General features: G+C 40.4%; 1 protein-coding gene and 1 long non-coding RNA gene across 7 annotated transcripts; one reads left to right on the forward strand and one right to left on the reverse strand.

Annotated features, from left to right (window-relative positions):
• Positions 1-16544: 16544 nt before the first annotated feature.
• On the reverse strand, positions 16545-115562 carry ZNF516 (zinc finger protein 516). 5 transcript variants are annotated; one of them, XM_075585497.1, is made up of 8 exons: positions 115447-115562; positions 82328-82442; positions 73728-73833; positions 57899-59835; positions 27020-28456; positions 21841-21945; positions 20754-20821; positions 16545-16743 (listed from the first exon to the last, which is right to left on the reverse strand). In XM_075585497.1, exons 4-8 carry the CDS (start codon positions 59673-59675, stop codon positions 16684-16686), a joined length of 3447 nt encoding a protein of 1148 aa, XP_075441612.1. In that variant the 5' UTR covers positions 59676-59835; positions 73728-73833; positions 82328-82442; positions 115447-115562; the 3' UTR covers positions 16545-16683. The 5 variants fall into 5 exon arrangements, with proteins under 5 accessions (XP_075441612.1, XP_075441611.1, XP_075441610.1 ...); XM_075585496.1 differs by lacking the exon at positions 115447-115562 and adding an exon at positions 110950-111330; XM_075585495.1 differs by lacking the exon at positions 73728-73833.
• Positions 41774-98440, forward strand: LOC142486952 (uncharacterized). Of its 2 annotated transcripts, none has more exons than XR_012799093.1 (3): positions 41774-42084; positions 42636-42830; positions 97037-98440. It is a non-coding gene; the product is annotated as an uncharacterized LOC142486952 (long non-coding RNA). The 2 variants fall into 2 exon arrangements; XR_012799092.1 differs by lacking the exon at positions 97037-98440 and adding an exon at positions 50765-51273.
• Positions 115563-144179: the final 28617 nt, after the last annotated feature.

Raw genomic sequence — 144179 nt, forward strand, 5'->3', positions numbered from 1 at the left:
AGGTGAAAGCAGTCTGCATGTAATTATCCAGGGGCGCTGAGAGGATTAGGACTGCTGGAATCATCTGAATACAAGTCTCGGGTTCATGACCCTTGGGCTCATTCTGACACACTATCACTCTCCAGCAAGGCTTGTATCAGCTCCTTTTTAGTTCTCAGTGTAGGGATACTCATCTCCTCACACAGACAGAGTTTCTTTCATCTGGCATGTGTATACAATAGCCATGTTCACTAAATTTACGCCAAATAAAAGATAGAGAACGAAAGAGAGAAGGCGGAAAAAATGGTCTGATTTGTGTGTGTTAATATTAACAAAATTAAAAAGTTATCCCAACGCTTTGCCACCAATTTGTCATGAACACCACACCTATGTGCATGTGGCTTAAGTATGTGAAAAGGGTTAAAACATCCAACTGACTCGCTTACCTCCCTACATGGGGACTAAAAATTAGTAATAACTGCCCACAAACAGTCACACTACACCTCAATTACACTGCAAACACCAACAATAATTTAAAGTCTTACCCATAGCTGTCCTTGGTCTCCCGTTTACTGGAAAAATGTGTAATTAACACAAAACATTAACAAGACATTTATGGATGGGAGAGAATGATTTTAAACTCAAATTAATCATAATTTAATATACACTCTCCCTGTAATCCCCCCCCCCAAAATTGCTACTCTTACCGTTGCATTTGTATGATTCTACTGCATGCGAGGACATGGTCTTGACAGGGATAATGCTAATCTTTGAGGAGAGTCACGCATTGGGGTGTCATGAACAGAGGTCCCCGATCAGTGCCCAGAACTTTGGTATCTGTTGCCACCAGAGTCCTTGAGACTCAGCCCTATACAAGCCCCTTGGGGCCTCCTAGAGATGCAGGTTACACTAGCCAGACAAAGGGAGTATAACAAGCTTAGGTTTATTATATGGGGACATAACAGGAATTCCAACACCCAGGACAGATATCAATCCAGGGGAATGTCATGGGGGAAAATACACAGAAAGTGTGCTATTACAGTCCTTGTGATGGGCCAGATTAGCCTGAAAAGTCCACTGAACACATGCCCAGACCTTGAATAACCTTTCACAGAACAAAGTACTGGGCAGCAGCTAATAGCCTCAGGGCTACTTGCTCAGGGTATGGTGGGGATTATCCTCCACAGTAGCTGATGCCAAAAAAGTACTTCTGGAGGGCGCTGCAGCTTGATTCTCCAATCAGCGTTCCTTCAAATGATATGGAGGTGCTGGTCTCCTCTGCAACGTTGCCAAGATCTTTCCCTGCAGGTCTAATGCCGGTACGGCTCACTGATCTAGCACTCCAAACCCTCTGGCAGACAGTGCACACACAAACTTCAGCTCTAGACCCCTGCACTGGGTCTCCTCAGTTCCCTTCCGCTGACTCAGTCATCGCTTTCTTTACATGGTCTCTGCTAGTCACGTCAGCACACTGAGCTCTCTCAGGATAACCAACTTGAGGCTGGGGAGTAGGAGTAATCAGAGCCAGTCTGGGTAAGAACAATAGTCCTGGTCTCTACACACTGCCCCAGACATGGTTGATGAGTTGACCAGGAAGGCCAAAATGGCATGCCCAAATATAGTCATCCCTATCCTAGTCCATAGATGTAGGTAGGTACATAATGCCCATACATGGACTTCCCCTCCACAGGAATGCAATACAGATACAGTCCCAGGGCTTCCAGGTTTCTTGCAGAGCAGGTGGATGACCTCTCCCTGGTTCCACAACAATGGGCCTATTCCCATCACAGTGTCCAGGTGTACAATGCCAAACTCTGAATCAGAGGTTACAGCTCCTTTTGAAAGAGTGCAGGTCCATATTGAATAGAGCTGTACATCACTGTTATACATAGTTTAAGCATAACAGATATCCATGTACATAGAATTACATTAGGATAAAGCGTTACTACTGCTTTCACACTGTAAAAATACCATATACATTACAGTACAGACACTATACAGTACATTGAAATCACGCAGGATCACTGCTATCATATATTACATAACAGAAGGTACATTGAAATACAAGGACAAACCCCAGATGCCCAAATGTAATCCTAGAGTTACCTACAGTAACCCTGACGAGAATAGGTAACTGGGCAGAGCTTCCAGGTACTTTTTAGGAAGCCTGGATGTCCATTTCGTCACATGGAGGAAACAAATATCTGACCTATGCAACACAACCAAATCATATTCAATATTGCTGCATCCACCTAATTTTTGCCCACCACAAATCTATATTTGTTTTATATTTGTGAATTACGTCAGATTTTAATTATAAGAAATCGGAGGAGAGGCAAGGTAGCCCTAAAACACTAGTGCTGCTTTGGAGATCGTGTAGTGACTATGTACCTCTTATTTATATACTTGCAATTAAGGCCCCATTCACACAGCGCACTTCGCGACTCTGCTTCCGCCTGCTGGGTGATGTGTGATCATCCCCAACAGACGGAATGATCCGCGGCGGGGGGGGGGAGCGGGCAAGCGGGGGGGGAAGAAAGATCCAGCGGTTCTTATAAAGTTGAAAAACACCAGATCGTAATTATATGGGTTTGCCAATTACTCAGAACAGTCTATTTTTCACTTGCAGATGCCTCACCCGGTCCCCCGTCTCCACAGAAGGGCCGAGTCTCAATTCCAGCAGCTAATCAATGTAAATGTCTGGACATTGATTGGCTGCTGAAATTGACTTCACGCTGCTGCAGCCAGGAATCACAGTTTAAAAAGACTCCCGCAACTGCATCGGCGTTGACGCCGCACTTTGCAGCCAATGGTAGTTTCAATACTGAACACTACCATTGGCCGCCAGGAATCAGTGACAAGTGCGCACGTCTTGTAGTGCGCTGTGTGAGCAGGGCCTAAGAGTTTTTGTGAAGTTATTTGCTTTGATTATATTGATTTTTGTACATGTACTTTTTTGTAATAAATACATTTTTTAAACTAATGAGGTAGCAAGTTTTGATGTATATTTTTAGGAGTGCTGGTCTGATATAAGTTAGGTCCAGAAATAATTGGACACTGACACAATTTTCATAATTTTGGCTCTGTACGTCACCACAATGGATTTGAAATGAAACAACTGAGATGCAATAGACGTGCAGACTTTCAGCTTTAATTCAAGGGGTTGAACAAAAATATCGTATGAAACGTTTAGGAATTGCAACCATTTTTATATACAGTCCCCCCTTATTTCAGGGGCTCAAATGTAATTGGACAAATTAACACAATCATAAATAAAATGTTAATTTTTAATACTTTGTCGAGAATCCTTTGCAGGCAATAACTGTTTGAAGTCTGGAACGCATGGACATCACCAAACGCTGGGTTTCCTCCTTTGTGATGCTTTGCCAGGCCTTTACTGCAGCTGTCATCAGTTGTTGTTTGTTTATGGGTCTTTCTGCCTTAAGTTTTGTCTTCAGCAAGTGAAATGCATGCTCGATCGATTTGAGATCAGGTGATTGACTTGGCCATTGCAGAATATTCCACTTCTTTGCCTTAAAAAAACTCCTGGGTTGCTTTCTCAGTATGTTTTGGGTCATTGTCCATCTGTAAAGTGAAGCGCCGTCCAATCAACTTCGCTGAATTTGGCTGAATCTGAGCAGACAATATATCCCTATTCACTTCAGAATTCATCCGGCTGCTTCTGTCTTCTGTCACATCATTAATAAACACTAGTGACCCAGTGCCATTGTAAGCCATGCATGCCCAAGCCATCACACTGCCTCCACCGTGTTTTACAGATGATGTGGTATGCTTCGGATCATGAGCCGTTCCAAACTTTCTCCATACTTTTTTCTTCCCATCCCTCTGGTACAGGTTGATCTTAGTTTATTCTGTCCAAAGAATGCTGTTCCAGAACTGGGCTGGCTTTTTTTTAAGATATTGTTTGGCAAAGTCTAATCTGGCCTTTCTATTCTTGAGGCTTATAAATAGTTTGCACCTTGTGGTGAACCCTCTGTATTTGCTCTCGTGAAGTCTTCTCTTTATGGTAGACTTGAATAATTATATGCCTACCTCCTGGAGAGTGTTCTTCACTTGGCTGGATGTTGTGAAGGGGTTTTTCCATGGAAAGGATCCTACAATCATCCACCATTGTTGTCTTCCATGGACGTCCAGGTCTTTTTGTGTTGCAGAGCTCACAAGTGCGTTCTTTTTTTTCTCAGAATGTACCCAACTGTTGATTTGGCCACTCCTAATGTTCCTGCTATCTCTCTGATGGATTTTCTTTTTTTTTGCAGCCTAAGGATGACCTGTTTCACTTGCATGGAGAGCTCCTTTGACCGCATGTTGTGGGTTCACAGCAACAGCTTCCAAATGCAAATGCCACACCTGGAATCAACTCCAGACATTTTACCTGCTTAATTGATGATGAAATAACGAAGGAATAGCCCACACCTATCCATGAAACAGCTTTTGAATCAATTGTCCAATTACTTTTGGTCCCTTGAAAAAGAGGGGGCTACATATTAAAGCGATTGTACTGTAATTCCTAAACCCTTCCTCCAATTTGGATGTGAATACCCCCAAATTAAAGCCGATAGACTGCACTTTAAGCCCATATTAATTAACTGTAACTTGAATTTATTTTGGTACACAGCCGAAATAACAAAACTTGTATCGGTGTCCAATTATTTCCGGACCTAACTGTAAATGTTTCTATGTACAGTATGTGTATTGTACCTGATGGTGAAGGTACTGACCTTAGCACAAGTTACAATTATTAACACAGGGTCAGTGCAAGTTCTGTGTTTAGTATTTTATAATTATTATGCATATTGTAACATCTTAAGGAAATGGAGTGTGCTCTGTCACCCAGTTTGTCACTACACAGTCTCAGGAATTTACATGATGCCCTTGTAGATAACCTTGCGATCCTGTCAAATCTCTGGTACATCCGTACAATTTCCCCAGTTAATACGATTATAAATAGGTATGTATTTATTGAATGAAAGTTAACTCCTTGGTTGCTGTATTGTTACCACAACTGAATAGGTGAAGAGTCATTAACGTGACAAAGACCATCCTCCAAAGTCAATGCACAATTCAGCATAATTGAACACACTTTGCATTTTAATACACCAATTACTGCATCTGGTCTACTTGTCTGGTTCAGTTTCTTCGTTTCCTGGTCCTTTTTATATCAAACTTAACAAATTGTAGTTAACAATTTGATCACACCTATACTGCCAAAAAGTTGACACGGCCGATTTATTAAGTTGGTAAATGTTGTTTACTGTATGTGTGTTACTTCTGTAATTGTAAACAATGTAAACTAAACTACATCTATTACCAGATAGCTGTTTGGCACAGTCAAGAATAAAGCACAATCTTTTTACTCCAATAAATATAATATAAATGTATTAGCTTAAGCAAGGATTTCCAGTGTCTATACTTTTTTAGCAACACATTTTACAATTCTGGCAAGCACTTCCTCCCTGTTATTTGCAGGTGGATGGAATGCATCACTTACAACTCAAATAGGTTGGCATGGAGTTTATTTAGCAATTTGGGAGGACAATGTTTGAGGTTCAGACCTCCCTACCTGATATAGTGTGACGGTTCAGGGGATTCCTTCCCCTCCATGTGTCCCTGGTGCTGCGCTTCCTCCTGCCTCTCATGTCCCTTCCTTGCCTCCCCTGTTCTGTTCTCCCTTCCTCCTCCCGCATCCGTCCCTCTGCGGCAGTCCCTGACACTCTCCCAGCGTCTGCGCGCGTTCCCCAAAGGGCACGCGCGTCTTCTCAGTCTCCCATTTCCCTTTACAATACTCCCCGCTCACGGTCTCCCTCTGCTCCCGCTCCGGTCCCCTTACCTCTTGCATGCTCCCCTCCGGTTCTCCCCCCGCCCTCGGCGGGTGCCCGTGCGACGTGGCGCTCCGCGCGCCTCGACACAGCCTGTGCGCGTGCACTCTAACCTTACAGAGGGAGCGCGCACACGCTCCTCTTGTAGGCCTTCCCACACCTCTGGCCCCTCCTCTCAGGCTCTTCAAGCTATCTCCCTCTCTGGCTCACCTGTCTCCTCCTCCTCTCCTTCTCACCTATCCCTGCTGCCTCTCACTTCACCCTCTCCTCCTCCTCCTCCTCTCTCTCCCATTGGTGTTCCCTCCTTTATAACCCGTCTGTCCTCTAACTCATTGCTCTGCATAGATCTTTGGAACCTCTGTGTGTGCAGTCCTATGCATGGCTCTCCTGTGTTTTCCAGCTTCTGTTCGTGCTCCTGCTTACCCCTGTATTTCCCTGGCTTGACCACTGCTTGTACTGGATTACCCTGCTCTCTACTGCCCTTGAACCCTGCTTACGGACACGACTTTGCTTACTTCTGTTAACCCTGGACTCTGGCACACGGACATCACTATCCTTACTCTGAATCTCAAGCCGTTGCAAGTATAACTAACCATCTTTCTACAGGCCCGGCAACGCCATACCACACTCCGGGCACGCCCTCACTGCTGTAGGTGCATGTTAAAACCCTTCCCACCTCAGTACTGGGGACTGGCCAGGTCTGCGGGCATACAGGCGTTACATATAGATATATACACATACATACAAAAATGGTTGCACTTGCTTAATCATTGGTGCCTTTTAGGCTAGACTGTGCTTGATAGAAAAATAAATCCATAAAGTTTGACATCTCAAATAATAAAATGCACCAGAAAAGACAAATAGAAATTTGAATAAATATATTACTTTATTGGACTATGCTTCACACGCAGACCCATCTAGAGATGGATGATTTTTTTTTTAACGGATTTGGATCCACATGTTCCTTTGGGCCGCGGTTCAATCTGAAAAAAGGCCAATCCGCCATTTCAGATTTTTTTTTCAAAGACAGAGAGCAATCAGAAATCCAAGAGAAACTTTCGATTTAGTAGTGCCTCCAGTTTTTAATATATATCCTTAAACGATCCACCAAATAAATTAGTGACATGCCTGTGCTGAAAAAGCTGGGAGATATGTTAATGGATATGCAAAGTATAAAAGGAGTCCATCTCACACTTCCTAAAAGTAATTCCATATTAACTATATGGAGTTGATAAGCCTAAGGCACCCAATAGGACTAGAACACACAACCACTGCTTTCCTAGCCCGCAGCTCTAGCAGTGTGAGCTAAACCAGCTGATTGGTTGCAGTGGACCATGTCTACTACTAGCATACCTACAAGGGATATCAATTTTGTTGATGGTAAGCTTGACAGGATTTAAAGCTGTATAATCCGGGATGTTAAATTCTTTCATATGCCATATATACACTCACAAGACATTGGGTATAGATTAAAATGACGGTGGAATAGGTAGGGATAGCTACAAACTGTATCCATTGATTGCAACAAGTGTGGGACAGTCAAATATGTATGTCTTTATTTATATAGCGCCATTAATGTACATAGCGCTTTACAGTAGTAAATCATATAACAAATTATATAAATAACAGGTCATGGGAATAAGTGCTTCAGGCATAAAGTAACATTAATTAAGAGGTGTCCCTGCTCCGAGGAGCTTACAATCTAATTTGTAGGTAGAATGTACAGAGACAGTAGGAGGGAATTTTGGTAAGTGTGTCTGCAGGGGGCCAAGCTTTATGTATCATGTGTCCAGTATTATCCACAGTGCTATTCATATGCTTCTTTAAGCAAGTGTGTCTTAAGGTGGGTCTTAAAAGGTGGATAGAGATGGTGCTAGTTGGGTATTGAGGGGAAAGGCATTCCAGAGGTGCGGGGTAGTCAGTGAGAAAGGTTTAAGTTGGGAGAGGGCTTTAGATACAAAGGGGGTAGAAAGAAGACATCCTTGAGAAGGACGCAAGAGTCGGGATGGTGCATAGCGAGAATTTAGGGCTGAGACATAAGGAGAGCAGAAGAGTGTAAAGCTTTAAAAGTGAGGAGAATTGAGTGTGACATGCGGGATTTGATCAGAAGCCAGGAGAGGGATTTCAGGAGGGGAAATGCGGAGACAGATTTAGGAAAGAGTAGAGCGATTCTGGCAGCAGCGTTTAGGATAGATTGTAGGGGAGACAGGTGAGAGGCAGGAATGCCGGACAGCAAGAAGTTACAGTAATCAAGACAGGAGAGAATGAGGGCCTGGGTGAGAGTTTTAGCAGTCGAGCAACAGAGGAAAGGGCGTATCTTTGTTATATTGCGGAGGAAAATGCAAAAGGTTTTAGAAACGTTTTGAATGTGAGGAGTCGAATGTGACCCCTAAGCAGCGTGCTTGGGCTATTGGGTGAATGATCGTACTTCCAACAGTAATGTGGAAGGAGGAAGTAGGGCCAGGTTTGGGAGGAAGTATGAGGAGCTCTGTTTTTGCCATGTTGAGTTTAAGGCGGCGGAGGGCCATCCAGGATGATATCGCAGAGAGACATTCAGAAACTTTGGTGTAAGGTCGGGAGTTGAAAAGTAAATTTGTGTGTTGTCAGCATAGAGGCGATATTTAAACCCAAGAGACGTTATTAGGTCACCTAGAGAAAGTGTGAAAAGAGAAGGGGTCCCAGGATAGAGCCCTGGGGTACCCCCACAGAGAGATCAATAGAGGAGGAGGAGGTGTTAGCAGAAGAGACACTGAAAGTACGATGGGAGATGTAAGAGAACATATGCAAATATGCATTTACATATGTCTGTTTGACTGTGTGAGAATTCATTACTACCATGCGTGTTATATATCTAATATGATCTTTGGAGATATTTATTGAGAGGCTACACCTCTAATAACTGTTTTTGCTAACAAGTGGGCTATTAACCCCTTAGGAGTTAGCTGCTTTTTACTTTGTTTATTTAAAACCAATACTGAGCTCGTGGCTAACATCCCTTACCATCGTAATTTTAATCTATATCCTATGTCTTGCGAGTGTATATATGATATGTTAATAAAGTATTTTAGTATTCGTCTCTTGGCATATGTAGGGAATTTAACATCCTGGATTAAACATTTTCCTACCTACCTACCTGGTGAGGTCAGGTGAAATTAAATAAAACACAGGTTTTATAACACACAAGTAAAAACAAGATGAAGCACAGCCAATAAAGCAGATGCACAGAAAAAGTTATATAACAAAGGGAGCTGGTGACTTGAGTTAGTAGTACTTCAAATCATAACACACAGTCTGTGCTGGAGCACATAACAGCCTATTCAAATAAATGGACTCCAGGGTGTCTTCCTGCACCAGAAGGTGTCTCATGGCAGAATACTGCTTATTAGATATGCATCTCTATCCCAAGAGAGGGAAAAGTGCTTTGTACGTGATTGAGCACTCAATGAGAAGTGTACTATGTAGGTGGTGTTAGGACATGCATATTGGTCATGCCGTGACATGGCTGCAGGCTTATAATGCTTTGGCTTAAGGGTTGAACTAAATGACACTTGCTCATGAGAATATAAACATTGACGTTTTTAACAGTGGTTTTTTTTTTTGGATGTAGCATTCTGTATTTTTGTCTATTGTTATATTCCCTCAGGAGGGGCTTGAAATATATGTAATTTGTACATGAACTTTCTACAGATGCACTATTCTTCTATGTAATTGTAATGAAGGACATGGCATAAAAAAAAATTGAGTAAAATTGGAGGACAAGATGCAGCGTTCCTGTAATGAACCCTACCCCACGGAAGAGTGGCCCTTCCAGTCCAATAAGGAGGAAGACATCTCTTACGGGGAACCCGAACCGAGTCACACCCACAAAACACCCCAAGAATGGTGGGGGTGCCTGAACTCGGCACGAACAGAAAAGACCGCTCTCTATGATGACGAATATGGTCGACAAGAGAAAGAGCGGGAGCAGCAGATCACCCAAGGCGTGACTGTGATATACTCCATGAACAATTGAAACAAAAGAAAGATGATTACGCGGAGCTACTGAAAGAAAATGCTGAGTTACAGAAGACGGTGCTCTCAATGTACTCTGCAGCCAGGACAGAATTGGACGATCTCAAGACTGAGCTAGATACTGCAAATGCTACTATTTCCGCCATGGATGAAAAGCAGAGCCAATCTGATAAAATGATGGATAAGCTAAAGCGGAAGTATGAGGAGGCACTGAAGCAGATGAGTCTTCCAGCAAGAGGTTCACACTCTTCGCATAGAGCTGGATGCCTCACAACAGGAGGTCAACAGTGTCCAGACAGAGGTGGACGTATCTCAGAAAGAGGTTCAGACACTCCGTAGAGCACTGGATGCCTCACATCATGAGACCAACAGCTGCCGCACAGACCTGGAAGTTTCCAGAAAGGAACTACACAGTCTCACTGAGGAGCTGGACATTTCTAAAGAAACGATTGTCAATCTTAATACAGATCTCCAAGTCTCCCAGAAGGAGCTTCAGACCCTCAACCTAGAGAAGGAAGTCTCACGCCAGGAGACTGTAATTCTCAAAGCAGATGTGCGTAAATGGAAGGAGGACTGCAAGGAGGCCCTGAATAGTACAGAGACTGAAAAAGGAGAAAATTTAAGATTACAAAGAAAAAACTTAAAACTGGAAGAAGAAAATTTTAATTTCACAAACGACGTCAAGGAAAAAAATGAAAAGCTGCACGAGTTTAAAGAAATAAATAGACTTTTGGAAGGTGAGAAGTTTGAACCAGAGCACCGACTGCAGAACCAACTGCAAGGTCTGCGTACGCACCTCGAGAAGGCCGAGAAGCAGCGAACTCTGCAGGAAGACAATCTGCAGGCTGTTAAAGAAATTCAAGTGCTGCAGGAACGACTGATTACCCAGTATGTCCCTGCAAAGCAGCATGAGAAACTGAAGGCTACCCTGAGCGTCACCAAAGCAACGCTAAAGGCCAAGCTTAGAACCCAGGTGACGCGGCACAAAAGGGAGCACAAGAAGGTCCAGAAACTGAAACAAGTAACTGTGGCCAAAGCAAAGAAGTTCATAGTGCTTCACAATGCAATAAAAATGTGGAAGCAAGCTCAGAGAAAGCAAAGCATGCAGATAAATTCCCTGAGAAGAGACTTGCAAGACGCTCTCAAAAAACAGGGATCTCTCGCGGATGAGATTACAGTCCTACAAGGACAAGTATTGACCCTGACTAAGCGTCAGTATCCCACAGCCACAAAAACCCATGAAGACAAGGGTACAGTGAGTGCTTGGAATACCGCTCGTCTGAAAGACAAGGTTGCAAAATGTGAACCACCTAAACAAGCACTAGCAAAACCTTCAGCCACCCAACAGGCAATAAAAGAAGGTACACGTGCTGAATCAAAACCAGAGGAATCCTTAGCTGATGAAGCTGAAAAGATGGGACATTCTCTGGAAGTGGGGGTGGAAATACAACTTAATCCCAAAGAGGCTGAACTAGCAACCCCATTGAGTGGAAAAGGGCAGAGAGACAGCTTCAAGAGCAGAAAACTCAAAGGGCTGTTTTTAAACGCTCTGCAAATACTGCCATACAGACTGCCTACAATAAGACGACCACCCGACGCGAGGGAAATCTCATGACCTCGCATGTAGCAAAAAGACTATACTTAGAAAAAGTCCTCCTCGAGCGACTGAGGAGTGCTGATCTCAAGCACCTTCGGGAGGAGACGCGAATAAACTGGAGAAAGGGCTCCAATCCCAGCGGGACTGAGGGTTCTCTTCCTCCATCCACTCTCATTCAAGTCACAGAGATATCTAGAATGAGAGTGGAAGGATGGGCTTCGGCCATGGCAAGCCCGAGCTTCCCACAAACAGGGGAGGTATGTAACAGGGGAGTTATCCCTGTTCAGGTAATGTGCCTCTAATCCAGCAGTGTGGTGGTTAACTGCTGGTAGTCAATTAACAAACACCACCTGCCTGATTAGATTGCTTAGAAAAGCCTGTCTTTTGAGACAGGAAGAGAAACTCCTTAGCTCACACCTGAGCTGAACTTGGAGACAGAGCAGGGATTGTCCTTGACTCTCACAATTTGTCTTGAGCCCTGCCAGAAGAAACAGCAGAGCTGCTTTCAAGACACAGGGGAAACTTCTAAACCTGAATGCTGACAAAACCTGAGGAAAGGTAGCAACGCAGGAATAGAGAAGATTTTCCCTCCAAACCACAAGGAACAGATAAGACTTTCATTTATGAGACTTTATATATCTGCTTATTTCATGCTATGTTTGGGGCTGGGAGACATGCTTATCTAAAGGGAGTGTGGGCTGCATACAGTAGTATTTCACTAGAAATACTCCCAAGTGAATAGAAGCTTTGTTTACCCCTTGTTTGGATGGTTTCCTGATGCTAAGGAAACAGGCGCAATAAAAGCCTTATTTAATTTCACTAATAACCAGACTCCCTTGCATACCTCTGTGAGCATCCGCCTACACCTCCCTGCTCAGAATGCATTCCTATGGTGAAGGATTACATCTACAGCACAGCACACGTGAGTACTGCACAAGTAGAGATCTGCCCCCCTCTCCAACTCCACCCCCACCCCTGACGTGACTGCGGAGCGTCGCGCTGACGTCACCATAGGGGCGTCATCAACCTGGTGTGTGGTGTGGCAGTGTTCCCCCTAGGCAGCTCATTGCTGTGCTACCAGGGACATACACCATGACGTCTGACGTCACAACGGAGCACCACGCAGGCACGCTGACATCACGTGGGCGTCGACGTCGTGGAGCTGAGAAGGGAGGGGTGAGTACCAGAGGGGGCATGTATATGTGTATATATATCTGCTGTTCACTTGTATTTGGTAGCCTACACCTTGAGAAAGGCAGTATTACTGTCGAAACGTTGGATTTCTTGGCACAATAAACCCCTTTCACTGATGATTAAGACCGTGTGCCTGATTCTTCTTCTTCACTGGATCACATTGGGACTTCAGGAGCTCCCCAGGACAGCGCACCGGCGGTTAAGTACCCCACTATCACCTATGTATTAGAGTGCGTGCACTGGCATTATTTCTTTTGACGGTCCTCTCACAAATTTCCCAAACATACATTTACAAAAATAAATTCACACTGCTGTAAAGTTTTCCAAAAAATCTACAATTTTCCAGGATAAATATGGGTACTAGTACTATACTATATATAGAATCATATACTTTTTTCCCTGAAGAGGAAACCCCATCAACACACTATTTTAGTTTTTATATTGCGCTGGCAATGTACGACAAGCTATATATAGAATGTTCCAACCATAATGAGATGCTCCTGGTAGAACTTGCATTCTACTTTTGGCAGAGGCGGAGTCCAGATCCGTCGCTCCATGGCACTTACCTGGTGTCGCTTCTTCCGTGCAGCCGCCCTCCGCCTCCAGCGTCAAATGCCGTCGCGACATCACATGGCATCTCGTTGCCATGGCAACATGACATCGTTTGACGTCACGTTACCATGGTAATGAGGTGCCATGTTATGTCGCAGCGTCATTTGACGCTGCAGAAAGAAGGAGGAAGCAGCAGGAAGGCGGAGGCGGCAGCAGGTGAGGAATTTCCCATCAGGTCCAAGAGCGCAGCCTCTGTGTATCAGGGAGGAAATTTTGGCTGCCCAAGGCCTTATGGGAAATCCGCCACTTACTTTTGGTAGATAAAGTGATGCCTATTTCGAATCGGCAATGACATCATCACAGCAAGTCCTTCATTCCAGTACTAATGTTCTACCATGCACTGTACTCTGTCTGAAGTGCCTTCACATGAATATGAATGTCTTGCATTTAGGGTTAAGCTCAATCCTCAGGACTGCTTGCATTTCAGAATGCAATTATGTACATTCATACACACGGTAAAAATTAGTTATCTTGAAGCAGCAATTACATATTTTTTTTAAAACAGCTGCAAGTATAAAAATACAGAAACACTAATTTAGTTGCTGTCACAGCACAGTCAGGACTTTGTATCTCCCTAATATTGATAGGTCAACAAAAGCAGATTTGCTTGGACTTTTGTCCTTCCTCAGCTGCGGCTGTGATAAAGAAAAAACAGTTGAAACAGAGATGGTACAGCAAAAACGAGACTGCACCTCCAGTGTAAACAATCAAACCCTTTATTGTGTAAATTACATTAGAGCGCTGTAAAAATTAACCTGTTAAAGAGTGAGAAACAGTAGATTGGTAGAGGTAGTAGGAAAATTTATGTAACAGTCCACAGATGGTTAACAGGAGTGTGTCAGGCTAAAAGTAATTTATTTTAAAAGCTGATCAAAACAGGTTGACTAAATAAATAACGAACAAAAATCATTTTAAATACTATAGCCTAGCTGATTTCTACATTAACAAATCAACACAATACTGATGATAAAAAAAAAAAAAAAAAAAGGAGAGCACAAGCTACACCACTAAAAAGGGTGGTATTGAAAGACTGTTAGGATCCACGGAGATTGTTTTTAATGCCTGTTCAATTAAGTGAATATCTTATTTCTGCACTGTACACAGCATGTAATTATCTGCAATGATTTTCCCCTACTGTTCTTCATAAAGAAACATCCACATTATAAACTTTGTTGATTAATACCCACGTAACATCAGTGACAGCCTTGCTTCCTGTCATTTGTCAGATGTTCTTGAAGACCGTGCCAACGGAAAAATGTCTTCCAATTAATTCTCATGTCAAATCATTGCATTTTATGCTGCTTAATACAACAGGATGATGTAATGTTTTCAAAGCATTGATACCCATATGCAGTAGAAGAGATAAGAAGGTAGTTGTTGTGCCCCTCTGGACTGTTACCATTTGTTTAGAATTAGGAAAAAGTGGCTTGTATCAATATATTAACTGGCGATATTTGATAGTGTAATGTTTTGTTTATTTTTTGGAAGAATACAATGGAATGTATGCATACCATGTTCCTTGAAAACACTCCCATATATCAGTGTCAACCCGATTTCACTGCCAAGATATTTTGCTCAGACAGTTGTTGGGAACACCAGCACGAAGGGGCATTATACTTTATATGCATCTTTCTATCCAGAGATGCCTCAGAGAAGGGCTAAAGCATTACCATGGCAAAAGACCTATATTTTGCCACTGGTATCAATGTACAAGAACTGATCGAAAGTTTAAAAAGATAGGATCCAGAATCAAAAAATAACTACATAAAAATTTTGTTAAAAACCAACAACAAAAAAAGACAACATACTTTCTTGCTTATTTTTTTTTTCTCTTTTAAACAAATCTGTATCAGAAGCCCACATACTACAAAAACCAAGCTATTCTTTATAGTACAAAGTAAACTGTTGCTCTTACCAGTATTAAAGGTTAGGTTCATATCTGTACATGTAAAATTATTGCTTTTTTTGAAAAATATATTTAGCATGCTAGGATTTTATTTAAACCCATTTCCTGCCTTTACAAAAGGTTACAATTAAAAAAAAAAACACACTAGTAAAGCTTTTGCGAAAACATTTTCACAGAACTTTTTCTTTCAAGGCAGCAGTAACTTTGTTGACAATGCATAAAATCATATGTGCAAAATGTGAGACTCAGAGGCATTGCTATTACACACAGTGTCACAGCAATATGGAAAGAAATATTTATATCTGTGGAATACATGTTTAGTCCCATCTGCAATGCAATGCAGCTCCCTGCTGCACTGAATGGGGTCAATTGAGTACACTGCTTGATTTCTCATCCATTTCTATGCACCACCACCACACCATAAAAAAAAAGTTGCAGCAGAAGAGGTATATAAAGCTTTTCGTCTTATTTTCCCCCACAACCTGAATGCCACCAAATATCACCAGGACACAGTAATGAGAAAAATTTAACATGCCATATTAAAAAAAAATAAAAAAATTATTAAGACCTCTCTCAAGGTGCTGACTTGAAGGTGGTTTTGCAGTGGGGAAAGGAGAATACAGCTAATCCATGCAGAGCAACTATTTTTGTTTGTAGTACAGTACTAAATTCTGCAGCTGATGTTTGGCTATTATAAAAGGAAAAATGACTTGCATAATTTCTGTCTGAGCAGGTTTAAGAAAGTAGCCCTATTATAAAAAGGTCCTGAGAGTAAAATGGAGAAGCTTTTTTTTTTTTTTTTTTCCAGATTTTTGTTTTAGTGTTCATTGAGCATAATGTAAGTGTTTCCTTGTTCTGTCCCAGAAATGATACGGCACCTTGGGAGGCATTGCCTTCACTATCAAGAGCACTGAAAACGTGATGTGGCCTCATGATTTCGACCAATGCATAATATTATATAACATTCCATTTATTGTCCCTGCGTTCACCGACATTGACCCAGTAGCAAAGACAAGTGTGGCTTTTAGCAATCAGTGGCAGATTAATCCAGAGTTTTACTTCCTACTCCTCAATTCAATCTCTGCTACTCCCTTTGCAGTCCTTTGGAGCAGATACAGTATCAGTGCTTACATTTTAACGCTGTCCACATCTCATGAAGCTGGGCCCTTTCTTCCAGTGTGTCTGAATCTCTGCTTTATTAATAGTTCTTATGCCATCACAGTATTTGCCACTTTTTAATATACAGCAAATAAGGAACCATGGGACTGACTAGCATTTCAGTTGATACAGATGTATCTTCTCTCACATCTTAATTTATTATAAAATGTTAAGAAGTGCAGATGCATCCCTTGTATGAGGGAAAGTGGAGTTTTATTATTGTCTTCACTTTAGCAAAATTGCTCCAGGGACTTGATGATTTGAAGGCAAATTTTCCAGCTGATCCTCCATGTAATTGTTGGGGTCATCACTTTGAGGTTGAAGGAGCTGCTTGTCAGGGTACTCACTGTTGTCAAAAGGTACCCGGTGTACACACTGGACATGTGTTTTTAGGTTCCCTTTCTGAGAGGCACTGTATGGACAATATCTGCATTGGAATGGTCTCTCCCCTACAAAAAGACAAGAAACAGTACTTTTATTTTCCATTGATGTAGAAGCTATTTGAGCTTACCAAAAATTCCTATCCAACCATCTTAAGATACCTTTAGTTATACAAACAGAGACCAAATACATTATAGCGGTATAAATTTCAACTCTTCCTTTTGGAAGCAAAGCATGTCAAGGTCTTTTTAATAACATTTACGATTCTGATTGTTAATAGAAAAACAACAAGATCTGAGGCCACAGTGAAGAAAAGATAAAGTAGATAGTGGAAAAAGTGATGAAATAACACTATAGCAGCACAGTGAAAACATAAAAGAAATTATAGTAAAAGAAAAGGTTGAATATGTGTCCACACAAAGAAAGACGAGAACTAAAGTACTGCTCTCACACAGATCTGTCAAAACCTTAGAGGGCTTTGTACCAATTTCCATAAATAATTACAATGTTGAAAAGAGAGTAGAGATATTTTAAAGTCAAGGAAACTGCGAGTTGAAATGTGAATAAATGTGAGCCTGAAGCTTTCGGAGATTGGTCTACAATGACATTTTGAACGTCACTGAACAATGCCATGTTCCTAAAACAACATTGCAAGATTAATGTTTAATTAATATATTAACCTTAAGCCGAGATAATCGCGAACTAAAAAAAATCATTTTGAAGACCTAAACCAAGCAGGCCAATTCTGTCTATGGCTGCATAAACAAAATAGCTCAAAGCACAGAATACATCATACATGATCTTTTTTAGCAGATTAAAAACTGACTCGTTCAGAACACCAATTCCAGGACAAATCGTGAATACATTAAAAGAAAATGACATAAAAACTGGACTTACCATCTTCAACTAGTGGTATATTAACAGCTAAGGGCATATTCAATAAGATCTGAAGTGGCCGATCGCAGTACTCCCATTCAAGTCAATTGGAGTTTTCAGCCGATCATAGCTTTGGACTTTATTGAATAAGCCCCTTAGTGTTCCTTAAAAGTATGGTGGAATGTTTGTGCAACTATAAGACTAGAAAGGATACACACAACTAGACCAGTAATTACTTCTGCAATGCACGTACAGTAAAATATACATGAACGCAAAACACTAGCGTTCTACTAGGGTGACCTACAAGATTTTTGATTGCTTATATTCTCATTTCCATATCTATGAATGAGATAAATTAGGTTGCCATTTATTTGTTCGTTGTCTCTTATTTTGATTAATGAAACACTAGTTCCAGCAAAACTATTTAAAAATAACATTTGCAATTATGAGAAATGTACTATTAATCATTGAATTAGAATAAGAAGTGAGACCACTGTGTTTCATATGCCAGTAAAATACAATCATTATAATATTAATAGCAAGCATATCCAATGAATTAAACCAGAAAGAGGGACGTGGGTAAAATATTTGTAATTCTCGAACTAGTTTTATAGTACATCGGGATACTTCTAAAATAGCCCTATATGAGTGATGTTATCTCATATCACTGGCATACAGTAATGTTGTTTTAAACGTATGTGATATGAAAAGATGTACACGACCACCAATCACCTCGGTTACTAGTAAACTGGCTTAGTTTTCAAAACTAAAAGTTAACTTTTAACATCCGTACAGGCATACCCCGTTTTACGTACACCCGCTTTACGTACACTCGCAAGTATGTACATTTATTTTTAGTTGCACCATACCCCTGTGTACGTACGCGTGCTTCGCGAGTACGGACACCAGGGGGCGGCGTGCGTGCGCACCTCTCATCAATACTGCAACCACCTTCATTGTGGTCCCTGAGTGGGAGTGCAGGTAAGCGGGAAGGGGGAACGGGGACAGATGGCAGGGGGAACGGGGAGGTCGGGAGCGTCATCAATCAGCAGCTATAGCAGTGATTCCGCCCGCCCGCACTGCAGCTCCTGGCTCTTCTCCCCTCTCCCCCTCCCCCCTGCTGCTGCTGCTGCAGACCGGAACTTTACATGTGAGCTATGGGCTACAGGGGAGGAGGAAGTGCTCTTCTACTGCATTGTGTGTGTGTGTGTGTGTGTGAGACTGAGTGTGTGTGTGTGACGGAGTGTGTGTGTGTGACTGTGTGTGTGACTGTGTGTGTGACTGACTGTGTCTCTATGGGTATGTGACTGAGTGTGGGTGGGTGACTGAGTGTGCGTGACTGAGTGAGAGAGTGCGTGACTGATTGAGAGTGCGCGAGTGTGCACGCGAGTGAGAGAGTGAGAGTGTGCGTGAGAAGGCGAGAGAGTGTGCGTGAAAAGGAGAGAGTGTGAGAAGGGGGTGAGAGAGCTGCTATACAGTACTGTCCGTCATACGCGCCTCACCTCCTTGCTTGCTCCCATTCATTGCGCTGTGGCTGCCCCTACAGGCCGCCGTAGTTGTGACTCACCAATTGACGATGATTCACCTCAGCCAATAGGGAAACAGCAGTTCGCGCATGTGCCATTCAGCACCAGCTAAACCGACTCCCTACCTGTACTAGAGCTCTGATCAAGCGGGGAAACTACATGTACAGCACATAGAGGCTGTGAATTTCATCACTGTAAGCAAAGCTGATCAAGGACCTGAGTAAGGTCGTGCGTATAGTGCCGGCGACACCGCCCAAAAACAAACACATTGCCGCCGCCGCGTGCGCTTATAGTAAGCGCGACGGCGGCAATGCGACGGAGCAGACTTTGGAGACCGGGAATATTTGATTTTTAAGGGCTGTCGCCTCATGTGACAGCCACGTTCATCCATGTTGTATCTGTCAGCACTAATAAGAAAAATCAGCTGACATTAAAGATTTTATTTCAATAAAGCCTACTGTATTTATTTTGGTTACAAATGCATTATTTACATCAGTTATGCACATATATGATGTTTGCAGTACAGTACATGCATTGTAAAGTGGTAAAAAGGTAATGCTTCACTTTAAGTACATTTTCACTTTACATACATGCGTGTTGTGCAGGCCTGATTTATAGTACTGTATTTGGTACTGGAAAAACTATAGCACACAATGCAATGTAAATAGGGGTAGTTCACCTTCTCAACATATCTTAAAACGGACAATAAAATTGCAAGGATTATGGCTGATGTATTAAGTAGGCTTTAGAAAATCACAATGGCAGCTATCTTTACTGGGCCCTGGATAAGATATTTTTAGGTCAACAACTTGAATTAAATGATTTCACAGTGAGGTTTGTGACCAGGATGAGAAAAAGCAAGAAAAAGCAATTTGTGCGAATACTAAAAAAAAAAAATTAAAAAAAATAACTTCCATAGAAACTTCGATCCAAAATCACTATAAACCTGCTATGCTTAACCTGGATCTGATCTTTTCCCCGAAATGACAAAACTGCGTGTTCTGTTAAACCGGAACGTTTCTAACACTATTGTTTAGCTACAATGCTCTTCTACGACGACAACCACAGTGAATTCAACATAGATGTGTGTTATGCTTATACTAAGACTTTTTAGATTAGTAGTAAATAGAGAAATTGAAAAAGGCATTTGTTCGGATAGGAAACACTGGACATTAGTAACAGGAAAGCACACCACCACACAGAGTCCACAGAAGCTGTGAGATCAGGAAAAGGAGTTGCTCTAAGATTTCAGCTGTAAGCAATACGTAATATACTCATCAGAAAAACACTGACTGCTTTCTCTACTGCTATATAATAATTATTCAGAAGTAAACATAAAAGTAAATGTTTTGTACACTTCTAAGTTAAGAAAAGGTTTTCAATATATGCTTAGTTTCTACAGTACGTGTGTGTGTGTGTGTGTGTGTGTGTGTGTGTGTGTGTGTGTGTGTGTGTGTGTGTGTATATACATACAGTATATATACACACAAATCTAATCGGAGGGTTTCTAGAACACATAATTCATAAAAAAGTGTAGGGTGGAGTTCAATTGAAATGCAAATATGTAAAATCCCCATAATATGAAAGGTCAGTGCTTTACCGAGGAGTATCGCTGTGCAACTTTTCTCCTCAGCAACCATAAGAAAAACCAAACACTCAATTAATTGATAACATACTTGTTTTGGGGCATCTGCGGAGGTGGTGTGAACTTCAGTACCTCGGAGTCCATTAGACTCAAATACCACTGTGGGAACAAGGGGTCTTGTTAACAGAGGAGCATTCAAGCTTTCGTTTTTTGCGTGTACATTATTGAGACTATTACAGTTTAACCACATTATAAAAAATAAAAAAAAGACACCAGCTCCTAGCCTGTGGCCAGAACATACCAATTTACTGTAACACTTACAGTGAGAGAGTGTGCTAATGGCAGCCTAAGGCCACTGCCCTTTTTAATTCTGATTTCTGTGCTGAAGAAAGCAATCACTGACAACATTAATTATCAGTGTGTGTGTAAAGGGACCCTCTTCTTGCATTACTTACCATTTGGCCTCTGTCATTTTACATTAGACTAGCTTATGTATGCATCATTCACACTTCTGAAGAGCAACCCACCAGTAAGTCTCACACTGTCATATATAACGCTTGCATGACATCTCGACACTAGCTAGTTCAAACTGTAATACGCACAAGAGGAAATTAGTTAATTTAATGTTAGAAAGTCTGTAAAGGATTTTAATCATGTTTCATTAACAACTGACCAGCCTAAAGAAAATACTTTCTTGTATTTAAAAAAAAAAAAAAAAATTATATATATATATATATATATATATAAATGACAGAGTTGATGATGTAAAACAATGGTTAATGGTATGCAGAAATGAACAGGTTTATTTCAGTGTGCTTGTGGCAAAGGAAATCACTTGCGTTTTCTTTTTTTTATAGTTACTATAATTTCTAGTTAACCTGTTCATCCTTTTGAGACATTTATTTTGTAGATTGCTCCAGATGCCAGGGGCCAACGTCTGCTATAGCTCTGTGGACATTAACTCACTGCTAGCCGGAACAAACTAACTCAGCATTCCAACATTAAATAGTAAATCCAATCTGACAAGTAGGAGCACAAAAATGTAAATACTGAGATCAGGCCAAGGAGAGAGAGAAAACAAACATTTGTTATCAAACAGCTTATATTTACAAAATCAGATTGGAAATGATCGATTGCTCTTAGAACTTAAAATATTACAGAATGGGAGGGAAATGTACCTGTATGGGACCTCATATGGGTTCTTAAGTGGCTCGGCTGGCTAAAAGATTTTCCACACTCAATGCAAACATAATCTCCTTGGCGTGCCTGTGTCCTAAGCATTCCTGTGGTTGGCAAAGAGTAAGGGAAAGGAGAAGGAAAAAAAAAAAGAAGAAGTTGAGAAGAAAACATTATGCTAGAAGAAAACATCATTAGTATGTCTAATGTGTCATTATGTGAGGCTACCTTCAGGCCCTAGATGACAACTGTCAGCCTTCATCTATGCTGGGGATGACAGGCCAGGCACACACAGGACTGTGAGAATGCATAAATTACATTGAATTAAAAAACGCTCCCCGTGATGTGCCCGCACCAGGACTGGCATGTCAGGTGTGCGCTTTTCAGAGCAGCTGGATCCACTTTTCAGCCATCATCCAGCTTTGTCAAGCAGTGTATCAAGCAAATCAAAGTGACTCCAGCGTGCCAGAGACAAGTCACATGGATAATAGGAAATGAGTAGAACCAGAGACTGCCTGTCCCCCCTGGGCTGATGTACCTTGGAGACAAATGCAGAGTGAGTGGAGCCATCACAGACTGATCAAACCTTTAGCCCATACCTACCTGCCTGCTGGTGCTGCTTTGACCCGAGACCTCGAAGGCACAGACTAAAGACATCTGAGAATGAGAGTGTCATTCTGGACATTTTGAGACAGTAGGAGCAAAACAGCCGTCTCCCTGCCTTTGGTAAACATGTTTTCTGGGCCATTAGCATTTGCGGAAACCGACTCAAACCTCTCTTTTAAAAGGTCAGTATACAACATCTGACTTAAAGGGCTAGCTGCTGTCTTTGCTGCTGATCAAGAAAGACATGCCTGACTTTTAGTTTTTGAACATCATTTGCTTTCTTTTCACCAGAATCTTTCCTGAACAAAATATGTGATGCTTCGTCTGGTTCTAACAGGTTTAAAAAGAGTTTGTATCATTTTTCAACAAAAATAAAAAAAAATGTGTAACACTTCTTAACATGTTTTACAAAGAGAAAAAAACCCCACCAAAAACAGCAGGGGGGAGTACACTCGCAGAAAAATGCAAAAGTCGGTAGAATTTCTAAAACACAAATACAGTACACACATAGGTCTATATGGCAGGAAACCTTTGGAGTGCGGAGTACTGCTTTATCGATAAGAAAACCCCCACAAACATTTATATCATAGAAAAACAATATGCCTCACAATAGTAAGTACCAACATGTGTATGCTAAGAGAACAAAATCACATGGGGGAACCAAAAGGACCCACATACGAGCAAAGAGAGTACCCGAGAGAGAATATATGAATAATCCTAGTCCGCAAGCATATCATCATTCAAAATACACCAGAAAATGTTACACAGATATCGCATATAATAAAGCATAACATTGTTGGTATCCTAAAAATATTCCTCCTGCGCATGTTATAGTTACTCATACCACGGCCTGTGACCTGAAAATATGGTGTCTGTGGACATAGAGGGGGAGCAGAGCTGTTGCAGAGAGCCGACTCCCCCTCTATGACTGCGTGCAAGTGACTCACCAACACCATATTGTCAGGTCACAGGCCTTTTAAGGATACCAGCAACCTTATGCTTGATTATATGCCATATTTTTGTTACATTTTTTCTTTTTTTCATTTTTCTTTTGCTTGTTGTCTAGGATTATTCATATATACTCTCTCCCCGTGTGTACGCAGGTACTCTTTTGGCTCATATGTGGGTCCTTCTGGTTCCCCCATGGGATTTTGTTCTCTCCAGCATAAACACGTTGGTACTTACTATTGTGATGCATATTGTTTTTTTGGGACCTAGCCATGAGTCTAGGCTATTGAAACATTTGATTTGAAATTAGTTTTAAGGTTCATCTTAAAGGTGGGGGAAGAAGGTGCTTGGTGTATATCGAGTGTGAGGGAGTTCCACAGGTAAGGGTCAGTGAGGAAAAAAGGTTTAAGGCAAGAGAGACCAGTACAGGTGAAAGGAGTGGAAAGGAGACAATTATGGGAAGAGAGCAGGAGATGAGCAGGGGCGTAACTAGAGATCAAAGCCGATATGTTGGGGAGGGGCAGATCAGTGGAGAGCCTTGAAGACAAGGAGAACTTTGCAGCTTATGTGAAACTTGATGGGAAGCCAGAAGAGGGATTTAAGGAGGAGATGAGCAGACACTGTTTTGGGAGAAAGTGAAATTCTTCTAGCAGCAGAATTTTGGATAGTTTGCAAAGGAGAAAGTTGTGAGGCAAAGAGGCCTGTTAGCAGCAGGTTACAATAATCCAGAGAGGAAAGGATAAGAGCATGCATTAGAGTTTTATTTAGAAGTAGCTTGACATGGAAAGGGTGGATCTTGGCAATATTACGAAGGAAGAAGCGACAAAATGTAGCCATGCAGTGAATTTGAATGGAGAATGAAAGGAAGGAGTCAAATGTTACACGTAGGCAATGTGCTTTGGCAACAGGATGGATGACAGTGCCATTTACTGTGATTGAGAAGAGGAATATTAGGCCACACTTTGGGGGAAATATGAAGAGTTCAGTTTTAGACATATAACGTTTAAGGCTGCAGAGAGCAATTCATGAGACAGACTTGAGGACTGGATTCAAGTGTGAGGGTAGGGGGGTGAATAGATATATCTGCAGAGAGATATACCAAAGGCCAAAGCAGTTGATGAGGTCACCAAGTGATAGTGTGTGGAGAGAAAAAGAGAGGTCCTAGAGCAGAACCCTGAGGTACACCAAAAGACAAATAAACATGAGATGTTAGCAACAGAGACTAAAAACGTGTGATGGGGGAGGTAAGATGAGAACCAGAATAGAGCTTTGTTGCGGATACCATGGGAGTTTAGAATATGAAGGAGAAGAGGTGACAGACAGTATCAAAGGCAGCAGAGAGATCGAGCAGGATTAGTAGGGAAAAATGACCATGTCATTTTGCTTTATGTAGATCATTGGCTACTTTAGTGAGTCAGTCTCTACTGAGTGAGCTGTACGAAAGTCAGATTGTGAAGAATCCATGAGTGCATAGGAATTAAGAAAGTTGATCATACGGGAGAACACGAGATGTTCTAGCAGTTTTGAAAGGAAAAGGCAGGAGGGATACAGGGCTGTAGTTAGTAAGGCATGTAGGGTCTTTGGTGTTTTTCAGAATAGGTGTGACCACCGCATGCTTAAAGGAGAAGAATGTGCTAGAAGATAGGAAGGAATTGAAGATATTGGTGAGAGTGGGGACTAAGACAGGAGTAAGGGTTCTGATAAGGTGTGAAGGGATAGCATTCAGAGTATGAATGTGGTAGTGGGAGAAGAGCGAAGCATCTTAGAAACTTCCAACTCTGTAACAAGGAAAAATGAGTCAAGAGTGGAAGCAAGGTAGGTAGAAGCAAAGAGAAGAGTGAAGGGACAGAAGGAATCTCATTATGGATAGCATCCACGTTAGAAATCGGTTTATTATATTAAAATGTATGAATGAGAATGCATATCAAGACAAATGAATGAAAATATGTTTTAAGGTTTAGAATTCAAATTAAGCCAAAATAGATAAATAGCGGTTAAGATTAAATACATAACAGATGTTAGAGGTTGTTTTAGGGATAGAATTTCATGCCTAGTCTGAAGTGCGTAAAGTTCTTTGTTAAAGAAAGACCACAAGGAGAATGGGGGCGGAGTAAGTGATCAATAAATACAGTTGTATCTTGATTCAGCTCTCTCTCTCTGCAAGAAACATCTAAGTAACATGTGAGGGACAAAAGGTGTCTCTCCCTCTCTTTGTTCTTATCATTACCATCAGGGAGAAAGAGCACGTTATCATCATTGATTGAACTTCCATCTGTAAATAATACTATAAGAATAAATTATAACTTTGTCTGCTGAACAACGGTTGTGTAAAGTATTAGAATCTTTATGAACAAAGAATAAAGTAGAATTATTCTAACAATCCACCTTGCCTTTAACGTGGTCAGCAAAGGCATGAGAAGTGAAGGAGGGATGGGAAGTGGGAGGAGGAGGTTGGGGGTGGAAGTCAAATACAGAGACAAGACGGCATGGATTTGTGAGTGTTGATCAGTGAAGAAAAGTACTGTTGTTTGGCCTTAGGCTAAGGCCCCGCTCCCTCAGGCAGCACGCTGAGAGGCACAGACCGCTATCTGCGGTCTGTAGGGAGCGGGGGCTGGAGCGGGGGGGCGTGGTTTGAGCGGGGGGGTCCGTCCGTTCGTACCCCCCTCCGGTGTGCAGGAGCCCGGAGGCCAGACTCTCTCCTCCTGAATGAAACTTGAGCCGGCAAAAAAAAAAAAAAAAACCGTGACACACAGCTCAACAGGCCGCCTCCCTACGAGCTCCTTCCCTGCTCCCCTGCTTACCTCCTCATTGGCTCACACGCGCACCACGTGACGCGTCAACGCTCCAGAACACCTTCTTCTGGTAGCGCTGGCCGGCTGACGCGTCACAGCACGTAGTGAGCCACGGAGGGAGGAGGCAGCGGGGACCAACAGAGTGCAGGTAAGGGGCTGGTGGCGCACGCGCCCCCGGACGCAGCGGGACCAAGGCCTTAGAGAGAGGAGAGTTAAAACAGGAGAGGAGAAATGTATAGTTCAGAAAATAATCTATTTTCTTTTAGTCAGGATGGGAACCCCAGTGGTCCCCAGAACTCAACTTCGTTAATTTTAGCTCAAGGGACCCCTTGGCTCCTGAGATACATACTGGTAAAAGGTTGTATGTTCCTATCTCTTTCAGGGGAAACAAAATGGTAGCTTAAACATCCTGCATCACGCAGGCATATAGGAAGCCAGTCATCCATTACAGCTTCCTATTGGTCCATGGCACCAACATACTAGTACATATCTGGGGGATCAGGGGGCCCCAAAACTGTAATGAACACAGTTCAAATGATACACAACTTTGGCCTCAAGTATCACATAAAAGTAAAGCATAGAAAATATGACAATTATGTTGTATACAAGTCTCCTCACTGTACAGCGACATCGTACACAAGCACAATAAAAGAATCATAGAGGCGCACCAAGTGCACACAAGAACACTGACATTATTAGCAGAACACCTAAATTGCATCTCAGACAAAGCTAAATACAAACTAAGAAGTTATATGCATAAAAGTACAAAGAACTTATGTTAAAAAAAAAAAAAGTTGGTTTAATTAAGCACATATTTAATGGAAAAAATAACTACCTGCATTATCCAGGTTATTGCTATTGGCGCCCCAACTTTGGTACAGTGTAGCAAGGTCCTTTGGAATGTAGGTCTTAAAGATATTTAAAATGTCCATTCGTTTTTCATGGCTCTCGGATGCTGCCTCTTGTTTGACTGATTGGAAAGGTGGTGGAGCACCTGCTGAACTGGGTGGCGTATGCAATATAGGGCTTGTCTTGGCTCCTGCACCACAGTTAGACAATGTCCCTAGTTCATTAATAATGCCCTTGCCCTGAGATTCCCGCTGAGGCACAGAAGAAGTCTCCTGTTTAGTATGTGGTTCTACTTTGTGAAATGAAAATTGTGGCTGTTGTAAAGAGAATTTGGTTTTAATGGTGTCAGTCGGAGACAGTTTACTTGGAGATGCAAAACTAGGTCCTCCTTGGGGCAGCATATATTTCTCCACTTGCTTACTACTAGAGGGTTGCAAAGTTTGTCTTGATACTGATGTCTGAGCAGGCGTATTGTTTCTGGTGAAGCTTCCGGCTTGAACCAGTTTTGGGCTCACTTCAAATTTAGATTTTAAAGGCGGCTGCTGAACTGCTAAACTGTATTGCTCCTGTGTAGGTGGCAACTTGGGCTGCCTCTGCATGTCAATGTTTGTTGTTCTAGGCCCACCTCGTGAGTTGTCACGCACCTGAGATCCACTTGTTGCCTTAGAGACATTTCCTAAAGTTGATGAATTGCCTTTGGATGCATGAGACCCACCTGGCATCTGAGTACGTGTGAACCTGGCAATGGGTAAAGGTTGACATTCTTTACCTGCAAGTGCTGGAGGTGGACCCGTACGCCCATTTCGTGCTAAGAAAAGCAGGTTATTTTTTAAGTTTTTGAACCCATTTTGTTGGATCCATTGAGGAGCCATAGAGTTACAGCTAACTTTGTGCCAAATTCTTTTGTGCATCCACAGAACTTCTGGATAGTAAGTCTTGTGACTACAGTAGGGACACTGGTGAACAATCAAGGCTGCCTGCAGTGCAGAGATCGAACTTTTACTGCATGAGTCATCCCGGCTCGATTTTTCACTTAGATCTAGTGGAGCCATCTCTTGTTTTCCAATACCACTGTTTCTTTCTAATCCCGAATGTTCCTTGAGCAACTCATGTGCCATTCCATTTGAATTATGTTGCGTCATAGAAAATGCACTGCTATTTTGGGTATGTTTGCCAGAACTATGAGGGTCTTTGCTGTAATTGAATGCTGGTATTTTTATATCAGAAGAAAATTCAGATTTCACAAAAGAAAATTCAGCATGTTTATCAGAGACTAAGGCAGGGGAAGTCTGCAGTTCTACTTTACATTTACTAGCTTCACAATTGCTGGTGTCATCAGAGCTGAAGTTACGGTGATGGTTTACAGTAGATATCTGCATGGGCACATCTTCTCCAGAAAAGTTGCGTTGGTATTGTTTCATTCCTGAAAATATAAAAAGGTAAACTATTACCGAAAGTCAGAACCAAGAAAGTTTTAATATGCAAAAAAGGTCAAGCAAGTAAAAGGCCTTAATAGCCACACACTTCCACCAAGGTGTTAGCAAAATACATGTTGTGGCATCTTCTGAGGATGGAATATGGGAGTGTAATGGGATCTAGTCAATATTGCTGCTATGTTGTGTCACATCTGAATAACTCATGACATACTATTCCTGGCACCTTTTCTTCCCTCTCCTTTTTACCACCATGTCAGAAGGTGAAATGCATCGGTTTAATAATCTGCAGCTACCATCGCAAACACAAAAACGTATTCGAAAAATAAAACCGAGTTGGCAAACCAACAATACTGCAGATTGCTTCCCTGCCAAATACTCCTGGAAATAAATGAAACACTTCCATTTCTACCTTTGTTACTACCACAAGTCACATTGAGTAGTAATCCTGATATTTGTACCTGTGTTTTTGCCATAAAATGAAGTTGTCAGCATACCATGTGTATGGACCACACGGATTTCGGATAGAAAATGTGTATTCTGTCTATTTTGTCTTTCTACATCTCACCTTGTGGTGACAGAAAACATAAGGAATTACAGCAAAGGTGCAAGATATAATAATTAATAACTTGTTGAAAAGTACCCGATACCAAGGAATTCCTTCCTGTACATGTCATGTGTAAGTGATATCTATGCAGTGATCAAAATATTACATACCAAGATGGATGCTGTCACAGCAACTTATACATTTCAACACTTTGCACACACAAAGAAAGCTATTAACCACAGATTAAGAATAATCATGTCCCAAAATGTATTTTGTGTATGTGGTAGAAGAAAATGGCTTATGTGAAGGTTGATAACGTTAAGCATAACAAAATCGTTGCACTAAGACATTTCCGTATTTTTTTTTTTAACATCACATTTCCTTTTTCAGACTTAATGAGGAAAAGATTGAAACATCATCGATATAGCTTGCATTCAGCTTGTATATCTGTCTTCTTTCTTCCTATATTGAAGCCATAATAAAAAATTAAAAAACGTTTACAGTATGTATTACTAAGCTTTTCAGACAGACACAGAAGGGGCAGAACCAGAAGATACAGAAGGGGAATTTCACAAAATCACTAAAGCAGTCATTCAAGTCAGTGCCAGTTACTGGGTGAGTGAGTGATGCTCCCTCCCAGAGTCCGATATCTCTGCACTAATTACACACAAAACACCTTTCTGATGCAACCCTTAACCTGAACGCACACCTTTCTCCACAGCAATACACAGAGGACACAATATACAACATCTAGAATCTGAAGAGCAGAACATCTAGTTCTAGTAGAATCCCATGCAGCACTTCATGGGGATCAGTGGAGAGATTCTTCCAGGATCGGTATAGAATAGTCTGTATGTGCTGATCCACAAACCAGTGGTTGAGAGAGCCACTGATATACAATACACATTATATGGCACAAGCTTCGGTGTCTGTAGAATGGTAACCACAAAAGTGAAGCCAACAACTCCAAACTACAAGCATTAATCACTCTGAAGTGATGACTAGATGAACAGTCGTTGTTTGGGGCACAAAAGCATAATGGTCTAAACTGATTAATGACCTGTCTCATCTTTTAATTAACATTCAAAGATTGAAAATGGATAGAATTCAGAAAAAATCCTGCATTCTACAGATCACATCTTTAGCTGCAAGTGCTATTCATTTATGAGCAACAGCTTGCACTGACTGATCAACTACTTAACTAACAAACATCCTCAAGTACATACATTGTGTTAGAATATATATTTAGAACTACAGATCTTAATTTAAAATCTTCAAACAGGTTCCAAAATGTCCCATACAAATATATGTCTAAGCTGCCTCCTAGGGCTGAGCTAATTGCAGATACACTGCTTTGTGTGAAAGATTAAATAAGGGAAAAAATGGTATTGTAAATCAAAGGGATATAGGAATTGAACCCAAAACTGTCTATTGAAGATAACTGCTCTTTTCGCCACGCGACGCCTCAATTTCTCAATGTTTGTATCCAATAGTCTGATTTTGGCCTCATGCTAAAGTGGCGTACAAATATAAAGCAGTGTGGTATAATTAGGGATTCCGGTTTTAGGTTTTAACCTAAAAACAGCTGGAAAACACCAATTCATAATGTTACACTTCCGTTTTTATTGGTTTTTACAGGGAAATTAAGAATCAAGTCCTATGAATAATAACTATTTCATATAGCACTTTTCTCCCTATGGGACTTAAAGCGTTTCACAATTCCTGTATAGTGCACAGTATTTAACACATAGGGTTACTTACAGACACAGTCCCTGAAAAGATGAGCTTACAATCTAAGATTTTGATTTTTGAGGCACAGGGAGAGAAGTTAAACCAAGTTCCCCTGCTTCAAACTCTGTGTCATTGTTTGCAGTCTGTGTTTTACTCACTGAGCCCCTCCTACTCAACCTCTTTTTGCAGCCCAGCCAAAGAGGACGCGCTAGCTACCGCGCTCCTCCTCCTCCCCGTGTCACGCTTGCGAAACAAACTTGTTTGTATTGCGAAGCGCCGCTCTCCCTGTAGTGCATGTGCTAGCACGCGCACACTACTACATTGCTGTCCTAGTGTTTGTTTTGGAACCTGCACTATGGACGAAGCCTCAAGAGACAAAGGCAACACATGGGTAGTATGAAAACAATAAAAAAAAAAAAAGTTGCACTTATTTTTTTAGCACAAATACAGATTTCTTTTCTTTCCAATAAAATAAAAACATGGGTTAAAAAAAATAAAAAATAAAGATGGAAAACTGGAATCCCTAGGTATAATGCAGCAGTTTAAAAATAAAACAATGAAACCCTTACTGAATTTTAAGAAGCAGTAATTCAAAGATGGTGAAAACATATCTTGCCAATACTATTGGCTTTCCTGAATAAATAGTCAAAATTGAAAGGTGTATTTCTTTAAAAATATGTTTTACATTTCAAGACCCCTCACTCAATCTGTTGCTGCCTGTCTATGTTCCCCCACCCTTTGCAATCTGACCTCATCCTCCATAATTAAATGATGCATATCATACACATGCCTGACTCTCCCAGAACAACACGAGGGAACTGTGGTGGTGGAAGGTAAGAGCATGTCTTATTTTACACAGAGACAGCCCACTAATCTGAATAGTTACAGGAACAAAACATCTGGCTAGTATAAACATGCTTAAATATTGTAAAATGCTTCTAATGGTCTGATTTTAAAAACTAATCCATCACTGTGGAGTAATTTTTTCCCCCATGATATACATTTCACCGGCGCTGGATTATGTTGGTACTAAAATAGCCTGCCCCAAGAATATATATTTACATAAAAATGCATGCAAAAAGTACAGATTTTACAAATAAACTCTCATTGTGAACCAAAAAAAAAAAAAAAAACAACACTGGCAAACCACACAGGTGTGCTTTAAATATTTCAATTACTTACAGAGAATATTTTTAGCTAGCTTTGTCTTGGGTGGTACAAGCACTGGGAATTGAAAAGAAGTTCACACAAGGAGTATAGCCAGTGATACAGTTCAAGGCTTCCAAGTAGTTGAGGCTGGATTATTTGTGGGAGGTATGGCCTTTTTACAAGATCAGCTTTATCTGCAAAAGACAGCTATATGGAATGACTCTGCACAAGACCTGCACCACACCGTGATGTCAAGCTTCTCTATATCAATTTTATAGCCAGAATTGCTTTTTCCTCAGGCACAGTGCCTGAAATGTGCTAGATGCCATCAATATAGCAGGAACAGAGATGACCCCATAAGCCGTGTGAAAGTAGAGACTATGGATCAAGCCTACTTACCTCAGTCATTTATATTTTATTTATACACACAGAGTATATATATATCCATATTGACCCAGGGTCTGAAAACCGGCCTTCTAAAAAAGACTTCGCTTTTTGTACTGTACTGTTCCACACAGTAAAACAACTAACTAACTCGTGAGCATTGTGTCTTTTCTGATGATATGATATAAGCAGAGCCAAAATTATTAACTCTGTTAATGAGTGGAAAAGCAAACACCAAATGGGTTTCAAAAAAAAAATCTTCCAGCTATCATTGATGCTAGTAATATATAATGCTTTTATCATGTAATAGACACATTGGTTTAATGCTGCATATGGTATTGGACCACACAAATGGTCTAGGAGAGTCAAAAGCATAATGACTTCTAAAGAATGAATAGCATCTCACTCCCCGTGTGTTCCAGAGGAAAGAATGACAAATTAAAACTGGAAGAAAAAAAAAAAAACACACAGTGCACCATTTGCAAGCAGATTATTTCAGTAATGTCTGGAAAGTATGGGATAGCATAGCCTACCCAAGTTCTTTGACCCGTAAGAACCCTTGTAAGTGAAATCAATAAAAGTGGTACGGTATGTAACATTACAACGCCTCATTTCACCAACATAGTTTGGGCAATACAGTTTGTGACAGGAAGCTTTCTCATTCAACATCTACATTTTCATTAGAATGAAGTGGAAGGCCTCAAAAGTTGGATTTTTGGAGCCGGCCTCTTTCAGTTTCTGATGAAACAAAAATGAAGCAACACTGTGTAACAAAAAAGTGATGTAGTAAAAGCTATTCTGAATAACAATTTCAGAGATGTCGAGTATTGTAAAGTCCACTCTAACAAGATGCAGCAGCTAACTCTAAATACATACATCAGTGCGTAAGAACAAAGGGTTTCTGGGTAAGGCTCTTGGATTGATGTGCACTAAAACACATATTCCTGAAATTGCCATGCTGCTTAGTTCCAGTAAATACTACATGTTAAGGAATGACTCTCCAAGCAGCTTCGGCAATGGCTGAAAAAAAGAAGAGGGTAACCTGCACCTCTAACAGAACCACCTTCTTTCTCACATGGACACATGCTAAAATAAATTACCTGTAAAAGAAATTCAATTTTCTAAAGATTGGAATAGTAATTGCACTTACTGCATAACAATAAAAGGAGAAAACAATGTAAACTAGCTTTGCAACACATTTTATTGCAGGTGGTCATGTGGAAAGATACCAGGTCCATCAAGCTAAATCACTAGCGTATCTCCAATCAAAGTAAACGGCCATTAATTAAAAAATAAATATGTATATAAAAAGACAACCTATCTTGGCAGAAGAAAGTATACCAGGAAAAGTTAAAGAGGGGACGGAGATTCCCAGTCATAAAGGTGTGTTTTTCCCCTCAAATGTAAATGTGTTTCATGCAGTACATTTTGTAGAAATACTCCTGTCTTTGTGTGGCAGAGAAGCAGAATTCAGGTGTGAAATTGTCTCCTTTCATCATTAGTTCAATTACTGAAACAGATTTAAGCACTGAACTATGCCATATACTGTATGAAGCAAAAATAAAGATCAGTGGAAAAATACTGCCACTAGCTGGCTACTTCTGGAAATGCGGTCTTTCCCACCAAAAATATAAAAGTGCACTTTCTTTCAGATAAGCGAAAAAAAGCATAATTTAGCTTGTGTCTACATTAGTGTTGAAAGAAACAGTGTTGCTGAAAATGGCAATTTTTTTTGACGCCTGTGACATCACATGACCGCGCGGCATCATTTGACGCCGCGTTGCCATGGAGACGCGTCACCGCGTCTGAATCCAGTAAAGGTTTTTTTGTTGCAGGGGCCTCACTCGATCCCCCAGCATTTAATTTAAATGCCTGGGAAAGAGCGCGGGACCTCTGCAACTGCCCGCGCCCAACCCCCCCCCCCCACCCCAGTTTGCGCACCGCTGAGTTACTGCACACACTGGCACATTATGGTAGGTTATTCTTTTGCTAAATATGGTGCTTTTTTTGCTCCAGTTTTACAGCTGAGGAACTGATGCACAAGTCTCGTAATCTTAACCAATTATAAAGCCAGCATACGTCTTGCAAACATTCTGATATTAGGTCAGGTAACGAAGAGAGATTAAGAACAAAACTATAAACTTGATATAACAGCACATTCCTAACACAATACAGTGCATAATGATGTTGTACTTTAAACACAAAATAATTCCACTCACTTAATATTTACTCATTGTATTAAAGTATTTGCGAAGGGCTTGCACGAGTTGCTGCACTGCAGAAACACGTGGCAAAAGTACACAGGTTATCACCATAAAAAACAATGTATATATATTTATTGATTCAGTGGAGGTCATTCTGCATAAGTTGTACAAGCAATAGCGTTATAGAATTGCATTGCCACATACTGAAACTGATGCTGCTAAACTTAAACAATCTAACTAAAAAGGATCCTATAACTAAGATCACTCATTCAAAACCTCTGTGAATATGGCAGTAATACTGAACATGTTTCCATTCCATTGTACTACAGCATCCAACGTCTTTAACTCCTTGACATAATATCATCGTACAGTACTTTTACAGGCTCCCAGATGATTGAACAGGGGGGGGGGGGGGGGGAAGGGATTAGCGACGACGACGACGACACACACTCATAAGCATAAGCAGGTCCCTCCTGAAAACATATTTTGACCAATGAAGACTATTCTGTGGGTATCAAACCTTTCATGGTTGGTGACAATTCTTATCCAAACAGTCTAGCAGTCTACAATATCTGTTCAATCATCTGGGAGCCTGTAAAAGTACTGTACGATGATATTATGTCAAGGAGTTAAAGACGTTGGATGCTGTAGTACAATGGAATGGAAACATGTTCAGTATTACTGCCATATTCACAGAGGTTTTGAATGAGTGATCTTAGTTATAGGATCCTATTTAGTTAGGTTGTTTAAGTTTAGCAGCATCAGTATATATATATATATATATATATATATATATATATATATATATATACACACACACAGTGGTCGACAAATCACCAAAAAATCACATTTAACCTTAATAAATGTGGTGATTACCTACTCTTTAATCTCATATGAGCAAATGTCAACAGCCAACCTCACACTGATGATACCCATCAAGGTTGAAACATGTCTGTGAGTGGGTTTACTGACTTTGCATCTCCCAAGCCCTTGCGTAAAAGCTGTGTTTAAAGCAGCATGCATTGGCTACGGGTTGCTCATGTAATGTGAGCATGAGATAAAAGGTGGCACTGTGTGCTCATTTGCATGTCATTTCCCAGAATCCCTTGCTGCAGTGGAAGTACTGTGTGCTGGGTGATAATGGTGAAAGACAGGGTTGCAGATTTGTCTAAGACATGCAAATGAAAACACAGGAATATTTACAGTTGCTCTATATATATATATATATATATATATATATATATATATATATATACACATACATACATACACACACACATATACATATATATATATATATATATATATATATATATATATATATTGTGATGCCGTCACTGCCCTCTAAGGGCTAGAATGGGGCAGTTCTGGGACTTTACAGCTCTCATAGAGTTAATCATTCTGGAAAGGTCTGTTCAGCTGTGAGTTAATGAGCCTAGCCTGTATAGTCAGTAAGTGATACAGAGATTCCCCCGCCCCCCCCATGCTACCAGACACACACACTGTTGAGAGTTATACAGAGAGTGTGAGAGAAGCTGCTGCTAGACTGATCTGGGAAGGCACACACAGACAGCCCTGTGAGAGACTGAAAGGGGACCTGCTGCAGGTACACTGGGTAAAAGTGGGGAAAGAGTTTAGTTCTCCCACGATTAGTTAGGGACTAAGCAGTGTTAGTCAGTACTCCTGGAAGGAATTAGGTCTTTTGTTTCTGTTTTGTGTTATGAGTTAACCCTGTACCTGCTTTGTACCCTGTAAATAAACACCTGCTTAGAAAGTACAGTGTTTCCTGCCTTTGATCTGGACAAAAGATCCGACGCTGGGACTGAGACGTCACAATATATACATACACGCACACGCACACGCACACACACGCACACGCACACACAGTGTTCGACAATCCTATACATCTGCACGCCCGGGGCGAGTGGATTTAACATCTGGGCGAGCTCCTTTTGGCTCAAGCAGCACACGTGTTTATGTTTTTTTCAATTTTCCCTGCTTGCACTGAAAAAAAAAAAAAAAAAACCCAGTCAGTCACCCCTGCCCCCCCAGTCAGTCACGCCGTCTCCTCTCTCTCTGGTCTTCCCACTCTTCCCCCTCTCTGTATCTGGATATCTTATTTACCCTATATATCTTAACTGTCCTATACTACACCAAAATAACCTATACTGCTTTTTTCCAGATTTGACTCTCAAGTTTCAGACGGGAGACATCGGAACCGTGTGTTGATGTGACTTATGGCTAGAAGCGTTAAATGGTTCCTGAATGTTAGTGATGTAAGAGTGTGTGTGTGTGTGTGTATCTATGTAAATATAAATGAATGAAGAGCCCACAGTGTATACAGTGCTTTACAAAAGGTGTGTGTGGAGTGGCGTGTATATTAATGGTGTGGGTAGGTGTGGAAATGTGAGAGATTGCTGCATTGCTAAAAGTGTGTGTAGATACGATGTGGTCCATATTGGTGTATAGGGATGGAATAACATGGAGAATTTGTATGTGTAAGAGACAGCTGTGTGTGCATACATATAGCACAGTATGTATAGACATGGCATTTAGCACTCATGGGAAGAGAGTTCACTTGTGTCAGTAATGACTCATACAATTTCGGTCTCTGTTTAGGCCACCGCTAAGTGTCCCGAACAGTTGCATACATTTGTATTCATGCAACTGTCTCTCTTTCGGTGATTACCTTTGAGTATGGCCACCGTCAGATATAGATATAGATATATATATATATATACATACATACATACATACATACAAACACACACACACACACACACACACACACACACACACACACACACACAGTCATGTGAAAAAGAAAGTACACCCTCTTTGATTTCCATGGTTTTACATATCACGGCATAATAACAATCATCTGTTCCTTAGCAGGTCTAAAAATTAGGTAAATACAATCTCAGATGAACAACAACACGACATATTACACTGTCATGATAAATTTAACAAAAAAAAAGCCAAAATGGAGAAGCCATGTGTGAAAAACTAAGTATACCTTATGATTCAATAGCATGTAGAACCACCGTTAGCAGCAATAACTTGAAGTAATCGTTTTCTGTATGACTTTATCAGTCTCTCACATCGTTGTGGAGGAATTTTGGCCCACTCTTCTTTACAACGTTGCTTCAGTTCATTGAAGTTTGTGGGCATTTGTTTATGCACAGCTCTCTTAAGGTCCAGCCACAGCATTTCAAATCGGGTTGAGGTCTGGACTTTATAAGATAGATAGATAGGATAGATAGAAAGAAACAGAGATGGAGATAGAGGAGAGAGAGAAGATAGAGGAGATCGAGATAGAGATGATAGAGATAGAGGAGATAGTTAGGAGACAGAGATGATAGAGGAGATGAGAGAGGAGATAGAGATGATAGAGGAGATAGAGGAGATAGAGATGATAGAGAAGATAGAGATAGAAACAGAGGAGATCGCGATAGAGAAAGTGGAGATAGAGATGATAAGAGATAGATGAGATAGAGAAGATAGAGGAGATTGAGATGATAGAGATAGAGATGATAGAGATGATGGAGATAGAGAAAGAAGTCTATAGCTGGCACTCAGAATAGTGATGTATAGTAAAGTTGCCAGTCCCATATAAATATAGTGTAAACGATATTACCATTCTTGCATCCGGTAAGTAAAGACCACACCCAAGTCCAGTAGTCCAAAATCACTGTATTAGGCATATAGAAAAAAGAGACGCCCAATTCGACATTTCGGTCCCAAAGCGGGACCTTTCTCAAGGGGGGACCAAAACGTCAAATTGGGCGTCTCTTTTTTTCAATATGCCCAATACAGTGATTTTGGACTACTGGACTCGAGTGTGGTCTTTACTTACCAGACGCAAGAATGCCAATATCGTTTATAATATATAAAGGAAAAAAGGGACAGGTACTCCTATATGCAAAAAAGTGAAATTTATTGACGTTTCGGTTGCCATTGGGACCTTTCTCAAGGAAGTGGGTCCCAGTGGGGACCAAAACATTGAGTCAATAATTTTCACTTTTTTTGCATATAGGAGTGCAAGTGTATACAGTGCTTCAACTGCAGCCAGGGTTTCTGGGAAATGACGTGCAAATGAGTACACATCTTTTGCTTCAAAACCATATGACATGGTCCCCTATAAACTTATGCCTTCTGCATTGCACAGCTTTAAATCACAGCCTGGGTTAAGATGCATTATATATATATATTGCATTTGACAGCTTTTAATTGCACTGAAACACAGATAGCATTATGCGTTATTCATTTAACCCTTTAGGCACTTTAACATATTTCACCACGTTTAGGCCACAGGACAATAAGAACTATGCATTTAGTGTAGGTACCTGCTGAAATGGCATTTATCTTGATAGGGTTAATAAGGTTAATAATTTTATGATCAAAAGATGGAACTAAATGACTCCTCTGTTATTAGACTTAGGATCCAAAATGTAGAATTTCCCTAATAAAATTGCAGGTCAATTTGTGAGGAACATGCACGCACACTCGCACACTCGCACACACACACATGCACACACATGCACACACATGCACGCACGCTCTTAACTGCTGCATTAGGCAGAGCCCATGCCGCCGTAGACCGCACGGACGCGGCATGATCACATTGCCTTAAGGCATTGATCGCGCCCATAGACCGCACACGCGACAGCAGAGGGGGCGCACGTTGCGCGACGAATCAGATTAAATTTATTACTCGGCGCAACTGGCAGGTCACGTGAGCGGTTTGCCCGATGAGGGCAAACCAGCTCCGTGACGTCACTGAAATGCCCCCCCGACGGTACGTCTAGCATATCTGAAAAACACACCCACTTCACGCGGTGACATCAGATGCGCATGCCTCCGCGCGGGTGAAGGCTGTATGGACTCAGCCTAATAAAGCAAGAGGAGAGACAGCAGCCTTCTTTTTTCTTGAAGAAAATAAAATCATTCTGTTTCGCAACATGAGAAATGGGGCATACATCTCTGTAGAAGTGTATATATATATATATATATATATATATATATATATATATATATATATATATATATATATATATATATATATATATATATATATATATATATATATAGCACTTCCACCAGCTGGGTATGTATGCTGGGTGATAATGGGGAAAGGCGGGGTTGCAGACCTGCCTAAGACATGCAGATGAGCATACAGCTATATTTGCATAATTGCATATTTGCTTTCCTGTGGAGGGTTTTTGTCACTTTTTTTACTCACCATAACTTAACTCAGTATTATGGTTTTTTATATCTGCTAAAGTACATGTCTAAATATAGACACATACAAATTGCCAAATATGTGTCATATCACAGCCTGCTTGGAAATGACCTTTCACATTACACGATCTATATTAGATTCTACTTACAACAGGAAAATCAGTTTTTACCAATTGTATACCCAAACCGTTTAAAGTATTTCATAAAGTATGCTTCAGTTACAATTTTTTTATAGAAATGCACTAACAAATTGTTACTAAAACAGAATATTAAATACCATCTTACTGTCCATACAAATATTTTTTTTTTACATTGTCCTCTAGTGCAGAATATTGTTTTTCAACATTCAGTACTACAGAATATATTGTTCAATGTTGTTGTATTTTCTCCATTTCACCACTAGATGGCACCTGCCTACATTTTATTAACAAAGATGTTTTTTACAGTAGCATAGCATGTGGTCTGCTCAGTGCAATCACCAGACTATAACAGAGCTATGCAAAAGGTGTATTGCAAAATGATATCAGGCCTACTGATACACACCAACATGTTTTTCTTTAGTTCTCTCCTTCTTGGGATTTTGTTACATGGTTAATTTAGTTTGTCTCACTATATTTACAGTAAATCTGTATCCCTATGCTCAAATAATTTTGTGTTGCAAGTTTTCATTTTATTTTTTGACAAGATGTACATTAGTTTACTATTCAGCATACTTTAGTAAAACAAAGTTAATTTGAAACCTGTGCCCATGTGAAAGAATAACTCTAGGAGGCATTTTGTGATCAAACATGATACAGAACCTGAATTACATTATCATAATTTCCACATTGTGCCTTGTGCTTTTTTATGATAATAAATGGTCGTTGGTAACCCAGCCTCTTGGGACTAATCCGATGCCCATAGTCTGTCAGTCTGGTTACAAGACCATGAGTCAACTATATAAATCTTTTGCATGATTCTAATGTATTGTTTGATAGCTTAATCTTAATTGCGGTCTGTGAATAGATTTTCTGACCATGGCTCAAGACCCAGGCTGTGCTGTATAAACTGTGTAATGTGGCAGCCATAAGCTTATAGGGATCCCTGTTAAAATGGATAAGAAGCAAAAATGACACACTGACTGCTCATTTCTACGTCATTACCCAGAATCCCTGCGGCAGTATGGCGAATGATTATGTGGACCCGTCGGAGACATTTGAATGTGCTCACAAATGGTATTTTTTTAAATTTATTTTTCCAAGAATGTTCATGTTCCCATTTGCTCTGGTGAAACACATTCTTCATTTTGTATCAATGAAAAGCAACTATAAAAATCTTTGGGCCATGTTTAGAAGTCCATGTTCTCATCAGAAGATCCACTACATTTTGGATACATGTAACAAGGTTATCCTCCCCCCCCCCCCCTAATCTAACTGAGGTGGTGGAATGCCCCGACTACAGGTGCTGCCTCTACCTGCTGGCTTCCAGGAGGCCTGCGCCTCCGCCTTTGGGAGCCTGGGGTGAAAAATAACACAACTCTAACAGCGCCTCCACCCAGATGAGGTCCACACTATATAGTGGGCTAGCCCCAACCGGGAACACCTTAATAGTAAAATACACACAGAGTGTCTGTATATAAATAGCTTTACTGAAAAAAGTAACTTACTCTCTAAACTTAACTTGCGACATAACAACAACATAACACATTCATATAACCCACAACCACACTAAGTAGAAGTAACTCACACCAGTGTCCCGGTCTACTCCCAGCCCAGGTGTATGGCAGCGCTGCCCCGTGAAGCGTGGTGCACTTGTGGGTACCTGCCGGTACGCGTCCTGTACCGGGTGATGGATCTTCGCAAAGGATCTCGTCGAGCTCCGGATCCTCTTTCCGACACAAATATCTCGCCGGCACGAGTCTTCGGCCTAATGCTGCGTTTGATCCCAAACGCAGGCGTCGGTGACTTTCACACACAACTCTATTTCTAAACTGTAATAACACTAAAGGGAAAATGCCCTCAGCACTATAGGTATTCCCTGGCCACAAACTAAGGGAAGGGAAACTAATTGGGGCCTGCAAGGGTAGTCTTGCCTAGCCCCCAGAGCACAGCTCTGTGGGCACAACCTGCTCTTTCCCTGTCTTGGCTAGAACTCTCTCTCAACTGCCTCCTGCTTAACTGCCTAACTGTCAGCATGAGTTCCCCTTACACAAATGTAGCAGCCTGATTGGCTGCTTGTGTTCCATCTCCTTGCAGCCCCCCCCTCTCTCCTCACTTTATATACTGCCATGCGCAAACTCCCTGCTCTGACATCTGCAAGATGGCCGCTGCTACCCAGCCACCGAGACTTCCCGCTCCTGCGCGCCTCTGCACCGGCTCAAGGGGTAAGGGGGGTCGCGGGGAAACAGGGAAGCCTGCGAGGGGGGGGGGGGTTCACGGGAGAGATCCCCTAGCCCTGGCTACATAAAGTCAGTTAAATGTAAATTCTTTTAAAGCCCACCAGGACCATGGTTTGTTTTATATTAATTCATTAAACGACTTTGTTTTGCAACTTCTAGTTTAGGAAGGGAAGCATGCCAACTTATCAATTCCCATTGTGCAGAATCTCTGATATTAAATGTCCATTCATAGACATGCTATTGTGAGAAATCGGACGCAGGCTCCGGTCCAGAGTTTGATTGACTTGCTGCAATCTTCCCTCATCAACTCCTGCTGTGTGCACTCTGCATAGCAACGTATCAGCACTTTGGTTTCACTTTCAGCCTCTGCTGACCAGCAGTTCAGGGATTGGCTGATTCACACTTTATATGCTCAGTCTTTGCAACTGCAATTTGGCTGAGCATAACAGTTTGTACCGTGTGACGTTGTGCTGGTCGCAAGTACTCTGTTATCCCTAGTCCTGCCTTGCCTTGCTGTGATTTGCCTTTCCTTGCAGTTCACCTGGACCCTTGCTACGGATTTACCTACTACCCTCCTATCTCCTACCCACGATGTTGGCTTGGATACCTACTATGCCAACTTCTACTATCCTCGACCTTGGCTATGTGACCCCTACTACTCACCTCTCCAATCCTGACCCAGCTAACCACGACTACGCATCTGTATTCCGGACACAACTTCGCGGCTCCAGGTCAGTGTTTCTATATCCCCACCTCGGCGTCGTGGTTCAGTCCAGTTTCTGGTGAGCACCAGTTACAGTTTGCTCAGACCCGCAAAGGGTAATATATATATATATATATTAGTGTTCTGGCATATATCAATCATTCATAAGTGTACCTTCACTGAGGTGTAAATCACACCAGTAGAAGTCCTATAATTATGTACACATAGGCATAACATGATGTACACAGCTTTTCTCAGGACAGACTGGGACCCACCCAGTAGCCCAAACATGTATCCAGATACAACTGAATTTCAGATGAACATCCACAGTGGAGCCGTCTCACTCGTGAGCGTCACTGGCGTCACACCACTACACCCGACGCACGGTTCACGTGACGAGGCACACTTCAGGGGGGAGGAGTCATGTATGACTGATCGAGTAGCCAGATATACCCTCAATTCTTTCCCATACTTACCATGCTTTATGTGCTTGTTAACTATAGCACCTAATTGCAATGCAGCCACGGGTGGTTTCTATCCTGCTAGGCTTCTTGCTTTGGATTTGCCGAGATGTGTATCCTGGCACTCACATGATTGTGCATGTATTACTCTCTATAAGTCTGTACCATTCTATGTGCCTCCTATACAGGTAGATATATCACCTGCACATCTATACTTTATAGAACTACTTGTTGAATGCATCTGGCGTTATCCCAGATTAATGGTATTCTATCCAACTAGGCAGAGAGAACTATCTGTACACTAGCTACGGGTTGACCCTGAAGTAGCCCATACTGGTGTCTATGTATTTCATTTCTATATATCCACACATATGGCTATCGGCCAATAGGTTTACATAACTGTGCCTTTAAGCATACCTACCTAGGAACTATTTTGCCGTCTCTACTCTGGGGATTTTATGATTACCTCACTGGTTAACACCTTCACCGTTCTTGTCTATTAATAACATTTTATTATTTTGTTTTAACTGCGACATGGAGCATGTTTATTTGCTCACCTCAGTGATACTTTGTGGGCCACCTATCACATTCAGTCATCCACAGGGATATTTGTATCTCGTCACATGTATTATCCCTCTATTTGACAAGGAATGCATTTATATAGGGACCTTTGTGACCCTTTGGTCACGTTCAGTGTGTTATACATACATCATAAAAGACAAGTCGAGATGTTGAAATATGCCCCATTCCAACTACATTTCCTGTACGGTGGAATTATAGTACATTGTGTATGTTATTGTTAGATTTTAATGGTGCTTGTATACATGGTTATAGGACTCTGCCAGATGCCCGTCCACCAGGGAATTATCTTATTATTACGTCAAGGACCATATCAGTCTATTAATATTGAGAAAGTATACCCATGTAAGGGATGTGATTGTTTAAGAGCTACAGTACTTGCATCAGTGGCTTGTTCAGCATGAATGTTGTGTAAGCAGTGACGATCATGTGCTTTGCCGGTGCTGCATTCAATGTGGTTTCAAATCTTGATCCAACCTTTTGGCTGTTCTAGCACATTTCCAGTTGCTTATTAAAATACAATTTTCAGTGAGAACGATTGAGTTCAAAGCAGAATATCAATTTGTACACTAAACATATTTCTGAACAGAAGCCCCCCTCACTGGCGTGCTGTATTTCTAAGGTCTATGGGGTTAGTCACAAGTGTAGTGCGGTAGCGGGAACTTCAGAAGCCTCTGCTGCAACTTTGTAAATAAACAACGTTTATTATTTCTTAAAATAAGACCCCAACAGAATCATTCAGATAATTCAATATCCATTTCCCATCATCTGACAGTGCTAGCAAATATAGGCATGTATCATTTGCTTCTCTGGCTTATACTTTTGGCCTAAAAGCACTAAGGAAACTATCTAAAATGTATTTAACTCCAAACAAAAATACAGAACACTATTTCCAGTGTTTTTGGCTCACGTAATCTTATTGACTGTTAATTTAGCTATTGTGCAGGAGAACTTGTCTATTCAATTCTTCATCAATTATTCATTTCTTACTGAAACTGCTGCATAGTAGAAGATTTGCCCGTCCTCATACAGTTACAGAAGCATATCAGTAGCACCGTGACTAATACTATACACACGATACATAAAGCTTGGCTCCCGGCAGACGCACTTACCAGGATACCCTCCTACTGTCTCTGTATGTTCTTCCTACCACTTAGATTGTAAGCTCTTTGGAGCAGGAACTCCACTACCGAAATTTAAATTTCTATGTCTGAAGCACATATTCCCATGATCTGTTATTTATACGATTGTCACGTGTATTACTGCTGTGAAGCGCTAGGTCAATTAATGGCGCTATATAAATAAAGATATACATACATCAACCCACATCTCTTACGACAGAGCACCCAAACTTGTATATCTGGAATGTTTATAACAGATTGGTAAATACCGGGGTTTGCAGCTCAATCCTGATTATAGGGTTTATAGCAAACAGGACACAACGAAAGCATTTCAGCATCTTGGTTTCATTACCAAAGTGCTCCCTTGGTTATACAGGATTCCTTTCTACATTACACTTGAGGACACCTGAGGGTTTTCAAACGTTCTACATGATAATTGTATCTACAAGAAAAATCACATAATGATAAAGTAAAAGGTATCACGATACACAACAATGTAACAAAGCTCCAACAATGCCAACAATCCCTGCTCCTATTGCATCTCATTTGGTCTCTTATGTTTAATGTTTTGATAGCAAATCACATTTCATTTGTTTTCATTGCTGTGGCCAGCCCTGCATATAAAAGCTATACTGATCCCACAGGACACAGTTTCTTCATATCTCCGAATTATGAATAAAGCACCTAAATGTTCAAAATAAGATGGAAAAACAGCTCAGACAAAATAAAATAAGTTGGCCTACGGTATCATGGCTCAATCATAATACATTTCCCAGGATTCTTTATTTCTTCGCATTTATCATCAAGCAAAGAAATTAAAAGAACGCTGTATGTTACAGTGTGCAAAATAGCAGCCTGCCACCTGCCCATGGAAGGTCAATTATAATGACTTGCTAAGCGGACTTGCTTATCCACAATAATGTAAAGGTAAATTAATCAATCATCAACCCCGTGGCTGCATTTGAAACACAAGAAGTTTAAAGAACCCCTGGCAGCAAAGTGGTTAATATGTGCCGCAGTTCATTTCTCTTAGAGTATAAGAATTATCTCAACGCGGGCGGCAGAAAGAACTGCTACGATGTATGCTTCTAAGCCGTCTTACCAACAGAGGGGGAAATCTCTCTTAGAAAAACAGAGATTGATCTAGCACACAAAATTTAAGAGGAAAAAATAGAAAAAAAATACTCAAAATCCAGTGCATCCAACCGAATGGTGAATGCCCCAAAACACGAGACATAGATTGTTCTTGCACAATGAAGAAAAAAGGCTGGGCACAGAATAAAACAATGTATTTCAATACAAAAAAGTAGCAGGCTGACATTTCAGGCCTACATGGGCCTTCAGCTGAGCTCTTTGTGCTGTGTTGTAATATATTGATTTTTCATGTTGGCATTCACCAGTTTTCACATAGTAAGCTTAGAGAGCAGTGGCACTGCACTCTATTTGTTCATTTATTTCTACTTTATTGACTTAGCGCATTGAGAATTACCATATCACTTTATTCTTTGACCAGCCTTTATCGTTGTTCTTGCACATACGCCAACATGAAAAAGAAAGGCATGAGAAACATCCGATTGAATATGACAATCTCTTGGCACATGGGTTTTTCCTGCGGGGGAGGGGGGGAGGGGGAAAGTGGGGGAGAGGTTGCCTGGACGTGTCTTATACAGTATTACTAGAAATCATGCATGTTTCCCAACGCTGTCTATTAAATGGAGAAATTAATAACTTTTGTTTCTGGAAAGAATTGGGTGTTAAAAGTGTTCCTATTCAGCTCGCCCAAGACATAGAATAAATAAAGTTATATAAAAACAGTTGTTACACCGTGACTCTCTTCCAAGGGCGCCCCAGCCCCCCGGGGAAACACTGCTGGCTGCTCAGCTGACGCATTGTGTGCGGTTTGCAGATTGCGAGGCTATGATGCAGCTCTACTCACTCTGCTTTCCACCGTGAATGAGTGTGTGATAGAGAAAGGTGATAAGTGTGCTAAATAAGAAGTGTGATTTGCGACAAGGGGAGTGGGGAGGGAGGGAAGAGTGAGGAAAGTGCGTTGGGTATGAAGTGTGTGTAAGAAGGGGGTAAGCGTGCTGTGAAATAGGAGGGCGAGTGTTGTGCGTGTAAGTGTGAAGGGTTGGCACGTAAACTTAAGGAGAAAAAAATAATCAGCAAGGGGTGCAAGAGTTGGGGGAGAAAAAAAAGAAAGTAGAGAGGTACCACCTTAAAACACACAGGAGAGATTCACTATGGTGTGCCGCAAGTCAACACATCTGATACAGCTCCATTTGCTATTGGCTTGAATAGTAGATAACGCGGGATTGGGTGACTTAGCCCGGATTGGATATTAGTGAATCTCCCCATAGGGTTGGGCAATATACCGGTAGCATAGTAATACTGCGGAAATAAAATATGGATGATAATTCGACACTTACCATTATTTAGTATTATCCACTGGCTGTTGGTGTCGTAGAGGTGCTGGTGTGAAGCTACAGAATGTGACAGTCACGGAGCTTCCAGCCACACTCCCCCCTCACCCCTTATGGCCACATTTCTGCTGCTGTGTGGAAGTCAGGAGAGAGAGGAGTGGGGGCAGGTCTGTAAGCTCCTGGACTTTCACATGCTGCAGCTTCAAGGAACCCTGCTCCTCCCATGCCTCTTCACAGCAGTAATATACGTGACCATTATATAAATAACAAATAATATAAATAACACATGGAGGGGAGAAGTGCTTCAGACATAAAAGTAACATCTATCAAAAGGAGTCCCTGCTCTGAAGAGCTTACAATCTAATTTGTTGGCAGGAAGAACGTACAGAGACAGGAGGGCGTTCTGGTAAGTGCATCTGCAAGGGGCCATGGTTAATGTATGAGGTGTTAATTAGCAGCCATGGAGCTACTCATATGCTTCCTTAATCGGGTGTGTTTTAAGGTGGGTCTTAAAGGTGGATAGAGTGGGTGCTAGTTTGGTATTGAGGGGAAAGGGCATTCCAGAGGTGTGGGGCAGTCACTGAGAAAGGTTTAAGGCGGGAGAGGGCTTTAGATACAAAGGGGGTAGAGAGAAGACATCCTTGAGCAGAACGCAAGAGTCGGGATGGTGCAATGGGAGAAATTAGGGCTGAAATGTAAGGAGGAGCAGAAGAGTGTAAAGTTTTATAAGTGAGAATTGAGTGGGTGGTACAGGATTTGATAGGAAGCCAGGAGAGGGATTTCAGCAGGGGAGACGCAGAGACATACATTGTGCCAAAATGTGAATTTTACAATGAAATTGTGCGCTTGGGACAATAAAGGAAAAGTAAATCTGAAAACAAAAGAGAATAAGCTGTACGTCACCTTCAACTATAAAAGCAGACAACTCCATACCGCTTCTCATAAAACAGTACATCAAATGCCTCTTCCATCTACTGTTACGCCATCTAATTATCAGGATTAATTTAAACTAAATACACCACTTCCATCCCTGCTTTTAAAAACATACAGCAAATCTGTATGAAAAAGAGGTGAATTTTCATGCTGTAAATAGAAGACAAAAGGAGCCCACGAGACACTGTTCTCTTATCTTTCAATGTAATCTGCTTCATTGTGCTCTTACCTTAAAGGGGCAATCCCTCCTAGCACCAAAGTGAACCAATTCCATTGTCATATTTAAAGCATTTCACCTGGGTAACAGATGCCTTTTTATCCAAATCTGACATCTATCAGTACTTGTAATGTATTATTTCATGTTAGATTTGGGAAGGCTTTGATTTCCATTTTGGAAAGGGTGCTCCATTTTGTCCCTCACCCACAGCTTCCATTAACTTTATTGGGTCTCTGATAAGGACCGACTGGGATAAGGGTAAAGAATACACATCACCATTCAGAGGCCCTCCTAAGAAAGTCACCTTGGTGCACATTTAATTATTTTATGAGCCTGTTGAAGCAAGAACAGGATTTAAAAAAAAAAAAAAAAAATGAAATTTGATTCCTGTTCACATTTGTCTGAATACAGACTAGGAAAAAAATATATATCAAAAGCTGTTCTTGACTCAGCCACTTCCTCTCCATATTATAAAACTCGGCTTTGATTTTAGCAACATTAAAAAGGGCGACTAGGTGAAAAGAATTACAGAGCCACTGCAGCATTAAAGAGCAATTAAATAATATCTCTATATCTATCCATCCCTATATCTATATATCATACGTTACCAACAGTAAAGGTGGCAAAGAGGCGACAGCACTCAGCAGGTATTCAAAAACAATCATAATCATCAATTAATTATATTAAGATATTAGCACATAGAACCAACGTTTCGATCCACACAGGGCATCTTCCTCAGGGGGGGGGGGGGTGCAGCAAACAAGTGACAGCAAGTGACTAAAGTACCCACCACCCTAGGGCCTCAAAACACACCCACCAATTAAAATCAGACAAAACGCATGAAAATACAGGTAATTAGCTCAAAATAGCATCAGCCGTGCCAAAGTCCTGCTATTGGCCCTTATCCGCTCACGTGACAATGCCGGTACAGCAAAGCGTCCTGCGTCACCATAAACTCCACAGCGCATGCGCACGGAGCTCATGTTCACCGCGCCTGAAATTTGATTCCTGTTCTCATTTCTCTGAATACAGACTTGAAAAAAGCTTTTCTTGACTCAGCCACTTCCTCTCCATATTATAAAACTCTGTTTTCATTTTAGCAACGTCAGTTTCAAAAAGAGCGACTAGGTGAAAACAATTACAGAGCCACTGCGGCATTAAAGAGCAATTAAATTATATATCAATGCAACTTAAATGGTCTTTCTTTTTTGCACTCGTGCCACAGGTTGTCACCACAAACGCATTGCAACATGAAGATGAACTATAAAGTAATCCCAACTGCTAACTCCCAATAGTGCAATGCTGTACAGTACATAGTGGGTATCGACATACATGTGCTGGGAAGCTCAAATTAAATAGATTCCGGGTCAGCTGCAACAGGAAGTTTCCACATTGCTACTTTTCCTGTTGGTGTACTGGAAGCAAAACCTCTTATCCATTCAATGCAAATGCATCATAACCACATTAACATTTGCTGTGCGAGAAGAATGCTGTAATATTCAGTCGTTGTGTTTTAATAGTATGTTTGAAATGAAAATCCCATATAAAAAGATATAGAGCATGTACATTGGGTGGGTGGTGGGTGATTTGGGGGTGGAAACAAACAAATAAACAAAAAACCCCGGGCGCCTAAACTTTTCCTGCTGGTGCCTGTGTTTTGTGGCACAGACCACCCGATTCTGCTTCACCAACGCAACATGAAAGCCTAATCAGGCGCGCGGTGACCGGTCATGGTGGTGACTGACAGGTTAAATCACCGCTCAATGTGGAGTGCAGAGGAATTGGAGAGCAGCAGGCAGGGCCGCGCTAGGACTAGGGGTGAAAGCGAGACGCTGCACACAAGGCCCGCCCCTGCTCTCAATATACACTGTGGCAGGGGGAGATGTGTCTGTCAGAGAGTCTCCCCCTAAATTGTTTAAAGTAATCTTGAAATCTAAAGCACATTGCATATTACACATATAAAGTAGGTGTACATATTAAGTGGGCACGAACACTAGAGAAGTTTAGCGAAGCACCGATCTTCTTTTAATGCATTAAATAAAAATATCACTTGCGAGTACATTCACGTCTCAGATATAACTCTGATTATTTTTTTTTTATAATATATAATATTATATAATATAATCTTTAATGAAACTGACTGAGGCAAGCTGGCAGAATCTGCACACGGTCACATAGAAAGCTCCCAAGACACAATGACCTTCCTCTCTGTATTTGTGTCTTTATAGATCCATTTAGGAATCCATCTTGAGAAATCCTGGCTTAATGAAGAGTTTCCAGCTGTGCTTTGATATGTGACTGTTCCTAATGTCATTCAACTTTAACGCACTTATTACAAACATACTACAATATGTTTATACAATACACATTTTCATTCCTCCCCTCCCCCAGAAATATACCCTGGGCATCTGTAATTGTACTGATCCTTTAGTCACATATATACATAAAGCACAAGATGAGGTCACGTGGTCTAGGTGTTATAGCCTAGCCTAGGTGTAGGGGCACATGACTGGGCTAGTAGTGAAGTGTCAGTGAAGATGTCACATGTTGGTGTGTCTTGGGAATTGTACAGGGATCTATGCGATTGGTGGGATTTTGACCGTTTCTTGTTATATAAAACATTGTCCCAGCTAATGTCAGTTAATTTTACGATACTGTTAACAAATGTTCAATAAATTCTGTGTATTTTTTGCCCAAATTATGGTTGTGTGTTAATTATAAGTAAGTGGAATCAACACTGATGAAACCATGCCAGCCTGTAAACTGCAGGAGACAAGACTAGTGCACTGTTCAAGTTGCAATTAGCTTTGAATAGAGGTTACACATTGTACTGCTTTGTGTTACATTTCTCTATAGTCTATGAAAGCGATCAAATAATGGTTATGGAATCATAGAATAAGGAAAACCCTTTTACGATCTAGATCCCATTATTACCACTTGTTCATTAGTTTAGTATCCATGCCACACTGTTGCATTCAGGATATCATTAGACAATCACTAATCAAACAGGTCAGGCTGCTGCACTAGGGAGGCAGTGAATATGAGGAGATAAAACAAACTCCTGCAGTTCTAGGAAACTGGAAATAGGATTTTTGGGGACATTTAAAAAAAAAACAAAATAATACCTAGCCTGTGAATATGATACATGTTGGCCTATAAGGACTCCATAAAAAGCATGCTACATACTGTATATGCAGGCTTATATGACTATTGCAAATAAGCATCAGAAAATGCACTAAAAGCAGCATTCAGTGCAAAAATGTATAGATTTTTTTCAATAGATATGGAACTGAGGGTTCCCCAGGAACTGAATCACATTTTCAGCTTTGGGGACCCCCTGGACAGCTTCAACATCATACTTTGCGACTTCCTACTGGTCGATGGCTTCACAGCCATTTTGTTTCTCACAATGATAAGACCAGAACCAAAAGCTGTAATTAGATTGGGAACCAAAGCCTGAAGATAGATCGATATAAACATTTTTTTTTAGTGCTTCAACTCTGTTGAACCGCTCTGGATCCGATCCCGTTAACAAAAAACTATTTTAAAAAAAACAACACGCAGCCAGGATTGTGGCTTTAAATAGCGGAGTTGCGTTAGCATATATGTAAAGCTACCTCTCAAATGCCTTTTTTCTGAACTGGTACAGCTTCTGATAAAAGGGCTCCATTAACGTATACACAGTATCCTGCAGTAACTATCACGGTCCTAACATGCTTCAGACCAAGTATCAACAGGATGCATTCCGAGTGACTTGTAGGTCAAGATGAGCAGACATGCAAGAGTCTTCCTCATTTCCAGGATCGTGGAGTTTCAAATGTCTCTAGGCAGTACAACACATATGGCAATTATCTCCTTCACTTACAGAATTAGCAGCCACTTCTGAATCCTCACTCTTTCTGGACTTCCTACCACACTCCCAATAATATTTTGAACACTATAGCTCCATACAGCCTCTTTCTTTTAAATACCGATTATTGTAATGGGTTAATATCAATATCAAGGTTAAAACTAGATTAGGAAACTTTCTGTCCTGCTTAAGATTCATATCCATTGGTCTCAATTGCACTCGATATGAGAGAGGCCAAGATAAATGTGCCTATCCAGCTGATAGATTTTGTGTCAGGGCTACTACAATTTTATTGCTAGCTGTCTTCCAGAGGTTTCCACATCTCATGTTTATCAGCCCATGGGGCACTTTAGGACACACTGTGTGAGGTAAGCACCAAAAGGGAACAAAGTCCACGCAGTCTTTGCTTTCAGCAAATAAACAATGCTTTTAAAGGTGCAATGCCACTTAACCGACCAGAAAACTGCATTTTATAAAGAATCTAACAGGATTACTTAAACAAATCTTACCATGCTAATCGCAAATATTTGGCCAGTTTCATGTTTCTTTTCACTATTTCGAAAGGGGCCTCTGAATTGGGAAGAGTTTGTAAATAGTTTATATACCCTTTCCCCTCCTGTCCATATCAGGAAGTCGATAAAGATAAGGGGATGGGTAACAAAGGGAACTATGGCACTTGCTAAACAGAAATTAGCATTAGACTATGGAATATACGGATCATGACAAAAGTTGTACAATTCTGGGGCAAAAACATTGCCAAGAAAACAAAATGGACATTTGTTGTAGTGCTCCACCATTCTCCTGTTTTCTCAAGAAAACAAAACATGGTTTTCAGTGGGATTTTTCTCTCGGATACATATGGTATATTTTTTGTGCCCATAATTACACCACTTTTGCCTTATGTAAATATAGAGTATTCTTTTACTCAGAGGTGTAGTAAGACTTATTGCTCTGTCTATTCTTCAATCACTAATTTTCTCAAACTGTGACAGTAAAGATATGCCAGAGGTAGCTTTGCAGTAATAGTTACAGGACTCTCAAGCACTCAGAATATTAATAGGTGTGTGCAAAACATTCACACACGTTTGCGTAGAAATGTGGACATTTACACCTGCCTAAAAAAATTGCAGATAACCGTCGCAAAAAACACGAACACCACATATCTTCCCCATCAAACAATTAAACGGGAAAATTTGTACAAATCCAAATTACTTTTTCCAAAAATTATTTGCGCATTTTGCTCATAATTTGCTAAAAGAAAAAAATTATGCATTTTAACCTTGAAAATCACACATCTGTAAGTATTAATAAGTATAGTTATGCACCAAATTAAGCCTCGGTAAACATCTTTACCAAAACTTTATTTTGCTCTGAACTGTCCTCTCAAAAGTCAAAAAATACATTACTTTAAATAAACTCTTCTTTGCAACACAGCTACTGCCTACAGGAACATTTATAATCCTATTGTTGAAAATTCATTGTGTACATTTAGGGGTGTTTTGGTTCAGCCTTATTACATTACAGATAATAAGGTGCAAACCAATTTTTGCTATCAATCAATTCCCACAGTATGAGATCGTCTTTTCCACATTAAATCTCCTGTCTAAAAATAGCAGCTTATAAGTTTTTTTCTTATAATTCGTTAACTAAATTGTTTACAAAGAAACCACTAAAATCTACCTCTGTCGGGAGACAAGAGACGGTAGCAAAGTCTTCCTCTGGTGGTCATTCTGCCCAAAATTAAACCTGCCAATATTGAGTTTGGCATTTGGGATGATTATCTGTCCATTTGTTTATAACAACTTTCTTTGATAAAAGTTTTGAATAACCACACACATTAGATACAGTTAAATTGAGGGTTTCATGGGAATTTGTGTGGCCAATACTATACCATTATATAGGTTTTCACAGAAATGTGCATGAACCGTTCAAGCAGCATTTTCAGTTGTCACCTCTATTTAAAAAGCTTAACTCTTAATACTACAAAAAGATCATTTCTTGTTCCATACTTTTAAACTATGCAAAATGAAAGGTTCAATCCTGACACTTTATTTATTTAGACACACACACAAAGGTGTCGTTTTTAAATGCTATATTTGATATTTAAAATGCTACATCCACCTTACATTCATTTTCATAGAACAGATCCTTAGAATACATCTGTGTATCACTCTGGAACAGGTTTTTAAAATTGCTTTCGTTCCATTACATGAATTGCCACAAAAGTAGTTAATCTGAATGCAAGAGGGTAAAATGGTTGTATGACCTTTCTATGACCAACGCTGCGCACCCAGTCAGCGCTACTCAAGATCATTATTATCTGTCCCATTTTATTACGATTATTGTCTTTATATCTCAAATTAGCTCTGAACACAAGCAAGCGTTAGCCAATTCCGTTCACTACAAATTGGCAGATTGGAGATGGTCATCTTTCCAAAAGTATATAACATTCAGAAAGTCAAAACAAGTCTTCCCAGTCTGACAGCAAAACAAACACGTCTGATCTGAGACACTTACTATGTTCTAAAGAAAACATACAGATGCAGTCCCTGCAGATCAGTGCTCCATGGAATCAGGTCTTCATAACAATAGAATACATGTAATATTCCTGCTAAGGCAGCCAACAGTTGCAATGCCCTTTATACTACGTTTAGATGCACGATACGGTGTAGCTGCTTTTTTCCATGCATCTTTACTACTGTTCGTGTTGAAATGGTTAAGTACGCTATGCAGTTGTGTAATGTAAAATGCATTATGTACGCGGTTATTGCACAGCATACGATTTCTCAAGTTCTGTCTTAATATAGACTAATGGGGTTGCTACCTACTGACTAATGCCTCAGGGGAATCAAGACTAAATTTGGCACCTCATAGACAAGAGATTCCTGATCTGATTAATCCACAGGTGGATTAAGAATCACTCTGAAAAGTGTTTTTATATTAATCATGCAGGGAAGCACTGCAGTTGTGTTTTGCTTCAAACACAACTAAACACAAATGGGTTAAAAGCACTTATGTGGAAGTTATTTTTAACACAAGACATTGCCTTTTTCAACACCGGTTTTATTTTTAAAATCTCATGCTTTGTTCAGGAGATGAGCATTTGAAACATTAAGTGCCCGGGAGGTAAAAATGGAGCTCTCCCCAGAGCCCAGTGCAGTTTAATGCTTACCGTGGTAACTTCAGTTGCTAGAAATTAAGAAAATCACAATTTTTTAACACTTTGTTGTTAAAAAGCAGGACATGCCAACATTAGATCAGTTAAACGCAAAGGCTTCTAAGGGGTCGCTGCTTTAAATAAAAGTAGGTGTCCAAAAACGTTTGATTTATACTAATCTTCACATGACCTGCTCTCTAGAATAAAAATAAAGCAATAATTTATAGCGTGTGGCAATTATTCTGCGTTTCTAAAATAAAACCTGAAATGTGGCTAGAACTTCAGGTTTATTACATTGCATCATGAAATCACTGACTTTGGACAATATTGAATTACCCCTCAAATGTGAAGTGAAGAGATTCTTGCAAGCTCTGCATCACGATAAGCATTAGCTAGACTTTCACAATCGGAAATCATCATTTTGTATAAAGTACCACCCTTTGATGAACACGGCTTATATTTAGTTTGTACAACAACTTTCAGGACTTTACAGTTGTCCATTTGCAGTCCTGAAATCTCTTGCCCAAACTGCAGAGGCGCAAAAGGCGTGTGTGGACCCTTCGAAAGTCTTTCTACTTAAAAATAATCCAGTTATCACCCACATTTACACGGCTACTAAAGCTGTTCACTGCACGTATGATGTGGCTTCAGTGCATAATGTAAACTTTGGATCCAATATTTTATTTGCCTTATCCACTTATATCTTGATTTGGACCACAGTCTAAAATTCAAGATTCTTGCCACCAGGCATAAAAATATTAGGTCAAGGGGACCTTTAATCCTCAACTAAGGTGTACTTTTTAATGAAGATTACATGTTAACTCATCTAGCAGGTACATTCTATTCTTAAATAACCTATATCGCTAAGTTTATAAAGAGGTCATTTTTAACCTTGAAGTCTCTAATTGCATTTGACATATTCTCAATCTTCTGCTTACAACTGAATTGTTATTTTCTTTTTGTTTACACATTAAAGTCCACAGACAAAAAAATGCATTGAATGGGAAGAAAACAGATGTGTTCGTTTTCCGTCTCGAGATATCTTGTTTTTGTAGGCATAACATTTACATTTATTTGGAGAACATCTGGCACCGTTCAACATTTGTAAGACGAGCTAGATTACGTGTATCCTGAGACCTTGACCCTTTTTATTTTAAAACATTCAGTACTGTAGAAGAATATAAAGAGGTTTATTTTGCTACACATAGAAAATTAATGAAGGTTCGCAATTAGGACTATAAAGTTATGCCCCCCTTTGGGGGGGGGGGGCAGGGGGATGAGGGAAGATTGAAGTAGACATGCTCCAGAGCTAAAGACAAAAAAAACTGTGCGTTTCTTACTTTAAATTAATTGTTTTAGGATTTTATGTGAAAAAAATAACAGCCTATTTTGGCTGCACACGGTGTTCTTTCTCAACACAGTGAAACATGTGCATTTTGACAATACATAGGAAATAGCGTCACACTGACACAAATGCTACCAAGATGACAAAATACTGTATAAGGGACTGTAACAGAACCAGAATACTGGGTAGTATATTTCTTCTTTTATGCCGAGGCTGTCTGGGCTGTATATGACCTCCCCTCAGTAGTGTAACAGAAGGAGAGACAAAGTCCTAGATTCACTCAAATGTATTAAAATAAGGACCAAAAAATACCGTCTTTAACTGATCTCATTAGCATAGAGTTGGCACGTTAATTCAGGAAAGCGCTACGTTAACTTCACATAACGTGAGAGATTTGTAGATCTCCAAATAGATTACATATACTCCACATAAAGAGACCTGCAAAATATGCAAATTTAAATAGTTTTGCATATATTTGGCATCTCTCTCTTCCCCCTCCCTCTCTCCAGCAAAAGCCCTATTTCAGTGTCTGGATGGGAGAAATGCCGTAGTTAGGTATGACTAAAATAACGATACGTTTCTTCCTGTCGTTAACCTTATAAGAGCTTAGTAAATATGGGATGAATATCTTATATAATAATATAATAATTCCACTTGCATAACATAACATTAACAATAACAATAACAGCCATTATAAAGAATGTAATGCTTTATACAGGAATCCTCGTTAATGTCACGTTATTTGCTTTAGTATATACTGCGTTATTATTCACAGGTGTTAACTTGGGTAACATCATGAAATAGGCTAATGGAGCTTAGTGAAAATCAGGGTCAAAGTGTCTAGGCCCTGAAATGTTAAACTAATATGTATTTAATTTTATAGCAGTGTTTTTTAAGCAGCCACACGTGAAAGTCCAAATTATTTTTCTGCTCATAAAATATTACACAAATGGCTTTATTTTAAACTCTGCTGAACAGAAGTGTTTAATAAAATGTGCTTAAATCCTTACCTGGAGATGGGGGAGGGGCTTCTTCAAAACTGTCATCAGCACCATCATCTCCCATACCGGAGGCCACAGAATATTCAGGGGCTGAGGCAGAGTCTGGAGTACTAGGCCTGCTAGCAGAGTCCCCCTCACTAGTGGACCCATATCTGTCATGGTGAGAAACTGACCCACTCTCACTCAGGCTCCGGCGTTCCTTTCTATGCACCCTGGAATGAAGCACCATCTGATGGTATGTACGGAAAATCTTTCCACACTCAAAGCACTCTGTGGATTTGTTCTGAGATGACCTTCTGCTCTGGCGTGAAGGTGGTCTGAATTCCAAGTCATTTGGTCCATCTACGTAGATTTCTCCAAGCTGCGTGCTACTGCTTTTCTCTGTGCGGCTAACACTTGTACTGTTGCGTTTCTTTGTGTTACTGGTACTGTGACTGTCGGGCTCCCGTTTTCGCTTCTCCTGACTGACAAGGATGTATTCCCCTTTATCCTTGTCATATGTTACATCTGCATCCGCCAAGGTTTCATCCCAGCCTACATATTTAGTGTACTCTGTTGGCTCTACAACTTTTCCTTTGGTAGCCAGCTGCCAAGCTTGATAGCTATTGACTGGATCAAGCTCGCGTACTCTTTTTCCTTGTTGTGCATTTGATGTTTCATTTGCATCCACTAAAGGCCCTAATTTTAAGTAATCGAGGAAAAACTGCTTGGTCACAGGAGAATCCAAGCTTCCATTGAGAATATCTTCACTTGTTTGTGCTGCCTTCTCTTCAGAAGTGTCTTCTTCCATTTTGCAGTGCACTAGGTTGTGTGCATTTAGGCTTTCCATGTTTGTAAACAGATTACCGCATTTCGTGCAAACTTCATAGAGGCATAAACCAGTCATTATGGTCTCTTCCTGAACAACATCATTGATAGTGGCTACTGGCTCCAAATCAGATTTCGGCTTGTTTTTGCTCCCAGTTTTTGGGCCATGAGATTTCATGTGGTTCTTTAGAAACCAGGGCTCTTTAAATCTTCTGCCACAAATGTGGCAGCCATGATCAAATGATCCCCGATGCTTTTTCATGTGGGCTTTGAGAAACCATGCTTGACTAAAGGCTTGACCACAGACTTCACAAGGGTACTCCCCTGCGCTAAGTTCATTCTTGCCATTCTCGGTGTAAGCTTCTCTATTCAATGGAATTGCTGTTGTGATATGGTCTTTTTCAATGTGGTTCAGCAGTGTCTCCTCTCTTAAAGTCATGTAGCTGCAAAACCTGCATTTGTATGGCTTGTGCACTTGTTGAAGGTGTTGGTCGAGATCTTTCTTTTTGTCATACTTGTTTTTGCAGAATGGGCACTGGTAGCTGCCAGGCTGGTCATCTTCCACTTCTGCCACTTCCGAATCTTCAATTTGTATGGTGCCATTGAGTATCTTGTTGCAAGCAGATGTGCTTTTAGTAGGACTTGCGCACCCACCCATACCTTCAGAAGCACCTATTTCTCCAACATGTGAATCTCCCATCTCCACGTCATGTACCTGACTAATTGTGCCAGTTCTGTGGGTTCGCAAGTGTATCTTCAAGTTGCCTTTCTGGGCAGCCCTGTGGTCACAGTAAGGACATTTGTATGGCTTTTCACCAGTGTGCTTTCGCATGTGCTGTGAAAGGGAGCTCTGGAAAGGGAAGCTTTTACCACAGATGATGCAACTGAAGCACAATGCTTTTTCTTCTTCTGGATCATTTTTACTAGGCTTCGCAGAGGATTCACGTAACTCCATATCAAATTGTTTCCTGCGTTCCATCACCAGCGTGACATCAGGTGGGTACAGTGGGAAATGACTATACTCAATCCAGCAGTGGTTGGTGAGAGAGTTGTGCTTTCAGTGATATGTTATTATTCAGCATAACTCCTAAAGTGACCTTCTTCACAAATCTACACCACACGGCACTAGCAATGGGTACCTTAAAAAAAACAAAATAAAAACACAAACGTTAATATGTTTTGTACATATACTGCAGCAGAAAAACTCAGTTGCTATTCATTTTGCAGTTGACCCAAGAAACAAAAGCTTCAAACATTGTAATGATCTTCAAATCCCATTTGTAATCAAGTAAAACCGACCACAACATATTTCCCGGCAGTACATTTCTCTTAGTTGTATAATTTGACTCCCAAGTAAAAGTTTGCTTGCACACCGATATCTTATTTTAATTTTCCCATTTTCAAAATAATTGGCACTATATAGAAGCTTTGAAAATCTTCAGCCAGCCTACGTACTATATTTGAAAACTACTGTCGTTTTTTAAAATTTGAAAAACAGAAAAATATGTACATTGTTCTCATGTCAATAAAACTGCAAGGAAAAAAATAAATAAAAAAGATTGCGGTTTTCCAAAACTCTCAATTGTCCAGACAAATTTTATTTAACAATATACCTAATAACAGCGGCCCAATTACAAATTAATGCTACTTGTGTCATAATTACATAAGAGACCATTATGGTTAAGGTATTGTCAACTATTGGATGTTAAAATATGATGCCCTCACAAATCCCTAAAAAAAAAACAATTAACGTTGTGTAAAATGGATGCAACATTAACCTTACAATTTGAAATAATTATGAAATATGTTTAAAAGCAGCTTGTTTTTTGTTCACCCATTTCCTCTCTAAAAAGTAAGGAAGAAAGAAAAAGACAAAGAAAGAAAGGAAGGAAGAAAGAGAAGAAAAATAGCTGTGCCAGGGAGCTGACATGTAAAGGTCAGTCAGTAGCCTTTCTTTTTAAATAAATTGGCAGAGCACTTCCTACTTGGAATCAGTTTTCTATTTCAAACAATGTGAACTCAACAGTTCACTCATACACTAATTTTAAGTTACCAAAATTATTTGATCCATATGAAAGGAGACCAACACAAAGGAATGCTGCCGGCTTTGTTCTAATTAAATACCAGTGATTTAAAAAAAATAAAAAACACCCACTATAGTCCCATACATCTTTAGCTATATACAAGCATGTTCACACACACACACACACACACACACACACACACACACACACACACACACACACACACACACACACACACACACACACACACACACACACACACACACACACACAATTAGGCTGGAGATATTTTAAAAACTGGGGAACATGTCGTTTTTGTTATAAAAAGAACTTATTTTATTATCTTGTGCAAGGATCCTTCCCTTTCCTCTTTCCTGTGACTGCAACTTTGAGCACTATTCAAAAAAGTGTTTGGGACAATCGGAAAAAATTGGAGTGGCTACAGTATATTTTTTTCCAAGCGGAATACATTAGGAATTATATCACATTAAAGCGAGCTAAATTGTTTTGGAACATTTTTTTTTTTGTAACTGTCAAATACTTTCTCCAGCTGCTCCAACTGCACAGAGAACCAGGCAACTATACACATCCTGGTAATTATTTGCAAATCCTTTCATGGAAGTTTAGTAGGAAACGCAGAAGATCTCACCATCTTTCATAAACCTGTACTATGGTGTGACAATTATTTTCAGGGCTCAAGAAAAGAGAAAAAAAAAAAAAATGATTTTTGGGTAATTTATGAGGCCGTTCCTTTGAAACTTCTCGCTTTCCTTTGTGGTTCTTCCTGTCAGGTATTGTTTTCTGCAGTATTACATCTAGAGACTGAAACTCAAAACTACAGTGTTGGTGAAAAACATTTATGCACAGCATGTCCAAATCTGCCATAATTCTCAAATAATAATATTACATTTTTCACTTCTTTAAAAAAAAACAAAAAAAAAAACAGGTCATTTTTATAAATGGTGTCCAGCAAAATCAGACACCACAGGGAATGGCATCATTCAGCAAAACGCACATGATAAGAATGCAAGTAAAAAAGGACTTTGTAAGTAATACAGTGAAATACCTGTAGCCGTTTCACACTCTTAGGATGGGACTTGGGAGAATTAGGACAAAGAATAGATAGAGTATCCCAACTGCCAAGGCATGAGTATGTATTAGCCAGGCTAAATGAGGTGAACACGGTACAAACTCATACCATCTCTCCATTCGACCTTGGACAAGGTCACTCAATCTCCCAGTGCCTCAGGCACCAAAATTAGATTGTAAACTCTATCGGGCAGGATTACTTGTACCTGCATAATTATATGTACAATGCTGCATAAACTGTCAGCGCTATATAAGAACACTATTTACAGGAAAGCGGATCAAACATGGCAAACAGAATGTGAACTGAAGCAACAGGACACTAGAGTAGCTAAACAGAAATGCACTGTATTACATTAGCAACCTATAAAGCAGAGTTGGGTGCGGCTAACTACAGATAATTAGAGACAGGTGATGAAATGCAGTCAACATGTCAATGACACTGAACAGCAGACAGCCGTGGAGCTAACCAGCAGCTCAAATATCTCACTAGCTAATCCACTGCCTATATAGACCAAGAGCAGAGGTTACAAACCTGGGTGCCTAACCCACAGAGCTGAAACGTTCTCTCTTGCTCAAAGCTTCGTTTGTTGTCAAAGATATTTTAAAAAGTAGCTGCACTTACTGTAGTACTTCATTGTGATATACTTTCAACAAGATAAACTCCCTAAAAGAGAAAAGAGCAAATACAAAGACCGCTTATGAGCACATTGTCTCAGCCAAGTCTATAAACCTGTCTTTCCCCATAACGACTCAGCATGCAATGCTTCCACTGCAGCCAGGGATTCTGGGTAATAACATGCAAATGAGAACTCCTAGTGGATAGGAAAGGCAGCCGTTTTTAATAAATAAAAAAAAATTAAAAAGGGGATCAAGTGATCACTGTGTGAGGGACAAGCAAGAAGGTAAGCACAAATTTCCCCTTAGAAGCCTATATGAGTTTAACTCATACAATAATACTAGTATCTTGCCCCCTGAACAGCCTGTTCTGTTTATTTGTAGTATTAAAAATCATAGCTTCAGAGGTTACCATGGTAACATTGAAAATGCACTGGGCTCTGGGGGAAGACGTTAATTTTAACTTCGTTGGACACTTAATATTTCAAATGTATATCTCCTGAACAGAGCTTCATATTTGAAAATGTATAAACAGTGTTGGAAAAGGTAGAAAAATAAAAATAAATCAGTGTGGACTGCTGCTCTAACAGTGGATACAACAGCAGCAGCATACATCTCAAAATAAATATGACCAACAAAACAACAACAATCTAATTGCAGGAGACATAATTGCTAAATGGAAAAATCCTGGACGACCCGTCTAAAAACTCACCCCCCCCCCCCCCCAAACAGCACAGTGATGACAGACTTGTCAATCACCACTACAACCGGCACCAGCGCCCCTCCTTTGCTCCCTGGGACCAGCAGTGATTGACATGTCAAGCCACCACTGTGCAGCTCCGTGAGGAGAGTGGGGCGAGGGGGTGGAGTTCTTGGAAAACAGGAGGCAGAGGCTGCGCGAGGCCTGGGAGGGGAGAGGAGGGGCAGTTTGGAGCCCTCCTGTTCTCTGCCCGCCCCTGCTTTCAATGCACAGTGGGAGAGAGAGAGGGGGAGAAAGAGAGGGGGGGAAAGAGAGGGGGGGAAAGAGGGGGGGGGGAAAGAGGGGGGGGGGAAAGAGGGGGGGGGAAAGAGGGGGGGGAAGAGGGGGGGGGGAAAGGGGGGAAAGAGGGGGGGGAAGGGGGGGGAAAGGGGAGGGAAAGGGGGGGGGAAAGGGGGGGGGATGAGGAGTGGGGGGGGGAAGAGGAGGGGGGGAGGGAAGAGAGGGGGGGGAAGAGAGGAGGGGGGAGGGGGGGGAAGAGAGGAGGGGGGAGGGGGGGGAAGAGAGGAGGGGGGGAGGGGGGGGGAAGAGAGGAGGGGGGGGGGGGGGGGAAGAGAGGAGGGGGGGAGGGGGGGGGAAGAGAGGAGGGGGGGAGGGGGGGGGGATAGAGGGGGGGAGATAGAGGGGGGGAAAGAGGAGGGGGGAAGAGGGGGGGGGAAGAGGGGGGGGGGAAGAGAAAGAGGGGGGAGGGGGAGAAAGAGAGACTTGTCAGTGTGTCACAGATACACAATAACACACAGTGACCGAGTTGCCAACAGGAATAGCCAGAAGTCCCTCTCCCCAACCAAAATCTAACGCCTAAAAGTTCTGCCTGGCTCCTATTTTATATTTTTGTCCACACCTGCGTATAGGCATTGTAGCCATCAACTCCAACATAATGAAGCTGAACAAAATGCCCACACATAAGTCATATCATTGCCTAAAAAGGATCATTTACTCTGCGCCTTTCAGCAAGTAATTTGTACAATTAGAGGTCATCACTTGTTTTATTGGATAACATGTATAACAATCTAAAACCTGAAGAAAAAACAATGGTTATCTACTGTACTTGACAGTGGATATATATTCTAATGCTTGATCAAAGCAGGTACAGTATTATTATTATTGATAAAGTGGTAACCCACAACAAAGCAGAGTTCATCGCTTTAAAACTGCCCAACACAAGACAAACAATTAAAGGCTTATATTCTGCAAGCTGGGGTCCCAAATGGCTGTATGAAGCGATGCATTCACTATTGGGAGAGTAAGTACCATTGATGACAAGGCCTGAGGGCTTCTGCTGTTCTCGGGCCAATCAATAATCCATTATGAGCAAAATACATTTCTACTATAATTTGAAGAAATGGATAAAGAGAACCACTATGTGAACTACTTTAGAAAAGAAAAAGAAAAAACACACATACAGCCATTGCTGTAATTATCAAGTATTTAGCACTGTTACACAAAACAGAATTCAAAATATGTTTAATAATCATTGGCTCTGCAGAATTTTACAGCAGTTCATCATCTTCATGTATTCCATACTATGATCAACAGCTTCATGCACAATAGTTATCAATAAACATTACATGATCAGTATACTGAAGTCAAAGGTAACAAGACGTGGGCACTGCTGGTACAGAAAGGGGACTTTTCAGAATCGGTAAAGAGAGACATCCCATTCTAACAGATATCACGAGGGCTGAGTTTATTGTGGCCTCATCCAAAGAGACTCCCTAAAGCAAATTAGAAACACTTACACCACTTTAGTACACGCGTGTCACTGTTTAACATATTTTATATAAAATAGGTGTGAAAACGAAAAAAAAAAAGTCAGCAGCACTAAAATCTGAAAATGTCAGACTGAAAATGTAATTTGTGCAAAATGCCACAAGTTTTTCATTGTTGATAATGTTCTCCTTGATAGATCATATATATATATATATATATATATATATATATATATATATATATATGAAAAAGAATAAAGCGCAATCATGTGTAGCTGTTAAAAATAAGGGGAAAATGTAATAAAGGTTGGTTACTGGATGTACAAATGACACAAATACAGAAAAAGCATAACAATGAAACAATATATATGGATAAAAAAATAGAGGAAAAAATAATTGTCCAAACTGTGTCCAAAAAATGTCAAGCAGATCTAATGTGAGGAAGTAGCACTTTAAATGAATGAAGCACTTATTTGCCCGATACAGATGTGGCTGAAGCAACAAGTGGGGAGTGGAGTGACTGATATATATTAAATGTGAAGGTAGAAATAGCCGTGGTAGGCTGTTGGATGTTATCTGTAAATAGGATCCAAGGGGAAGGCAGAGGGGGGTAAGGGAACGGTCTCACCAGATGAGTGTAAACGCGATGAACCCCGAGGGGTATCTGCATCCCTCCGTCAGCTGCGCCTGCAAATCCGCAACGCAAGTATCACGTGATACTTCAGCCACATCTGTATCGGGCAAATAAGTGCTTCATTCATTTAAAAGTGCTATTTCATCACATTAGATCTGCTGGACAACTATTGTTTCCTCTATTATTTTATCCATATATATTGTTTTATTATTATGCTTTTTCTGTATTTGTGTCATTTGTACATCCAGTAACCAACCTTTATTGCCTTTATTAAAATTTTCCTTTATTTGTAACAGCTACACAGGATTGCACTTTATTCTTTTTCTCAAATCTTTAGGATTGTCATATCTTTTTAGAGCTGCATCCTATGGCATATTTTCTCCTGACCAGTGCCCGAAATTCTTTACACTATATTATTATCACTTATTAATTCACCTAAGTGCCATTTCTAGCACTGATTTGTGTTTACTTTATTTATATATATATATATATATATATATATATATATATATATATATATATATAATGTAAATACAACTGTATGCTCATCTGCATGTCTTAGGCAGGTCTGCAACCCCGCCTTTCACCATTATTACCCAGCACACAGCACTTCCACTGCAGCAAGGGATTCTGGGAAATGACATGCAAATGAGCACACAGTGCCACTTTTTGCTTCAAAAACCATTTTTAACATGGTTCCCTATAGGCTTAAGCTTGCTGCATGGTCACAGCTTTGAGCACAGCCAGTGTTAAGGTGCATACCCAGAAAACCACCCACAGACAGCTGTTTCGACCTTAATGGGTCTCATCAGTGTGGGGTTGATTAACTGGCTAAGCAAAGAAGCTAAAGGATGGGGTTTACCATACTGAGTTAAGTTATGGTGAGTAAAAAAAGTGACAAAAACCCTCCACAGCAAAGCAAATATGCAAATGTAAATACAACTGTATGCTCATCTGCATGTCTTAGGTAGGTCTGCAACCCCGCCTTTCACCATTATCACCCAGTACACAGCACTTCCACTGCAGCAAGGGATCATTTCCCAGAATCCCTTGCTGCAGTGGAAGTGCTGTGTGATAATGGTGAAAGGCGGGGTTGGCGACCTGCCTAAGACATGCAGATGAGCATACAGTTGTATTTACATTTGCTTTGGAGGGTTTTTGTCACTTTTTTTACTCACCATAACTTAACTCAGTGTGTGTGTACACACACACACACACACACACACACACACACACACACACACACACACACACACACACACACACACACACACACACACACACACACACACACACACACACACACACACACACACACACACACACACACCTTGCTAGAGTAACTAATAAAAATTGTCTCAATACTCAAAAATACATGCACACACAAACTATATCCCCCAACAGAACTAAAATGCTTCCCTGCAGTCTAATTGTAATAGCAATCCAATGGAGATAAAAGGAACCTATATGTGAGGAACAGGACTGGAAAATATGGTAAATGTATAGTAGGAATGGGATGCATCATACACTAAGTACAGAAATATGTCAAACATTATATATAGCACAGGGATGGGGACCTTAAATGATGGAAAGAAAATGATTAAAACCAATGTTATTACTGCCTAAGGAAGATGACCAAACTGTACTAAAAGCATTAGTTGCAATGATCATTTTTAAATTTTTTGATCCAGAATATAAATGACTGATCTTACTTTTTTTCCCTTTCTTTTTTTTCCCATAGATGCATCCATACAGGTTCAGATTGTAATTGTCAATTATTTAAGTGCATATCAAAAAATATGGTTAGATTTTTGGGATTTGTAAATATTAAAATATATGTAGCAGGTGACAATACTTCCCCACAAAATATCCCATTACAACACACAAGTTTCCATAATGTTGGTGCAGAATAGCACAACATACCCCACCGAAAGGGAACAAGGAAGCCTGCTACATCTATATTTATCAAGATAATCTCGGTGTTAACCGTTTGAATTTCAAATTGAAAGCCATGGGCTTAGCAACGTCATAAACCTCCACTGACTTGCAATGTTCAGTTACCCCAAATGTAAAAAAAATGCTACATTGTTTGTGTTTGAAAAATTAAACATTGGTCTTAAAGTGAATTCTGCTAAATAAACACCACCCATTATCACATCAGAGATACATTATTATGAAAGAGGTGTAGGAGACGCATGGTAAACCTTGGTACGGTATTATTAACTGCTGTGAACATAATATGGCTAGAGGTAATGATCTCATTTTGTACCGTTGCTATCCATTTTGTATACAATGACATACACAGCTTGATCATCTTTCACTTTCATACAATAAATTAATCAATAATTAAATTGTAATAGGTATGCTTTCATGTGTATTTTTTTCTAAAACCGAGTCTCCAGGAGTTCCCTATTGGATGTACAGTTATAACACTTCACATAAACCAACCTATCTGCTCCTTATTATAGAAATGTGCCTTTTCCTGCATATTGTCATGTGCGTGACAAAGTGCACACTGAACCCACAGCAGGTTTCCCAAGCATTTCCATTTTAAGTGAATAGGTATTCCAATAATAAGTGTTACCTTAACTCTGGGGTGCGCAATTCCAGTCCTCAAGATCTCCCAATAGGTCAGGTCTTCAGGATATCCCTGCTTCAGCACAGGTGGCTCAATCAGTCCCGGTTTCAGCCTCTGATTGAGCCACCTGTGCTGAAGCTGGGATATCCTTAAAACCTGACCTGTTCGAGGCGGATGGGGGGGGGGGGGGTGGAAACCGAGGACTGGAGCCGAGCACCCTGCCTTAACGGATAGCTACTAAATACTATTTTAAAAGGTGGGCAGTATGCTTTACACTGGAAGCAAAATATATATATATATATATATATATATATATATATAAAAAAAAAAGCACATATCAACATCTTCTATTATTAATACCAGACTGTGTACTGCCACATTTGGAAGCACAATCCAACGCAACGAGCCATAAACACAGTTAAACATTACCAAACAAAAAAGGTCTCTGGATAGAAGCACTACAGTATTAGCTTTTTGTACCCGCAAATATTACTCATGCTGCAACTAGCAATTAACTTTCACAGTAAAAAAAACGCTTTTGTGGATCAAAACAGTAGGGACATCACACAAGAAAAGAATGGGAATGGTGCACATTCAGTGTTGTTCTAATCATTTCCCTTTAACCTCCTTTCGTGCTATAGATGCATACAACATACCCAGTTTGTGTCAGTCATTCCAAGTACCGCCAATATTAAAGGAGTTAATGTGACCTAGATATCACAAATGTGTCTACCTCTACGGACTGCACGGTGTATCAGCAGCTTACCGAAGGAGATCTAAATCACTGTAGTTTTACACAGAACAATTCTTGACAAGCACATTATGTAACTTCATTTTAAGCCTACCTTGCCTTTGTTTCCCAACATACCTGTGATTATGATACAGCCTGGATGAGCTTGCAGTAATGGCTAAGCGTCGGCAAATGTACTGCAACATTTTTCAAAACCTAGACACCACTTCCTGGTGCTTCAGGGCTGTATATTATCAGAGACATGAGACAACAGCACTGATCCGTACTGAAGCACAATGTCACATGTACAGGCAAAGATCAGCTCAAAATCAGTCCTTGGACAAAACAAACAGGTGTAGAAAGAAATAATTGTTTCACACAATGAATTTATTTTGTGTTGTAAATAGCCCCAGATATAGATAGATCTTTCCACAATACAGATATATCTTTCTAGGATATAGAGATATAAATATAACACACACAAATACAAAAATGTCCACGGCACTCAAATACATTTCTCTGTATATTTTTTTCTAATTTAACTCATCATAAGATACAAACAAGAAAGGGTGAGCAACGTTTAGTAAAAAAAAAAAAAAAAAGACTGTTTTTGGCTCGAAACATTGATTTACTTTTCTTGTTTGTATCTCATGATGTGTTAAATACATTTTTCTAATTTGAGTGCTGTGGACATTTAATATGTTGGTATTGTTTTGATCCGGAGAGGTGAACACGGATCGCCCAGCGAGCACCTATTCTACAGCTACGTTCTTTATTGTTTTACTCTATCTCCAGGAGTGCTTTCACCAAATGTAGTAAGTGTGAATGCACATATGTAGCACACACACAAAATCTAGCATAGGGGTGGCCAGCGTCGGCATTTAGAATGCCCAGCCCAATGAAGGAGTAAAAAAAAAAAAAGGAATGAACATACATTTTGAAAATGAACACAAATCAATTTAAATAATTAAAAATTACAAGTTGTTCCACATATTTGTTTTGTGATCAGATGTTTTTAACAAAGTTCATTGCTGAAAACAAGGACAGATCTGTTTTGACAGACTTATGTGAGCGATGTCTGCTTCTGTTAACCTCGAAAATCAATCCCAATATTTAGAAACTGGAAACTATAATACAAGTTGAGAAATCACAGAGACATTTTAAATTCAGATTTGTCTCTTTTTTCCATACGAGGATTTCAAGTTTTTTTTCTTTTCTTCTCAATAAAAAAAAAAATGTTTGTAACATTTGTATATTTTTGTTATTTGTTTCAACCGGATGTAGGGGGGCAGTAGGACGGTGGCCCGCCCAAACATTTGTGCCCATTTATTGGCACGCCTGGAAAAAAAAAGAAGGCTGGCCACCCCTGGTCTAGCATCTTTTAATTTAATTAATGGTATCTTTGGAACTACTTTACGCCCTGACCCCTGGGTGGCGCTCCTCAACAGACCCATTCAGGACTTCTCATATGCCACTCGCAACCTGGTAAAACACATTGCCACAGGCAAACACTGATGCATGCGTAGCCGCTCAGTGGAAAGCCCGTTTAACCTCCGAGTATCATTCAGATTAAATGTAGCAGATAATATTCATGGAGAGACTGACTGAAGTTTCTTGTCGGACAGGTGTCCTAGCTTCCCAAAGTTTGAGACCAGTGGTTAGGATTTTTCAATGACCCCTCCCTGATGCTCAGAGTAAGCAGAGTCCATACGTAATTTGGGGAGTTTGAGAGATAGATACAAGTACTGAAGGAGAAGAAATCCCCTCCCACTTTTTTGAAGATCCTATTTACAATTTGTATGTACTCCCTGAAGTTAACTTCCCTGGTCTTTATGCTGTACCCCAACCTAAAACAGCACTATAAATACTACATACACACACACGGTAAAAGTATTTAACTACATTCTTTGAGTACTGAGGAAAAGGCGATTGAATATTCTTTTTGACATTATTTGAAATTCATACTTAATGAGTTTTATATTTTAGCAACTCAGAACTTGACTAAAGAAGCATTGATTTGTTTTCAATAAAAATGTCAAGAAATTCCAAGTTCCATTCTAAGGGCCCGCCGTATAGTGAAAATCGCTGGAAAGCGGAACAGGCGATTTTCAGCTACGCTCATGCGCAATCCTGAATTTTCCCTCTTGCGCAACCCGGCATTTTCCCTCTTGCACAACCCGGCATTTTCCCTCTTGTACGCATGCACAACCCGGCATTTTCCCTCTTGCACGCATGCACAACCCGGCATTTTCCCTCTTGCACAACCCGGCATTTCCCCCCTTGTGCGTGCGGGACCTATGTTCTGCGCACGCAAGCTACGTTCTGCGCATGCGTGCCGTCGGCAAAGCCTCGGAGGATACATGGCGACCCCCTTCTCGGTGCCGCCGTATCAGCGGATCGCCGAGAAGTGGGGCCCTGGTGTGTGTGTGTATATATATGTATATGTATATGTATATACATATACAGTGGTCAACAAATAACCAAAAAATCTACTCGCCGAACAAAAAAAAATCTACTCGCCACCTAGTACCACACGTGTGCTGCTTGGGCCAATAGGAGCTCGCCACGATGTTAAATCCACTCGCAAATGTATAGGTTTGTCGAACAATAAATATATATATATATATATATATATATTGTTCGACAAACCTATACATACATATATACACATTATATATATATATATATATATATATATATATATATATATATATATATATATATATATACATATACACACACACACACACAGTAGATAGAGCGCAAGAGACTTTTTTTTTTATTAAATATATATATATGTTTGCATTGACTTCAGTTTTTATTCTTAAATATCACATTTGTGCCACCTTAATTATAACGGTTTCAATTGCAGTATACACAATTTTTTGTCAACATTATATATCACTAAAAATATTAACATTCAATCAGTTATATACACTTCACATATGAGCAATGTATCGCTGAGATAGATAGATAGATAGATAGATAGATAGATAGATAGATAGATAGATAGATAGATAGATAGATAGATAGGATATATATATATATATATATATATATATATATATATACACACACACACACATACACATACATACATACACACACACACAGTAAAAATCCTATGTACAATGCTGCGTCCCGCGTGCCAAACTGTAATTGTGAAGCGCTTTGAGTCCCATGGGAGAAAAGTGCTATATGAAATAAAGTTATTATTTTAGTACTTATTCAAAATGAGAAAAATGTGAAAAAATGGAAGAGAAATATAAAGAAATCACTTTAATTCACGGAGAACAAAGTTGCCTACATTTTAGGAAGCAGAATAGCAAACAGTCTGAAACGCCGTTTGCTGCTCAAGCCCTTGCTCCCCAACACAAACAGAATCCCTGGTCTCCTGGTAAATTTGCTCAGTCTGAATGTTGTGAATAGACCTGCAGTACATTGCTAGGAGACCGATAAGGATTCTGGAAGACTGTGCACAGCCTCACTGCTATACCAGTAAATTGTAAACAAGGCAAATGAGATGAACCCTTTCCCACTACAGTGACAATTTAGTGGTTTAGCGTTAAAAACTACCTGTGTTTCCAAACGTAGGCGTTTGTCTGCTAGCAAGAGTAACATCTGGCTACTTTCTCAATAAGCCACTGGGCGCATAATGTAGTGGTTTGTCTTGAACTTAAATATACAAAGTTCTTAGTTCAATTCTTACCAGTTCTGTAGAACCCACACAAGCAAAACAATACAGGCTTAGTATTTCAGCGATATGTACAGTAATATAATGTGTGGATTTCTGTGTATCTTGGTACGTGTCCATCAGTATATATCACTGTATTTATTAGTGTTTGTGTTTAGAATAAGCATATCTGTACGTGTGTTTGCGTGTGCGTGCATTTGTGGACCAGTGTGTGTTAATGAATTGGTGTAGTGGGGTTAAAGAGAATCAGATTCTGGCAGCAGCAGGTATAGATGCAAGAGAGCACGGTTAACCCGTGTGCTACAAATGCCTTTCTGATCCCTTTAGCAGCAAGAGAGGTACATTTCTGCTTACAAAATATAGGTGCCTGGCTACCCTGTGACCACTCGACTGGAGCCTCAGCTTACTAAACTATGTTAATGGACACTTCTACCTTTGAGGCTGTGATATAGAACAGAGTGGTAGAAATGAATGGCTAGTATTGAATTACAGAGATGGCTCAGGGTGGTTGACTGAATTACTATTGTAAAGCACTTAGTGACTGAAGGGCACTCTTTACAAAGAAAGTGATTGTTTGTTACATATAAATATAATTATTGTATATTTTGTCCCAGATATTATTTTATTTATAGTGCACCATCATTTACAAGTAAAAGGTCAGGAAAGGTAGCCATGTAAGTTCCAATTATGTTCATATATACACAATGCTCACACTAAAATACCATAAGTGTGTAAAAAAGAACTGTATACACACCCCAACATTAAAATCAAGAATGACAGAGCATACCATACCACACAGAAATCTCTACTCAAGAAAGAAAATGTGTGAGACATATGATGATATGAAGGCAGCCACCTTTTCAAGAGAGTCATCCATGGTCTTTACTTCATGAATGGCCATGGATGATGGATTGCCAAAGTCACCTCTTTAAGTAGTTAAAAAGGTCACCATCCACTGCCACAGTTTATTTCTAATTGAACAGACAAGAAGCATGGTGCTGCAGAGGTAATCTTCAAATGCAATTAAACTCACTGTTCTCTAAAAGACCTCATGCACCCAATGTACTGAAAACATGTCATTCCGCTGACCTCACATGTATGTTTGAAATGATAACAATGAAAGTAGTGGGTGAAAAGTGTATTAAATGAAATCACTGAACTCCCATCTAATTATTCAGAACTATAAATTACGGCCACATACCTACAAAATGAACTTGTTCTATCTTCATCTGGCTCCCCTGACACATTTCTACCATAAGATTTTGTAACGCACAAACCTGAAGCGGTAGTCTACACGGTTTCAATTTCTAATGTGGGAGAAAAAAAATATTCAGAGCACCCGGCAAAATAATACATATTCGATCACTTTTTGGCAATGGCTTTAAAAAAGTACTACAAAGTAGTAATCCTTCTTTCTATGTAATCAGTTGTAATTGCAACTGTTGTTTTCCTTTGTGTAATGCCACTCTGCATAATGTCACTATTGTAACACAGTGAACCCAAGTGATTTAGAACGGCTCCAGACAGCAGTGATTGTGGAGAATATATAGATAAATTGTAAGGTGAAATAGAAATATTCTAAACCTTCACAGGGAATATGTACAGATTCCCTTATAAACAGTATTGGTATCCAGGGTTTGAAGGGAGCGATGGTTAAGGAACACCCCAAAAAAGAAGATAAAAAAATGATGAAGCAGCAAGTTCACACACTTATGAATAAGGTAAATCTTGGCTCTAATGAATTGCCTACTTACAACAGGTAAGTGGAATAACTGCATATACTATTTATTGTAACACAGGACATTTGTGAAAATTAAATATTAATTTCAATGCATTTTTCCTGGTGACAATTGTTTTAATAAACTTTCTGTGGGCCATTGGTGGCATAATTCCACCTCTTCTGCACAGAAATAAACATCTATTTTTAAACACAGAATTAGGATAACCAGCCTCAACAGAAACATGCTGGGGATAGAGGATTCTTCTGCCTACATAACAATTAATTTGCTTTCAGTATACACATGATCCATTGAATATTATAAAGCAGAACAACAGCTTTCCTTCACATCTCTATTTTAAAGAAACTAGGACATTCACTGATACAGACTATTTATTGCATGTGATCTTTAAAGCATAGACTTTGTCACTTCAAATAATGATAGCATTTCTCCTCTGCTGTTCATGAGACATTGGAACAATGCGTACTCACTTACGATAACATAGCTAACCAGATTTCTTTGTAGGCTTAAGCTGTTCAAGCAGAACAACCCCCTGCCATTCTGAATCCTTGTGTTTCAGGCAATTGTACCTACTCTCTGTGACCTTGCCCAACTGCAGAATCGGAGATGTTTATTAATCAAACTGGGGCCTGAACAATAACACAGCACATTGTAGGTCAAAAGGAATAGTGTGTGCCATATTGTACAACTATACAGTGTGCGTGGAGGCAGAAACAGAGCAAATGTGTCTCTCAGTCCACCAGAATAAAATGGCAAAGTTTAAAAGCTACATCAAAACTATTTTATGGGAATAAAAGTTAAAATCCAGATGATTTTTCACTAAACTGAACACTTTAAATTAAAAGTATGAGATCAAAATAACCAACAGCAGCAGGTGTGACCTTCAGCCAAAGTATTTAATGAAGTTGAATAAAAATAATGAAACGTTTATTTAAATGTGCAGTCACACATAGCCGAATACGCTGAAGCAACAGTAAATGCAAAGCACTCAAGCCATGTCGCAACCTTTCCTCAAATGTTTCACAATTAGATATATGCTAGTTCAAGTCTGAAAGCTTTGGGAACAACACAAACATAAGTATCCCATAATATACAACACATTCTGCTATTAAGGGGCTTATGTAAGGAAGGAGACACATGTATAATTATACACATACAAGCACACACGGCACCTATAACATTTTGACTGCTGTATGGTCTGCAATTCATTGTTGCAAGCCATGCCATCAGCAAAGGGTTTAACAATGGCTCTTTAATTCTGCAAGCACTGTTTCTGCTATACAACTAAATCCTGTTACACAACAAATAAGCATGGATTACTGCATGACTGGGTGATTCAATATAAGGTGTTTTGAAACTCCTTTCTCCCTCACATTTTCTGTTTTAAGCAAGTGTTGCTTGTATTAGGACGAATAAGGAAACATTGCATACATACAAAAACAGATGCAATTTCAGCTTAACGGTGCAGTTCCCACAATATGACCTATTTTTTATTTATTTTTCTTTCAAATGAGCTCTATGTGATGCCTTTTAAAGCAGATTACCAAACTTAATTTTACTAGCCGTTTTTTTATATATATTTTAATTTTACTAAAAAAAAAAGAAGAAGCCCAAAGCAGTGTAGTGATCACATGATCATCCCTTCCTCCACTTCACCGGGCAGAGCAAAGTGGTTATCCATGCAGACATCAAGGGGGTCTTTCAGATGTATTTATTTTATCCTAATCATCTCAGATAAGGTTCATCAAGGTCTACTAGACTGAACAAAAGCAAAGGTAGAAGTATAACCTTTAATGGGCTGGTGGTTAAAGCGATTGCAAGCTTTTAGCACTTCAGGCGATATTTACCTGCTGAGATAGATACCATACACATTTTAAGTTATGGTGGGTGAAAAAGGCAACAAAAAACCTCCACCATTAGCATATAGCCAATAAAGAATATCATTTGTGAGCACATTCACATTTCTTAAGACAGGTCTTCAACCCTGCCTTTCACCATTATGACCTAGCATACAGTGCTTCCACTGCAGCAAGGGATTCTGGGAAATGACATGCAAATGAGCACACGTGTCACCTTTTGCATGAAATCCATTTTTACATGGAACCCTTACAAGCAAATGCTCTGCTGTTCACACAGCTTTTAAAGCACAGCATGGGATTAGATGGATAGGACACACAGATAGATAGATAGATAGATAGATAGATAGATAGATAGATAGATAGATAGATAGATAGATAGATAGCCTATCTATCAGCTAACAGTACCACCCTCTATCTGAGGTCCACTAATGTTACTTCATGAGAGTTCAGCAGTCATATTCAATTTAGATTTTGATTTTATTTTGTAAGAATAATAATTTAAAAACAGGTAAATTTGTAATTAATATTTTTGTTTTATTTTTTAACAGTGGGCATGGACAAAACAGATACCCAACAGTATTGTGAAGAAATATTTAAACAATAAAATAAGCATGCATTAGAAACTGAACCTTTAAAACATCATCCTGTGCTAGCTCTAACCCCAATACAATTCACATCTCCTTTCCAGTTAACATCCAATGATACTATTCCCATTGAATACAATAGTAAACAAGTACATTGCCGTTACAAAATGCATCCCCTTCTTTTGCATAAAATTGCTACAATTCCTTTAATGTCATATAATGATTTTAACTGAGAAGTGTGTCTGTCTCAAAAAGAATAGGCCAATAAATATTCTTATGTTTCTAGGCAGCTAACAAATTATTAGTTCAAAAAGCTGTGTGATTTAGGAAAAGAATGTGAGGAAGAAAGAAAAAGCGAGCTTTTGGGTCAAAGGCAGCAAAACATCCTACATACATGAATACTGGGTAAAATATTTTTTTCAAGAAAACGCATTTCTACTGAAATGTTTCTAGTATGACCAAAGATCAGAAAGGATGGAATTGGGTTACATGAGGAATTTAGCAATATGGTTTCCTTGTGGTCTGCTACGGCTCAAGGGTTCTAGAGTAAAGGTGTCTTAAATAAAATAGACAACCATTTCACTTCCAGTACCATCAACTGGCCTGAGCATTTTTCTGTTGAAGGTTCAAATCAATGCTGCTGATGGAAGTCCGGTGAAACCTGCAACCTGCAGTGTAGTCAGAAGCCGAGCATATTATATTATACAAAAAAATGAAAGATACAGAAATCAGAGCCGAGGGTCTTTTTTCATTTTTTTTAATATCCAAATCAGGTTTATATTAACCAACTCCATGGCTTTTAAAACAAAATGGTGTATGAATTAGACAAACGATGAGTAATTAAGAGTAAGGGTACATGCAAAAGTAAGTGAAGTCCTGGTTTTATCAGCTAAATTAAAGAATTAGAATCAGGTGTTTAAGTAATTAGGTAGATGTTCAGGTGAGTGTTTGGGAGGCTCCACCCTATATTAAGATCAGAAATGTTGTGAGTTTGGTCTTCAACAAACAAGTGTGTGGAAACGCGTCATGCCACGATCAAAAAGAAATCTCTCTCAGGACCTCAGAAAAGCAGTATTGATGCTCAACCTACTAGAATGAGTTACAAAACCATTTCTAAGGATTTGGGGCTTCACCAATCCACTGTCCGACAGTCTACAAATGGAGAAAGTTCAAAACCACAGTCACTTTACCCAGAAGTTGACGTCCTAACAACATTTCTCCAAGAACAAACTGGCAAATCATCCAGGAAGTCACAAAGAACCACAGAGTAACATCCAAGGAACTGTAGGCCACTCTCACCTTGGCTAATGCGAGTGTTCATGACTCAAGTATCAGAAAAAAAAACTGACAAATGGCGTCCGTGGAAGAATAGCTAGGAGCAAACCACTGCTCTCTAAAAAGAACATTGCTGCCCATCTGACGTTTGCCAAAGAACACACAGATGAGCCACAAGACTTTTGGAACAATGTTCTATGGACGGATGAGTCTCAAAGGTAGAACTTTTTGGCCTCAATGAGAAACGTTATGTTTGGTTTTTGCCAAACACTGTATTAGAAAAGAAGAACCTCATCCTACTCGACAAGTATGGTGGTGGAAAGTATGATGGTTTGCTGCCCCAGGACCTGGACAGCTTGCCATCATTGATACAACCATGAATTCTGCATCATCAGATTATAGAGGAGAATTTCAGGCCATCCGTCCCATGAGCTGCAGCTGAAGAAAAAGTGGGTCATGCAGCAAGGCACTGATCCTAAACATACAAGCAGATCTACAAAAGAATGGCTGCAGAAGACGTTTTCCAAATTTTAGAATGGTCTAATCAAAGTCTAAACCTAAACCCCATTGAAATGTTGTGGCGGGACCTGAAGCGAACTGTCCATGCAAGGAAGCCCTCAAATGTCATTTAGTTGAAGCAGTTCTGTAAGGAGGAATGGGCAAAAATTCCTCAAAACTGACGTGAGAGACTGACCAGCAATTACAGGAAACCAGGCACTGAATCTAAAAGGTGCACATACTTTTTCATACATGGATATTGAAAAAGTATCATGTTTTTGTGTCATTTGTTTGATCATGTTATTTGTATCTATTATTAGGACTTAGATTAAGATCTAATAACATTTTAGGTTTAAAATATGTGAAAATCCTAGGGGGTTCACAAACTCTCGCCACAGTACACACACACACACACACACACACACACACACACAAATAACTAAATGATCTGCAACAAAGTCGTTATTTACCATCATGAGCTCAAGAAAAAGGTTGTAACCAAGTGGGATTACACTTTCTTTAAATTATAGCACCTTCTACAGCATAAACAAGCTATATCTAGCTACATGGCATCGCCTGAAAGGGGGAACATCTTTTCTCACTCCATCAGTGGAAACTCATGACCCATGAAGTATAACAACATTTTGAAGTAGCCACATGGGAAGTCAGTTGTGAAAACGCAAACGTGAGTCCAGTCCTACTCCTCATCCAGCAACTGAGAAAAAAAGCTAGAGAAGCAGGAGTGTTTCCAGCACCAATCTGAGAGATTTGTCAGACTTGTCAACAACCTGTCTGCTGTCCTTCATGAGGAGCCACGGGTCACGTGTATTATAAACCCAGAACGCTATGTTTTAGCAACAATGCTAGATCCACAATTCAAAAAAGAAACTACTCTCCTTTCATGACATCAATGGGGAAATGTGTCAGAAAACAGTACGATCGACGTCGGTTGATATAGAATAAGACCCTTCGTGTTGAGGTTTAGTGTAACCAAGAGGGATAAGAGACATTAACAAAGATATTCTGTATTTTACCATACATTGCACCATCTTTGAAGTTACACTTACATTGTAGATAATATAAGAAAAGGAAGGACGTCCTCGTCGCCGACTAGCACCAATGGTGTTGAAAACTTGGGATATTTTGTCATAACTTTCTTAATTATTTTGGGTTTGACAGTTCTATTATTGTTTTTAGCATTTTTTTCCCCCCACTCTGTGTTTTAGCATGGTGAAAATATATCAAGGTGGCCTCAATCTATCCTGTCAGTGTGGTATACTATGTGCTGCCTAGGGAAAAATATAATGCATAAGGTAAGTACAAGTACTTGAGAAGAAGTTCCCTCTGTGGCGCACCAAAGTAGATATGGGTAATGTTACTAATTTTAAATAAAACTTTAATTAGACTTCAACCCATAATGGTTGATAAGTTCAGATACCTAGCTATGGACTTGTATATATAATTTTATAAACATACTCTGTATTAGGATGCCATTCATTTTAGAGTGAAGTCTAATTAAAGTTTTATTTTAAATTAGTAACATTACCCATATCTACTTCGGTGCGCACCAGAGGGAACTTTTTCTCAGGTACCTTTTGCATTATATTAGCATGGTCTTACTTATTTGTATTTATCGATTACATCTTTCCTGTCTTGCATTCAAATATTTTCTGGGCAAGCTACCCATCTACCTGAACAAGCTCCTCATCCCTACCACATGCAGCCCTTATCTGGTATCTGACTCAAAAAGACTGTTCATGGTCCCAAGGGTCAGCAAAGGATCCGGCCGCTCCTCCTTCTCTTACCGTGCACCCCACAACTGGAAGAGTCTACCGGAGACTAACAGCCGCCACCAGTCTAAGTTGTTTCAAAACTAAAGCGGTCTCACATTTGAATCTGGTCTGTAACTGTTATATACACCTATAATATATATTATAGGATAAAGCTGGTAAATTCCGGGCATTATTGAAGTCCCTGCTCTCAGATTGGATAATGCCCGGAATTTTGACCAATCTGTAATGGCTTGGATTTTTTGGCACCCAGCCAAGTTTTTCAGCCAACCAGCTTTCAGTTCTCATTCACAAAGAGTGAGATTTGCTCTTAGACAGGGGAGCTGATTGGACAGAAGGCACCAGCAAGGCACTCACTCCTCCCCCTCCCTGCAGAGAGCTCTGCACATGAGAGTGAGGGGAAAGGTTTCTGTGTTGTGTGTTTTGTGAGTGTAAAGGGGCCAGCAGAGTGTTTTATTAGTGTGTGTCTTCTGTTGGTGTGTGTTTTGTGGGTGTAGAGGAGGCAGCAGAGTCTTGTTGGTGTGTTTCTGTGTTGTTGGTGTAGAGGGGGAGCTGCAGTGTGTGTTTTGTGGATGTAGAGGTGGCAGAGTCTGTTTTGTTGATTTGTGTATATCTCTGCAGTGTGTGTTTTGTGGGTGGAGGAGGGGTGCAGAGTGTTGTGTGTGTCTTCAGTGTGTATTTTGTGGGTGGAGGAGGGGTGCAGAGTGTTTTGTGTATGTGTGTGTGTGCACTGTGTGGGTTTACATGGGGGCAGCAGTGGGTGTAGAGGGGGGCTGCTGGTGTGTGTTTTATGGATGTAGAGGGAGCAGCAGTGTATTTTGTTGGTGTGTGTGTGTAGATGGTGGAGGAGGGCTGCAGAGTGTGTTTTGGTGTGTGTGTGTGTCTCAGCAGTGTGTTTCGTGTGTAATGGGGGGGCTGCTGCGTGTGTTTTGTGAGTGTAGAGGAGGGGGGCTGCACAATGTGTAGGGGGACTGCAGAGTGTGTTTGTGTATATAGAGGGGGGGTTGCAGAGTGTGAGTGAGTGTGAGTGTGTATATATATATTTATATATATCTGTAATAAAAATAGGCAGATGGCACAATGGTGATTGTGCCAGTTTTTTCTTCTAATACACGTCTTTTGATATTCCTGAGTGTGCTGTCTCTTCCTTGCTTTGAGGCCCTGGGATTCTGGATCTACCTGGTAAGGAGTCTATTTATATATACTGTTTATATCTGTAAGTATGTACAATTTCCTTTTAATAAACTTGCAGTCAAAGCATAAGAATGGAGACAATCATGCTGATAAAAATCAATGACTACAAAAATGTATCTTTATGAAAATTTTAAAAATAAATAAAAATAAGCCTACATGTATCCTATGATAGTAATAATAGCAATCCCCTCAGAACAGGGCATTACTGGCCAATAATGCTCTGGCTGGGTTAAAGTCCCTCGGCTTTGCCTCGGGCCTTCAACTCTTCCAGCCAGGGCATTATTGGCCAGTAATACCCTGTTCTCTGGGTATTAGTACTTAAATGTAGCCAGGTTCCCTCTCCCTTACCTCCGCCTGGGTTATTATTACTTAATTATCTCTAACTGTGCATGCAATGTCTTGTATATAATGTATACCCTGTTCACTTATGTAACTATGTATTCGTAACCATGTATTATTTGTCATCATAACTCTATGCTCAGGACATACTTGAAAACGAGAGTTAACTCTCAATGTATCACTTCCTGGTAAAATATTTCATAAATAAACAAATATTTTGAGTTTTCTGTAAAACGGCAAAAACACAAAAATATTTTTTTTTAAATTAAACCACCAGTAGAAGTGCCCAATCCTTAGAGATAAAGGCATTAATACCCACACCAAATATACAAGATTTACAAATATTTCCAGGCTAAACTTGTCAAAATGATTCAAGATACTTTACTGTACCTACTACAATATACATAAAAAATGGGAAACCATTTGAAACACAAAGATTGTCATTTCTATCATTCAGTAACCAAGTATTTGTCTAACACTGCGATAAGTTTAAAATGAAATTCAAAGAATGATGTAAACTGACCTTAACTGTGCGTAGACGTTGTAAAGTTCACTTTATTCATTTTCGGTCCATTCATGATACAAAGAAAGAGCAACTGCTCCCAAGAAGGGATTTGCAGGGATCCTTAGGCTGAATCCTGAAATCACATCAATATAATTAGTTTCATGCAAGGGTTCAACATGTGTAAATTAAGACTTACAATACAAAAAGTTCCTCTATTTCCCCCAAATTATAACCTAAGGCAGGGGTGCGCAAACTGGGGGGGGAGGGGCAGCAAGATTTTTCTAAGAGACGAGGGACATACGGCGGTTACATGGGCCCTGCGCTCTTCCCCAAGGCATTTAAATAAAATGCAGAGGAGCGTGTGCGAGGCCTCTGTTACTCACTTACCTGGTCTCCGGCGGCGACATTTCACATGTCGCACTGCCATGGCAACGTGATGTCAGAAAACGCCAGACACCAGGTAAGAGGGGGGGGGAGAGGTTTACGAGCAAGCAGGGTGGCGCAGACAGGAAAGTTTGAGCACCCCTAACCTAAGGCTTTAAATATTATTGTTTTAATAAGAAGAATTTAATCACACAATTTAAATAATAATGTAGTGACAAAGTAATAGGCAAATAACAATTACTAAAGCAGAAACGGTGTTTCTAAGGCTTGGCTTCTTTAGTACAAACCTCGTCTGTACAACGATTTAAAGCTCTTTATAGTGATTGTTCTATTGCAAAATCTTATTACTAATGCATAGCTTTCACCCTTAATGAGTATGACAATATTTTGTGACCCATAACAATTAGGCGAGGGGTGGCCCACTCCAGTCCTCAAGGGCCACCAACAGGTCAGGGTTTAAGCATATCCCTGCTACAGCACAGGTGGCTCAGTCAACAGCTGTGCCACTTGTGCTGAAGCAGGGATATCCTTAAAACCTGACCTGTTGGTGGCCCTTGAGGACTGGAGTTGGCAACCCCCAAATTAGGTATTTAACAGCAAAGCCAATCTGCTTGACAAAGTGTATATAATTAGACATTTATTATAACATTAACATTAACCTCATTTGCCAAAAGCCCCTCCTGTGTAACATTAGAACACTTGTCAGGTCATTTCACAGCCTAATACATTTTTAGATTCTTCCAACAAAAGGCCACACATCCTCAATGGGAAATCCTGCGTTGCTCACAAAGATCATTTTTTGTTTTTTTTTGTAAACTACATAATGCTATAATGAAATTGCCTTCCTCAAACAGATTGCAGTAATGTGCAACAGTGACACATTCTTAAGTTTAGTTTCTTTAAAAAAAAATTGAAATGAGAAAATTTGAAATAACTGAATTTAAATTGGTTTTCTTTTTCTACATAGACACATACATTGGGTTCTTTATTCTGAGCCAACATGGACATATGCTCCCCCAACATATTATTACCCCAATGTGAAATAGCAAAAAAGGGGGTATATAGATCTGGGGATGTCAAACAGTAGTAAATGGAGAACCAAACTACTCATCTACCTGGGGTGCCAGTGAGAGAACAACAAAACAAGCCAGTCCGCAAAATGATCTAAAAAAAAGCACAGCACTCATTCTTAGTATAAAAAGGTATACATTTAATGTACCCAATACTATAAAAATAAAACCATTACCATTTAACATGTAGAGAGAGGGAGTGGCTCAATGAGTAACAACACTGACTGGCACAGAGTTTGAAGCAGGGGAACCTGGTTCAATTCCTGGTGTCAGGCTCCTTGTGAACTTGGACAATAATAACAGTGTAAAATAAAACGTGTGTGGCTTACAAACGATGCCTGCTACTATGAATTTTCTCAGAGAAGTTTATAACTCAAAACTCAATATTGCATCATACGGATCTCCGGGGCCAACAAGTGCATCCCCACTGAGCCTACATGTAAAATAATGTTCAACATTAACAGAACAATAAGCCCTTTGGCGACTGCAGAATACTGTTCGCCCCTCTGGCAGTGAAAGGGTTAAGGAGATGTGCCCCGTGTGGTGCTTTCAGCCGACAATAACTTCAATGTACATTTAACTGCAGCATCGCACAGCAGAGATCATATTTCCAAAATACCCAATTTATCAAAGGAACAGAATCATATTGGAAGACATTGGAAGTTTTCCCACTGATAAATCTGGGTGCAGTTCTTTAGCACTGATTTTGCTCCAGTGTTGCTGCCAGAAGACCTATGCAAACAGACCCACATTCATTTTTCAACACGTCATTGATATAGGGGAAAACACAATGCAATGTACTGAAGAGTATAGAGGGTCAGCAGACAGTGTGATATGCCATGTGTCTCTATGAGGTGCATAGGTTTTTGTCTTCTAATTAAAAAAAATATATAAAACTATGAGCTATTCCTAAAGAGCATACATGGGGCAAGTACCACTTTTCTCAGATAAGTTTACAATAAAAATGCAACAATCCTGCTAAACACTGAAATAAACAGCAGACCCACTAAAATCAGCAGCTCAAAAATTACTCCATATATGCTGCCATCTTCACTGGGGAGAAAAAAAACAAAAAACAGTGATGGTAGTTTACTTTTGTTAAGCTCCAAATGTGTCCAGAACATATTTGGCCAATGTTCCCTGACATGTTGTAACATGATATAGATAGAAACACACAAACACACACCTATAAAACTGCAACAAACTAGAATTTTATGAGGGCTAACATTTCACCTTGAAAACCACCATTTAAAGGTTAAAGATTTTCCATTTTAAATAGGCTGGCTGTTGTGCAAATGCCACTGTATCCGATTCACATTTATCTGCCACACCTACACAGTTAATAGCCAATGAAAGCAATGCACTGTGCTTACACACTGTTGTCAGGGAGTGCTGCATTCCACCACTGCTTAAAAGGCCAGGCTAGAAGAACAAAAGACCCTTTCCTAAAAGGGACTAGACAATGATTAAACATTCATGTTCTTTGTAGCATGGAATTCTATTGCGTTATTAGCCTATTTTCAATTGTTGCTATGATTAATTTCAAATATATTGGTAGGCTTTTTTTGTACTTTGGTTCTTTACAGAACTACACTCCCATATATAACCCAATTATATTCAAGCACTTCAAACATTCCAGTTTTCTAGAGCCAGAAATGCATTGTAGCTTTTAATTTGATAGCATCTAGTGCTGCCTGTCTATGCTGCTCAATATACAGACATAATGCAACATGGCCTACATGTTATTATAACATAAGCTTTAAGACACGTTCACTTTTCCTTGAACTGGGGTCTCCTGCACAACAAAAAAACTACTCATCTAAAAGGAGCCCCTGTAGCACTGGCTTGAAACAATGTGTTAAAAACCTGAACCATGCAAAATAATGCTGTGGATTTATTATGCAGAGAACCAGAGCTGGAGTAAGAAACTAAACCATACAGATCACCTTACATTTCCTTTTAAGGTATATGCATACCAAATATATGTAAAGCTTCAAAACATCCCTTAGTGTTATAAACAGACTAGATTTGGAGGCCTAAAATGCTTAACATATAGATCATCTTTCCCCTGCTGCAGTTGTGCATATCCTTTAAGAAATGCTGGATGATTAAAATAAGTAGTTCTCCATTTCAGGCATCTGTAGTTACAAGGCATTGAATCCTCTTTCCTGGATTCTCCATCCTGCTTGGTTTATGGTAAAAAATAAACAAAACAACATCCATAAGTTTTATAATTGATTGGTCTCCACATAATTATTGCTCTTCAGTAGTGAAACCCCCAGAGGGGAAAATGCAGCTGTCATGCACCAAGAAGCACTCTCCACTAAAGAGCTGCAGAATAAAAAATGTAAAAAAAGCTATGTATTTTCCGGTGTACCACACACCCAGTGCACACACGTAACGATTCATATAAGTATATTGTTCCAACCTGTGACACATACACACATTATAATTAAATTTAAATATACATATATAGTGTGTGTGTGTGTGTGTGTGTGTGTGTGTGTGTGTGTGTGTGTGTGTGTGTGTGTGTGTGTGTGTGTGTGTGTGTGTGTGTGTGTGTGTACACACAATTTATCAAAACCATGTGAACACAAACTGCAACAAACTCACACATTTAAAGCTGCAAGCCCCATACTCTATTTTTTGTTAATTTGAGTTTATTACAGAATTAATGCTCTCCTCCGTTTGTTGGATGTTTTCACATCAATAAATATTTATTTTTGATATCCTGGGACCCACTTCATTGGACTGTGCGCCAGTTTCCTCTTTTCTCTATTACAGAATTTGAAGCAGAGGTTCCTGGGATATTTGCCTTGCTAGTTCCATTTACTTTTTTTTATCTCCCATTAAAGAAATCAAATTGGCTGCCAAAATCAGTTTGGGTCCCGCAGGTCGTCAGAAAGTCGCCACATTATCGGTGATGACATTGGGACTTTCTACTGGATGACCCTAGCAGCCATCTTTTTGTTATTCCTGGATATTCAAATTGGTACATGTAAGTCAATAACTTAATAGCAATGCTTTATTTCACGTTGCAGAGCTCTTGACTCATAACAGGCAAACAATAAAAAAATTTAAAAAAAACATAAGTAGTATGCAAATAATATAGTTCCTGAATAAAAAGGCAGAGCGATTTTTACCCCGAGATTATCCCCTTAGGTTTATCAATTTATGCATAGTTTCGCTTGCCATACATCAGAAATCAACCCGGTCAAAATCAGAGTGTTTAAAAAAAAAAAAGGAGCAATCCCACAATCTGCAAAATGACATTTCTTAGGGGCCTCTGAATGGGGAAGTGTTTGCCAATCAAGTGTTTCTTTGCCCATATCCTACTCAGTCCTCATCACTGAACCAATAAAGTTAATGGGAGGTAGGGAGGAGGGACTCTGGCTGTACAAGCACTCGCTGATCACACAAATAAGGGAGCAGCCAGAGGAAATAAAACCCCTCCCACGTTTAACTTGAAATAAATAATAAATAAATAAGTAGGCTAAAAAAAAAAAAAGTATACATTATCCAGATGAGACCCCTTAAACAGGTCACTGGAGTTACAGTAGTTCACTTTAGTCTACAAGAGATTGCCCCTTTGAATAGAAGCACTGCTGGTTTTTAACGTATTTTGCATTATGCTGAAGGGTACGGATGTTCGATCCGAAATGTTATTTTCCGATGTATGGCAAGCCAAACAACCAAGAATAAACGGATCTAAAGGAGATTATCCCTGGGGTAAGATCGCCCTGCATCTATATTAAGCAATTGAATAAAATATTTTCCTTTTTTTTGCATAATATTACCTATGAGTAATGGAACTGCATGTACTCATTTTGTTATTACATGTAGCTTTGCATGGACCTGTGTCAAACTTCCTACTACGTTTTCTTTTACACATTGGAATAAGAAACATTTTCATAGCTTAACTGGAACAGATTAATAAACAGTACAGTGTCGCTAGATCTAGTCCTCTGCAAACCATTTCAAGAATGTGATTCAGACAAATGTCTTTTCCTTGAAGCTTAGGTTTGGAAAGTTTTTCCAGTTAAAAAGGTAAGGAAATTCAGTCATGGGGTGGACAAAAATAATAATAAAAAAAAAAAAAAAAAAAACACACACACACCACTTAGGAGCTTGTAACAAGAAACTCTCTCTAAACTCCAGCAGGGATCTGGTTAAGTACAGCAGGCAATTAACCAGACTCCACCTGGCCAATTAAGCCTGTAAGAAAAGCCTCATGTGAGACACAGCAGATTCCTTAGCTCCCATTTGGGCTGACAGGAGAGCCGAGAAGCCTGCACACAGATACTGTCTTGAGCACAAAAGCTGTGCTGATATCAAGACACCCAGAGATCTATCTTTCCTGGACACAGAGGACCCGGGAATCTGACAGAAACGGACATGGAGAGCCACCTGCTTAAGGTACTTCTTGAGACTTTGGGGTGATAGGCTGGTAATGAGAATATCCCTCCAGTCCTGCAGACAGGGTCTGGGGAAGTAAGTTAGCCCTTACAAAGGGGATAGGGGTTTGTTATTTTGTTGGGTTTGCCTGGATAAAGGAACAGGCTCAATAAAGCCAAGATATACATTTCACCAAAATCGGTCTCCATTATATGCATCTCTGCACACCTCTCTTACAGAGCTAAAGAAGATACTTGTCATCTGTGCAACACACACACAAACACACACACACACAGAGTCATGAAGCTCTCACTCACCTGCCACCTTCCCATGCTCAACCACCGCAGTCTAACTTAGCAGCACAGTGCTAACTGATCTTAAAGCAGGACAGGTTGCACCGTTACTGGTTACAGAGGTGGCTGATAGTTTAAGCAGAATTGCAGTCAGGCGCCCAGGCAACCTTTTCCATTCTTGTCTAAGCCCATGGTGGATAAAACACTAAAGGAGCAGTCTGATATTATGAATGGCTTCCGTTACGGTGCAATTTTGTCCAAAATCTATTTTGAGCTACACACCATATGAATGAGTGGTCAGTTACAAGTATATAACCTGTATGTTTTTCACAAAAAATAACTAAATCTAGTGATTTCCACTTTTGTGACATCAGATTTAAATGAAAGCTTTATCTGAGATTCTATGCATTCTATCCCAATCATCATTAACTGTAGGAAGTTTCTCTCACCGAGGTTCACGGAGAGGCCTGCAAGAATAACAAAGAATGCCCCAAAAACATGACATACAAACCAGTAGTAAATAGTAGCCCAAACCAAATCCGATTTTACCTAACTTAAAGAATGTTTTTTGTTTTTTATTTTTTTATGGGGGGGGGGAGAATATTAAAATACTACTTGTGACCACATTCACATGTCTCAGAGAGGTCTGCAATATGTCATTATCGCTTGGCATACAATGCTTCCACTGCAGCCAGGGATTCTGGGTAATGACATGCAAATAAGCAACCAGGGTGTCCCCTTTCTTTGGGGGAAAAAGTGTTACTTTGTTTACAATGGGAAACCTGAAAAGCACAATGCCTGTGAAAAATTGTGTAGCGAGCTGGATCTGCGCTCATTCAACAGGGAAGCGATAGAACAAAAACTAAAAACTAGGGTTCTTGAACTTATGGGGCGCCATAAGCCGACAGGTCTCCGAAGTGTCTCGTGAGCCATCTACTGCTACCAATATCACTTCAAGGACCTAATTGCAATGTTTTAACACTTTAACTAGGTTTCAAACTTTTTTTGATTTTACTTGCCAGATTTAAAACATGGACATGGAAAGCTTTAGGGTAACCAAAAATGTCACCCGTCACCAGTATTTACTTCTTATTTTAGTTCCCCTTTCAGAATTTATTTAACCAAAGACTTTCCTATTGATAAAAGTGAAGATAAAAACCACAAAAAAAAATCCGGGTATATCCCTTTATTAAGTCCTGCTAAGAAGCAAGCACACAATGGCAAAAAACAAAATTTCACTGGACTTGCTTTTCACCCCCCCAAAAAATCCTAACTAGATTCAAAGTAAGCATAAAAGTACATAGCACAATATAATGTCTTGTAAGACTTTATTGCAAGTGTACATGGAGAGAAAAAAGGCTGAAATTGTATGGTTGACATTCCCAAATCTGGTTGGTTCCACTGCCCACCAAATAATTAAATTCAGCAGCACTATGTATCCTGCTGTGTTTACATAAAGTGACTAACACTCTGATGGGAAACCAGATTCATACTGTAAATGGCTTTTTGCTTAATTTGAGGCACCGTGTCACACTCGTGAGGGAATTTTAATGACTATTGAAATAGCCAATTGTATTTATATTTACTACACCAATTACTGTATGTATATACATTTCAAACATTCTTGAAAAGATAATGATGAATAATGCTGCTATATGCGAGTACTATTATATAAAACAGCTAAAGTAATGGAGGGTGTATTAAATACCAGCATGAAGAAGTTATAATCTACTGATGATTAATAGGTGGAAAGTTATTTAAATTGAAGGATACATTTGTTTAGTTACGTGTAATTATGAATATGAGACCTACAAAATAAAATACTTCTTGAAACCGGATACTGTCCAATATTTTTTACTTAAAACTTATACTCACCTTATTTCAAAAATGAAAGCTTCCATTGACAAGTAATACATTAAAACTACAACAATGAACATGTATGGAATCAAAAGGGCCAGTCGTGTTTACTTCGTTCACAGCTTTATGTTTAAGGGGGAATTGATTTAAAAAACACAAGGATTACATTTGAATAACTTATATGAGATGTCTGCAAGTATTTTTTATAAGCATATTCTTAGTACATATGCCCCAAGGTCTATGTACTAGAAGTAGCCAGACTTGGATTACTAAACCAGGGGTGCGCAAAGTGGGGGGCAGGAGAATTTCCATAGGGGGTGCGGCAGCTAGAGGTCCCGTGCTCTCCACCAAGGCATTAAAATCAAATGCTGGCGGGAGTGCGCAAGGCCTCTGCAGCTTCTTCTACCTGGTTTTCGGCGACGCGTCGCCATGGTAACCGTGACGTCACATGACCCCGCAACGTCATTTGCCGCCGAAGCCGTGCATGGGGGGGGGGGGGGGCGGCAGCTGGGATGTGAGCAGGCGAAGGGGGCGCAGGATCAAAACTTTGCGCGCCCCTGTACTAAACCATAATTTACACTGTAGCCCATGCTTGTAGAATGGGAGTGTCCATCCTATTACCAATAATGCTTTTGTCTGTCCTGCATAGCACTGCAATCCCACTTAGCAACATATACTGGGTTTGTAAACAAAGTGAAAGCCTGCAGCCAAATGCTGAAGTCTCCACCATTTGAACAGTTGTAGGGTTTAAGAAATGTACATTAGCACCAAAAGTGTAATGGTGAGCAGTACAATGGCAAACATCACAGTATAGGCATAGCATTTATAATGGGCTAATTAGGGGCTCGTACCAAAAATCCCATCGCTATAATATCTGACAGTTAAGATTCTTTTATTTTCTTAAACTAAGGGTGGCCAACTCCAGCAAAATGGTTACTAGATGTGCTTATGAAAAATTGCTTTGTGACATCAGCGGAATGAAAACAGAAAGTAATGGGAATGTATACTACAAATGTTTAACTATAAAGCAGGACACCATATTAATGCTGCATTATCTCCAAGGTCTAGTTAATTATTTGGGGGTCAAGTGTTACCACAAAGCAGGTCTGCTGTACGGAGGTGACTGGGCTAGTTTAGCAGCCTCAACAAATGTTAAAAACAAAACAATTGTTTTTAAATTAAATATATTCACTTTAATTTATTGTTCCAAAATAGTTTCTATCATTTTGTATTGATTTTATTGTTCTCATCTAGTCCTAACTTAACAGAAAAATGAACCAAAAAATGTAAGTGGTTTAAAAAACCAACAACAAAAAAAAAAACAACACATTCCTCAACTTCATTTAACCCGTTCAATGCCAAAGGGCCCATGGCAGCAGTAAGCAATGCATTGCAGAAATTAGTTGGGGGGGGGGGGGGCTAGGGGGAGGAGGGGGATGGCTCAATACTGAAGAAACATTCTATGCAACAAATTAGAGACTGCATTCTGTTGCTGGTCCTACATATTTTCTTCAGTAACAAACATTAAAAAGGGGGAATTCTAGCAAACAGTGTACTCAGCTCATGTTAAAATGACTGGGAAAAGTGTCTGGGAGTGTTCAGCACAGGAGTCTAACAGGCTTTTATTATAGATCGTTTTTATTGTAAGGTGAAGTCATTAGGTTTCCACATGTTTTTCTTTACACTTACTGCACATAAATAACTGATGCACTTAAATGGTGGCGCTTGAAGTTGTCTTGCTTTGCAGAAAGCTTTATCTATTTCAGTGCCTAAGTAAACCCATTATACCTTAGCCTGCTGAGGTCAGCAGTGCCAAATCATTACCTGGGCACGGTAACCCTTTCAGCATCTAAAAATCAGCAATCCCCTCCAGACTATATGAATTTAGCTCATGTGTTAGTACAGTATCTTGGGATCTGAGCATGTCCTGCTCTCTTAGTGTTAAAAATTATGATTTTAGCCTTTATCTTGCCATTACCATGGTAACCTTTAGATTGCAGTGGGCTCTGGTGGGAGCTCCATTTTAACCCCCCAGACACTAAATATATTTCCAACACTTGAATTAGGCATCAGCAGTGGCAGAACTAGTGACTGATGGGCCCCGATGCAAGTATACCCCCTACTCCTCCCCACCCCCCTCTTTCACGCCCTGTCGGAGGAGCATGGCCTTACCCGGCAACGATTGCAGAACTTGGGCCCGACTTTCAGTGGGGCCTTACTTTCCATGTTAAGACCACATGGGTGGGCTGGTAGGGCCCAAAGGGGGGGAGAGAGAGAGAGAGAGAGAGAGAGAGAGAGAGAGAGAGAGAAAGGGTGGCGTAGGGGGAGGGAAGAGAGAGAGAAAGGGTGGCGTAGGGGGAGGGAAGAGAGAGAGGGGCCATTCCAGCTGCTAGAATAGGAGTATGGGCCCTTGAAAGATGTGGACCATGGTGCAGCTGAACGGGCAGTAGTTCCACCACTGGGCACCAGGTCTTTGAAATAAAAACAGAGTTGGAAAGGGCGAGTAGAGTCCTCTTAAATTAACATAAAATAAAAAATAAATAAATAAATTATTTGTAACGCCACAAACTGCTGCTTTAAGTACACCTCAAACATATACAAAATATTCCTTATGTAAACTGCTCAAGAGTGAAAAAAAACTGCATTTATTTTTTTTGCAATGCTCTGAAGAGGAAGCAGAGATTTTAAAAAAACATAAAAATCGCTACCCTGGCTTCCTGAGGCTATACCGATCTTATAAATACTGAAGTATTTTCTTGCACAAATGTAAGTTATTAAAAAAGAGAAAAACAACATATCCTTAACGAATTTTTCTCAATAACACTCATGCATCATTTTATTACGATCAATATTTTGCTTTAAGATGCTTGCGTCTTAGCACAATATGGCTTTCATCTATTTACCTAGAACAAGTTTATTTTTTCAACCTTTGTTTTTTTATGTTTTCGAAATAAAATAATTAAAAAAAAATACAATTGTGAACACAGAAAGAATAAAAGAAAATAACTGAAAAACAGGAGTTTATTTCAAATAGAATCTCTTATGTTATGTATACAAATAACCATTAACAAAATTAGATAAACCAAACAACTGACGAAGCTTTATTTCTGTGTTGCCCAACATTCTGAAAACGTTGCACAACAATCAGTTGTTTTGTCTTGGGTCAAAAACGCTTTAGGTGTCAGAAACTTCCTACCAACTGCTATGAATCTTCACAAAATGTTCTACATTAAAAAAAACAAAAACACTTTTTTTGTGGGGCAAGCTAGAATTTAGGCAGTGCAGAGGCAAAAATAATTATTATGGCTAACATTTTCTGTTTAGTGTCCTGATTACCAGGAACAGATATGTTTGACATATTAAATCATCAAAATATTATATATATAAAAAAAAAATTTAAATAGGTATTTATTTTCTCACACTCATCACTGAAAGGTTTTTCGTGGTAGTGGTCTCCTCTTAAAGTATGCATGTGAAGTAGCAGTAACAATGGGTAGCTATGACAAGAACACTGCCACAGAGCACTTAGCCGTGCTGAAGGAAGCATGCCACCATATGTGAACAAACTGATGGATGCACTGACATTTAATGAAAATGAAAAGAGCTCCTACGGAGATATGAGCTATAGTAAATGAAAAGGCAAAAAGTAAATCAGCCTCACAGTTGCAAATAAAGTTTCCTTTAAGCTCTAGTTGCCCTTTTAATAACGGGAAAAACACTATTTTATTTATTAGGTGAAAATGCTTTGTGTGTGAGCAGCAATGAGTCCCAAAAATTCATCTGTACAAACAAATTACCCATCGTCCGTTTCAGCTTCTTAGGACATGGCAGGAAATCCTCCAAGTAAAAATCTCTCTGTGTGGAGCGTAAACACAAAGGAGAATGTTGGTAGTGAGGTCTGCTTCCTATAAAAGGCACAGGGCGAGCGATAGGTTTGTGATATTTTTGTTGGGGACGATGTAATGAAGCAAATCACTTCTACTGCTGGGGAACGCCACTCTATATTTATTGCCATGCCATTATAATGCAATTCTGCTTTTCTAAATCTATTTTTCCTCTGAATGTAAGCACCATGACAACCAAAACACAATTGAGTAAAAAAAAAAAAACACAATTGAGTAAAAAAAAAAAAAAAAAGTGTTACAAGACGAAGACTATTAAAATATCATCATGAGTTAGACATACAAGTCGGACGCAAGGAATAGTACAACATATGAATTACCATCTGTAGATTTAGCAACTCTATTTTACAACTCACTACAAAAAGAAAGTACCAGATCCTGTTTGTACATTGTCACCAGATATTATATTTTAGAATAGACATTTTTAATGTAAGCAAAGCCTTCAAACGAAAGTAACAAGCAGAAATAATTTTTTCCCCATTTTCAAATGCATGTCTAAGTATTTGCAGTACAATTCCCTCCTATTTGGTGTCATTCAGTTTTTCCTTTGTGATCAGCTTCCCTTACACTTATCCAATTAACCTCACAAGATGCATATCCAATCAATCTGAGAGGAAACGGTAAAAGAAACACAAAATGTTTAATAAAAAAGGGAAAGTGTATTTTAAAACAGTATACAGCTAGTTGGCTTGATAAAGCCCCAACTACAACAATCATAACAAATGGATGATGTTCAATCATGAACATGACCATCTTTGAAACTCTGCTTCATGTTTTACAGTACACAATATAAAAATGCAAAAGCAAGCAAACACATTCTGGTATTTTACATTTAAAGAACAATAAAAAAAATAAAGATGCATTTGCATGTGTGAGCTTGGGCCGGATTGATGGAGGTTCCGTCGGTGCTACTGCACCGAGCCCCGCATCTACAGAGGCCATGTACTCCTCCCCACAACAATTAAATTGATATCTGGGCCTCTGTAAGCACCTCTTACCTTGTTTGGTGGCATTTCTTCCGGCGACGTCTCATTGTTATGGTGCCGCAATGTCACGTGGCATTGCGTTTCCATGACAACGTGGCACACCAACGTTGGAAGAGGAGGTGCTGCGCCGGACAAGGTAAGAGGCCCCGTAAAAGCCCCACGCACCGAGTCCCGCTCAATTCCCAGCGGACCTGCATATGGAACTGGATTAGTATTTATGCAAGCATGGTGACCAGCTAATGGTTGGTTTAAAAGCTACCCATCCCACCTACTGCCAAGGTGACCTGCTAATGGCAACGTCTACAAGACATTTACATTTGTAAGTCAGAGTTTTACTTTTCATGGAGCAAACAGAAATGCTGGATGAATTTAGCAATGGGCACGTTAACATTTTTATTTTTTACAACTTAAATGACAAGTTAGAACTTGCCTAAGCCGAGGGTTACCTTGGCATGATGGGCAAGCTTTTCAAACTTTGGCCAAATTGTGTAACTGAAACTAAAACCCAATTTGAATAAAATATTAGAAAGTTAATAGACTCAATCTTTTATGCAGCATGATACAAGTAATATGAAATGGTTAAGAATGATGAAATGTTGGGTTTTAGTGAATTTGAATGTGTGTCACTCCTGTGGGTTTTTTTTTTTTTACTTTAAGATTTTTAGTCACAGTACTAATAAAAATGATAAAACATTACAAATACTGTGAACACTGGTGATATTACAGAGCACGTTGACTAACAGACAGACAAACACTAAAAATCTGCTATGAAAATGATCATTTTCAGTAACAATTTATGTTCAAGGCACTATAAATCACAAAACATCCTTCTCATTCTTCCGGTTCTATAAATGTTATAATCCATGGGAGTGGCAATCTACTGATGTAACATCTTTAATGAAGAGAAGCGTCTCCTTTATTAGAAATTATACACAATTTAATTGTAGAGGATGCCCTGACAAGTACCTATGACATTATTTGAAAATCTCAGCTTGCATGTCTCCTAAAGAGTCAAATTAGAGTGATTTCATTCAAAATCGTGTTATTTCTTTTTTTTGTATTAACCAATATGTAACATTCTTAATTAACATTAAATGCCCCACCCCCTTTTTTTTGTTTTACTTTTAAAATCAGACACACCCATTTAAGTCACAATCGTTAACATTTTGTATATATCCTAACTATTTAACTGGCTTCCCTAATCAAATTTTATAACCACTAAAGCAAGAATTGTACTTGGAGCGGAGGGGGGGGGGGGGGTCGGGGAAGGGGGAAAAAACAAGTTTTTCTTTTCAGTGGGCCATGAAGAAAGGCCTGTCAATCAAGTGATTGTCCCACCAAGGAGTCGTCCCCCCACTCTCTCTCTAGAGGACTAGTTAGAAGAGGGAGGGTTCTTGGCCTGTAAAGAATTTTTTTTTAAATGGTTGATTCTGCTCAACACAGTTTGTGATTACACAAGAGGGTGGTGCTAAAGCAAGTGAAACCTCTGAAATTTAAGCTTACCAGGCTTTTTAAAAAAAAAACGTCATGGTCATTTGGATGTAGTCTGGACTGAAGCTTTAAAAAGAGCACATTTAATTAAAAAGATACTCAATTGAGTGCCTCAGAAGCTAGCCATGGTGGAAAGGATTCCATATCTGCCTCCTCTTTTATGAAACCTTTACAATAAAGGGAGATCATAAAAATGGGCAAGACTGTAAAACACAGGAAAATGCATCCAGCATTAACAGGGCAGATATCAGAGAGAAAAGGGGTAAAAGAAAATGCATGAAGATAAAAATGGCAATACTCTAGCCACCTAAAATAGTTCTAACTTCCTCCTAAATGTCATCCACTGCAGATTTTTCAACATCAGAAGAGGTGGAATTTGCAGTGAACAGCGGGCAGATGTAAAGGCTGACGTCCTGTGTGTGACTAACAGGAAATCACTATCCAGAATATGGTTTTTAAATCAGCTTCAAGCAATTATTCGCATCAGCCAATTACAAATTGAAAATATACATTAAATTAAAAATGTGTATGGAGGAAAAAACAATAACGAAATTTCTCCTTTACTTACAGTGTATTCACCGTAAAAATATAAATAAAGGCTGAAAACTTTAGAGGTAAAAACCTGTTCCCTGATACAAAAAAAACCCCGGCATCAACAACCTCGATTTAAGCCCTTAAGAATGTCGTTGCTATTAGAACACTGGTAACCCTAGGAGGCACCGCCCCTTTAATACCAAGACACATGACAGGTGAATTAGAAGTGAAATGTATTAGCTGCACAAGTCATGGAAAACAGTTTTGTTATACGAGCATATTTTATGCAGCCATGGCAACTACATACAGTAGGCCCTTCTCTTTAAAAAGCAGTTAAGTATGGTGTCTTAAAACTCAAACAATACAAAGAGCATTCCGAATATAAATAATAAATAATAAAGGTGGTTCAGTAAAAGATATCACCACCTGTAAAATAACCAAAAAAAATTATTACTCCTTAATTTGTGTAAACATCACAGACAAAAGATATCAGTCTTAATAACATTTAGTTTTGATTCTAATAATTTAAAGGTCTGGATTTAAATATATTTATCCCTCTCAGCATCAGCCAAAATAACACACGGTTCTGCTTAGAAAACGGACATTTCACATATTTTAGACCCATCTGCTCCATAGATTCAAATATGACAGAAACGTGAGAATATGAATTCACCTGTTGGACAGTGTTTTAGAATTGTAGCCATCACAAACTGCAGCTAATACACATGCAAAAGAAAGCTACAAGCAACAACAGTTTTTGGTGGTTCTCTTAATTATCAAATGGCTTATCCTATGATAAACAGATTATTTACAAAGTTCTGTTATTCTTGGAGAGAGCTATGGTTTTATAGAACATGTATCTAAATAGATGCGGATTGTTCCTTTATTCATATAGAACAACAATGACAAGGAATCAAATAATTTAAATCCATGTAGAAATTATGTTGTATGCTTCCTTATTTAAAACGTATTGTCACAAATTGGTCTCCAAAGATCAGACACACAGCATGTTAAACCAGAGGATGATACAATAAAAAGAATCACAGATTACTAAAAACATTGACATCAATGTTTGGGTTATATTTCCCCAATGAACAGGAGCAATCTCCGTGTTTTTCTGTTTTAAATATAGCACTCTAATTCACTCTCTTACAAGTCACTTAACGTCATCAAACCCAGTTGTATATCAAACTATGGCATCATATTCACTTACCAAAAATGCAAGAAAGAAAATAAACCACTCCATGCTGTTACCATATACAAAAATAAACTTGTATGAATATTTGTAATGGTAAATCAATCATTTACATTGTTCTCACCGAGGAAGCAGTTTGATGTAGCTGGCCAGAAAACGACCTTTTGTAAAACAAACCTAACCATGTTAACAGTTCTCTGATAAGGACGAAGTAAGTGGGCAAAGGTTTGGCTGCTTTTATTTTTTGTAAATTACAAATTTATATTTCTTAGGGGCCTCTGAATGGTGGAAGGTTTGTCAGTCACGTGTTTTATTTTACTTATTAGCCCACCTGGTCCTTATCAGGGAGCCAATAAAGAGAAGTGAGGGGAAAAGTGAGGGGAAAAGGGGGGTGAGGGGAAAAGGGGGGGGGAGAGGGAGAGAGGGATTTCTGGCTCTGCAAGTACTTGCTGAACACTCAGCAACATCAGACAAAGGGAGCAGCCAGAGGAACTGAAACCCCTCCCAAGTCTCAGATCACCATGTTTACAAACACATACATATAACACTTATAGGTGTTAGATTTGGATAACAAAGGCCTCAATCACCCAAATGTAACCCCTTAAACATGTAAATGGTTCACTTGGTCCTGGGAGGGTATGCCCCTTTAAATATTGCACTGTGATTTGTGCAGTATTGTCCATGGGGCACTGTACATTTAAACCTCTAACAATACCTAGAGAATCTAAATTAGAAATAGATGATGAACTTTTAAGTAAATGATGCTACAAAACTACTCTGGGGATGTTAAGGCATTCAGAAGTGTGATATGCAACAATATGTATTTTCACCATGAAAGCACTTCTGATGTATTAATCGTGACAAGAGCTAGTGTATGCAGTACATCACTACAATGCTCCTGAAACCTACAGGAGCAGTCAGCTTCAGAAAGAGATTCAATTTAAACCACTTAGTATGGAGACGCCAGCTATGCAGTGGCCTCTCCAACAATGTTGAGTAAAGACAGCCTTTCAGAAGATACCGGTTCGTTCCCAGAATCATATATGAGATGCACGTTTTCCATACCAAAAACAATTATGGTCTTGGAGATGTTCTAAGCCTCTATAGTAAATGTATGGTACATACTAGAAGAAAAAAAAGGGGAAAAAAAAGGATTGTAATAGGTTAACTTGTACATGAGCAGATAAATAAAGCAATGGCAACCTCATATCTTTAAACATACAAAGTGAACAATGCATATCAATAATCATTAATCTATCTAGGAATAAACGCGTAAAGTAAACGCAATTTAACACCATTAATGGATTTAGGAGTCGGAAACAAGCAGAGATTTTAATTCAACCCACTGAACAACTAATTCTATGATGCTCATATATAGGAGGGGTCATAAACGTGTAATACAGTCCCAGGAAATAAGCTGTCAGATGTAAAATTACATTTTTTAATAAGTAGTACACAGTACAGAAATACTTTACAATGTGATTAGGCGTCCCACCGTATTTTTGCTATGTAAAGGCATACTGGTGATCTTAAAAAAATGTTTAGCAAAAAAAAAAGTGTAAATTCCCGAGTTCCATGCAAACACCAATTACAAATCCTATAAGTTTTTTTTTTTTTTTTTTTTTTTAAATTAAGTGAAAAAAATAAAATGAAAATCAGATTTTAGATGGGGATCACAAACACTAGTAGTCAATAATGAACATGTCGTTAACACAGAGACAAAAACAAATTTACCAACATCGGCCATGATCCGACAAATGAATATTTAATTCTCCTGGGGTAGCCAAAAAAAAAAACTTACCCCTCTGTTGAGGATAACTAGCACCCTCTGGGTTAGGAGTGGACCTCTCATACAATCATTTGAATATCAACAACATCATTAAAATGACAGCATCTACCTTAAAAGTTTGAGTAACCATCTCATTGGGAGTGGCCAGAAACACGAATTCCATGTGTGATCTCAACAACATGATTTCATGGCCAGTACATCTGTGTTTGGTGACAAGGTCAGCAACCCCTTTGAACTCAAGGAGGTAAATGTAAACATCAGATCAGGTCAGACAGCAGTTGTAAGTGGCAAAGTTGCTAGACAGAAAGTAACAGCATTTAACTCTTTGCTATTGAGAAGCCACAACATGGCTCTTCAGAACATACTTATATCCTATGTGAACTAAAATAATGATTGAAATTAAATGTAGAGTAGATTTGAGACTATTTCTTTAGGGCTATATGAGGACTGTATGCTGGCGTGTTTTCCGCTACAATCAAGAACACATAATCATGCTCAAGACACCTCAGCCTTAACTGTGAAAATGTACAGCTTCTAATCCCAAATGGTAAACTTTCATACAAAGACCGTTTTTAAAGCGCTCCAAAAGACAGTGTGGCAACGGACCTACACCTTTGTACTGCAGTCTTTAAGCTTCCTGGACAAACTCCAGAAGATCTCAGATCAACACAGCCACAAAACAAAAATAAATAAAAAAAGGAACTTCCAGTCCTCCACAGCTGAATGTAACACATGAGACATGTACTAAAGTTGTACTGCATTCCATTCCTCAAGTCAAGTGTCTTTTTTCACCATTATGCTGCTGAAACAAAATACTGCCGATTGCTCCCTCAGCACTAAAAACAATATTCATTATTTCTTAAATAGCAAGTGTGTGTGTGTGTATGTGTGTATATATATATATATATATATATATATATATATATATATATATATATATATATATATATATATATATATATGAAATATTACTGTATGCTCATTTGCATGTCTTACACAGGTCTGTGCAACCCCGCCTTTCAACATTATCACCCAGTGCTTCCACTGCAGCAAGGGATTCTGGGAAATGACATGCAAATGAGCACTCAGTGCCACCTTTTGCTTCAAAACCATATAACATTGTCCCTTATAAGCTTATGCTTGTTGCATTTCACAGCTTTGAGCACAGCCTGGGTTAAGATGCATAGCCAGTAAACCTACCCACAGAAAGCTGTTTCTACCTTAATGGGTCTCATCAATGTGGGGTTGGTTATACTGGCTTTGCAAAATGAAGCTTAGGATAAGTTTCACCACACTTAGTTAAGTTATGGTGGGTAAAAAAGTGTGACAAAAATATATATGTATTCCTTCATAGACATTTTAAGTTATGGTGGTTGAAAAAGGCGACAAGAAAACTCCACCATATAGCACCGTCACGTCACCTTTTTTACCCACCATAACTTAAAATGTGTATGGTAAATCCTACAGCCTTGAAAATTGCAACGATAGTACAACCAATCTCACAATGAGGAGCCCCATGAAGGTACAAACATGTCTGAGTGGTTCCTCTGGCTTTGCATATAATCCCATGCTGTGCTTAAAAGCTTTAACAGCGAGCATTAGCATATAAGGGTTCCATGTAAAAATGAATTTCAGGCAAAAGGCCACACAGTGTGCTCATTTACATGTCATTTCCCAGAATCCCTTGGTGCAGTGTATGCTAGGTGATAATGGTGAAAGGCAGGGTTGCAGACCTGTCTAAGACATGTGAATGTGCTCACAAGTGATCTTCTTATTTGCTAGCTAGCAAAAAATATATATCCATCCATATTAAGTCCTTGCACAGTACCATATATAGATTTTGGTGACTGGTAGAAAAAAATAGGGGTTTGATGCTGAAGGCGTAGAATTTTTTTTTTTAAATCAGGATAGTAAAAATAAAAAAATGAAATGTGGGTGTTCATACTGCCGGAGATTGTTTAAATACCTTTGGGGGGGGGGGGGGGAGAGAGAAAAAAAAAATCAACAAAATAAAAAAAGGTAGCAGCACTCAAAAAAAATAAAAAGTGAAACAATTACTCACATTGTATTTTCAGCATTTGGACCCACACACTAGGGGACAATCCCCCCAGGAAGACCCATTGGAGTGCTGCTGCCTATATTTTTGTGACTGGCACATACTATAAGGAGATAAAGTCACAAAAGGAGCCAACACTGGGATTTAAAATCAGGAACATCCACTGCACAGGTAATCTTACCACCACCGTAATCCTTCAACCAAACCACTGAATCTCTTTGGAGATGTATAAAACAATCTAAAAAATAAAAAACCTAAATGACATACAAGAACATATCAAGCAGCTGTTACTATATGGTACATATACAGTAAGTTTGGACAGCACCATTACGTGTGTCATCCTGTCTGCTCTTTGCCCAACAAGATTGTAATTGTAGTGTGTGACACTAAGGCCTTGGGCATGGTCAGCGCCGTGCTGAGGCGCGCTGCTGCTCGGCAGTGAGCCCCCGCAGCCGCAATGAGAGCGGCTTTAGCAGCGGCTTGCGGAAGCGTGTGTCTTAGGAAAATTTTAGTTTCTGTGCTCGCCGGAGCGCAGGGCCGGTCACGTGAGCGGTTCGCCCAATGAGGGCAAACCAGCTCCGTGACGTCACAGGCCCCCCCCGGCACGCCCCCAGACGGCGCGCGGTCTAAGGCCAGGGAAAGCACCCGCTTTCCCTCAGCTTCCGCGCGCCTCCGCACGGCTGCAGACTCTATGGACTCAGCCTAAACCTGCAAACAGAGCAGACCGCTGTGCAGTTTATTAAATATAGTTGTGTGAGTTTGCATCGATTAGCCTGTGGCCAACTGTCCTGAAATGTCTGTATAGTTAATGTAGAACCCTGTTAATTTAATGTAACTATAACTCTGTCCCCAGGACATAAATGAAGAAAAAAAAAAAAAAGAGGTAACTCAATGTATTATTTCCTGATAAAACATTTTATAAATAAAAGAATAAGCAACCCAAAATAGTTTTTTTTTTAAAAAGAGGTGTTCCCAAACATTAGGAATGGCATATGGGCTTGTCTGTTTATTATTTTGTACAACAGGAAAACAATACTACATTCAGGTACTAACCGCATTCAAATGGACTTTAAAATTATTTCGTTCAGCAAAAAAAAAAAAAACAGACTGGACAGAACAGATAAATCTTGGTTCAATTAATTTAATACAAAACTGGAGCAGGCTTTATCTGGTGCAGCATACACATGATACATGTCTTTATCAAGCTTTTTAGAGTTGCGAAACAAAAGGTCTGGTAACGTTGACACTTGAGGTGGAAGAGTCATGAAAACACCCTCATTTCATTAACAATGATTAGAAAGGCGCATAAAAACATTACTATCAGCAGTTGTACCAAATGAAACGTGAACAAAATGTATTTCATATAATGCTTTACAATATAACAAAATGTGGAGCTATAGCAGAACATAAAACTATTGCATGAAATTATACAAGACAAGTTACTGCAGAAGATTGCGACACTGAAAAATACTAAACAACACCATCCTAATCTGGTTGATAAATTCAATACTTGTGCAGAGTTGTCAACTTGTGTCACTCAGCGGTGCCTTTGTTAGATCAGGATGTTGATAAATAGAGCCCTGTGTGATGAGGGCCCACTTTATTTACTCTGCTCCTGTATCCTTACAGCAATATATTTGACACATGCTTCCATGGCTTTCCAATGCTGCAGTGATACAAAATATATTATCATTGTACAAACAAGGCTAAAAGGGTCCAGCTGGATACAGGGATAAGCAATAGCATATAATGTAATCAACTAATGGGGATATTTAACCCACACGGTGTAGGAAGGCATTACAGGCACTCCAAGCAGCTCCCAGTTCTTAATGTGCCTTTTCTTGCAGCAGAGATAAATGTTGTGTACTGTAGTCTCACTGACCTCTGTCCTATTTACTTGAATATTTTACACACATTTTGTAGGACTAATGGATGCCTCTAGTGGTCTACAAGATGGCATCTTAACAAAGCCCCTACTACTTTTCTACACTGTGTGCCTGGTACAACATCGTGTCACAAACTACAAGAGGCATATACAGTCCGATCAAAGCCACATTATTATAAACGGGGGCAAAAACGTAACCATTCTTTTACGTTTCTCCATTTGCTTCATGTTATAAAACTCTGCAACTGTTTTTAAACAGCGGTTCCTAGGAACCCTTCAGTTCCCCAGGCATCCCTGCAATGTTGAGGGCATTTGAAATTTGTACCAAATACAGAAGAATTGACAATGCATCTGATCTCAGACACGCTATTAGAGTTGGGGTTCCTCAGAATTTCACAGTATAATTATAAGGTTCCTTTATAAAATAAATAAAAAGTTCAGAGGCAGCATTTTATTTTGAGACTACGGCAGCCCTTGGGTATACTTAAGGGCCACCACACCTGTGGACCTTCGATTAGCTTTTCACTTTGTGTCTTATGAGAAAAACAGCTGTCACCTGCCATGAATACCCTCTGCTCCCTTCCTTAAAGACTATAGTTTCAGAATTGGTAAGCATGATGAAACACAATGTGTACAGGTTTAACGTGTTGCCAATGACTGCGGAGGTTGAGCGAGTGGGTGTACATCGGCACACTCTGTCCCCTCAAGTTTACATTTAAGCGTTTTCTTGTTGCAAGGCAGAATACATACAATATATTTGAAGAAGAAAGTTATCATGAAGTTCTTCTAAACTTAAGATGTGACTATCTGTATGAGGAGTTTGCAAATGTCCCTTCATTCAAGCGATTACATCACAGACAGTTCCAATTTAATCACAAACAGCAATTAAACAGTACTTGTGCAAACACATACCAGGCAGGGCTCAATGTGCAATTACTTATTCAGCTAAAATAATAAAAAGATTTAAAAAAACACATGAACGGTCTTTACCTGTGTCTTACAATATATTAGATACTATTAAAAATAAGGACACATGTCATTATTGGGTGATATTGAACCAAGTGAATTTATTCAGGATGAACTTTCAAGGAGACAGAAAATGCTGACATGTATCTACAATATCACTGCTGTTGTAACTTTAATTCCAGGAATGTAGGAGTAACTGATAGCAGGAAATGCAATAATTGTTGTGGGCATATGCTTGTATCCAAGGACAAAAGGGTAACCAAAACAGCAGCAAAATAGTCAAATTAGCCTCCAAAACTAAGAACTTGCCATATCTCAAAACCAAGCCAATCCTAAAACAACGTAACCTGAAAAACAAGAGTGTAAGTCAACTTGCAAATATAAGAAAGCATTATAATTCTGATCAACACCTACTGAGCAAACCATAGCTACTGTATTCAAATGGTTTCCTCCAATGTCCTCAACAAGAGCTATAATTAACTATTAGAGGAGCTCACTGCTGCAAAAGGACTTCTTTAGAGCAATAAGGACTAAACAATACTCTTGTACATTATTTAGTGCCATGTTAGGTTGTTTTTAGAAGCAACATATTGCTAGCAAAATCAAACCAAGTCATAAGGTCACTCACTACACATTGAATACATAAAGCTCTTAAATATGCACTGCATATGTCATCAAAATATCATTAACTACACATATTGCTTTCCTTTTGTAAAATGGAGAGAATTTAGAGGTTGAAAAACTAAGCACACAAATGTGTTAGAAATACCATTCTATGTTTTCCTATGGAAAACATCTTGTGTGGGTCTGAAAATTAAAGAAATGCTTTGTGTGGGTGCATCTTTCACAAATAGTTTGAATTTACTTTTTTTAGGGTACAGTGTCGGGTTACCATCCCCAATTTCATTTTAAAATGAAAAAAAAGTGCTTGCAGCTAAGCAGTGTTACCAATAGAAGTGAAAAGTGTTTTGATACATTATACAAGGACACAATTACATGGTTTTAAACCTGTAAGGCTACTTAAAAAATAGAAGTTGTATTTTGGTATTTAAATACATCTATTGCAATTGTCTCAGATGCATTTTTGCTCCACGTCTCATGAAACCAACTACGTTGTTCCCTACAAATCTGATATTTGAGTTGATTTAAAAGATTGGATCACAAAGCAGCTCTAGTATAAAATGCAGCTGTTCTCAATCCAATCCTCTGGGAATCCAAACCACAGCTTGGGAAAAACCAACCAATCTTCCATTCATATGTAAACTGTGTGTATGAACGGGTTTGCTAATTCAATGGTGAGTTCTAAATAGTGGTGTGGCTGTTGTGTCCTGCGGATAAAGCAGAGTATCACTGTCACACAGGGACCAAAAATGTTACTTTTAAAATGTTGATCCAGTTTCAGTTATGAATTGCTTTTTCCAAATCAGTAGTAACATTAGCAAGAATAGCAGACACACACACACACATTTATATATGACGTAAAAACGGTGGTTCCTTTAACACTTTTGTTAAGCAAAGAAAACCTACACCAAATTTTAACCTTTACTAAACTATCAAGGATTTAAAATGGGTAAAAAAAAACACAATATAGAAATATCTACTGGCAGAAGCCACATCGTTTTCTTTATTATTTACAAATATAATAAATGTTTATTCATGTGTTACAAGTGCAGATGCTTACAAAGTGCTAATACTTTAATTTGTTTCTGGGAGTATTTGAATTATTTGAAAATTGAAGTGCAGGGGAAAAAAAACTCCTGAACCATTAAGAGCTTTGTGGGTGGAGCACCCTACAAATTCCATGAAAGGCAAACAAGAAACCCCCAGTGATTAATGTAGCCTGGAAAAGAAGGCTTTCCTTTGATCAGCCAAAGAGAAAAAAAAATAATAATTTGAAAGGGAACTTCTAACTGGTGAAGGAATAAGAAAATAAATAATCAGCTACTATATTCCAAAACACAACCAAACAAAGCTTTCATAAAAGTAGTCCATGTTTCCCTTTGCAGTGATGTAATGGCTATAATAGATCTGTAAAGCATATTGGCCACATGATCTACTTTCATGAGAAAACCAGCCTTTATATTTATAGCACAGTGTGCTCAACACCAGCACAAGAAAATGGCAAAATTACATGCTTTTCTTTTTCTACCCAGCCAGATGCTTTTTCCAGGGGTTTATAAAAAAAAAAAAAAACACCCTGGTACACCAAAACTGCGGAAACACAAAATCCTCACCAATCAGTTTCAAAGTATCATGTCAATCTGCTGCACCCCTCACATTGCAACCCCATAAGGATATCATTACTTTTCTAAAACTTTACACCTTGGATCCATTGAATGCTGGCGATAGGAACCAACAGTATTTTAATGTTAAACACACAAGCCAACATGCCAGAAATAGCCGTCATCAAACACATACTGTACAGCCCCAACTCATATGGAAGTCACAGGAGAAACAAACCCAAGCATTGTATTCAAAACAACAAGTTGCACTCTCCTGCTCAACATACATTGTTTATAGTTCAATTTATTTTCATGTTTCACTCATTTGTACAAATAGACATTCATAACAATATCAGAAAATATATCACCATATGAGAAACAACAGGTTTGTATCCCAGCACTATATGGCCGAGCTCATGGTTGTGACGCGGGCACGCACGCCACCCTAGGCATGCACGCCACCATGCGCATTCCTGCAGCCCCAGCGATGTGTGCACAGGCCGCAGAAGATTGGGGGGCATGGCGAATGCGTCACGGAGCTGGTTCGCCCTCATTGGCTGAACAAGCTCACGTGACGCTGACGTCACCAGACTGCAGCGCAAAATTTCAAATTTGAGGTGTCTCTGCAAAATGTAGCAGCGTCGATGCGCGCAGCGCCGCGGGCACTTAAGGAACTACCGTAGACAATCAGGTAAGAGTCGCGGAAGTGTGTGCGGATGCAAGCACACGCACGTAGCGACGCCGCCACCATGAGCTCGGCCCAAGTGTTTCAACTGAGGAAACGGGAGACAATTTAAAAATAAACATGCTTTACTAAACATACTGGTATGGTGTGTATGTCATACCATGTTTTAGTCTTTAGTGTAAATATGAATAAATAAGCACAATTACAAATTGTATAATATTCTGATGAATTATCACTGGATGGCACTTCACAACAGGTCAACCGAAAAACGGCCCATTAAAAATGGAATGGAATTATGCCGACTTCAGAAGAACCGGACTCCGTTGAAATAGGAGGAACAGCTTTTAGGCCCATTTTCAAATTATTCATGACATGTTCAGTAAAGAAGAAACAGACTTACAATGAACCCCATTAAAAAGAAGTGCAAGTTACCAAATCGCTAAATAAAAAAATGAGTGCCAGTTTGTACATCCTGATAAAATGACACCAAGAGAAACAACTATTGGCCTTTTGAAAGATGGTAAGTAATTAGTGATGAAAACTACAGTACTTCATTAAAGTGATCCCAGCTAAAAAAAATAAAAAAAAGTGGTGCAAAAATATCAACATATTTTGGAACACAGCCAGGTATAGTAGTGACAACACTTTGAATCAAAAGCAGCAAAACTGGTGTGTGTGTGTGAGTGTGTGTGTGTGTACACACACACACACACACACACATAAAGGGAAGAAAAAAAAGATACTGTACAACAAAAAAACCTCATCAATGTATAAAATTGGAGAGAGGTTACTGGGGGCATCCAGAGTAGACAAGACACCACCTGTCACATATTGGTAAATGTTGATAGAACTCCAGGCACTCCAAATTGTATTCTTGAGCCATAAAGTGATTTAGTCTCCAATGCCAAGACAAACATTTCAGCCTCATGAAGAAGGCCCTGAGGCCGAAACTTTGTTTTTTGCCATGTAGAATAACTTTATGGATCAAGAATACAATTGAAGTGTCTGTATACAGAAGAATATGATTCAAGAAGCATTTAATTGGCGTTGATTTTAATCATATGCCAATGCCCATTGTTTCAAACCTGCCTGCATTAAAAATATATTTATTTTGCCATTCCATTTTCATTAACACCCAGCGTATGCATACATTTTGATGATAAATACACACAAACTATTTGTAAAGCAATTTACAAACTTTTGTGCGATAGTGTTGATTCACGACGCTTAATATGTTAAAGCAAAAACCATTTAGTTACAAATTAGCCTGAAATAATGGTACAATTACCTCCAATATTTACCAGTATCAGTTATAAATGTCAGTTCATAACAATAGCACCATTAATACAGTGACGTAAAATGAGTCAGCCCTGTGGGTTGCGTAATACCCTACTTATATCTCTGATCCTAATACATAAAGTTTCAAGCAATTAAAAAAATTAAAAAAAAGTCAATATGACCCAAGTTCCATCAAAGACATCAAATCTATTACTAATGCAAAGAAAACAACACACAATGGCTTGACACATCAAAGAGCACTTTGTTCAAAAATGTGTCATTTTCCACGATCACTTATTAGCCCCAATATTTTGAATTCTGGTCACTGTTTCATTAAACCAACCCTCAATAAAAGTAGAGTGTCAATAATTACTCCCACATCAGTTCAACTAAAATACCCTGAGCAATACACTAATTATAATTACATTAGAAATGGGTCACTACTGAGGTCTGTTAAGAGCCAGTACAGTATGTCTGTGCTTGGAGTACTGTTGGTAGAGTTAAAGAGAAACACACATAATGAAGTCTCATAACCCAGATCATTCAAGATGGCTATAGCGGTTACCCTTGGGAAACTAAAGATGTCTCCTTGAATTGCTGAACTACATCACAGGTGCTCCAAAGCAACTCCAGTTATAAAATAAAGTATATATTTTCTATTATTATTATTTTTTTTTGACACACACACACACACACACACACACGTTCTAATATCCAGCTCAGTTGTTTTTGACACAGAATACTAGTCCTCAGTCAGAGAATTATGCAATAGCTAAGTGTGCAAAACAAAATGACCTGGCACTCTTTCAATGTTCAAAGTATATTTCAAATATTTTGTTTTTGTTTGCGAACGCTGACACATGATAGTTTTAGTTCTGTTCAATTATTGTTCAAGTGCACTTTAAAAGACAATATATATATATTATTATATATACATACACACACACACACCTTCATTAAAATATGCCCTTCTTCGAAAATGTGCTGATAACTGCAATATCCATCTACCTGAAGTCCAGAACCCCCAAAACAGGGTTTAAGCCAAATTATTACATTAGCAAACACAACATGCGTGTAATAATATATAATTGTAGGTTGAAATGCTATTTCTAGCTGGTTGGTCTGAAGCAATGAATTATTAATAAACCCAATGGCTCTTCCAGTTACTAAGCATTCCAAAGATTAGGCTTCTTTTCAAAGCCTGAGCTGCTGGGAGGTGGAGAAATGATCAAGTTGCACCATAAAGGTGAACTAGTTTGAAGAGAAAACCGTGAAGAACAATGGAAACAGGCAGTAAACTTTTTAGCCACCAAGCCCCGCAGGCTGAGCACAGAAAGACGAGCTGTGGCCGAGCCTCCCTTTCCCTTTGTTGTTTAGTTATATTGTTTCAATGTCATGCACTCTTCCGTGAAATGTCCCAATTCAACAAGTTAGGACGTGATCTTGCATTTTGGGGGGGTTGCATTGGTCCCTTGCACTTTACCAATAGCCCACCCAAAGACCCCCCCCCCCCCCCCAAGGAAAACAATATGGTTGAGTATTTAATGTCCCCCTCCCGAATTCCGCCCCCCCGATATACTACTTTAGCCCCCATGCCTGCCACGCCTTGCACTGCACCCTGTGCACCACAACAAACTTAAAGAGACTTTTACCTCCCAAATCACTGCGCCTTGGCAGCAATTCATTCCAAAAACCAACGCAGCGACTTTATTTTCCACCTTCAGCAAAAACAGCCAAGTCTGTGATGTCTCCCTCTCCCCAGGATCCTTTAAAATTGCAAAAAAAAAAAAAAAGGGGGGGGGGGGTGATCTTTGGAAAGATGTTTTCCTCGTTGGGTGATGAAGGTGAGCAGTATATCTGCCCCCTTGCCCAGATTCCTGCGTGCGCTGGGCTTTGTTGAGGTTGGAAGTTGGGCTGTGTTTGCTCAGCTTCTCACTCCCGGCTCTGCTGCTGTTAACAGTACAGGGGCTGGGTGACGTGCTCCTCGCAAGCAGCGCTACAGAGAGGGGCAGCTCAGTGCAAGCCCGAGCCCGGCTCAGGCACGCCCACACCCCCTGCTCCTCCTCCTCCTCTATACACTGCCATGTACTGCAAACTGGAGCTGGCAGCTCAGCAACAGCTGCCCGGCTCCCTCTGCCAAGCCAGGTACAAGCTCGGACTCCAGCGCAGGAACTGCTGCTTATACCATACATTACTGGATGGATATACATGTGATGTGTGTGTACATAGATATCACACAGAATGGAAACACAATATTTATTATTTACTTCATGAGATAGATACATGTAATATTATATTCCATTATGATTAGGTTGATATGAGTGCACCCACTGTATTAATAAATTAGCTGAATGGGAGCAGGAGAAAAAAAAAGACCGATTCTCTGCTAAGAACAATACACCCAGTCAGCTGAGCAAAATCAACTTCTTAGCCTTTAATCTCTTACAGTGATGATGTACTAAATTGCATACATGCTGAAATTCTATATATGTGTATATCGATGTAGACGGTGTATTGAATAGTAGTGTCACTGTACTTCATTACTGAAGATAAGAATCGATTTAAAAAAAATTGGATGAACTACACAGGCAGTGTTTGCGATATCTGTGCTATGAAAACAGATTGTGACAAGAAAATAAAGTGCAAGGTGTGTGTGTGTGTGTGTGTGTGTGTGTGTGTGTGTGTGTGTGTGTGTGTGTGTCACAGATGCATAGAAAGAAAGACTCATCAGAACAGAAGTACAGAAAAGGGTGGAGTGAGCAGAAAAGGACAGGGGAGGGGGGAGGAAGAGGAAAAATAATGCTGGCTCTTTCCTCGCCTACCCATTTCACAACACAATAAGCTTCTCATTCAAGCACTGGCCATTAGGGGGAGGAGGGCACGGACATAATCCAGAATTTTTAAGGAGATAGGTTGAAACGGAGTGAGTAAAAGTATTTACAGTTGTACCTGCTTGAAATGGCTAACATACTATTTGATGGATTATTATCATGGAAGGGGAGACTAAAGAAAGGAAGAGAGACTGGGGAACGTGGTGTGACGTGTGGGTAGCTGTTCAGCACCAATGCTGACAAGTAGACTTCATGAAAACCTCGTTGGTAGTCAACTCATTTTAAGAGAGAAGGCATGCAATGCCTTGTGTGGCAAGGTGCCAAGAAAAATGATTGTATGGCCTGGCTTGCTACCTCTCAGCTCCCTCCAGCTTGGGAGGGCCATGCTCTATATTAATCTGTCTCTGCCATTCAGCAGCTCTGCGGTTTGCTGTGGTATTAAGTGACTACAGGCTGACGTGTTTTGTACAGGAGCTTGCAGCCAGCCCCGTAGTTCTGCCTCCCCACCTTTCATTAGAACAGTCACACGAATAAAAGGAGAGAGGGATGCAAAGCCAGGGAAACGCCACCTTACAACTGCACTTCAGCATCAATACAGTTCTAGGGTCATGTGGTTTTAAAATGTTTTCATGGAGGCACAACAATTTATAAAGGATTATATTCTGAGCAAAATTGGGTGGGGGATTAACTGTATATTAAACGTGGTATGGATTCTTGACAGACATTCCTCGACTGAATGTGCCTTTTGTGCGGTGCAGAAATGGTCATTATTCATTGGTCTGTTGGTAAGCAGCAGCACTTTCATTCCGCCAAGACACTGTTTTAAAACTTAAAATTATTTCCAATGTTAAAGTCTCAACGCCCCCATCAATAGTCATGTTTTTCTACTTTGCACAGCCTTTGTCTCTTCTCTTCTACCATTAATAAACACACTAAATACAGGGAAAAGTAACGTAGTGTGTGTGTGTGTGTGTGTGTGTGTGTGTGTGTGTGTGTGTGTGTGTGTGTGTGTGTGTGTGTGTGTGTGTGTGTGTGTGTGTGTGTGTGTGTGTGTGTGTGTGTGTGTGTGTGTGTGTGTGTGTGTGTGTGTGTGTGTGTGTGTGTGTGTGTGTGTACACCACACACATAGCAGATTTCAACAACTTCCTGGAAGCCCTGTCCGCTTCTTTGTCTGCGCAGAAAGTGGCTGGTGTTTGTGCCATCAGGTTCAGATGATGCATGATACAGTGAGAAGTACATGTAAATACAGAGGAGTTATTGCCTCAGAGATTGGGAGCTTGGGAAACACAAGCTGGATCTTTCTGACACCGTATGGAGCAACAATAAACCACAGAGGAGGGAAAGGGCCATGGATTGGTGTGATACCTTGTCTCTCTCAGTCAAAGGGAGGGGATAAGCAAATCAGGGCTACTTTGCATCGTCGTATGCAATTCTTCCTTTGCAACTATCTCATATAAAAAAAATACATCTGGCATCCCATACTTGTCCATTTCCGCCCCTTAAAAACAAGTTTACTTCTATACCAAACACTCTGCCCATATATATTCTTTTGTTTCACATTTGATAGCAGGAAATAGTCAATGGTAGCGATGTGAAGTGGGGGGGATGGGGCGTAGAAGGGAGTTGTGGCTGTGTCCAAAGAGAGACTTTGACCTTTAATTGATCTCCAAAAAAAATCCCAGAATTAAAATATTGTTTTCACACGTGTCAGCCTGCTACGACTGAGCAATGTCTCATATACATGCACGTTAATGCCATTTCATTATTTAATCATGCGCCGGCAATCATGTTTCCTTAAGAAAGGACTGACCTATTTTTGGCTGGAGATAAACGATCATGTTAACAGATGTTAATCTTGTAATCTGTTTTTCCTGTAAGCACTTCACATACCCGCTTTTCAGACATTAAAAACTAAACAAAAAACATTTTTCCCCCAATGTGTTTACGTCATCATTCAGTTCTTGTTAAAACAAAAAAAAAATCCAAAAATTATTTCAAAAGACATTATTCCCTTTTTTTTCCACCCCACTTTATAAATGCTGATTTGTTCTGCCTGAACTCCCACAGGCTTTTATTTGCATTTCAAATTCCACAGGTTTTATACCACTCGACCTTTCAGAACATGGAAGACAACAATATACAATAAATCAGTAATGGTTGATATGGCATCTGTATTAAACAACGCTGAAGAAAAAAAAATTATATAGATATATACACTCTAAGGAATGTCATTACTGAGTATGTCAATAGAGGCTGATTATGGGCATAATCGATGGTGCTAAGGACAGACTGACACTTTTCTGCTAAAATACAGGGTCCTCTCTAGTGCTTAATTGCAAGAGGTTGGCTGGGTTTGGAGCAAACAAGGGCTGGTTGTCATTCTACACCAACCTCCATACACAGCCCATTTCAATACCCCTCCCTGTTAGCTTTTAACAAAGTTACCCATGCAAACTTTTCCAAACTTGTCCAAACACATACATTCTGATTAGATCCGGATGTGAATCTAGGTTATATTAAAACTGATCAAATGTTGAATAAATATAGTACTTTAAAAAAAAAAAAAAAAAAAAAAAAAAAAACGCGATTCATTAATAAAAAAGGTATTTCTTGTATTTCAGATTTCTTTTTTAAATAAAAACTCAGCAGTGTTACTAAAGATCAATTTCTTCCATGTATAATTTCCGCCATGAATAATCGTATTCTTTAGCTTCTGTACCCCCCCCGCCCCCCCCCTCCCTCAACTTCCTTTTATAAACGGTGTACTTCTCTAATGCTCATGGCTTTTGTAATGTAGGCATAGCGAGATACTGTAATGTAACTAAAAAAAGAACACAAAAATCCGCACAACACAAGGGATCAGGCATTTTTTGTGCACACTGTGAATCAATACTAACAGCAAAGCCCCTTAATAATTTAAGTAGCTACTCTATCTCCAAAGCCAAGATGACCCGTCACCATCCTCCCAGCATTGAAAGTACAGCATTTTAATGTTTTTTTTTTTTTTTTTTTTTTTAAGAAAGCACAAACAAGACTGCAATCAGTTTCTATCGCCCTCTTTAACCAATTGTACACAATGAAGGCTGAAGATCCAATATCCCCATTGCGGTAAAATATATATATATATATATATATATATATATAAAAACATTTCTTTCTGCAAGAGGCAGGGGAAGAAAAGAAAACACAGGCAAACTTAACATTAAGTCCACATAATGCTCAACAATTTGGTTGTTAATTGAAAGGTATTAGTTTTGCTGCAAGAGGATCGTATATTACATACAACAAATGAACATATAAATCATTAGCATGACTTACCTTTCGGTTTTGGTAATATAGATCTATCTATATATATATTTTTTTTTTTAGTGAGGACACAGACAAACAGGAATCTGAAGGTGAAACCATGCGCTGAATGCAATAAGGAAAGAAGTGCACATGATTGACTGCGCCTGTACCACTGCCTCAGAGGGGACGCGTCTTAAAGTGTGCTATCCTCACAAACAGATACCCCTTCCCCGGCTCATTTCGCAGAGGCAGTCACAAGGGATGCGTTTTATTTCACTTGTAAATACCCTGGAGGAAGATATGTGGACGGGACTCGTTTCTTCCCTTCCTTTCTCCAATGTATAGGTTAAAGTCTCCCCTGCAGGACGGCTAATGGTTTGTTCCATATTAAATGCACACACACACTATCTACTATTGTCTCATCAGCACAAAGTTCTGCTACAACGCGGGGAAAGTCTGTGCAGGCTCCAAAATGACTCTCAATATGTTATCCCAGGGAGAAGACGGAATCACATACCAATCTAGTACTAATTCAAGATCTTTAATCATAATAAACAATAGACTAGTCTTTGAAATAATCTATATAAATATATATATATTTTTGGAAATGTATGTGGGCATTGCTTCCAGTTATGCATTGACATTATATGGGAAGATGTTTATTTCACACTTGTCACACATACTGTATGTGTGTGTGTTTGCAATCAGCAGCAGCAGCTCCTCCCAGTTGGGAGAGGTTTAAAGAAATATTGTAGTGCACAGGAACAAAAAGATCAAAGTGCTCAATCAGCGTCAACGAGTTCCTATCACAGTGTACTGACATGGCAGCAAGCCTCACCATTTCCGTATTAATACTAGGACCCTTCACTTAGCTGTTTTATGGAAAGTTCAGAACTGATTTCCCTGCATGTTTGAAAAAAGCTCGACATGATTACCCAAAATATTTATGCCAAAGGCAATTTGTATGTGTTTAGTCTGTGACTAGTAGCTCTAATTTAATCTCCTAAAACTTCCTGCTAAGCATCAAGGGAATGGAGGTTTGCATTGTCTAATCATTTAGAGGTAACTACATATAATAGGGAAGTTGGTTTGTTGGTGCATGGGAGGAGCCTACTTTAAGATATTTTCTGAAAACTGTTTATATTTTTCTTCTTACCATTCACTTTCTATTTTTGGGTTTGTGAGTAGTTTGAATTTCTCTGGCCAACTACGCTAACCCAACCCCCTCAAGTAGTTCATTCAAGACCATCAGTTCTGCAGTGGGAACAGTTAGGGGCTTTGGTGTTCTCCTAGGCACAACGTTTGTTTGTGTAACTCCCATAACAACTTCTTGTACATTTAAATGGTCAACAATATTTTGTAAACAACTTGGCAGCGTGATTTGTTTCCTGTGATTGGTTTTCCATAAAGTTACAGTTTTAAATATGTTACAAAAAAAAAGTTTTGTTTTTCCCTGGGTCTGCTTGATGAAGGCATATCGGCTACGTATGTTTATCTGTTTGTTGAATGAGGGCATCATACTTGGTGAGCAAACAACATTTTACATGTGACTGTCTTATAACCAAACACATCAGAAACAGATTGTAACCACCTCCCCTCTCAAATAAGTACTTTACTGTGTAAATGTTAACAGTTAAAAAAAAAATATATATATATATATATATATATATATATATATATATATTAAAATACTTATCTGATGTTTTTCACACTGGAAAATACTGAAACATAGGATGGCTATTGCCACAAACCAGCAAGTTTGTGTAATGTTTAGAGCAACCATAACTAAAACTGTGTGATTAATGAGCTGTGCTCATTTGAATAGCAGGCATGCTAAAGGTCATTGACAATTGTTGCTGCTCTCTGCATGCATGCCTGAGTGGGACGGAGGTTGAGCATTCACATTTCATTCCCATTTCTAATCAAAATATTGAAGGCATACTCAGGACTACAAAAATCAAACGCATAAACAACATCACTTTGTCACTCCATGCATTTTCTTGTATGTTCTTTACACAAATCGGTTAACAAAAGCCTAATTAAGAATGAAAAAGAAGGGAATGTGTACTTAAATATGCTAAAGTGAGTTTTGTTGTTGTAGTACTTATAGGCTAGCAAGCACACTCAAGGTTCATTGTTTTTATACTTATGGAAAATGCAACAGTTATACATTCAGTCATTTCTATTGCTATATTCTTAGGCTATCGTAAAAACTACAACTATTTGCATAGAGGAAAATGGAAAGCTCCGAAGCAATCTTCTTTGAATTAATTACACGATGACCATCGTGTTTGTTCTCTGGAAGGCTTGCCACTTAGCAACAGCTGGTGGGAGTAGCAAGCCTCCCATAAAAACTCTGCGGTCAGGCAGAAGCCATGAAAGCCTGTACCACATGGTTGGCACTTGTGCGCACTCTTGAGGGTTAAAGTTTTTCTTTCGCGCTGTACATGGAAAATAAAGACTATTTGAGTAAAGTATCCATTGATTTCTATAGCTACCAAAATGTTCAACTATCCAACAAACCTGTGCACACACCTGAGGTACCTAAGAAATATGCTTATGTGCCAAGTATATTCAAATTATTTAAATTCCCCCCTTTCCCCCTTCAGATGTTAGGGCATCACTAGCAGCTGTTATACTTAACACGGGAGGAAACACGTCTTAACGTTACTTTATTGGCATTTGAAGATATGCAATAAGGCTTAACGTGATGTTCGGTTAACATTACGTTAGATCCATTAACATAGCTTTGTGGATCTGAGCGTTGGTGTTTAAACTATGGAGTCTCTCCATGCCACCTTCTAAAAAGTTCAATAATATAGTTATCTCCTGACAGTTGCTAAGGAAAAATAACATTCCTGTTAGGAGACCTTTCAGTTTCTCAGTTGGAGGAATCAGATGATCGCCCCACCTTGGGATACTACTAAGGCCTCCTTGCAGAAATCTGGTTTCAGACCACAAGGGAAAAAAAACTGCTCCATTAAAGGTCCCTTCCCTGGTCACAAGAACTTCAGAATCACAATAGATGCTTTACTAGCAGTCTGTGGGAAAGGGGGTTCCCAGGTCTGAGTAATGATGGGCACATGGTCTCAAGTGAAGACAGGCTTACACATAAATGTCTTAGAGGTGAGAGCAGCCACGTTAGCTTTTCAGGCTCCCATTCCCTCACATTCCACCAATCCTCTTACTAATGCACAACAGAACAGCTATCTAAAATATCAACAAAGATGGACAGGACTCTATTTAAAATCCTTTTCATTAAGGCTCTAGAAAGTTGGAGCTGGGTTCACTAGACATACATTTTTCTGTCAGCAATCTTTCTCCCGGGGAAAAGCAATAGGGTAGCAGATGCCTTATCTTGCTAGAAATAGAAATAGAGCAGACATTTGGCAAGAGTTAGATGGACCTACTTGTCAGGCCATCCTTTGTCCAGACTCCAAGGTTTCTGTCTAGCGTATGGACTCTAGGAGCCTGGAGGATGGATACCTCATTCCCGTGGATGGATGAAGGATGAATCTCACTTCCATGGACAGACCTAGCATCCCCTTATGGCGTTTTCCACCCTCCCTCTCACCAAGAGTAATTCACAAGATCAGAATCGATCAGGTCAAATTCTTAGTTCTAGTTTACCCAATTCTCAAAGGATTGAAATGCAATGTAGGCCCGACAGGATTGTTTCCAAGGCACACCAGACCTATTACAGAAACTTCTACAGTCCATGTGCATGGCAGCTCTACTAAGGATCTAGGATACACAACCTTGTCATTCTATGCAACATTACTAATCAAAATTTTTACCTTCGCTTGCTCAGAGATGCTTCACTGTCTAGGCCCATTCTTCTGAAAATAATGTATACTTTGGATATTAACCTTCTCCTGTCCTTCTTATCCTTTTTAAACCTCACTTCTCTCGACTTAAAGTCTTTATCTATAAAGTTGGCCTCTATCTTTGCATTAGTATTGGCAGTTAGAGGAGCAGAACGGATGTTTATCCATATCTCTGACCCATGGGTGTCAGAGACCCCTGGCAGGTTTCACCTACTAAAATAAAGTATTTTGGAATCTACCTTTCTGAAAATCAACCTGCTACTTACCCCAATCCTGTTCTTTACTGTGGCCTCATGTAAATGTTAGTCTATCCACTGCAACCTTCCTCCTCCAGTCCTACACCCAATGTAATCATACACCGTGGACTACTCAAAAGCCTTGCAATATCTACTGCATGTTGGTGGAGAACTCTGAAAACCAGCACACCTAATACCACTCAGTCTAATGGCAAACATTGCAACTTTACAGCCTGCAAATAATTATTCATATTTCTATTGTTACTCTCTTTAGCAGTGGAAATTCTCAACCCAGGCCCTCCCTTTTCACCTCAGTCCCATACCCCTGATAACATCCCTTTCAAATTCCAAAAAGGCTCTCTGTCACCCTATAAATATTCAAAGCCTGCTGCTCAAACTGGATGAACTAAGGGCATGGTGTCCATAAGCCTAAAGCCACCATTCCCACTTAAACATGGCTAACTCCTCAAACCTTGATGCATCTATATCTGTTCAGGGATACTCCATTTGTAGGTAAGATAGGTCAAAGGAGGAGGAGGGGTGTTCTTTTATATTGAAGACTCCTTTACACTGCTAAATTGCCACCCCAATCCAATTCTGTTTTGAAATCCTAGTTGGTAAAATGTGCCTCCCCTTCACTTTGCCCATTCTTATTGCTGACATCTATCACCCCCCTAAATCCCAACTACAATCCCTGACTGATATCACTCATTTTCTTGGCACAATTTCCTCTCTGAATGGGAAGAGTGAGCTGTTAGTTCTTAAGGATTTCAACCTCAATTGGCTTGATCCTAAAAACAACAAAATATGGACACAATTCAAGTCACTAAATTTAATCCAACTAATTTCCCAACTCACACAGACAAACCTAAAATCTGGCAACCATTCATTCATTGCTAGATTGGATCCTATCCTCGTGTCCCAACAGAATCCAATACTCTGTTATCCTACCTGACTGCAGTAATGTATTGTGTGTAAGGAAAATCAAACCACTCAAGCCCTAAAGTTCAACTCACTAGAACATTTCAAAACTTTAACGCACAGCATTTTTTGGCTGACATTACCAATTACCCTTGGTACAGAATCAACCTGATACCTGACCCCAATTCGGCGCTCTGTTTACAAACAGAGTTCTTAATAACGTAAAGTTCAAGGGAACCAGTCCTAAAATCAGGGCTCAATCACACCATATCCTAAGTGTGTTGATATTCATAAAAAGAAATCACCCATATAGGGAGTGAGCTATAATCAAAGCTGTGTGAGACTTGATATACACCTGTATGTGTTGAACTCCTGTCAGTAAAGTAGTGCAACAATGTCTCTGAGATGGTGTCAGACCTATATAACCATAATGGTCATGACTAACCTCTCAATAAACAATCTGCATATATAACATGACACTTGGAGTAAACAGGTAAGTACTCACAGTATAGCAGCTCATCCCAGGGTGGTGCGTGCATCACGCCAGCAAAGTAAATGAAGTAGATGTCCCATGAGGTCCAAAAACGGAGCACAGCAATATCAGAGAATGGGGCCACAGACCAGCAAAAAAGTTAAAAATATGTTTATTAAATAACAAGTGAGAGGTACAGGGTAACTCTGACGCGTTTCGGGAACAAGTCCCTTTGTCAAAGAGTTAATGTGCGTCTGTGTATTCTCCCTGTTAAGTATGTGATCCCCCGCCCCTAACAATGACGTCACGCTGTCGAAATCTCGCGCGAGTAGCGCTGTTAGCATCTCCCATTGGTGAAGACAGATCACCAATGAGGCGCCTTGCTGAAGCTCGCCTCTCATGAGGGTTGGGAATATGGGGAGGCACATAAAGGGGAGTGTATCTAATACGTGCAAGACACAAAATGGGCAATTAAAAAGTTCTTAATAATCTGTGATATCCATTCCCTACTACGCAGAATACGAGTACGAGGAGACACTTTCCGTAGATTGCATCCGACCTTATTGCGCCTTACCATTTTAGGGATGCCTTGTGGAAAAGATACAAAGTAATTTGCACTACCAAGGATCTTAATAACTACAGATGCCTGCGGAATGCATTCACAGGGAAAACAAGACTAGCAAAAGCCAAATACTACTCTGACAATCTTTATCAAAATACATCAAACCAAGAAAACATCTGGAAGGTCATCAACTGTATATTCTAGCCATCAACAACTATCTAATATCAAAAATGATTATACTACACTGACAAATCACACTGCATTCAATTAATACTTTGTGGGGTGTACTACTTCCCAACTATGAAAGCGCAACATTAACTACAATCATACAATCATGAAGCTAAACCTTAGAGAACCCCTAAAGCTCCACCCTCTCCCAACAGTGCTTACAATTTTTAAATTGTCGCAGTATTTGATGAGGAGATTACACCGATGCACTTAACATTAAAACTAAATGGCCAGAGGTGCATGCTGTGAAGCTCAATGAAATGGCTGCCTAACACATGAGCTCCTCAAGACCGGATTTAAAGTAAGCAAAAAACAACGAAAAAAATATCTTCCAACCTCCCAAACTGCAAGGAACATTCATCCAACTGATCCAAGATGCCTTCGAAGACATCAGTATAGAAAAAGAACAAAACAGATCTCTCTACATACTTTAAGCACAAAGCGGCCACGAAGACACCATGGGCTGCAGAGCAAATCTCAAGTGAGAGCTCAGAATCAGAGCAGGAATCAGACTGAGAAGAAATGAACCAACAAGTCACGAAAAAGTATATAAGAAATCTGCTCTGCGATCTCAAGACCTGGCTCTACAGTGAAGAGAAAGAAATAAAGAAGAAGATCACCTCTCTAGGCAGCAGGACAGATGCCCTAGAAAGGAGGCTAGATGATACCATTGAGGCCGTAAATAAAAATGAAAAGAAAACTGAGCCACTAAAGACTCAAATGATCGAGATATCGGACCGAACTGAAGATACAGACAACAGGGACTGGAGAAACAATGTGTGCATAAGAGGTGTCCCAGAATCTTTCACTGAACCAGAAGAATTTGTGGCAAAATGGCTAACATTAATGCTGCCAGACAAGACGGAGGCGGCCCACGAACTGGACACAGGGCTCTGCAGCACCAGGGGACATCCTCAGAGATATAATTGCGAGATTCCATTTCTACAAAACAAAAGATGCCTTATGCCAAGTCACCAGAAACACCCGAAGGTATTAAACTGCAAATAAACCAAGATATATCCCTGATCATGCTGGCATGAAGAAGGAGCTTACAGCCCATCACCTCCATTTTGAGTGAGAAGGGAATTCAATATAGATGGATCTTCCCCTTCAATCTCCTAGTAATAAAAAATGGCTGGTCTCTTACCTTTAAAGGAGATCTCCGGGGAGACATTCGTACACAAGCTGGGCCTGGGCCCTGCTCCAGCTGCCCCACGCCACAGGACAAAGTGTGCCCAAGACCCGAGTGGGAGGTGAAGAATTGAAAAAACACCCCAGCAAGAGCAACAAGAAATGAGATTGGGCCAGCCGAACAAGAGTAGTCAGTGGTCATTGATGAACAGAACATCAACGTAGGATGGGCTGGACAGAGAGACTGCGCAAAAAACTATGCAAAAGCACTCAGCAACTCACCAGGTGGATGAAAAATAAAAGATATGTATTAAACTACATAAAACAAAAATACATAACAAAACAAGTGCTTTTCCCCTGTTTTGTTATGTATTTTTGTTTTATGTAGTTTAATACATTTCTTTTATTTTTCATCCACCTGGTGAGTTGCTGAGTGCTTTTGCATAGTTTTTTGCACAGTTTTTTGCACAGTCTCTTCGTCCTGCCCATCTCATGTTGATCTCCTACACCTATACCTAGGATTGGTGTGACGCGCAGCAGCCGTGCAGGTGCACATCACACAGGATTCGATTTCATCCAATGTGGGGGAGACGGTGCTTTACACAGAGCTGCCATACTCTGCACCGCGCTAATGGAGGACCAGGAAGGCTACGATCAACACTACATTCGGAGAGGGGGCTTCAGAGGTAATTTGATACTTTTCCTCTGTTGTGCATATCCCCCCCACCAAGTGTTGCAGCTTAGAGATAGTGTATCAACACACATCTGATCCCTATATATCTCTCCATCTCTCCAATTTAACCCACACTGGACTTTACCTGTATATCACAATACCTACTTACCTGCAAATTACAACTGATACAATTTGACTTTATGAATATTTATGGAATTTATTATGGTTCAAGGTGAATCTTAGAGCTTAGTAATGGCCCACCTGTTAGTCATTGATGAACAGACCTCTTCCTTTCTAATCTGCTGCCCCCACAGAGCTTATCACAGGAAGCCCGGCCAGGATTTCCCCAGTGGCTTTCCGCCAGTCTGGGTTCAGTGGGGCTTCGGGAGGGGAACCGAGACTGAGACAGGACGGAGAAGCGCCCTACTTCAGCTTCTGGCTGCGGGAGGCTCAGGCCACGTGTGGCCCAGTTTGAGGGGACGCATGGCTCGCCTTCGGCCTTTCTTTCGTTGCCCCTAGAGGTCCAATCAACACATCCCCGATGGCCTCCCGCCCGAACCGGAGGCAGCTGCTTGGGGGGGAGACCCCCAGACGAGACGGGACGGAGGGGCGCCCCACTTTAATTCCCGGCCGCATGAGGCCCAAATAGAGGTGACGCCCATATCATTTGCGGCCTTTCTTTGCTGCCCCTGGAGACCCAACCAACTCTTCCCCGGTGGCCTCCCACCCGATGCGGATGATGTGGGGCTCGGGGGGAACCGGGAAGGGAGAGGACGTGGCCAAGCTGAAGAGGGGCGTTGGGGGCACGTCGCTGCAACTCCTGGGCCGCGTGACCTAAACCAAGGCCCTATCTCACCCGCAGCCCTCCCTTTGCTGTCCCTGGAAGACCAACCAACCCTCCCCGGTGGCCTCCCATCCGAGACTGAGGCCGTGGGGCTCTGGAGGAGGGGGGGGGGGAATCGGTCGCGAAAGGGGAACGCGCTCTACCGCGGGCACCGGAGGCAGCTGGCGAAGGACTCGGGGGCGTCTTGGCCGGGCCTAAAAACGTGGACCGCGGAGAGGACTCAACAGGGGTAGTATACAAACCACCCCCCACCTTCCCTGACACCGCAAGGGAAATATATGTATAACCCCATACACAGGCCACCCTAGATATTGTCATTACCTGTGGGGTAAAAAAAAAAAAAAGGTCTGGAAATGTTTTAAACTGTCTCCCTTTCCCCCTCGCCACTTATCACCGCTTTTCGGCATGTTCATAAACTTGCGCAATTCTAGTAGCAGTGATTCGGCTATGAACGCCTATCACCGCTCTAGAATGGTGATTTTATCACAAAATTCTCATGCCAGAAAAAGTTGGCGTAAAGCTGTTGGAAACCTGCAGAGAAGCGGCGAGATGGGACATAGAAAAAAAATGAATTTTTCCTGCATAGTATTGATGCTGGGAATCTCTGGAGCTGATACCCATTAATATTAGCACCAGAGACCCCTGGCATGAATCCTATGCAATAAAAATGCATTTACAGTAAACTTCATTACCATAGCGGATAGCCTCAGGGACCCCGTACTTCCCGAGATACAGGCCCTGTTATGGGGTGCCGGTATTTCCTATGCATTTAAATGTCAGCGTCACGTGACCATGGGAATAAAATGCAGAGAAGATACCGGCACCCCATAACGGGGCCTGAATCTCGGGAAGTAGGGGGTCCCTGAGGCTAAAACCAATGCGGTTCAGCTCAGGAGACCCCCTGCTCATCTAAACTATTAACAAAATTAAAATGTATACACATAAATTTCGGGCGAGATGGCTCTCTCAGAGTAGCTCTCTCTCTGCAGCAGATACACCTCGCCGGTAAGGCCTTTTCAGAGGGTCGTTCATCAGATCACCGGCTAATCACCCGTTTTGTGAATTTTGCTATGACAGGTAATGAATGCTTTCTGAATAACGTGATAGCAACACTCATAAAAACGGTGATTTAAATGGCCTGGTGATTTTTTTTATGAACCTTTAGTCCCCTTAGAGAGGACATTAGGATATGGTCAGGGTTTAATATCTCCTGCATTGGGAAAGTACACTGCATTAAGATGAATTTGCTCCCGCGTATCTTCCACCTTTTCCAAACACTGCCAATACCAATGATAAAGAAAGATATATCCTCTCTCCAGTCACTAATTACCAGGTTTATTTGGAATTATAAAAAAACAAGGATAAACAAAAAGATTTTGATAAGACCAAATATGGCTTGAGGTCTAGCATTGCCATGTTTGTTGTCATACCACAAAGCAGCCCAACACAGCCAATTAATCCAATGGCACTCAGAACCAGGTCTTAAAAGATGGACAGAGATAGAAAACTCAGTCTGCCATCCAGTGGACCTAAATCTTCTACTCTGACTCCCCGGTAAAGCAAGAGAAAAAATGGGTTATATCAGTGGTTCCCAAACTGTGCGCCGCGCGCCCTGGTGCGCCGTGGCTTGGCTAGAGGGGCGCCGCGATCAGGGCCGCCAGCAGCGAGAAACAAGCAGTAAATTAAAAAAAACGCTGAACCCGGCGCCGGCTCTCCCTGCGCGCGCTGGAGGAGCTCCCAAACTGTGCGCCGCGCCGCCCTGGTGCGCCGTGGCTTGGCTAGAGGGGCGCCGCGATCAGGGCCGCCAGCAGCGGGAAACAAGCAGTAAATTAAAAAAAACGCTGAACCCGGCGCCGGCTCTCCCTGCGCGCGCTGGAGGAGCAGCACCGGGAGACAGATGTCTCCCAGCAGCACTAACACCCCCCCTACCCCGGGCCAAAACCGCCACCCCCCGGCAGCATCGGTGCACCATCACCTTCCCCCCCGCAGCACACCGTCCCTCCCCCAACGTGGCAAAGCCGCACAGGCCCTCGCAGCACTGACCTCCCCCCTCCCCTCACCCCGTGCAGGGACCGGGCCGTTCAGCCACCCCACGCTGCCGCCATCCCATGCAGCACTGGGCCGTCTGCCCCCCCCCCCGCAGAATTGCCCCCCCCGCGCATCACCGGCATGCCTCCGTCCCCCACCGCAAGCCACCGGCCTGACCATCATCCCCAAGGAGGGTAATTTTTAAATGTATTGGGGGGTGTGGGGTAATTTTTAAATGTATTGGGGGGTGTGGGGTAATTTTTTAATGTATTGGGGGTGTGGGGATAATTTTTAAATGTATTGAGGATGTGGGGGTAATTTTTAAATGTATTTGGGGTGTGGGGGTAATTTTTAAATGTATTGGGGGTGTGGGGGTAATTTTTAAATGTATTGGGGGTGTGGGTGTAATTTTTGTGTGTGTGAGAGAGTGTCTGTGAGAGAGAGTGTCTGTGAGAGAGAGAGAGAGTGTCTGTGAGAGAGAGTGTGTGTCTGTGAGAGAGAGTGTCTGTGAGAGAGAGAGAGAGTGTCTGTGAGAGAGAGTGTGTGTCTGTGAGAGTGAGTGTGTGTCTGTGAGAGAGAGTGTGTGTCTGTGAGAGAGAGTGTGTATCTGTGAGAGAGTGAGTGTCTGAGAGTGAGAGTGTGTCTGTGAGAGAGTGATAGTGTGTGTCTTTGAGAGAGTGAGTGTGTGTCTGTGAGAGAGTGAGTGTCTGTGAGAGAGTGTGTGTCTGTGAGAGAGTGAGTGTTTGTCTGTGAGAGAGTGAGAGTGTGTGTCTGTGAGACTGTGTGTCTGTGAGAGTGTATGTCTGTGAGAGAGTGTGTCTGTGAGAGAGTGTGTCTGTGAGAGAGTGTGTCTGTGAGAGTGTGTCTGTGAGAGAGTGAGTGTGTGTCTGTGAGAGAGTGAGTGTGTGTCTGTGAGAGAGAGAGTGAGTGTGTGTCTGTGAGAGAGTGAGAGTGTGTGTCTGTGAGAGTGTGTGTCTGTGAGAGTGTGTGTCTGTGAGAGAGTGAGAGTGTGTGTCCGTGAGAGACTGAGAGTGTGTGTCTGTGAGAGCGTGAGAGTGTGTGTCTGTGAGAGAGTGTGTGTCTGTGAGAGAGTGAGAGTGTGTGTCTGTGAGAGAGTGTGTGTCTGTGTGAGAGTGTGTGTCTGTGAGAGTGTGTCTGTGAGAGAGTGAGAGTGTGTGTGAGAGAGTGAGAGAGAGTGTGTGTGTGTGTGTGTGTGTGTGTGTGTGTGTGTGTGTGTGTGTGTGTGTGTGTGTGTGTGTGTGTGTGTGTGTGTGTGTGTGTGTGTGTGTGTGTGTGTGTGAATGTGTGTGTGTGTGTGAGAGAGTGAGTATGTGTATGTGTGTGTGTGAGAGTGTGTGTGTGTGTGTGTGTGTGTGTGTGTGTGTGTGTGTGTGTGTGTGTGTGTGTGTGTGTGTGTGTGTGTGTGTGTGTGTGTGTGTGTGTGTGTGAGAGTGTGTGTCTGAGAGGGTATGTGTGTGTGTGAGAGAGAGAGAGTGTGTGTCTGAGAGAGACACCAACTGGGCACTGCAACTGTTAGGTATGTATATACAACTTTGTTTTTACTTTGGGTGCCGCGGGAAAAATCCTGATCGCCTTGGGAAGCCTTGAAAAAATCCTGATCGCCTTGGGGAGCCTTGAGCGGAAAAAGTTTGGGAACCACTGGGTTATATGCTACCTACTATGTGTAACTCACTAAAGATCTGGGACGCCACAAAATTTAAATTTGCACAACATCTAAAAATTCCCTGATGACTCCTATTCTAAACGACCCAGAATTTACCCCAGGGCTAGTATATAATAATTTCTCATCCTGGACCCAAGCAGGAAGCTCAACATTAAGAGACCTACGTGCAGTAGGAAATATGAAACTATTTGTCCAAATCAAAGCAGAGAAGGATACCCCGAACTGGGATTTTTTTTTAGATATCTTCAATTAAGAGCATTTTACGGTAAAATACACCCATCAGGTCCCCTAACCAACTTTGATAAACTCTGCTTGACAGACACAAGCACGGAAGGGCTGATATCCCAACTCTATACAGAATTAACATTCACAAACTAAAATGTATGTCTCAATGGGAGGAGGATTTAGGTGAGGTGCTAGATGAGGAAACGTAGAACCAAATATTTTGTGCAGTCGCCAGAAGCTCAATATGCACCACCCTGAAGGAAAAGGTGTACAAAGTACTCACTAGATGGTATCTCACACCTCAGAAATTATCCAAATTTATACCAGGACACTCCACACTCTGCCCTAAAGGATGTGGAACCCAAGCCACAATGCTACATATGTGATGGTCCTGCCCACAAGTAGCCTCCCTTTGGAGGAAAATTAGAAACTGGTTGAGAAGGATACTGGGTCTAGATGTACCATTTGACCCATGGTTAATCCTGCTCAATAGACCGCCCCAGGGAATTCCCGGACCCGATCTTGCTCTCATTACCTACTTTACATCCGCCACTAGATGTGAAATAACCTCGGTATGGAAAGAACAAGAAATACCTCAAATTTCTAAAATAAGAAATAGGGTTTGGTATGTAAGCCAAATGGAAAAATTGACTAGCATATTAAAGGACTCGGGCACAACATTTAAAAAAAAACTTGGCAAACCTGGCTAGCTGAATTGGACTTCCAGGTTATAAACCTTCTTCAATTATAACATAATTGAACTACCGGATGGCATAAGCTCTCCCCCGATAGGGAATAAGTTATGGTCTGCGCTAAATGGTAACCCCACGGAAGCATAGCCCACACTGTAACACCCAGTCAGGAAATTGCTAACGAAAGAGAGGACACCATACAACCAAAAAAGCCCCCATTCCTACCTCCCCACGGTTTGTAGCCCCCTCCCTTTTCTTTATTTTTCTTATTGCTGTAAATCTGTGATTTCCTCGTAATGTGTAACTGTTTGTCCATGTATGTAAAATTATGTTTTCAATAAAATTTAAATTATAAACAAATAAAAATAAACGGCCAATGTGGACCTACTGCAATGAAAGTTCCTAAGACTTAGTGCGCCAACCATTGCCACACCGCTTGCCTCCCTAACCAACTCTATTTTGTTTTCAGGCCATATACCACAGACCTGGAAAACTGCTAGAGTTGTCTCAGTCTACAAAAGTGGGGACAAAAATTAGTGCCTACAACTACAGACCAATCTCTCTTCTCCTAATACTATCCAGTGTCATGCAAAAATGTGTCCACTGCCAATTAAATTATTACTATACCAACACAAATTTACTTAGCCAACTCCAATCTCTCTTTCCCCCAAACCACTCTGTGGTAACTACACTCTTAAAAGTTTGCAATGAGATTCAGTGTGGAATTGAACTGGGACTACTAACATGCATTTTTCCTAGACTTTAGAAATATTTTGACACTATTGATCATGTTATTTGGTTAAACAATCTTCAGTGCTCTGGAATAGGGTAACATGCTTTAAATTGTTTTCACTCATACTTACCAGGTAGATCCCAATTTCTGTCTGTCTATCTCGTGCTCTAACTCCAACCTCTTAGATATCACCTGTGGGGTTCCGCAAGTCTCTGTTTTGGGGCCTCTACTTGTTTCAGTCTTCATTAATGATCTATGTACAGCTTGTAAGGCAGCTTGAATGCACATCTATGCGGATGACACAATCTTATATTCACACAGCCCTAGTCTCACTGACCTTGGACATGTTCTTTAATCTAATTTTTGAAGACTTGAATACTGAATTTCCCAAAACAAACTGTTTCTAAATACAGAAAAGAATTATCAATGGCATTTGGGACTAAGACTACATTTCCAAAGCTTCCAACGACAGAGCTATAGATCAGAACCAACTCGGACACAATTTTAGCCCCGTCACTAGTTTTACGTATCTGGGAATTTGGCTTGTCTCCCACTTAACATTCGGGTTGCATATTGATACAATAACATCCAAAAATTATGCCAAACTAGGTATACTTTATAGAAACAAATCATCCTGTAAGAGATGTGTGCAGAGGTATGCAATGGAGACCGTTTTAAGGTGAAATTAATATATGGCTTTATTGCCTTTTCCTTTAAACAATACAACAAACAGAAATATACATAAAACAACAAATACCTAGCCCTGTGTAAGAGATAACTTACTTCCCCAGTTCCTCTCTGCATGTCTGGGGGGAGGGGGGAAGCTCCTTACCCACTTATCACCCGAAAGTTTCAGCGGTACCTTAACGCAGGTAGGACAGGACAGGTGGTCAGTGGTATCCGGGTAATTGTCTGCTTGAGGGTCCAGCGTAGAGGTTCTCCCCTTGTGTCTTGCTCTCAGAACACAGTCCTCCTTTTCCTTATCTCAGCTTCATTGTGAGCTAAGGAATTTCTGGTCTGTTTCTCACATCAGGCTTTTCTCAGAGTCCTAATCAACCAGGTGGAGTCTGGTTGATTGCCTGTGTGCAATTAACCAGCCATTTGCTGGATTTAGAGGCAGTTTCTCTCAAACAGTGATAAGTCCATGTTAAATGCCTCTCTTGTTTGTGGCTTACCACGACCAAAGCCCATCCTTCCAATCTCACTCGAGATATCCCTGCGGCTCGAATGAGAGTGGATGGAGAATGAAAACCCTCAGTCCCGCTGGGATTGGAGCCCTTTCTCCAGGTTATTAGTGTCTCCTCCAGAAGGTGCTTGAGATCAGCACCCTTCAGTCGCTCGAGGACGACTTTTTTCAAGTACAGTCTTTCTTCTGACCGCATGGTCATGAGTTTTCCCCTGCGTCGGGCAATCCTTTCTTTGTAGGTAGACTGCATGGCGACAGTTGCAGAGCGTTTCCACAAATAGCTTTCTCTTGCCATATTTTCCATGGACTCCAATTTAGCATTACATTTCCATTCCTTGTACTCTTGCTCAGGTCTTGCAAAGCCTCTTCCAACTTACTTTTGAATTCTGTCTGATGTTCGGAATCTTTTTCTACTATCCTAGGCTCGTGCCATTTCATGGTATCACTAAAAGAGCATTCAAGAATAGCTATTTAAGTTTTCAGCTCTTGAAGCTGTCCTTCTGCTCTTCTTTTTCCACTCAATGCAGTTGCCAATTTAGCTGCTTTGGAATTGAGTTGCGATTTCACATCTCCCAGTTGACTCAGAGCAAGGCTTAAATCTGTTACCTTTTCTCTATTTCTGATCTGCAGCTGATGGTGCTCCTCCCGGATGCTAACCAGCTCCAGCTGCAACCGGGTCCCCTCATTGTCCAGCAATTTGTGATCATCTCCCACCTTGGCCTCATAGCTCAGTGTCAGGCTGGCCACTTGACGAATGGACACCTCTTCACTGTCTTCCTTTTCGGCGAGCTGTATCCTGAGCACAGCAATCTGCATCTGCAGAGCTGCAAGTTGCTGGTATGTATGTTTAGCTGTCAGCTTTAACTCATCAGCGAGAGATCCCTGTTTCTTGAGTGCATCCTGCAATTCCTCTCTCGGGGTCCATCTCTTCCTTGTGCTCTCTCTGTGATTGCTTCCATGTATCCTTCATATTTTTGAGCTTTGCAGATTTCATCACGAGGGTCACCGCTGCTTGTGATTTCCACTGCTCTTTCTCCTGGGCGTACTGGCTTTTGGGGATGGAGTTGCTGCTCTGCTTCTCCATCGCTTGCTCTAGTTTTTGGACCTTCTTGTGCTCCTTCTCATACAGAGTCACCTGGCCTCTAAGCTTGGCCTCCAGTGATGCTCTGGTGATACTCAAGGTAGCCTTCAGTTCCTCATACTGTTCTGCAGACGTTGCTGCAGCACTTGTACTTCTTTAGCAGTCTGCAGATTTTCTTCCTGCAGAGTTCGCTGCTTCTCCTCAGTATTCTGTAGGTACGTACGCAGACCTTGCAGTTGGTTCTGCAGTAGGTGCTTTGCTTGTGTGCGCTGCTCCAATGTGTCAAACTTTTCATTTCTAATCGTCTATTCCTTTTTTCTAGCTCATGAAGCTTGCTATTCATTTCACTGATGTGATCAGTCAAATCAGAATTGATCTCTTTCAGGCTGGTATTTTCTCTTTTTACAGTCTCTATAATTTTCAGGGCCTCTTCGTTGTCCTCCTTCCATTTACGCACTTCTGAGTTGAGACTTTCGGTCTCCAGGCGTGAGACTTCTATGTCTAGGTTGAGGATGTGAAGCTCCTTCTGAGAGACTTTAAGATCCATATTAAGCCTGCGGACATCTTTTTGAGAGATGTCCAGCTCCTCTGCGAGACTGTGAAGTTCCTTTTTAGAGACTTCCAGTTCTGTGTGACAACTGCTGAGCTCTTGGTGTGAGGCATCCAGCTCTATGCGGAGAGCATGAATCTCATTCTGAGAGACTTCCAACTCTCTATCTCAACTGCGAACCTCTTGCTGTGAGACTGTAATCTCTTTCAGATCCTCCTCATATTTCTTTTTCAGATTAGCAATCATTCGGTCAGACTTGCTCTGCTTTTCATTCATGAGGGTAATAGTAGTGTTCGCAGTATCTAGTTCCATCCTTAAATCCTCCAATTCGGTCTTGGCCGCAGAGTAAATTGCGAGCACATTCTTCTGTGGCTCAGCATTATTTTCTCTCTCCAGTTTCACTTCTTCACGGAGCAGATCACAGTTATGCCTGGCAACTTGCAGTGCACCTTCAGAGCTGGTCAAGGGATCGTCACTCACTGGTTCCGGCTCCCCTTCCCTGGTATGGTTGGTTGAGGGCTCCTCAATGTTAGCACCGGACAGACACTCCTTTGGGTTACATGACTTCTTCCTTGGGCCCTCTGGATATTCTGTCATCTGCGTGACGAATCCTCCATTTTCTCTAGGCTGCAGGGCATCTCGGACCCCTTTTTTCCTCTGTGAGATCTGCGACATGTCTGTTCCTTCCACGGTAAGTGAAGCACCACTTTTCTTTTTCCGCCTTTTTGTTTTGGACGACTTCGTCCCATCAGGGATACTGGGCTCGCCGTCTATATTTGAAACTTCACCAGTTTCACTGTATCCGCCAGGCTTTTCTTGCAGTTGCGTTAGCTGGCATAGATATTCAGTGCTCTGCTGCTCCCTCTCTTGCTCCCTCTCTTGCTCCTGCTGACCAAATTCATCATCAAAGAGAGCGTACCGAGTTCAGCCACCCCCACCATTCATGAGGTGTTTTGTGGATGTGACTCGTTTCGGGTTCCCCATAAGAGATATCTTCATCCTTATACGTATCCTCATAGGACCGGAAGGGCCACTCAACCGTGGGATAGGGTACTGTGACGGGAGCTTTGTGACGGCTATAATAATACACCAAATAACTGGGTTGAACTGAACGAGGCTTAGATATAATAAAGTATATTTATTCCTTAAATAGGTGAACACAAAAATATAGTACAGTAACAGGCAAGAAGTAACACTTACTTGGGGGTGGGGAATGAGAAGTATCAGATAGCAATTCTCCAGCAATCAGGTAACAATCAAGATGGTATTTGAAGACAATGGATATAGGGTTGACCACAGTTTATATATCTTTGTAACCCTATTCCTAACATTGAGTACAGGCTATTGGATAGCAATTACCTGTAGCCAATCTTTAACCTGGGAACACATTTTAATCCATGCCCGCCAGCTAGTTAGCTCATGCGCACTAGGACCCGGAGGGTCTCATTTCTGAAGCCCCACATTTACATCAGGGATGCCAGCCAGTCTAGCAAAAGGGATATCTGGCAGGATGCACCTTGTTCACAGGTGTAAAACATGACACTCACAGACCACTCTAGTTTAAGGCGTCTCCGCCTTCAGGAAAACAGTGAAGGTGGCAAAATCCTTTGAACAGTACTTAAGTTCTAGACACTGGGTCGCCTCTCTAACCATATGCTTCCCTTTGTGCAAAGGAATTTCCTCTGGTTTTTATCCCTGCCTTGGGATACAGTATTAAAGGTGAAATACAAACATTAAAATATCCGGTTCCGTTGGATCCAGCGGGTCCAAACTACCCAGATCTCAATGCCGGAACTGGGACACCATATGTCCAAGTTTCAGCCCGCTACAACCTTCGGAACCGGAGATACACAAATACAACTTAAACCGTTTCCTATTTTAATACAAAAATCTCCGCTGTAAATTAAATCACGGTTTTTCACTAAATCCCCATTGAAAACAACGGGCTCCGCCGCCATAGACTTTCAATGGCAAACTGCCGCCGTTGGCAGCTATGGGAATCCGCCGCCATAGACTTTCAACGGGGCATCGCCGCCGTTGAAGCCTATGGGGTTTCCCCGCCATAGCCAGTCAATGGAAATTGGCCGCCATTGAAGTCTATGGGAGAATTCCCAAACCTTTAAGGGGGCCCATACTCCATCGGGTTGGTTCGAGAGGGTCAAGGATGGTTCTGCAGCCATGCCGGAACAGTGCCTACAGGTACCCCAAACCCTGGCCCTCGGGACCCTCCGGAACCGGAGATACAGGTTCATGATTTGTAGCTTTTCTGACTTAGTCATTTTCTTGAGCTGCTTCTGCCACCGCCATTGGAACCTATGGCGTGACCCGCTCTCTGCAGCTCAACCCTTTCCGGGGGTCCTGGATTCGGGGACCCGGTGGTGGTCGAGTGGGGGGAGGTCTAGGAACTAGGGGCAAAAAGAATTTTATTTCTGGGTGCCCTAGAACCGAAGATTCCCACACCACTTGACTTTGAACTTGACTAATCAGTGATCAAAGCTCTTTTTCAGACAAAGTATCCGCTTTGCGGTTTTGCGGTTTGGACGGCAAGCAACTCGTTCCTGGAAAGCGCCGTCGAGGAATCCCCATTGAAGTCAATGAGCCCATTGACTTACAATGGGAAACCTCCGCTCCTCCTCTCGAACGCCACCTGCTGGTCTTCGAGGGAAACAGGTCCAAAACAGCTAAATCCGCCATTGAAATGCATGGAGCTCTAATGGCGGCCTGAAAAGGCAGGAAAATTACACAAAGGGCTATAATCACTAAAGAATTATTAACCCTTGCCCTCCCGGGTGGGCCTTCAGATCAGTGGTGTCCAGGTAGTTGTCTTCTTGAGGGTCCAGGCATAGAGGTCTGGTCCCCTGTATCTTGCTCTCAGAATACAGTCCTCCTTTTCCTTATGTCAGCTCCATTGTGAGCTAAGGCTGAGGCCCTGGTGTCGGCGCTGCATGCGCGCCTTCCAGGCTGGTGGTGCGTGCAGCCGAGACCCCCGGTCTGCAGTGAGCTGCAGGGGGAAAGACGGGGGAAGCGTGGTGGGGGCGTGGTGGGAGCATGACCAAGACATTACCTGGCAGGTTCACCCTCATTGGCTGAACCGCTGGAGAGGGGGGGGGGGCGTGACCAGCACTCCATTGCAAGTTGTGAGTTTAAGATTGCCTGTCTGAGATTGCCTGAGATTGCCTGTCTCAGGGAAATATGTTCTCACAACGCGGCGGGCTAGGTGGGTAGAGGGCTCGGCCCCATTGAGGGGCGGTTCTTGTCCCTGCAGCACCCTCTATGGCGGTTAGAACCTGGGCTAAGGCATCTCTGGTCTGTTTCTCACATCAGGCTTTTCTCACAGCCCTAATCAGCCAGGTGGAGTCTGGTTGATTGCCTGTATGCAATTAACCAGCTCTCTGCGTTATTTAGTACATTTTTCCTGTCTTGCCTTCAAATACTTTCTGGGCAAGCTACAGCATATACTGTATGTGCTACAGCACATATCTTAAATCTGACTTAAACAGACTGTTCACGGTCCCATGGTTCAACAAGCAATCTGGTCGCTCCTCCTTCTCTTACCATGCACCTCATGACTGGAACAACCTGCCAGAGACTCTCAAAATCACCTCCAGTATACAGTTGTGTGAAAAAGAAAGTACACCCTCTTTGAATTCTATAGTTTTACATAACAGGACATAATAACAATCATCTGTTCCTTAGCAGGTCTTAAAATTAGGTAAATACAACCTCAGATGAATAACAACACATGACATATTACACCGTGTCATGATTTATTTAACAAACATAATGTTATTATGTCCTGATATGTAAAACCACAGAATTCAGCTGTCTCTCATTTTTATCTTATCTCTGTTACATATGCCCATAATCATATTATCTCTAATTGTCCCAAAATGTCTGTAAATTGAATCTATAACCTCTGTTCATTTATTGCAACATGTGTTGTCACCATAACTCTGTGCTTAGGACATACTTGAAAACGAGCGGTAACTCTCAATGTATTATTTCCTTGTAAACCATTTGATAAATAAACAACTTATTCTTAAAGGAAGGACTAAGACAGCAGCTATAGACAATAGTCCAGAGGAGTTTGATTTAGTCAGGGATACCTCACTATGGGCTTTAGTGTCTCTATCAGATAACACCCAGAGAACCTCTTCCCTTAGACAAAAGATTTATCAACTTTTTATTACCTCAAGGAATCACATTATCCCTGCCTGTCACGTGTGCTCACCACAAACAGGACTTGACCGCTGGGCTAAGGTGGGGATGTATATAACCGCCGCCCTACAACCACAGAGCCAGGTCCGAAGTGCAGAGTCAGAGTCATGTAGCAGGGTCAGGGTAGGAGAGTTTGGGTAAGTCGTGTTACTTGCCGTGGGCCGGGGTTGGAGTGAGGAGAATCGTCAGTATCCATAAGCCGTGGTCGGGGAGAGAAGAGAGTGGGGTTCCAATAGCAAGCCGAAGTCCAAGGGTACAGAAGAGACAGGTCCAGGTATGAGCAGGGGTCACAACACGGTCAGGCAAGGCACAGAAACAGGCAAGATCTGGGAAGTAGCAACCACAGCACATAAACAAGGGTTTATGCTCAGCAATGTGCAGAGACATAAATAGGCAGGGAAGACCAATCAAGAACCAGCATATGATGACCTCACAGATAAGCCACCTACCGATAGGATGGTGCTGGATTTGCTACAGGTGTAACACAGCTGATGCTACTAGTCTTTATTGCCGTGCGGTGTGCGCGCACACGAGGAGCGCGGCACAGGGTGGCGCATAGTTAGAGAGAGTAGGCACTATGATGATGCGGCGGGAGTGCGCCTCCAAGGACGGAGCATCACGTTGGTGCGCACGCACAGATAGCGGTCCCCGAGCGCCAGAGGTACTGCCGCGTGATGCGTGCTGGGGGCGGAGCCTAGTGGCGATCCTGACACTGCCAAAGTAAACACCATAAAGAGTTGGATTCTCTAAGCCATGAGACAGTTGAGTATCTATATCTCACAAGGTAAATTCCACTCAACTAGGGTAGCAGCTGCAATTAGGGAGGTGTCTCCTTATCCACAATTATGCGGGCTGCTTGATGGTCTTCATCACGCACATTACTCAGACATTACAGGAGAACATTGGAAACCACAAGGTTGCAGTTTCTTAGAGCAATTACCACATGAGGGGTACTCTTCCACCAGCTGTTTCTAGGTAGCAAGTCTCCTGAAGAACAAAACAGTGTTCGTAGGATTCTATGATCTGCAAACGTAATTTGTTCTAGGGATTCGATTGCCACCTAGCAACAGCAAATCCTTCTTCCCTCCCCGGGTTGCTATCTTGTTGGTTACTCTTGTCTTGCTTGGCTTTTAATGAGGTTTTTATTCATCTAAGCTTGAACCAATCTACTAGACAGGACCATTCTTTTCTCTAAATGAGATTGCTAAATAAGGTGATTCTATTATACATAGGAGAGATTAGCATTCTAACCACTGTACAAATTACCTGTCTCTACTGTATGTGACTTTGCAATAAACGTTCCCAAGGTTTATTCTTTTCTTCTACGTTATAGGAACTTACAGCCTGACTACTGGTAGTAGGTCCTCAGCAAGACACCTGAGATCTATCTACTTTAATGCTTATCAGTGATTCAGGCCCCGGGCATGGTATAGAAGACAGCGCTGAGCCGCGCTGAGCCTCCTGTCTTACCCCCTGCATCGGCATGGTGGGTGGCTTTAGTGCATGCCGCCGCATGCTTCCGCAGCCGTGCGGAGCCGTACTTAGTTGAAGCCGACATGAAGATTTAAGTTTCGGCGTGGAGGGCTGATCACGTGACCGGGAACCAGCCAATAGGAAGGAAGTACCAAGTTTCTACAAGTACCTGCTGATAATCGTGAGTACATTGAAGGAGCAGACTGGTATAGGTAAAATGGATCCTGCACTTATTGAATTACTCATTTCAGAGGTCTCAGTGAGGGATTCATTGTACAATCAGTGTGCAAAATTATACCATGACAGGATGGTTCATGATAAGCTCTGGAAGGAGATAGGGCTCAATCTGAACATTTCACGTAAGTATTTCCCATACCCCTTACAGTGTCCGCACCCCCCTGTGGTAACATATTTTCCATACCCCTGACAGCGTTCGCACCCCCCTGTGGTAACATATTTCCCATACCCCCTACAGCGTCCGCACCCCCCTGTGGTAACATATTTCCCATACCCCCTACAGCGTCCGCACCCCCCTGTGGTAACATAGTTTCCATACCCCTTACAGCGTCCGCACCCCCCTGTGGTAACATAGTTTCCATACCCCCTACAGCGTCCGCACCCCCCTGTGGTAACATATTTTCCATACCCCCTACAGCATCCGCACCCCCCTGTGGTAACATATTTTCCATACCCCCTGCAGCGTCCGCACCCCCCTGTGGTAACATATTTTCCATACCCCTTACAGCAATAATGTAATATGTTATTTGTATTATAATAAAATATTTTTTTATTTCTATTTATAGCGGATGTTGCCAAAAATAAATGGAAGAATCTAAGAGATGCTTTCAGAAGAGAATTAAAAAAAGTGAAGCCACCACGATCAGGAGACCCCGGTCCAAGCGCCACCAGCGAATATACATCAACGTGGCCTTACCTTGCAAATATGATGTTTCTGAAGGAATGGATGCTCCCTGCGAGAACCGAGTCGAACCTGGAGGAAACAAGTACACAGGATGACAGCATCGTTGAGCTGTCCTTCGTCGAAGACAATGTAGTTCCTTAGTGTGTGGCGGCTTCTGAACCAGTCGCCAAAAAAGCCAGGACCACTAACGATTTACGTCGTAAAATGATAAAAATAGAGGAACAGAAATTTGGACTTCTATATCAAATGATGACGGATAGCAATGAGGACATGGATTTCTTTAAAAGTTTCTTACATTATATCACGCCACTAGACAAAATGTCAAAACTTCGTTTCAGACGAAAGTTTCAGGAACTTGTGCATGATACTGTGGAGGAATTTGACACCTCCCAGTAGAAATTTATTGTCATGAAGTAATTTGAAATACGTTTTGATGTTTTATGTTTACAGTTTAAAGTAAAAGTTATTTTAAAGTTTTCTTATATGTTGTGTTTTCAATATTTAATACATTTTTTACTGTTTTTGAAAATTGGCTGATTCTCTTCTTACTATATATTTGACTTGTAACATGAAAAATATATAAGGACATACATATCGACAAAATGACATACAGGCACACACACACACATACACACACACACACTGATACACACACACACTCAAACACACATATACAATGATACACACACACACACACTCAAACACACATATACAACGATACACACACACATAGCGATACACACACACACACACATACACACACACACACACACACACACTTATACACCGATACACACACACACACACACACACACACACACACACACACAGACACACACACACACACACACACACACACACATAGATACACACACACATATTCACTGATACACACACACACACACACATAGATACACAAAGATACACACACACTTTTACACCGATACACATACAAACACACACACTGATACACACACACACACACATATACACCGACACACACACACACACACATAGATACATACACACACAATCAAACACACATCGATACACACACACACACTCATACACACATATACACCGATACACACACACACATAGCGATACACACACACATAGATACACACTCACATATACACTGATACACACACACACACACTTTTACACTGATACACACACACACATAGATACACACACACATATACACCAATACACACACACACACTGATACACACACTCAAACACACATATACACCGATACACACACTGGAGTACAGAGGCAGCGACGGATGTGAGTGACTGGAGGGGGGGAGGGGAGAGAGGAAAGTACTTATTCATCAAACAAAACACGTTTATTTAGAAATATAAACGATTAACAATGTTAAATACATTCAGTATATCAAAGATAGACATTTGTACATTTTCAGAAAAAGAAACATAGAATTTTTACAGGTCATTTTGCCATGGCACGGCTCCCTCAGCATTGAAGTAATCTTTGAAGGAATCACGTATACATTTTGCCATTTTCCCCGGTACATTATTGGCTTTATTTCTCGTGAGATACCGAGGAAGTACATCTACAGAATCCATTATAGACAGATCATTACAACCTTCCAAATTTATGACCACATTGTGCAGTACAGTCACACATTTCACAATACTTTTTGCATTTGGCACAGATGTTTTTATTGCTTTCCATAGTATTCTCCATTTAGCTGATATTATACCGAATGCACACTCCACGCAACGTCGGGCCCTAGATAGTCTGTAATTGAATATTTCTGCCTCTTTTGTTAAGGTAAAGGAATTGGGGTGCTCAAACCCGCAGCAACTCCATCCAAAGGCATAAATATTAATAACCCCTGGAGATACCAATGGGAGTGGGTAGGCAGAATAAAGACATGTAGGTATAATGTTGACTTTTATGCAGTCAAACCCAACTATAATAGTCTGAGCCAATAAACCCTACTCACGTCATCTCCAGGTTTTTTCTGCCGGCGTGCAAGCCAGAAAGGATCCAGAATCCAGAGACATCCAGTAAAAAAAAACGAGTGGCGCACAGCCAGGGAGCCAGGTGTGGAGTAAAAAAACTTTTCTTTATTGCAGCATGGTGAGAGACAAATTCACCCCCTTGGGGGACACAGACAGGGACCTCCTACGCGTTTCAGACCAACAGACCTCAAACGCGTAGGAGGTCCCTGTCTGTGTCCCCCAAGGGGGTGAATTTGTCTCTCACCATGCTGCAATAAAGAAAAGTTTTTTTACTCCACACCTGGCTCCCTGGCTGTGCGCCACTCGTTTTTTTCTTTTGTTAAGGCTTTCCTGGGGTACGGCTTCATGAGATATTTCAACAACGGATAGGCCTCATCTGCCAAAAGTACATGAGGCAACTTTTCTCTGGTACTTGATGGCAATGTTTTTGCAGCTGGGAACACAATTGTACTATTTTCGATTAACTTGTATAGTGAAGATGCTCTAAACACCCCACCATCGCTTTGCTTTCCATATGCTCCAACATCGATCGCTATAAAGCGACATTTTGCATCAGCAACAGCTTACAACACTATGGAATGATAATGTTTGTAGTTGTAGAACATTGTTCCAAATCTTGCAGGGTGTTTAATTCTAATATGCTTGCCATCTATACACCCTACACAATTTGGGAAGTTCCATTTAAACTCAAATCCCTTTGCTACATCTTCCAAATTGTCAACTGTTGGGAATGGCATATGCTCTGCTTGCAGCGAATTGTAAATAACAACGCATGTGCCATGTACTATTGATGCCACCGTGCTTTTTCCCATCTTGAATGAGAAGGCCAAGGCACGAAATGATGTTCCAGTAGAAAGAAATCTATAAAGAAACAAAGAAATAAGAGAACATTTATTACAGTATATTAACAGCATCACAACTGAACAAATAGACCAACAAGATAGTAGACATATATATAATATATATATATATATATATATATATATATGAACTAACAAACAGAAGAAAAGCAGCGCCTCAAAGGGTATATAAGTGGTGAATAAATATTATATAGTGTTAATACAAATAATAATATAATTAATATCAATGCCTGCGTAAAAAATATAATAAACAATAAACATATAATCAATTAAATAACTTAAAATAACGCAGTACATATATGTGCAAAAAGAAACATATAATAAAATTGTATGAAAATAAAAAATAAAAATAAAAATAAAAAATATGAATAAGGAAGTGAAAAACCAGTCCTTTATGATTGAGTTCGTCAAAGGTATTTTGGACTTAAATGCAGGGGGTCTCCGGCTGCTCTCGAAAGGATGAACCAAATCCTATGGAATCTGTAGAGGAGAAAGAGAAGAGAGCGCACGCCCCATAGTGTGTAACTGTATATTTAATAAAGGGAAGAAGGGGGGGGGGAGAAATCTCACTCACAAGGGTAAGGAAGTTAAAAGCATGTCGTGAATAAATCACCACCATCCGGTGTCTTTACTTGTCTTTGCTCGTCTCTGATGTCAATCTCTGGATGTAGACGATCCGTGGTCATCAGGATATCATCCAAGTGTGGAAAAAGCAAACCGGCATCGGATTGGAGCCCTCAGAAGATCTCCTTGCTGTATGGCCTGCAGCTGTTACACACACGAACCGGCCTGTTCATGCGCAACGTGGTGACGTAATGTCCGTGACGTAATGCGTGATGACGCTCTCTGACGCGTTTCGTCACTCTCGGGCGACTTTTTCAAAGGGTGATGGGAAGGGGCTGAACTCGTGCAATATATATACAAATTCATGTCCTGACAACCCCTAAAAACAGCTGAACAGGATAATACTTGAACGAAGGCTTAATCAACAGTTAAAAACCACGATATGGCTATATATACACAGTAATAAAGAATTTGTATATGATCATGGATTTAAATGTTTTGTGGGTGTTATAAGGAGATAGACACTTAGTGATAGACATTATATTAATTAAAGTGTCACTAACAGTACAGGGGATTGATATATTGATTGTATATATATTATATCTCTTAATAATTAGAACTATAATCCAATTGTATATATAGAAGTGTCTATAGTGGTTTCCAAAAATTGATATGGATATTCATATTGCCTATGCTAAAAGTTATAACAGAAACTCAGTGTTTTGGCAACATAACAATAATACAGAGTGATCATGATATACTTAAATTCTATATACTCATTACAACAAATTAATAAATAAAATCCATTGATTGTAACATAAATTACAAGACATATAATATTAACTAAATAACATTAATTACAAAACAAGGAGATAAATGGAGAGGTAGACAGACCAATTATTTGTGATCAAATACTTAAAACACAATCACAATCAATAAGTTTACCCAATTTCATATCTGGTCACACATGTACATATGTTTATGGGCAACTCTTTCCAAGAAGAGAGGGAGAGAATGATTTGTGTATGTGAACTAAAAGTGGATATTCTTAATAAACTAATGTGTTAAATGTATAGTATATGAAGTGTTAAAGTTATACATATATGTGAATAAAATAACATATATTCCCTTCTTAACTGATTAACTAAATATATGTCGTGATATACTAAGTGATACGTGTTGACATATTATAATTATATGGATTGTGAAAAACATGTGTATGTGTATAATGAGGGATAAATATAAAGAATTATATATTAGAATAAAAATATGTATTCTAATATGAAAATAAAATTATATATATAAGAGAAAAAGGGTGAATGAGTCCTAAAATTTAATGAATCAGGAGTGTGTAGCACACATGATGACTATAAATGAATATATTTTCACATGTATCGAGTGCCAGTTACCAAGATCAGGAAAAGGGTCTAGGAGAGACCTGGACAAATGGATGACAGAGGACTACAGAGGGGATCAGAGACCAGTGAGGGCCCCCCATCTGAAGGAATCAGACCAACGTGCTGATCCCCTCTGTAGTCCTCTGTCATCCATTTGTCCAGGTCTCTCCTAGACCCTTTTCCTGATCTTGGTAACTGGCACTCGATACATGTGAAAATATATTCATTTATAGTCATCATGTGTGCTACACACTGTCCTGATTC

This window comes from Ascaphus truei, chromosome 2 (genome assembly GCF_040206685.1).
Source record: "Ascaphus truei isolate aAscTru1 chromosome 2, aAscTru1.hap1, whole genome shotgun sequence".
Taxonomy (NCBI): Eukaryota; Metazoa; Chordata; class Amphibia; order Anura; family Ascaphidae; genus Ascaphus; species Ascaphus truei.

Bases quoted from the DNA above. Each gene is read 5' to 3' on its own strand.
- ZNF516 (XM_075585495.1), bottom strand. From the start codon at position 59,675: ATGGAACGCAGGAAACAATTTGATATGGAGTTACGTGAATCCTCTGCG. The intron at 28,457-57,898 runs GTAAGGATTTAA...TTATATTTTCAG, and splicing joins AGCCCCTCCCCCATCTCCAG to GAATGAAACAATACCAACGC. The intron at 21,946-27,019 runs GTAGTTATTTTT...TGCCAACCACAG, and splicing joins CAATAACCTGGATAATGCAG to GAATGCTTAGGACACAGGCA.